Source organism: Podarcis liolepis, assembly GCF_965112155.1.
Source record: "Podarcis liolepis genome assembly, chromosome: 12".
In the NCBI taxonomy this organism is placed as follows: Eukaryota; Metazoa; Chordata; class Lepidosauria; order Squamata; family Lacertidae; genus Podarcis; species Podarcis liolepis.
This window is the reverse complement of record NC_139563.1, coordinates 29,632,678-29,749,136: the sequence shown is the minus strand read 5'-3', so window position 1 is coordinate 29,749,136 and position 116,459 is coordinate 29,632,678. Positions and strand designations below refer to the sequence as shown.

At 42.6% G+C, this 116,459-nt stretch overlaps 1 protein-coding gene across 12 annotated transcripts; it reads left to right on the top strand.

Annotated features, from left to right (window-relative positions):
* Positions 1–32,908: 32,908 nt before the first annotated feature.
* ICA1 (islet cell autoantigen 1) lies at positions 32,909–107,216 on the top strand. 12 transcript variants are annotated; one of them, XM_083468320.1, is made up of 15 exons: positions 32,909–33,210; positions 53,053–53,091; positions 53,425–53,593; positions 55,786–55,858; positions 57,633–57,756; positions 60,088–60,286; positions 82,626–82,751; positions 82,935–83,033; positions 89,433–89,530; positions 92,306–92,355; positions 93,871–93,933; positions 94,128–94,169; positions 100,025–100,297; positions 105,002–105,097; positions 106,279–107,216. In XM_083468320.1, the coding sequence occupies exons 2-15, from the start codon at positions 53,075–53,077 to the stop codon at positions 106,398–106,400; spliced, it is 1,551 nt and encodes a 516-aa protein (XP_083324446.1). In that variant the 5' UTR covers positions 32,909–33,210; positions 53,053–53,074; the 3' UTR covers positions 106,401–107,216. The 12 variants fall into 12 exon arrangements, with proteins under 12 accessions (XP_083324446.1, XP_083324443.1, XP_083324449.1 ...); XM_083468317.1 differs by having other exon boundaries at positions 32,935–33,210; positions 53,422–53,593; XM_083468323.1 differs by having other exon boundaries at positions 32,946–33,210; positions 53,422–53,593; positions 100,028–100,297.
* The last annotated feature ends 9,243 nt before the right edge of the window (positions 107,217–116,459 follow it).

Here is a 116,459-nt window from a genome sequence, read left to right as displayed (position 1 = left end):
TACGGATCCCTAAGGTTGCCGGTGTTGGTTGGCATCGGTCGCTGTGATGTTCGGGCTGAAGAAAGCTTCTGAAGCTCCCAAACGATTGACCAGGAGGGAGAGAACATGCCCATCGGGCATGTGTCTCTGCAAGAGTCCTACTCGAGTGTAGGCCGAGCTCCTGACAACAGTGCCTGTTAGCAGGACCTGACCACAAGAGTACTCTGCCTTCCTGTGGCTTCCAGACACTGGCATTCAGGCACATACCACCTCCAACAGTTTATCTGCTGTTGCTTGTAACAATCAAAAGACAAATTACCACTGGCAACAAGAACCTTACAAGAGGTTACCTCCTTTGTTCTTCCGCCCATTGGTTTCTGAACATTGGTAGCCTGAGATGTTTGCTGCAGGAGAGCGGCGCTAAATATGGATCCCTGGAATCTGCCAGGGTTTTGTTTTTTCAAAATCAATGCTTGGGCTGACTTTTAGCCTCTCCCATCTGGCTGTGTGTCACAAGAGCTTGATGTGATATGCTTGAACTGCAACATCAAAGAGAGCTGTCTAGGAAGGAATGAGATAGGGAATAAGATAGCCATGACCCTTCTCAACCAAAATGCAGATTTTCCCATCGCCTTCCTTATCCTAATAAAAAAAAGAGTATCAAATGCACACAACTGTTCTTTTTCTTTTTCCTTTAACCACTTCCTACGAGCACATGCACACCGTATCCGGATGCTCTTGTTGCAAAGGCAAGGCCAAAACATGGAAGAAAGTGGTCAGGAATGAATAAACCCCTGAAGTTCCGTTCTGGTTTTATGAATGAATAACGTGTGTAAAGATGAGTAGCTAATATGGTGGTGTTACCTCCTGCTGCCCACAATGCCCTGTGTGCCTCTGTGAAGGTGTGAAGAGGGCTTCTAAGCTATGTGCTTCTTCTCTTCCTCCTCCTCCTTTACACAGTAATGCTTCGAAATACCAGTAGCTCGAAATCCTAGGAGACGAGAGAGCTCTTGTGCTCTTGTTCCTCATGGGCATCTGGTTGGTCACTGTGAAGATGCTGGACTATGCGGCCTAGGACCCACGTACCTACGGGACCGCCTCTCCTGGTATGCCCCACAGAGGACCTTTAGGTCCACAAGTGACAACATTTTGGAGGTCCCAGGTCGCAAGGTGGTTAGATTGGTCTCAGCTAGGGCCAGGGCCTTTTCTGTACTGGCCCCGACTTGGTGGAACGCTCTGTCAAAAGAAACTAGAGCCTTGCGGGACTTAACATCTTTCCGCAGGGTCTGCAAGACAGAGCTGTTCTGCCTGGCCTTTAGTTTGGACTCAGTCCAAACTATGTTTCCCTCCCTTATGGTCTTGATTTATCGGCTACTTTTAAAATGAGGCTGCATTTTAAATTGCATTTTAACCTGTATTTTAAATTGGTCCCCCCCCCCATTATGTTTTTACTGTGATTTTATTGGTGTTAGCCGCTCTGAACCCAGCTCTGGCTGGGGAGGGCGGAGTATAAATAAAATTTATTATTATTATTAAATTTATTATTGTCCTGACCCAGCAGACTGTTCTTATGTTCTAACTGTTATTGCAAACTTGAGCTCACTAACTTGTGAGGGGAATGTACTTTAGAACACTTTGCCCAAGCCCCCGTCAAAACCTGCAGTGGCCCTGTCTAGGGTAAAATAATTATAATGCATTTGCCCAGTCCAACACCTTGGGGCAGGGCAAGGAACTTGAGGCCCTCCAGATGGTGTTGGAATCCATCTCCCATTAGTCCCAGCCAGCATAGCCAACAGGCAGGGGATGATGGGATATGTAGTCCAGCAACATTTAGAGTACCACAGGTGCCTCATCCCTTCCCTGGGAGATGGACAGGCTACAACTGCATTTTTTAAAAAATGTGTTTCTCTTATTCTGGCTGTTATCCAATGTACAAACCCATTCAGAACCAGACTGAAGCAAAGTAAATCACAGAGAAAGAGGGAGAGGGAAATCATCTTAAAATGGAAAGTGTCGGAGTCTGTTTTTCAGGCCCAGCTGTGCGAGCCTGACTCATTAATAATCTCATCACTCTTCCGATATTGTTCCTGAAATCACTTCTTGAACATTTCCATGAAAACAGTTTTTCTTCTTCTTCCTATTTCGGCACATGGGACACTTTTATTAAAGGAGGCACTTATTTAAGCTTAGCCTTCTGCTTCTATTTATAACCCATTGAAAACGAGTTGGAAGAAGCACGTGCTTTCTTTCCCTCACAGTCCATGGCTGGTCCCCAAGGAGCGGAAGGAGAGGAACGGCATGGAAAGATGTGGGGATCAGCTGATGGGCCGGGGCTGGGGGGCAGGGAATAGACCATGTCTCAGTCACAGAGCAAAGGTTTGGCAGGCATGAGCACAGCATCTCTGTTTAAAATAAGGGGGCTGGTGGACTCCAACTCCCATCAGTGCCAGCTGGAATGGAAAAATGGAAGGGAATGATGGGCGTTTGGGGTCTGACAGCAATTGAAGGGCCATGGGATGTCCACCTCTGATTTAAAGGGGTCTTAGGTACCAGGCAGGGAATAACCACTGTCTGAGCCTTTGGAAAAAACCCCATCAAGGTAGACTGTTCTGGACTAGATCCTAAAGTACATGTTGCATTATAAAGGACTATAGAAATAAAATCTGAGTAAATTATTTCTGTAACCACTGGATCGATTTGACTTTCAGAAAATATCTGAAGGCAGCCCTGTTCAGGGAAGTTTTTAATGGTTGATGTTTTACTGTGTTTTTAATATTTTGTTGGGAGCCACACAGAGTATCTGGGGAAACCCAGCCAGATGAGCAGCATATAAATAATAAAGTTGCTGTTCTTATCTTGGGGAGCGACTGGCTGGTCAGCAGCAGCAAGCGGTCAATAATAATATAATATAATGATAATAATTTATTATTTATACCCTACCCAGCCGGCTGGGTTTCCCCAGCCACTCCGGGCGGCTCCCAACAGATTAAAAACAGAAAACATCAAACATTAAAAACTTCCCTAAACAGGGCTGCCTTCAGATGTCTTCCAAAGTCAGATACTGTAGTTGTTTATTTCCTTGACATCTGATGGGAGGGCGTTCCACAGGGTGGGCGCCACCACCGAAAAGGCACTGCAGCTCTGCATGGGATGGAGGGTGAAAACAGTGGGTAATGGACAGAGGCACCGGCTCCTAGGGGCTTAAGCATCAGTGCCCCCAAAATGTGAGGGGGATGAGGGAGCTGGGCCCCCTCAATGTTCAGAAGGCATTTGGCTCCGCCCCCTGGCTCCTCACATGTTGCACACACCATGTCAGGACATTGTGTCATCTTCATCATCCTGAGAAGCTGGCGCCTCTGGTGATGGGCTAGAGCAGAGGTCAGCAAACTTTTTCAGCAGGGGGCTGGTCTACTGTCCCTCAGACCTTGGGGGGGCAGACTATATTTTTGGGGGGGGGGAATGATGCAAGAGCACCACGAGCCCCGGTGGCTGCCTACCTGTGTCTTGTAAGTGGCAGGGGCTGGCAGTGGCAGCGGAGGGATGATGAGCAGCGCTCGAAAGGGTTCTGGAGAGGGGCTGCTTTAAATGGCGGCCACTCGAGTGCTGCTGCTGGCACAAACAAAGCCCAGCCCCCTTCCTCCTCTAGGCAGGGCGGGGAGAAGTCAGGAGGAGGGAGGGAGGAAGCACCACCGCCGCCATGTGAGAGGGAGGGAGGGAGAGGGAAACAACCCACACATGCTGGTGATCCATGCAGCAATTCCTGGACCGTCCCTGGGCCTTAGTTTGCCGACCCATAGGCTAGAGGCATTGATCTGCCACCCTGGTAACCCACCACTTGAGGCAAGCAGCTCACTTTTGCTTATAAGTGAGCTGACCTTGTTCACACAGCAACATTTTATTGCAGCTTGTCCTTATCATTATTATTTATGTAACAATAGTAAATGAAATAAGGAACGCTTCCAACTTAATACATGAATCTCTGACCCAGAAATGAATGTTTTGATAGCCTGTCGTTGTGATATTGCACTCCGATGACAGATAAAGAGAGACAGTGATTTAATTTATTGCATCAGTAAAGATATTAATTTAATTTATCTCTGTTGATTATTATTGCCATCAAGAAAAGTGCATGTTCTAAAAAGGGAGTTAAACAGATAACTGAATTATGATTTCGTTTCAGGGGAAATAAAGGGTTGGAAACGACAAATGGAACTTCTTTAGGACAATTTGGAGGGCTCAGAAAATGAGTAATTCTTTTCATAAAAGACGCTGATTTCTGTCTCTTTTTCTAACCCTTTTAATAAGTATTTCAGAAACTCCGGCTTAGCAATAGAGAGAAATGGCATATGCAGTTTTGGCTCATCAGGCTTCAAGCAGCCTCACTTGATACTAAGAACTTTATATTAAGTTGGTGTTTCTGCTGAAGATCAGGAGAATGTTTCAAAGATAACATGAAGAAACAGTGACTGCAAAGCAGACTGTGAAGGGTTGTTTCCTCTAAGAAATAATATGCTCTAATTAATTTCAGAAGTTACATTAAAGTTACTCTGGGGATGGCTTGAACTTAGAAAAATTATGATGCTAATTAAATTCCCCGCACATACATTTGGATTATAAAGGTAGGGCTTTAAAAATGTCACTTTTAATTTCTCCATTCTTCTTTTTACAGATCTGCAATGAGACATTGTAGTCCTGGTGGGCTATTGTGGCTGTTCGGGTGACTCACCCTTTGAGAGTCATCTCCCCTAATACACAGGCAGCCCAAGGGCTGTTTTGAGTTTTACACTGCGGGAGGCATGGTGAATGCACACAAATTACTTGTGCTTTCCTGCATACCCACTAATAATGTTAACACCAAATTGCTGACTCACGCATCTCAACATGATTCTCTCAAAGTGACCTGAAGTGATCTCTGGAGCACCTGGATCTGACTGTGGGTGAGATCCATGTGCCAGCATATAACATTTGAACTGGCTCTGATGCCCAAGCAAGAGAAGCACAAGTCGGACATGGGACAAAATGCTACAGCAGGGGTAGCCAACAAGGTGCCCTGATGTTAGGGATTGGACTCAAGAGGGTGAGATGGAGGAGAAGGAATGGTGGAGATCACACAAACCCCTTTTCCTGACGCTGCAGGAGAAGAGGGAGACAGCCTTGAATTACAGAAGGTTTGAGGGGTTTGAGGAAAGTCACAGCTCAGAGAGAGACAAACAGAAAAGTTGGGAAGTGTTATAAGAAGTGGGGGGAACTGCAGCAGGGCAGCCAGATGACACGTTGTCACTGGAAAGTATTTCTGATTCCCCTTCTCCCAGAATGTGGTATTCGTTAAGAGTACAGGAACAAAGGACTCGAAGACATTTGGCCATGAGTGGCCACCATAAGGGAAAATGCTGTTTGCTAGGAAGGTGTCAGGAATGAGCCAGCTCCTAGTGGAACTTTACAGCCAGCTGCAGAATACGGGCAGGAACAGAGAGGTTTAGATTTGACGCAGGCTGAGCTGCCAGCATCGACTCCCTTGCACCTTGGATGGCCAGTTGCCAAGGGAACAACTGAGAGCGGGCTGGAACACAGCCAAAGCTCTCAGGAAGCTCAAACAGGCACGAACAAGCACAGAGACAGTCTTTCAGAACAGGAAGAGGTTGGAGCTGATCCAATAAGTTCGAAGAGTCGGCAAATGGGAGGTCTGCTAGACAGGAAGCAAAACAAGAGATGTAAGGAGCGAAGGTTCAATATCTTCTGTAGGAACTGGAAGGAGTCTTCAGAAGGGTCATCTTGAGTGATAATGTCAGCGGCTTTGTCAGAGCCACCTGGAGCTCTCTGTTTGTTTCTGCAATAAATCCTCCTTTTTAATTACCTACGCTTACTGTGTTATCGAGCCGGGAATCCTGGACTCCTGACAGAAGGAGGGAGGAGGAGCCCAGTTTGGAGCAATGCCATTGTTGAGGCTTGTTGCGTTCTTTTGTCTCTCACTATTAGGATTTAATAAAACTCATTTAAAAAAAGACTCTACCTTGTTTTCTCTTTTTTTAAAAAAAATAATATTTATTAATAGTTTCAGAGTTACAGGGGAAAAAACAACAACACTGCAATACATAGAAGAGAAGAAAAAAAGCAAAACATCTTCAAAAACAGCGGCTTATGCTCCTGTAGGGCCTCGGGTCTCTCCATTTGTATTATTTGAGGTGCAACCGCAACCTCCTCCATTATCTTCTGCACTTGCCCAATCAATACAGGTTCCTGATTTGGTACCTGAATGGTTTCTGTATCAATATTCCCTGTTTGTCCACAGTTATTGACCACAACAGTCATCAAATCCATTTTCTCATTCATCAAATCCACCTTCTCATGCATCTGTTCCAACAAAGCACTTGTCTTGCATAAAGCAAGCACCAAAACTTCCTCCCAGCTCATATTTAGTCAAGGTCAAAAGGACTGGTCCCACGATCTTAATCTCACAGCTGTAGTGTCCTCAAGTAGACTGCAGCGACAATTTAGCAAGCTCCCTCTAGAGGAGACAATTTCTATTTGTATCCATCTTTTTAAAGCAAGTCCAACAAAGGAAAATTACTTTCATTTTTCAGATATTTTGTTTCTTTAGAATGCAAAAGGCAACATTGGAATCAGTATATTTCTCTTCTTTAGCTATCTGTCAAAGTATTCCATTCACAGTCAATAAACCTCTCCAACAATTTCTGTCTCTGACACCCCGTTCCCAGGTTAGAGACAGTGGAAACTTATCTTTCTTCACTCCCTCTCCTGCAGGCGTTAAACAAAGTCCCCCCCCCCCTTTTCTCCTGCTTCCAAGGGGGTTTCAGTAGTTATAAATGAAGGAAATTTAGACTTTTTTAACGACTTACCAGGCTTTAGCTTACAAGGTTATTGCTTCAGTCTATGTACAAAAAGCGGAAGGCGGACTTCCTGTTTTGAACCTTCCCGCTTCGGTGCCAAATTAAGATATTTCTTGATCCAATTTTCCATTTCTACTCACGGGTACTTGTTTTAAATCCAACTGTCCACAGGAAAAAGTCAGCGCTCTCTGGCAATGGCTATGCGGCTTCACTCCGTGAAAGTAGCAATCAGTTCGCAGCACCGCGCCGCTCACCCCACTTCACTCCGGAACCCCGAAATGGGGTTCCCCGTGAGTAGGTGGGAGCTCCTGGTGCCCTGCCGAACCCCACGTTCCCAGGCTTCCTCCGCCTGGGATTTCTAGTGGGTCCCCACCTTCACCGCGGCGGGAAGACCCAGTTTCCACGGAGCCAGTTCCTCCGATCAGAGGAACTCCGCCATTCGCCGATGGCGCTAACTCGGAAGTCCAAGACTCTACCTTGTTTTCTCTGCTCTTGCTGCAGCCAGGGGAGGAATAGTTTTCCCAAAGCTTTAGCAGAGCCTCGACACCTGCAGATGTCATGGGACTCCAACTCTAAAACTCTACTTTCATTGTACTTCTGCAAACTTTGAGGCTCCAAGCACACTAATACTTTTATCTTGCATGTTGGTGGTGCCATTTTGGCTCCATCAGAAATCAGAGAAGCATAGTATGGGGATGAACCCCAAAGTCATGAAGTCTACCCTCCAGGGATCTACAAGGCAAAGCAAGACATTCATCCCTCTGCGATCAGCACTCACAACCTGCTGGGATTTTTGACTACGTGCCATTCTGTGCAACCATTCTGTGCACAGAGTCAATTAAGCGTTGGCCGAAAGCCAAGATGACTGAGTAGAGAGGAGTTATTCTGCCTAGAGATATGAAGCCTTGGAGGTCTCACAGAGGCATGATGACTTATGACCTTACTCACTGGAGTGTTTGTTGGTCAGTGTGGTGTTCTGAGTTCTGAGAGTCGTTTGGAGTTTGTTAAGAGAGAGCTAGTTAAGATCCATTTCTGTTCTTGTATATAGTAACTTGTAGAAACTGCTGTAAATAATAAACACCTCTAAGTAACCAAGTTACTAGTAGCAGCATCTTGTTCCTGCTTCGTCCATCCTGCCTGCAACTGATTGCTTTCTGGAACTCTGCGTATGCTCTGCTAAGGTCTGGCTAAGGTCCTGCAACAGGTCAAAGTTGCTGAAATATACTCAGAGTCGCAAAGTGATTTCATGCTCTTTATTCAGCTCATAGTGGTGAGGAGGAATGAATGAAAGTCCCCTCACAGTATCTGCTTTATATACATTATTTACACAATGGGCTGCACATGATTGGCTAATTCCGGAATTCTACTGTAAGCCAATCAGGTTGTGGATTCACTTCTATCTGGAGCAGGATTGGGTGGTTCCTGCCAACCAATCATACTGCTGCATTGTTCTAGGACCAATCAGACTGCTGCATTCTGAATCCTATTGTTCTAGGACCAATCAGACTGCTGCATTTTTGGTTCCTATTGTTCTAGGACCAAACAGACTGCTGCAGTTTGGATCCTATTCAACTCAGTACATAACACCCCTCCCCTCTAAGTTCCAGTCCTGCCCGGGAGGTCGCATTCATAGTCCTTGAGGTACGCCGGCGGCCTACGTGTGCGTTGTGGCCTGTGGTGTTCCCTGGTCCGGGGTTCAGGTTCTGGCTCGTGTTCCAAGGATGCTGGCTGTGCTGGGCCTGTTTGGTCTGGCGCAACCGGCTCGCTCAGTCGTGGTTCTGGTTCTGGTGTCCTTTCAGCCTCGTGGGTCCTCTCTGTATTTACTGATTCTGCCTCTCCTGCTGGCCCCTCCTGCTCCATGGGCCTCACTGCCCCGCTGTTCCCTTGGGACTCCTCTGACCTGTCCTCCTCCTGGGTTTCTCCCGGGAATCGTCGCCGTATCTGGTCGCAGTGGCGGCGCCAGCATTGCCCCCCATCCGTTAGCACCTCGTACGACACTGGGCCAGTGACCCTGGTGACTGTGGCGGGTACCCATGCTGGGCCTGCCCCAAAATTCTTTGCGTACACTGGGTCCTGGGCCTCGAAGGTCCGGGGGTTCCTGCCTTCCCCCACCACTTCCTCATCCTGAGCTCTATCAGGGTGAAGGCGGTCCAATCTGATTGCAAGGCGCCGGCCCATTAGTAGTTCAGCGGGGCTCCGGCCAGTCATTGAGCTGGGGGTGCTGTGCTGTGCTAGAAGGAATGTGGCAAGGCGGTACTCCCAGTCCCCTTGCGTCATGCGGCGAAGGGTGTCCTTGGTGGTCCGCACCATGCGTTCTGCTTGGCCATTGGTGCCAGGGTGGAACGGCGCCGAACGGATGTGGCGGATGGCGTTCTGCGCTGTGAAGGTTTGGAATTCTCCTGACGTAAATACAGTCCCGTTGTCTGAGACGAGAGTGTCAGGGAGCCCGTGGGTTGCAAACAGCCTGCGTAGTACCCGGATGGCTGCGGACGTGGAAGTGGACGGTACCAGTGCTACTTCCAGCCATTTGGTGTAGGAGTCCACCACTATGAAGAATGTTTTCCCCTGAAAGGGGCCAGCGAAATCCACATGCAGGCGTGACCATGGTGCTCGGGCGGACTCCCAGGACTGGACTGGGGCCCTTGGGGGATCTGGGCAGGATTCTTGGCAGGCCTGGCAGTGTTTGACCCAGGCCTCTATCTCTCCATCGATCCCTGGCCACCACACATAACTCCTGGCAAGGGCCTTCATTCTTACTACCCCTGGATGTGTCTCATGTAGGGCTGTGAGGACCCTTTTGCGGAGGGGCTGGGGCACAACGACTCTGCTTCCCCATAACAGGCACCCCTTGTGGGCCGACAGTTCATGTTTGCGGGTTGTGTAGCCGGCAAATTCTGGCCCGGGGCTGCTGCTGGGCCATCCCCTCCACACCCAGTCCAGGACCCGGGAGATGACCCTATCTTTCTTGGAATGGTGTGCAACTTCTTGTGCCTGAATGGGGCGGTCGGGAAGCAGCTCCAGGCTCATAACCTCTTGTGCAGGTGCTGGGTCAGGGCCTGTTTCCGGTAGTGGTAGCCTGCTGAGGGCGTCCGCATGGCCCATCGCCTTCCCAGGTCGGTGAATCAGTGCATACTGGTAGCTGGCAAGGAAAATTGACCACCTGAGGACGCGAGGAGACAGCACTTGGGGGGTCTGCTTTTCGGGGGCAAACAAGCCAAGCAACGGCTTGTGGTCAGTCACCACGGTGAAGGGCCGCCCGTACAAGAAATCATGGAATTTTTTTACTCCCTTCACGATTGCCAGACCCTCCTTGTCGATTTGCGAGTAGTTCCGCTCGGTTGCATTGAGTGTCTGGGAAAAGTACGCCACCGGTACCTCTCTTCCATCCGGGAGTTGGTGCCCCAGGACAGCGCCAATGCCATAGGGTGAGGCGTCGCATGCTAGCACCACCGGCAGCCTCTCATCGAAGTGTGCCAAGACCGAGTTTGAGACAAGCAAGTCCTTGACTGCCTGGAATGCAGCCTCCTGGCGCTGGCCCCACACCCAAGGGGCCCGCTTGTCCAGGAGTCTGTGTAGGGGCTCTGCTACCGCCGCCTTGTGGGGAAGGAAGGAATGGTAAAAGTTCAATAGTCCCAAGAAGGCCTGAAGTTCAGTCTTGCTCTTGGGCGCTGGGGCATCACAAATGGCCCGTACCTTGTCCCCAGTCGGGTGGACCCCTTCTGCGTCCACCATAAATCCCAGAAAGTCCACCTGAGGCACTCCTAGTAGACATTTTTCCCGCTTCACCTTGAGACCCGCCGTCTGGAAACGGTGCAGAACGGTGCGGAGGCGGTCCTCAAACTCCTCTGGTGTGGGCCCAGCAATCAACACATCATCGAAGAAGGGGGTGACACCAGGAATCCCTTTAAGGAGCGAGTCCATTAGATTCTGGAATATGCCTGGTGCCACACTGACACCAAATTGCAGCCGCTTTACCCTGAACGCTCCTCTGTGCATCACAATCGTCTGTGCCTCTGCTGTGGCCTCATCTACTGGCAGCTGTTGATATGCTTGGGCCAAGTCCAGCTTGCCAAAAATTTTCGACCCAGCCAGGGTGGCAAGGACATGGCTGACCACTGGCGCTGGGTATGCATGGGCCGTGAGGGCCTTGTTTATGGTACATTTGTAGTCTGCGCAAATGTGGACCGAACCATTAGGCTTGACGGGTGTGACGATTGGGGTTTCCCAGGGGGCATTAGGCACCGGCTCCAGCACTCCTTGCTCCACAAGCCGGTCCAATTCCTCGTCTATACGGGGTTTCAGGGCGAACGGGACCTGGCGGGCCTTGAGCCTGACCGGTCGTACTGCAGGGTCAAGCTGTAGAGCAATGGGGGGGCCCGTATACTGTCCCAATTTCCCATCGAAAACCCCTGGAAATTCCTTGCATATGGCGTCCACGTCCACTTGTAAGGTAGTGTGGTTCACCCCGGTGATGGCTAGCCCCAGTGGTCCAAACCATGCCAATCCCAGTAAGCTAATGTAGGGGCCCTTGACCACAAGCAAGTCCAGTTGCCGCGTCCGCCCTCGGTATTGCACCCTGAAGGTCCCCACCCCCATTGTGGGGACCTTACGTTTCTGGAAGTCCCGGAGGGTGAATGGAGCCGGCCTGAGTTTGGGACCCCCAGTAGGACACAGTTTCCTTAAGGATAGAGTTGAACCCGTGTCAAGCTCCATGCGGCATGGGGGCCCCTCTATCTGTACCTCTACATAATTTTTCTCTACGTTGGGGTGGGGCAACTGGTATACCTGGAAGTCCGTGAGCTCTGTCGAGTTGCCTTGGTGCATTGGGCCCCGGGACCTGGGGCTCTTGGATTGGTCATCTGATGCCTGGCGTCGGGTGGGCCGAGCTCGACACACCCGGGCGATGTGTCCCAATTTTCTGCACTGCCTGCACTCTGCGTTGCGGAAACGGCAGGTCCTCCTCTCGTGACTTTCCCCGCAGCTTGCGCAGTTCCCTCCTTCTCGTCGAGGCAGCTGTGGTATGTGGGCTGCTTGAGTGCGCTGCTGTACTCGGTGCACCTCCTCCCTGTCAGATCCTGAGTCGTCAGTGAGGTCTTCGTGGTGGACCCTCGGTTGGGATGGCAGGCCCGGCCGTGCCTCTTGCGTCGACCTCTCGGCAGCTTCCGTTGCCAGGGCCTCCTCCAGAGCGACCTGGAACGTTAGGTCTTTCTTAGCATAGAGGCGTCGTTGCAGCTTCTCATCCTTCAGGCCACCGACGAGGCGGCCACGAAGCATGTTCTCCAGCTCTGAGAAGTTGCAGAACCGGGCGGCTTGGCGGAGAGAGGTCACAAACCCAGTTATGGTTTCCCCAGGGGCTTGCCGCTTTGCGTAGAAGGCATTTCGACGAGCCACCACTGAGGGCTGCGGTGAAAAGTGCCCCTTCAGCTGTTCAATTATTGTTTTGTATGGAACAGTAGCGACGTCTTCAGGTGCAAGGAGAGCCTGGGCGATTTCAAACGTCTCCTCTCCGCAGATGCTGAAGAATATCGCCCTCTTCTTGGCGTCTTCTTCATCGGTGACCCCTTTGGATTCTAGGAGGAAGGTGAAACGGGAGGCGTACGCTTCCCAGTCTCCAGATGCTGGGTTGAACGGTGAGAAGCTGCTGTCAGTTGCCATTCTGAGTTCCTTGTGTCCCGGAGCTGAAGCCTGGATACACGGTGTGAGGCAGCGGTGCGGCAGGTGGCGGTGCTGCGGTGCTGTGTGTGGCAGTCAGCTCAGCGGGATCCCACCTTCGTCGCCAGTGAAATATACTCAGAGTCGCAAAGTGATTTCATGCTCTTTATTCAGCTCATAGTGGTGAGGAGGAATGAATGAAAGTCCCCTCACAGTATCTGCTTTATATACATTATTTACACAATGGGCTGCACATGATTGGCTAATTCCGGAATTCTACTGTAAGCCAATCAGGTTGTGGATTCACTTCTATCTGGAGCAGGATTGGGTGGTTCCTGCCAACCAATCATACTGCTGCATTGTTCTAGGACCAATCAGACTGCTGCATTCTGAATCCTATTGTTCTAGGACCAATCAGACTGCTGCATTTTTGGATCCTATTGTTCTAGGACCAAACAGACTGCTGCAGTTTGGATCCTATTCAACTCAGTACATAACAGTTGTGAAACATCAATACAACCTGGACCACAGTATAATTTTATTCAGTCACAAGGAAACCAGTCACAAGGAAATCCTGTTACACACACACACACCACATTTAAATGTGTGTTTTCAAAATGGGATTTAGCTAAAAGATATATAGGGAGGCGGATGTTTGATGCCATTCTCTTTCAAGGCTGTCTTCCTGCTTAGTCCTCTGCCTCTAGTGAGCTCTGCTTTCAAAGGAAGCCAAACTGCCCCTGGAACTTCCACACCATTCGCAGAAGTAGGGAGCTAACACAACAACGTTAACACAGCACCTCATCATCAGGCTGAGTAACTTTGGGACCTTGGAAGTCTTTCCCTTCACTTCCACGGACTTCAGATCCAGCTCTTTATCATATTTGTTAATGTCAGTTGCCTTGGGGAGACACGTGCTGAATTCATCCTAGCCCTCTTTCTCACTCTTGTTATAATCTTTGTTGCGGAGATAATAGCAATCCTGATACTATGGCCTTTTCATTGTTCAGCAATTTGATGGCAATTCCCATTCTCGGCATTAATAACCTGTGGGGAAGAAGTGAAACAGAGAGGTTGTTCAAAATATAAAGAATACAGAAATGGCTTAAATAACTGAGTCATTAAGATTCTGATAGCCTCTTTTCCATGACAAAGATGGTAATGAGAAAAGGAAATAGCATACTATGCATGTATTCATTGGTAAAATGACTATAATGAGACCTGAGGACAGGAAATAATAGGAATGCAGGCCATTTTCATTATAGTCCAGAGACTGACATTTAGTGTTCATCTCTGCATTCTATCCATCTTGATATTTTCCTTGCATGACGATCAAATTCTCTCCCTCTCTCGATCTCTCTCACTCTTTCTTATTTCCTTGAAGAGCTTGTTTCAGTGAGTATGCTATGCTTCTCCCAATCTTCAAAGAGATAATTGTAGATCAAAACTGTGTGGCAAAAAAAAAAAGTTGATGCATTTTTTCTGTCACCTGCAGATATTAACATTAAAAAGTCTCAGTGGGTCAAAGTCACATAAAATATTTTCCAACGGATCAGTCACAGGCATTTTTTTTTTTTAAGCCTTCTTATGTCCATGACAGATCTCTCTTGATGCTCATTGCGGTGGGGAGGACATGTTCTTTTGGAAGGAGAAAAGAAGAAATGGATCCAGTTTTTGTGGGTGGGGGGCTTGGCAAAGCATTCTCTGGTGGGCCCCTTCCTTCATCAGTAAGTTCCCATGGGCTTATCTGGCAGCAGTAAACAACAGCAATACTCTGATCAGCATTCAGAATGTTACAAGCTGCTGTGTCGGGGTATTAAAACATACTTAAGGCAAAAGAAACCCACAGTGTGAATGTGAACTGTCCAATTTATTTTACCTAACCATTATGCTCTTTAAGCCTTAAGACTGTCAGCCTGGGTAGCTCAGCGGGTTAAGAGTGTGGTGCTAAGAATGCCAAGGTTGCAAGTTTGTTCCCTGTATGGGACAGCTGCATATCCCTGCAATGCAAGCGGTTGGACTAGATGATCCGCAGGATCCCTTCCAACTCTACAGTTCTATGACTCTATGACCCAAAGAGCTTAAAGGTTTAAACAAAAACAAAAAAAAGCCATGAAAGTTCTATCTAGTTCGCTTTCTAAAGGGATGCTTGTGAACTGGTTTGAGTTCCTTCGTGGACATGTTGAACCTGAACTTTAGAACCAGCTCTACCTTTGAAGGTGACCCGGAAACTACAATTAATCCAGAATGAGGCAGCTAGACTGGTGACTGGAAGTGGCCACCGAGACCACATAACACCAGTCCTGAAAGACCTACATTGGCTCCCAGTACGTTTCTGAGCACAATTCAAAGTGTTGGTTCTGACCTTTAAAGCCCTAAATGACCTTGGCTCAGTATACCTGAAGGAGCGTCTCCACCTTCATCGTTCAGCCCAGACACTGAGGTCCAACGCCGAGGGCCTTCTGGCAGTTCCCTCACTACGAGAAGTGAGGTTACAGGGAACCAGGCAGAGGGCCTTCTTGGTAGTGGCTCCCCACTCCATGGAACGCCCTCCCATCAGATGTCAAGGAAATAAACAACTATCTGACTTTTAGAAGACATCTGAAGGCAGCCATGTTTAGGGAAGTTTTTAATGTTTGATGTTTTATTCTGTTCTGCTGGGAGCCACCCAGAGTGGCTAGGGAAACCTAGCCAGATGGGCGGGATAAATATATATTATTATTATTATTATTATTATTATTATTATTATTATTATTACTGAACTTCCCAAGCTCTGCAAGGATGACTAATGTCAAGAAGTACGGGGTAGAGTAGCGAAGGTTGGTTAAAGGTCAGGCTGAGTCAGCAGCAGTGCCAGGTGTTCAGAAGCAGAAGAGGCACAATGTGACCATGACTTTGTGTCCTCTTCCATTGAGCAATCACTTCATACATAGGGACCAAGGCTCAGTGGTAGAGCATCTGCTTTGCATGCAGAAGTTCAGAGGTTCAATCTCTGGTATCTCCAATTCAGGTTGGGAAAGACTCAGTGCCTGAAATCTCACAGAGCCATTTGCCAGTCAGGGTAGACAAGACTGGGCTAGTTGGACAAAGGGTCTGACAGGATAAGGCAGCTTTCTGGGCTCATGGTGGTCTGCATCTTTCCCTGCCCACTCTTCCTCAGAACCCCATGACATCCATGGTCTTCTGCCCTGACAAACAAATAGAGATGTAGGTGTCTGTTTATCACCCACTTAAATCCAAAATGGTGCCTCTGGAACCCCTGGATTCCAAGGAATAAAAACACAGGAAAGCTACAAAGATCTGAATAGAACCAGTCCCAATGGAACTATTTGGGATGCATTGAAAACATCTGCCATTATCTGAAGATACGCATGATATCCTCAGATGAAGCTTTTGACGTCTAGAGAGAGCTTGTGTCCTTTTTTCACTGACAGCTGCTGAGAAGCAGCATTGCCACCCAGCTGCACAACTTCACGCTTTTCTCAGCTATGGATTGAACAAGCCTGGACTTTGTGTTTAAAGTGACACTTCTCTTTGCTCGCTGAATGTTGCAATTGCCTCTTGACAAAGGGAAATCAAACGCACTCCCTTCCCCCCCCCCGGCCCCTCCCCACTGCCAGACTCAGAGGGGGAAGAAAAGAGACTCATCCTGATGGAGTAGCAGACAGGATGCACTCATCTTCTTTCTTCTTTCATTTTATTTAATTACCTACTCGAGGTTAACTATCAGGCAGTGGGCAATCTGGTCGATGCAGAAACATAATAGCCTGACTACAAAAAGCCAGTGGAAGCCTTTTCCCAGAAAAAAAAGTGTTCTAAATTTCTAATCACATTAATCTTTTCATGCAGGAACTTGCATCGGAGAGAAAGGCTTATAAGACTTGCCTGTAAACAAGTCCACAATTTCTCTGTAATCTAAAGCAAGGGTAGCCATCTTGGTGCCTTCCAAATGGTGTTGAATTTTGATCAGCCCCAGCCAGTGTCGTATGGGGTTAGGGAGGACAGGAGTTGTTGCCTGAGGGCACACTGATAACCTCAGATTTCACCTCTGAAAGTTGAGGTAGAATGTAGTCATCATGGCAGGTAACCATTGATAGCAGTAACTGGCCTTCGGCTGTGACTTTCTCTCAGCCTACCCTACCTCAGATGACTGTTGTGATGATACATAGGGGAAATGGTTAATGGGGCCATAATGAAATGAATGACATAATCATACATCGTCCTCTTGACACAAACTGTCACTTGCCCCTTAACGAACTGCTCTCGGCCTAGGCAGGAATTTTGCTTAAAATTGGTTTCTGGGGTTCTTCGTTTTTGCAACATTTTTCATGTCTCATTTATATTTTGATACAGAGCCCAGTTCAGTTCAGTTCCATTACAGGCCTTTTACATCCCCGAGTTAATTTTGTCTTCATTTTCCAAAATGGGCATTCGCGTCATTTGAAAGTAACTTTTAATTAAATGTACCAGTAGCGCTGTCATTATTACACCTGAAAGATCCAAACGTAGATGAGAGCCAAACAGCCACAATAGAATCCACTGAATTCCGCTCATATTCCTTTTTGGAGGCTGATCACCTTTAAAAACTAATGAGAATGAACAGTGGGACAATATAGGACAGATCTAATTAAGATAATGAACTGGAGATTATGAGCATTGCTACTGTGTGTCTGAAGAATTTTAATAGAGCAGGTTAACAGAAGGTTAAGCAGCCATCAAATATATTATTTAGAGACAGACAGATAGACAAGCATAAAACTGGGTTTGGAGAGTGTTTGATTCACCAATGAGAAATAGATACTTTGGAACAGTAAAACCTCTGTGTTTAATTTACTCCGTGCTCTTGTTGCGAAAAATAATTCTGACAACACACACCAAACTCTGCAGATTGAGAAATGTAAGGAATCCATTCAGGAAAACACTGCAAGAAGCAGATAGACATGTATATGGTTGCAACTCTGGGATAACATTTCTTGTTCTGGCAGACGAGACCCCAGTCTCCCTCTCAGTACATGAAAGGTGTTTCATTTGAACACCCCTAAAAAGGGTATTCAGGATGGAGAAGAGCCATAAATCAGAAGGTCCCAGGTTCAATCTCTGGCATCTCCAGGTTGGACCAGAAGAGACTCCTTGCTGAGAACATTGTGTGGGCAATACTGAGCTTGATGGACCAATGGTCTCACTGAAGCCTTATCATAACACCCGTATCATTCCTCCACTCTTTCCAGGCATGCTCTGTGTTTTGAAGCTCCATGTCAGGGTGCCCTATTTTTCCTACGGAGATTTCCCCATGAAAACCTGTTCTTTAAAGCTTAATCAGAGCAAATAGCAATCTGTAGAAAACCTGAATTGATGTTTGTTCCAAATGGGTGATAAAGAGTGGGTTTTCACGGGGAAAGCTCCAGGATAAAATCAAACCAAAAACCATGCTCAGGCACAGATTTTTTTTAGCACTGACCTGTGCCTGGAAACTGCAGGGCAAAAGATAAGTAAGGATAAGCCCTCAGTAGGAGGCAGCTTCCTATGTTCCTAAGATTGTTCCAGAAATGCAATCCTGAATCAGTGCAAATAAAACATGGAAAACAGCTGGAATAAAAGGATGTGCAAATATGCCCAATTTTGATTTAGTTTCAGATGGACCAAAAGATGTTTCTTCAATCCTAGCCAGAAAAAAATGTAAGAGTAAGATTTATTCTTCTTGTTGTTGTTGTTTTATTAATCCATGAATCTCCCTTCATGCAAGTCCCAAGGCGATTTGCAATCATACAACAAAAACAAAAGAAAATAGGTTTAAAACAGTACAAATAAACACTCAAGGTAGGAGAGGCCCCTTTACAAACTGATGTGGTATATGTACAGAAGATGTAGTTCTCTCCACAATTTAAGATTGGAGAAAAGAGAAACTGAAATGGTTGGATTAGCCCAGATTGTGTGGAAAGGCCTTAGCAGCACTGCTCAAAAGCACGCTGCTGTATTTGTTGCATAGACTGTGGGTTCTTTGTATGAACACATGTGAAATGTGTTTAAGATGTGGGAAATGAAAGTAAAATTGACAGATTCACCCACCTCTATGGGGGTTGCAGTCCAACAATATCTGGAAGGTCACAGGTCCCCCAGCCCTGCTGTGGAAACTGGGAATGTGGCAGATAGGCTGGATCTCGGGAGGCGTTTCCAACACGAGAAGAGAAAAAATAGGCAGCTCGGGGATGCTTGAAGTGGCTTGAGAACTATTTATCATAAATGACTAATGAAGAATGCAGCGGTGAACTAGTTTCATCAAAGCTTGTAATTCTAATTGCTTCAGCGCGAGTCTCTGGAGCCCTTCTAACTGGAATGAGTTTTGATGAGCTCAGGGCAACAGCGGACATCTCCCCTTCCCATTCGAGCCTTCATCTCCATGGCAGAAAATAAGACAAAGTCAACTAGTGGTCTTTCAGTTCCTATAGCTAGTGAAAGGGATGGTTTCCTTTCGAGTATATATCAAGAGCTAGCTCTTTGTGTGAGGGGGCACGTTTCTAAGTCCCCACTCAGCCATTTGGAGGGTTAGATGCTATTAGTCATAAACAGGGGCAGGGAGACGCTTGGCTTTGTTTACATTTTATTGAGGAACTACTTAATTTGCTCTTCCTGAACCAGTGGGCAAGCCGAAAGATGACTGTCCTTCTAAATTCACCCACCTCTGAATTTTGTGAGGCCATTCGCTGACGAAACAATGTGTACAACATTGTACATGTTAGAGCGGAGTTTGCAGAAAACCCAAACCACAGTAAACATGCAGCTGAGAATGCGGGGAGAAGATGTTGGCTGGCAACCTGTTCATACTTCCTTCTCAGCCACTTCACTGCCAACTGTTCCATCCTTTTGACAGCCCTGGATTGCCCTGGATGCACCCAGAGTAATCCAGGGCTGACTCAATCCATTCTGGGGGAACCCCAGGTTGGCTTGAATCACCCTGGCTCATTTCAGGATCCAGAATTTATCAGTCCCAATGCACAACCCTATTAAAAATGCCTATATTAGTGGGAATACACAAGTGTATTACAATAGGGAAAATTACTTCCCGATATGTGTGCATTAGTCAAAGCTGCATACAAAAACATATGTGTTTACTAAGAGAAATGCTCATTAAAAGGGTGACGTATTTTTGTTAGGATTTTATAATAGTAATAGTAATCATCATCATCTGATGTGGAATTTTAGTGATCTGAAAAATGAGAATCTGAGAGAAACTGGAAATTGACAGATTCACACATCCCTAGCTGTAAATTGCTCCAGAAGAGTAGCCACGTAATTCTTTCAGTGGTTGGGAAAATTCATAAAGCATATGCTTTTCACCTATTTTGCAACATATTTAAGGCTTTAAACACATTTGCTCAGTTTCAGACTATTAGGTCCGTGATGCAATTCTCACTAAAGATACCAGAATGACCTCTGAATAGATGGGAATTCTCTTTAGTTTGGTATATCAGAATTAAATCCATCAGATATGCATTTAACTCAGCTTGTATTTGAAACCATGACTTCAACTCAGCACCTCTTGTCCAGGGCCCCATCAGACACTACTGGTCAGAAGTGTTGGGTCCAGAGATGGTGGCAGAGAGCCCTCTGGGAATGCTGGGACCTTGACAGTTGCCTGAGGAGGACAATCCCCAAATATGATGCTAAGCAAAGAGGTGGGGTGATAATGACTAAGCACTAATGCAACCTTTAGACAACAAAAACCATGATGCACTGTGAGCGCTGGCTGGATGTGCCTGTTTCCAGCAAGGGAAAACACACACACAGTCAAACTGAGTAGGATTAAACCTACTGGTGAGTGGAGGGTGAAATCCTGCTGGCTGCAGGGGTCTGCTTCCACACCATGTTTGCCACAAAGAATGCTCTGCAGAAGCAGGCGCAAGCAGGATTGGATCCTCCACTCATCAGGAATTAGGTAGGTATGTCTTTAAATATGAACTGAATCAAAATAAAAAATAAATCCACATCCCTAGACAGGAGGGAGTAATCTTGCTGTTGAGAGAGGAGTGTGCTCTCTTTTTAAAAAAAAAACAACAACGTGAAAATGTGCTGTGCTCTGTACAAGAACCGTAATCTGGTTAAGTCTTTTGTACAATCCTATTACAGAGGTTGTGTATTGCAAAACAATTGTGGTGAATGCAAACAGCCGCCAGGTGTCACTATTGCTGCATACAAACAGAATTTTGCTGGCTTTGAGGTTAAACCCTTGGACAATGAAACACAGTGAAAAGGAGCCGAATTTATGGTGTAACTTTAACCACAGTTACTAGTCAGACCTATCAAACTCAAAGTCTCTTACATTCGATGCTCTTGAGCTTCAGCTCCCATAATCCCTGGCCATGATGGCTGGAGCTGGTGGGAACTGGAGTCTGAGAACATCAGGAGGGCCACAAATGGTTCTCCATCTTTGGTCTTAATCTTTAAGACTGAAAGAGGCATTGGGACAACAGTGCTGTTGGGTACAATGTATAATCAGGAAAGCACCATCTTTCTGCGGGCAAAGTATCCATTCGCTTGTCCGAACTGGATCAATCAATCTGTTGAAAAACTTTGATAGGTTTTTCTGAGCATTCAAACCTGAAAAGCTGACCTAGGGAAGGGAGACAACTGGGTGAAAGCAGAAATGTGGCAACTGTGTGCTTCCAGATCCTCTGGGACTACAACTCCCCTCATCCTTGACCATTGCCCCTTGCTGCCTGGGACTGATGGGAGTTGGAATCTAAGAATGTCCTATGGGCCATAGGTTCCCTGCTCATGACATATTGCCTTCACACACTCACCAGACATTATCAGTGCTGCTGTAGGATGTTCAGTTAATACCTGCTTGTGAGAATATGGGCCCGAGATCTTACAGCTCAGCAACCCTGGTTGCAACCAAGTTCTCTGGAAAAACTGTGATAGCAATAACACAACTGGCATCTTCTTTCAGGAAGCAAAATTGAAAGACCACTTAACTGCTGCAGAACGGTCTCCCAGCAGCTCTTTCCCTTCAAGGTGCCTTCAGTGGAAGTTTCAGGCACTAAAAATAAAAGTCTTAGATCATCAACCCACTTCTGGTCACTGAGCTGGTTAATGCAGACCTTATGGGGGGAAATATATATATTTGCAGTACTTTCCGATGAGCTGTGTAATACAATCCACTGAGCATCCCTATATTGATCTAATGTAATTATTTTCAGCAGAGTGGAGTTTGGAAAATATAAGGTCCTCTAATGAATACCATGAAGGGAAGGGGAAATATAGCTTCAATGCATTAAGTCTTAATTGAAAACACCAAAGATGGAAAGATGAGGATTATTTAGAAGCAGGAGGGAGAGGCTGTAATGTAAGTCCTCTGTAATCACAAACAGGGTAGCAGTTATAATTACAGAGAGGCATTATATAACAAGATCTAATAATTTAACCGAGTCAGCCTATCCTCAAGTTAATTCTGCTGTGCTGGATAGGATAGCTCTTCTCGAACCCCCTTTTGCCTGCAGAGAGCAATGTTATGCTGGCAGACAAGATTATGCAAGAGGGGAAACTGAGGCAAGTTGAGGGCATGAGTGGCAGAAAGCTGCTGTGTGCTAAAACATACCATTGGCTCATTTCGCTCAATTTTGCCTATGCTGACAGGCAGCTGCTCTCCATGTTTTCCAGTAAGGATTCTTTTCCAGCCCTACCTGGGGATTTTGCCTCAAACCCTCTGCATACAAGGTATGTGCTGCTCAATTGAGCTATAGTGGTGCTGTGCTCTAAACCACTGAGCATCTTGGGCTTGCTGATCAGAAGGTCAGCGGTTTGAATCCCCACGACGGGGTGAGCTCCTGTTGCTCTGTCCCAGCTCCTGCCAACCTAGCAGTTTGAAAGCACGCCCGTGCAAGTAGATAAATAGGTACCACTGCGGCAGGAAGGTAAATTGTGTTTCCATGCGCTCTAGCATTCGTCACAGTCCTCTGTGCGCCGGTAGCAGTTTAGTCAAGCTGGCCCATGACCCGGAAAACTGTCTGTGGACAAACGCCGGCTCCCTTGGCCTGAAAGCGAGATGAGAGCCACAACCCCACGGTCACCTTTGACTGGACTTAACAGTCCAGGGGTCCTTTACCTTAGACAGACTTCCAGAGGAGGAGAGTGCAAATGACACAGAAATGAGCACTGAACTTGCCCTGTGTTCTGCTATATTTCCAGAAATGGCTTTTACATCATATAAAATGCAGGATAAAGGTAAAGGGTAAAGGGAACCCTGACCATTAGGTCCAGTCGTGACCGACTCTGGGGTTGCGGCGCTCATCTCGCTTTATTGGCCGAGGGAGCCAGCGTACAGCTTCCAGGTCATGTGACCAGCATGACTAAGCTGCTTCTGGCGAACCAGAGCAGCGCACAGAAATGCCGTTTACCTTCCCGTCGGAGCAGTACTTATTTATCTATTTGCACTTTGACATGCTTTCAAACTGCTAGGTTGGCAGGAGCAGGGACCGAGCAATGGAAGCTCACCCCATCACAGGAATTTAAACCGCCGACCTTCTGATCGGCAAGTCCTAGGCTCTGTGGTTTAACCCACAGCGCCACCCGCGTCCCAAATAGCAGTATACATCAAGTATAAATGCAGAAATCAACAGTTAGGGAAATCTCAGGAAAACAGAATAAACTGTCTTGTGAACACAGCCACAGTGTTGCAACCCAGGAAGCAAGAGTCACAGTTCAAAACACATTCCAGTCAGGCAAAAGCACTCAAGGAGGGTGTGGAGCAGGGCAGGTGAGTGGCATGGCCTTGAGAGAGGATAGGCGTGGCCTGGATGGAGTCTCGAAGGCCTGATAGAGAAATCCAGAGAGCTGCATTTGGTCCCTGGGCTTGCAGTTCCCACCTCTCCTTTAATGGTTTCCTATAAAGTTTAACATTGGCAGAAATACTCTGTATGATGTGGTGTTCTGCAGAGTATATCATATCAACGGCTCTTCTGAAACCCAGATAGACTAGGTCAACTGCCTATTGAGAGAGAACCAGAAAATCTAAGCTATAAGTCTTCAGAGGGGAAAATAATAACTATTTTACATGGTCCAGGAAACAGTCCTTATTACACATTAGAGTGCAGGTTATCTTCTGAGCCAGATGATCTCTGCCCTGAAAAAGAGAGAAATTGTCCTTAGTGTTGTATAAGCGATTGATCCGCACTTTGAAAAATAGCAGTTTTGTTGGACTCACATTGCAGCCACTTTTCCCAAATCAGAATTGCAGCCATTTTTTCTCAATTCAGCAAAGGTGCATGAGATAATGAGTGACACTTGTACCTAGAGATGGAGTTGGAAAGACTATTTTCCACAGCAATTGGTAGCTCTCAGCAGACAAAATACAGTTTTTCTTCTTTAAACAAGTGCTGTTTCACAACAGGACAACGGGTACAGCTGTCAGGAGAAGCGACCTGGCAACCCAAGTAAGTTACTACAGAGAGACAGAAGTAAAAGAGAATCTTCTGCAGATGACACAAAAAGACCTTAATATCCTATTTTATGGTGACAACTTACCAGAGTATTTTGAGTGGCTTAACCATGAGCCTTCTTCTGACCAATTCAAAAAATTAATGTGCATATTACCAAAAATGGATCAATATTGCAGCTATTGAAAGGAAAAGCAAATTACAATTTAATAAACAAACATTTCCCCTCATAGTCAGAGAGAACGGCCATTTTAATGTTTTATTTTTCACTTTCTCCTACTGTGTACCAGAAACAAAACAGTCTCAAAAACAGGGAGTGTGCATCTTTAACTTGCAGCCCTACCAGTTAAAACTTCACCTCACTAACAAAACTTTTCAGCACAATATCCAGTGCAAAATAGGAAAGAAAATTAGAACACCACAATTTTCAGGTAGATTGTGCTCTTAGCTGGCTGATCTACTGCCAAACCAAGGGCTGAACTTTAACCATTGAACTTTAACCACTTTCTCTCTGTGTGTCTTAGGACTAATTTTCAGAATCATTTTCATGGTGGTGGGGGTTAGGAAAAAGATCAGCACATCCCTGTATACCAAGGGTGTGGAACCGCCAACCCATGGTCCTGATGAGGCCTGCCAGGACTCTCCATTTGGCCAACCAGGTTGTTTTGGCCAAGCCATGCCCACCTGACATCAGGCCTGGTCCTTAGCTATGGCGGGAACAGCAAGAGATACACACCCTCTTTGTAGCCCATGCATTCCCTCAGACTTTCGTTAAAGAGACCTCGCTATGCTACTACCATAACCTCCAGAAGGTTGCTGAAAGCAGGGAGCGGGAGAGAGAGAATGGAGTCCTTCTAAGTTCCTGTCTGCTGTGCACATAGTGGTCTCAGAAGGAGATACAGTAGAAGGAAATATCTAGGAGGAAAGACAGAAGTGGCATGAGTGGTATAAGAGACAGATGGACTAGGAACAAGCAACATGATGAGTATGGGAGCCAGCTGATAATATTCAGTGTGTGTGTGTGTGTGTGTGTGTGTAAGAAGGTGTTTAAAAGAAGTGTGTAACTCTATAAAGGTTTAAAAGCATTATACAGTGGTACCTTGGGTTAAATACTTAATTCATTCCGGAGGTCTGTTCTTAACCTGAAACTGTTCTTAACCTGAAGCACCACTTTAGCTAATGGGGCCTCCTGCTGCCGCTGTGCTGCCAGAGCACGATTTCTGTTCTCATCCTGAAGAAAAGTTCTTAACACGAGGTACTATTTCTGGGTTAGCAGAGTCTGTAACCTGAAGCATATGTAACCTGAAGTGTATGTAACCCGAGGTACCACTGTACTAGAAAACATTTATATTGCATGGCTTCCTTGTCTGGAATTTCTGGCATAGGTTCCCCAAGATCCAAAGGGACCACCTTCTTACTATGGAACATGTGAAAGAGAGCAGAGCATCTTCCTGCATGAGTTAGTCTCGGGGTGAGGAACCTCAGGCCCAGGGCTTGGATTCGGTCCTATCTGGCCCTTGGGACCCTCCCCAGGCCATGTCCCCTCTTTAGCTGATAAAGGTACCCGATTCCTGGATTTGACACTGCATTCGCACCGGTCTGGGACCAAGGAACCTAGAATCATAGAATCATAGAGTTGGAAGAGACCACAAGGGCCATCGAGTCCAACCCCCTGCCAAGCAGGAAACACCATCAGAGCACTCCTGACATATGGTTGTCAAGCCTCTGCTTAAAGACCTCCAAAGAAGGAGACCCCACCACACTCCTTGGCAGCAAATTCCACTGTCGAACAGCTCTTACTGTCAGGACGTTCTTCCTAATGTTTAGGTGGAATCTTCTTTCTTGTAGTTTGGATCCATTGCTCCGTGTCCGCTTCTCTGGAGCAGCAGAAAACAACCTTTCTCCCTCCTCTATGTGACATCCTTTTATATATTTGAACATGGCTATCATATCACCCCTTAACCTCCTCTTCTCCATCTGCATCTACAGGGACAACCTATGTGGAATTTTTTTCTTTTTCTTTAGAATGTTTAAACCAAACTTCTAATGCATCTTTTGTCGGGGGGAAACTTCTGCTTCGTCCTTTTTTTAACACTAAGCACATCCAGTAGACTATCTGGAAGCTTACTGGTTTACTATACTCCAGTGATCAGTATCTTCTTCGATCTCCTGTCCTACTTCTTGTTTATCTTTGTAACATTATAAGGTACTGTAGGCAATTAGTTCAAATAAAAGGCAGTGAGAAGTTGGGAAGGGAAAGAGTTACTGAGTCTGAACTTTATTTCCCAGACATGCAAAACCAAAAAAAAAGGTAGTATGGCATTTTTAAAACCAAGCTGGGAAGGTGCTGAAGGATTCCAAGTACATTCATTATATACTTTCAAACACACCTTGTAATTTCCCCACAGAACTAGGTCATTTTACCTAGAAGCCTTGACGGTGAACGAAAATTGTTGGCAAATCTCTTCAAAAGAGGAAAAACCTCTTAGGACGGCTCTACTGAGAAATGGCAGGAGGTGCAGTTGATGTCAATTATAGAGATGATAGGTGAAATATATTTTACGGGAAAAGACCTTGGAGTCATTGAACACCATCCAGAAAATATTATATATGCCTGGGTGAGAATGGTTGACTTGTGCACCATTAAGCACTCACACCCCATTTATTTCAATGATCCTTAAGTGCACCTAACTTTAACTGGCTTGCGCTCATTCACTAGCCAAGTTACCAGCTCAGAAATTCTATAGTTTATTCTTAGTTTTACATCAGTACTGTACACCTGTTTACACCAGCAAAGGGCCCTAAAGTTAATAGGACTCAGCATCATCAATGTCCATTTGTGATTCAGTGAATTCCAAAAGAATATCCTTATTAGTTTGTTGCCACGTTTTCTTCACTCCAACTGCAGCCCTAATACCTACACAGATGTTTTTCTTGCCATCTTGTTTCCTAATCAGGGCTTCTTTTAAATTCTCTGCATTTCAGAACCTGAGCAAGCCAGTTGGATAGATAATTCTGGGATATTTACAAAAACCAGACAGCATTGAAGAAACTGAGTTGATATTCTGTCTGTTGATAGCAGAAAGGGGCCTGATAATTCAGTGTAGCAGTGGAGACCAACTCTAAATCAATTGTGGGAAAATAAAGTCTGTCATTAGCTGTTTGAAATTAATGTAACTTATTCATTTTAGGGACAGTAGAAAAAACACTTTAAAGAAATTTAAAATGCTTAATCAATTGGTTCAATACTGGGGAATTAGAAAAATTACATGGCTGTACTGAATGGTAATGTACTGAGATTATATATATACAGTGGTACCTTGGTTCTCAAACGCCTTGGTACTCAGACAATTCGGAACCCAAACACTGCAAACCCGGAAGTAAGTGTTCCAGTTTGCGAACTTTTTTCAGAAGCCAAACGTGCTCCGTTTTGAGTACCACACTTCCGATTTGACTGCCACACTTCCATTTTGAGTGTTACGCTAAGGTCTGCCTGTTTTTGCTATTTATTTTGCGTTTTTGTTTTTGCAGCTCTTTTTTGTTTTGTTTTTGTGACTGTGTAGAACCCAGTCCAGCTACTGATTGATCGATTGTGTGACTGAAGTACATTGTTTACTGCTTTCATTGTATGGATCAATGGTCTCGTTACATAGTAAAATTCACGTTAAATTGCTGTTTCAGGGGTTGTTTTTAAATGCCTGAAACAGGTAAATCCATTTTGCATTACTTTCTATGGGAAAGCGCACCTTGGTTTTGGAACGCTTTGGTTTTGGAACGGACTTCCAGAACGGATTAAGTTTGGGAATCAAGGTACCACTATGTATATGTATATGTATATGTATATGTATATGTATATGTATATGTATATGTGCATGTGCATGTACATGTATATGTATATGTAGAGGGACCCTGACCATTAGGTCCAGTCGCGGACGACTCTGGGGTTGCAGCGCTCATCTCGCTTTATTGGCCGAGGGAGCCGGCGTACAGCTTCCGGGTCATGTGGCCAACATGACTAAGCTGCTTTTGGCGAACCAGAGCAGCGCACGGAAAAGCCATTTACCTTCCTGCCACAGCGGTACCTATTTATCTACTTGCACTTTGACGTGCTTTCAAACTGCTAGGTTGGCAGGAGCAGGAACCGAGCAACGGGAGCTCACCCCGTCACGGGGATTCGAACCGCTGACCTTCTGATCGGAAAGTCCTAGGCTCTGTGGTTTAACCCACAGTGCCACCCGCGTCCCTTATGTGTATGTACATGTGTGTATATAAACTATGGTTCAGATTTTGTGGAAAGCTATAATTTCCCGCTATGTGGAAGGAGTTCACTTTTAAGCTAACTGCTCTTCCCTGTGACCTCCAAGCCCAGTAAATTGTGGTTTATATCCACTATCAGTTTTGGAAGAAGCCAAGATCTGAAAACATGCTTTTGATCCTGGCTTGTTATCATTAGACATAATTCAAACAAACCACATTTCCTTGAATTTAGACTTTTGTGGTGCAAAAAAAAGAAGGCAAAGTATGAGCTTGAGGTATGTGCAGGCTCATTCACATTGTTCCCTGAGGCAATATTACAATTGTTATTGATTGCTCGTGTGTGTGTGTGTGTGTGTGTGTGTAATAGCACTCAGGGTTATTATGAGGAAAGAATGAAATAATCTCATGGGTGCCACTCTAAGGACCTTGGAAGAACAGTAACATATAAATGTGATTGTTTATCACCCTGCAAATGATGAATGCCCTTACACAACAGTTTGAGTAATATAATCATAAATAGTGTGACAATCATAAAGTGCATTTAAACTGAGTATCCTTAATGTGAACAAAATCTCTCCTGCATTACGAATAGATTTATAAAGTTCATTTTGAATTATGACTAATCAAAGCAGTTGTGCCGCTTAATGATATCAAGGATGAAATTAAGTTTAAATTTTATTTATGTAATAAATGCATGAACAAATTAACACTTCAAGTGGATGCATAAATGGCAGATTTTGTTCTTTTAAAGTGAGAACTCACACAGATCCACCCCCATGCCTTGCGATGTCTTTTTCTCCCACTATGTTGTTCCATTTCAGTGAAAGAAAGGAATATTCCTATCTTGTGTAAGTTAGATTTCCACAGAACATCCGCTAGATTTTCACTCCAAATGTTTCATTCTTCCTATTCAAATTAAAAGCAGCCCACGGTTCCTTTGTTGTCTGCATGTACATTGCATACCAAAATATTGGCAAAGGAATAAGGCTATCAGTGACAGAAAATTAAATGGAAGGTGAACAGCGTGCAGTACAGTGCAGTATATAAAGATGTGGAAGAGAGTGGAAGTTGAAATAATGAGAATATTGCAAAAGTAAACTACTATGCTTAACCCCAGCAGGAACAAAAGGAAACTGTTCTTAAAACAATAGCATTCACATTCCATGAGCCTTCTGCAGTACAATTGCAAAACAGTTCAATTGCAACATATAACAACAGACATTTATAACTGAAAATTCTGGTCATGGGCAGAGATAGCAGAGAAGTGATGTTGGATTTTTTTTTTTTTAAGTAACATATTCATAATTATATTTTACCTCTTGAACTGTTAACGTCCATCTTCAAACTTTCACTTTTTTTAGAGGAAAGCTTAGGTTTGTGATTCTAATGCCAAAACCCTACACATACTTATTGGACCAGCTGCTGTTCAGTTACACATAATTGTTAATTGAAACTTAGGCATTCAAAACAAGAATCAAAAGATGTTACATGCTCAGTGCTACTGCTTGTGTAGTTGAGTTTTTGTGATCTTTAGAAGTAAAGTGGAGTGGGGAGTTAAACAGACAGTTGCTACAGGAGAAGGACTGAGAGCAACATGATGAGAGGGTTGTTTCTAGGACCAAGCAGAAACTGCAAAGTTCCCTTGTTATTTTTGTTATTGGATCCTGGATGTTGTTTATGTAATCATGATATATTTATAGTTCTGAAATGTTGATTTTTGTAAGTTATTATGTTTGCTATTGTGTTGTTTGGCTATGTTATTAGGAAACTCTTTTTGTACCATTTTGTTTTGAAATATACAGTGGTACCTCAGGTTACATCCGCTTCAGGTTACAGACTCTGCTAACCCAGAAATAGTACCTCGGGTTAAGAACTTTGCTTCAGGATGAGAACAAAAATAGCGTGGCAGTGCGGTGGCAGCAGGTGGCCCCATTAGCTAAAGTGGTACCTCAGGTTAAAAACAGTTTCAGGTTAAGAACGGACCTCCAGAACGAATTAAGTTCTTAACCCGAGGTACCACTGTATTGCTTTCTTTGTGCAAGTTGCCTTGAACATAATATTTGTGTGTGTGGCAATGTGGCATACAAATAAATGAAATGAAATGAGTCGGTGGTGGTTTGTGTTCATTGGAAGTGCCAGTTATAGTTTTGACCTCAGCTTCCCTGTTAAGTTTTACAAAGGGTAAGCTGAGTCTAAGGAGCAGGAAACTGACACACAGTGCCATTCTCTAGACTGGTTGTACATAGGGAGGCAGGCAGGTGGGGGGCTAGCTGAGGGCAGTATCAGGATGGTTGGAGAGTGCCCCATATACCTAATGAAGCAGCCCCCACTGTAAACCGTCTTATATTCTCCATAGCTTTGTTTCTTTTTTTCTTTTCTTTTCCAGATGGATCATGCTACCCAGAGACAAACCAATGGCAGGATATATTTATTTATTAAATTTATATCCCCCATATCCCTCCTTCCAAAATGCCGGTGTAAATTGTTTTTTGCTATTTCTGGGTGCTGCCCAGAAAACAACTATTCTGTAGTGCCTGCTAATTAGAATGAATGTAAATCAGAGGGGAGGTTAGGCCAGCCATCCCCAACCTGGCACCCAGAAATGTTGGACTACAACTCCCACCACACCATTGGTCATGCTGACTGGGGCTCAAGGGAATCGTAGTATGAAACATCCAGAGGGCGCCACGTCTGGGAAAGATTGATCTTTAGGCACATATCTAAATACACCGATGTTTCAAATCTGTTTCTTGCATAGGGAAGCTGTTGGAATCCCTACTCAGCCAATGGGACAATAGGAGCCAACTCCTAAGGGCCCTTTGGCCCCCCAATAAAATATTTGACCTCCTAAAATTGATGGGCAAAACCATTCAAATGGTGTGTGCGCACCACATCATGTGATCGATTATGCAAGGTAGACTTACCTCCCCCCCCCTATTTTTTATTCAAGTTGGAACCCCCTGGCCACAATAAAGCTCAGCACCTAGGACTTGCTGATCGCATGAAGGGCGGTTCAAATGCCCGCAGCGGGGTGCGCTCCCGTCGTTCGGTCCCAGCGCCTGCCAACCTAGCAGTTCGAAAGCACCCCCGGGTGCAAGTAGATAAATAGGGACCGCTTACCAGCAGGAAGGTAAACAGCGTTCCGTGTGCTGCGCTGGCTAGCCAGATGCAGCTTGTCACGCTGGCCACGTGACCCGGAAGTGTCTGCGGACAGCGCTGGCTCCCGGCCTATAGAGTGAGATGAGCGCACAACCCTAGAGTCTGGCAAGACTGGCCCGCACGGGCAGGGGTACCTTTACCTTTAGGCCAGTCATTATGTCTTAGCCTAACCTATTTCATAGGGAAGTTGTGAGGATGAATGGGGAGGAGGGGATAACCACGCACACACCACCTTGAGACCCTTGCAGGATTAAAGGTAGTACATAGATGTATAAATAAAGCAGGAAGAGGGTTACTACGCTTTTCCTCTGGGATCGTGTCCGGCAACAGACCCTCCCAGTGTCCCTAATATCCAGGGACAGTCCCAGATTTGCAGAAGGCATCCTGATTTCTGTTTTGACCCCAAAATGTCCCGCTTTTCCATCCCTGTTTCCATTGGAGGGTATGGACTTATCTAACTCTTAAGAAATCTGAAGAAGCCCTGTATAGGGAAGGTCTTTTTTTAAAAAAATATGTTTTATTATGTTTTTCTTATATAATTTTTATTAAAGTTTCTGTTTTACAATTTAAAATACTCATTTTGCATCCTTAAGATATCAATGACTTCCCTTCTTCTCTTTCCATGGTTCATTTTACGTATTATAAATCCCTGCAGATTTTACAAAAAAACTATACCATTCAGTATTCCATTATTGCATCCATCAAAACTTGTTTACACAGTTGAATTTATCTTAATGCTGCCAGTGTTTTCAGCTGTATACAATTATTTCCCATATATTCAATAAAACGTTTTACCAATCTCCTTTAAACTTTACGTTCTTCTTGTTCTCTTATTCTATATGCTAAGTCTGCAAGTTGTGCATATTCTCTCAACTTATGTTTTTAGATACAGTGGTACCTTGGTTCTCAAACGCCTTGGTACTCAAATAACTTGGAACCCAAACACTGCAAACCTGGAAGTAAGTGTTCTGGCTTGCAAACTTTTGGGGGGGAAACTGAACATGCTCCATTTTGAGTGTTACGCTTCCAATTTGAGTGCCACACTTCCATTTTGAGTGTTACACTGAGGTCTGTCTATTTTTGCCATTTATTTTGCGTTTTTGTTTTTGCGGCTTCTTTGTTTTGTTTTTGTGACTGTGTGGAACTCAGTTCAGCTACTGAATGATTGATTGTGTGATGACAATACGATGTTTATTGCTTTCATTTTATGGATCAGTGGTCTCATTAGATAGTAAAATTCATGTTAAATTGCTGTTTTAGGGGTTGTTTTTAAAAGCCTGGAACGGATTAATCCATTTTGCATTCCTTTCTATGGGAAAGCGCACCTTGGTTTCGGAATGCTTTGGTTTTGGAACAGACTTCCTGAAGGGATTAAGTTTTAGAATAAAGGTACAGCTGTATGTTGGAAGTCACCATCACGGAATAGGACGCCCTTATTGGAGGGTCTGCGGCAAATTCCCTCAGGTGAAGTGGGACGAGCTACACCTGTTTAATGTCAACAACAAAAAAGGCACAGGAGCCCTATTTTATTTGTTGGGAGAGGCGGGAGGGAGCAGCGGGAACACTTCCAAGCTGCAGTGCCGTCTCGGCGCTTTGGTGGCAAGAAAGGGAGAACAATCGCAGGAAGCCACAGCCGCGCCAGGCGCCTCCGGGCCCAGGAGAACAAACGAGCCCGTCAGGCCGCCCGGGTCTTTCGCCCGCCTGAGGCAAAGGAGGGGAACCGGGCAGTGGGGACTGGGGGGCAAGCTGAGGTAACAACGGCAGCGGCGGTGGCGGCCGAAGCTCCTCCCCTGCTCGGGGCCGTTCTCTTCCCCGGCGGAGGAACATTGTGACGCTGGCGGCGCTGGAACACCTGAAGCCACGGCGGCCGCGGGCGACGTGAGGTAAAAACAAAAGCAAACCATTCTCGGGCGGAGGAAAGGGGAGGGGAGTCCCTGGGCAGGCAGCCGCCGCCATGAGGCTCCCCCTGTGAGGAGGGGCGCGAGGCCGCGGAGCCCTTCGAGGGAGTTGGGGGGGGGGGGACGACGCACGCAGCCGCCCTCCGCCCCCTTCCCTCAGAGCCGCGGGCAAGGTAGGTGGGGAAGGAGCGCCGCTTCGGCCCAGCTGGAAAAGCAGGTTCTTCCTCTTCAGGCAGCGGCCGCCGCCGCAGGGCGGAGCCGCGCATGCCGGGCAGGGACCACCAACCACCTCGGCAGGCGGCGTGTCTCTCACGGAGGAGGAGGAGAGGCGAATAGCTCGGGGATGCCTGGAAGCAGGAGGTGGGTCGGGGTGCGAGGGTGGGGCGCGTCCCTGGCAGAGGGAGAAGGGAGCTGCCGTCTGAGGGGGGGGGGGGTCAGGATTCAACCCCCCCCCCCCATTGCTTCGCCTGGGTAACCACAATTCCCCCGGTTCCAAAATGGCATCTCTTCCCCCCCCCCCGCCTTACCATTCGCTTGCTCGGTATCCCCCGCCCTCCCTTCTCATCCTTTCAGCAGATATGACAACCAGCAGGTGCATTTGCTTCCTCCTCCCCTGTTTGGTGTTTTTCTTTTTTTTCCTTTCGTAATTTGCTGCATTATTTGCTTTCAGTCGTTAACTTGGGCGCCTGCTGTTCGCAGGCCAGGGAAGCTGCTACTGACACTTTTTGAGGTCAGCAGCACAGTGTTACCATTCAAGCTGATAAGTAATAATAATGGGTATTATTATTATTAAACCCAGTGCTTTTTTTCCTGGGGGTATGCATACCCCTAAACATTTTGTGAATCTAAGTTTGGCCTCATTGAGGGGCAATATTTCAATATGAGTAGGAAAATGAGAGGACCCCTAAACATTTTTTTAAGGAAAAAAAGCACTGATTTAAATCTACAGCACTGGTACCAGAGGGGCCAACTTGAATGAAATATTGGGGGGTGGCGGCACATAAGCCCGGTCCCACATAATCACAAGATGCGGCACCCACCCACTATTTGAATGGCAACGTCCATTAACTTGGGGTGGGCGCTAAGCCCCCTCAAATTTTTTGGGGGGGGCAAAGAGACCCCGGCCCCTGAGAGTTGGCTCCGAGGACTGGTACTTTGGGTGCCTGCTAGGCACTGCAGAAGCCCTGAATTGTACGGTCTTGATCTGTGTTTTAGAGATTGCATTATCCAGTGATAAAGACTGTGTTGGGGTGGTCATGTCTCAGCTTCGTAAACTGGAATATGAATGAGCCTTTTGCCCACACATGCGTGCAGCCCCTTTGCTTCTTTCCCGGCTGATTCAACAGACAAATCAGGACGGGGTGCCAACTTGAATAACATATTGGGGGGCATGTAAGCAGCACCCCACATAATTCATCACAATATGTGGTACATGCACACCATTTGAATGGCAATGCCTATCAACTTTGGGGGAGGGGAACCAGCCCCCTCAAATATATTATTTGGTGGTGCAAAGGGACATAGGAGTTGGCTCCTATGAATGGGGAAGTTTCCAGTCTTATCCAAACCAGGAAACTATGGTTATCAGCTGCGGAACAAGCCAGTATGTTAAACCATGGTTTGAAGTTGTTTTAATATCCTAGTTTGTAACCATAGATTCATGGTTTGGATGATACAGGAAATGATGGTTAATTGGAGACTTACTGGTTTGATTGTAAGGAGTGGTGGGACTGCATGCATAGGGGAAAGGCTCATTTGTAGCTTGACCCATTAAGTATTCAATATATGATCATCTGAAAGCAGAAATCATGAATTATAGCTTATAACTTGCACCATCTGAAATGTTTAGGATCATGATGGCAACTGTATTGCACTCCTGTCCTAGAAATAGTGGCAGGTTAACAGGAGGACAGGGAGAAGAGGTGGATGGAAAGCTCCCTGGGGGCTTATTTAGACCTCATCATCATTGTATTCTGTCTTTCCATAGTTAAACCGTGCTTACAATATCAATATGAAAACATCATTAAATATGCAATAAAATCAGACAATCCCTACCTAATTCATCATAAAGTATTGACAAGAAAAATACAAAAACAGTTGCAGTATCAGTAAAAATGCTTCTCCAAAATAAACTCTCAACCCAACAGAAACCCCCAAACACACCACCACCCCGGTAGTTTCTAGGCATCCTGAGCAGGAAGTCTCTTTGGGCTTAAGAGCAAGATAATCTCTGGCCCCTTCAGCAGCAGCTTTGTAGTTGGAGTCTGTCAGGACCCTACCTTCCCTAAGCCATACTCCTCTGTATGTATTTTACATGTTGCCAGTGTTCTCCATGCATTGCTTCACATTGTATATCCCACCTAGTCTCCAAGGGCACTGTGAGATGGGGACTTGTCCAAAGTCATCCTGTGACCTTCATAGCTGAACAGGGTTTTCACCTGAGTTTGACAAGTCCATGCAAAACTTTCAGGAAATGACTCTGACAACAAACTTTAGGGAAACCCTTTCAAACCAATCCAAGTGAGAATTTCTGACATCTCTGAAGTAGACTCACAGGAAGTGTGGCATTCATGCCAGACTGTATTTGAGCAACTTTTTATCAACAAAGAATCAAACTAAACAATGAGTATAGCAGTTTTGTTGATGTTTCTAATTACGTTTTGCAGATACTGTAGTTATTTATTGGTTTCATTGTATTTATGTTGTAAGCTGCCTTGATATTTGTTGCGAAAGTGCAGGTCACAAATATACAAATAAATGATAGTTTGCCTTCCAGCCAGACAACTCATTCACCAGCTGGAAAGGTTCTGTTGTCACAAGGTAGCAAACTACCCATCATTGCCACTTCATAGGCCTGGATATAGACTCCCTGGGATATGCAGTCATTTTTTTGCTTGGGTCTTTCTCCACTGGTGCTCAAGTTCTTTCCTAGCCCATTTCATAGATCCCAGCACTTTAATATACTAGGGTGTCAAGGAGGCATTTGTTTAAGTCCTCTGCAGTCACTATCTGGTTCTAGGCATGCCACCAGCATCACTTTTCTATCTGAAAAAATATTGTTCATCATAATGGTTCCACAAGTGGAAAATGGAAATAGTCGTCATGTACTGTAGAGAGTTGTTGGAAGAACAAACCAAAATAAAGTTGTAAATCATTCAGTACATAAATTGTGCTGTATACCGAAGAGAGCAGCTTAATGAATATTTTGTTCTACTAAGAATGCTAATTTTATTTGTCAAATGTACATATATTTATTTATTAAATTTGTATACCAATAGATCTCAGGGCAGTTCACAACATATGTTGTCTCTTTCCTCCATGCAGTTCAAAAACGGTGTATATTCCCTGGTCTAAACAACTTCAAAAGCAGATGATGTACCGTATTTTTTGATAACATGTGATTGATTTATTGCTCAGATAAATCAGATAAATTCTTGGCGTCCAGCCCGCTTCGGCTGCTCTCGTGGCCAGGCCCCAGACTTCAAAGGCCACATTCCGAGGTTCTGAGCAAAAACGCAGAGATCAGCAGCGGCAAGAGAAAGCTTCAAAAACTCCAGTGCTTGCTTCAGTGTGCTCAAATAAAGTCCACTCAGGATCTTAGCAGCTAAAAGCAGTTTTATTTACAGCAAACTATCCATTGTCGAACAGCATCGTGAAAACACGTCCACTCTCCTCAAAAGCGAAAGTAGAGAGTCAGAACAAAGACTTGAGAGACTCGGAACTGACGTGGAGTCTCCCCCCTCCCAACAGTAGGCAGGGCGTACACTCTGAGCTGTTTAACCCTGTAAGCTCAGGTTCCCTTCACACCCCCTCTCGTCCTGCGCTACTGTGGGGAAAGTATGTACAGAACTTACCCCCAACTCCAAACCACCACAAAACTCCCCATGACGCTGGAAGCTTAAAGGTTTGGTAAAGCCATCGGCCAAGTTATTGTGACTGGCACAATACTTCAACCGGATCAAACCTGACTGAACACTCTGACACACATTTTGGAAACGTATGTCCAGATGCTTGGTTCTGGCCTTAAATTGCGCAGATTCAGCCAATTTCAAACAAGGTTGATTGTCTTCCCAAACCGTGATGGGCAAGCTACAATCTCCATAGATCTCTTGCACCAAGCATCTATAGAACTCTAGTTCCCGGCACAAATCTGACAGTGCACTGAATTCAGCCTCAGTAGAAGACAGCGCAATGAGACTTTGCTTCCGGGACTTCCACCCAATTAGTGACTTCCCAAACTTTACCACCAACCCAGACACAGACTTGCGGTCCTGCAAATTCGCCCAGTCACTGTCCGCATAGCATGTGAGCTTCGCCTCACCTTCAGCTGGCAGCTTAAGACAGAAGTCTTTGGTATGCTGCAGGTAGCGCAGTACCCGCTTGATACCGTGCCAAGCACTCACACTGGGCTTTGACGCTTCCCTACTTAGCAGGTTGGTAGCAAAGGCAATGTCCGGTCTGCTCCATTGGGATAGATACAACAGACTACCTAGAGCTGACTGAAAGAGCTCAGCATTCTCGAACTCTGCACTTTCTGCTTGCTGGCTCTCTTTCACGAAGTTCGTCTCCATGGGTGTCCGAACTCCTGCACAATCGGACATTCTGAACTTCTCAAGCAACTGCTCAATCTTGCCTTTCTGACTGAGCAAGAAGCTACCATCCTCAGTTCTCGCTATCTGGACGCCTAGGTAGATCTTTACTGCACCCAGGCTCTTGAGCTGAAACTGTTTCCCAAGCTCTTTGGCAAACTTCTGCACCTGTTTGTCTGCCTTTCCAATATGGATGATGTCATCAACATAAAATAAAACCAGTTCCTGTGAGTCTCCTGATCCTCTAAGGAACAGGCAACTGTCAGCAAGACTCTTCCTGAAACCTAGCTTCTCCAAAGCTTCATTCAGGCACAAGTTCCAATTCCTGGCCGACTGCTTCAGGCCGTAAATTGACTTGTGAAGTTTCCACACAGTACCTTGCTCAATGCCCTCAAACCCTGGAGGAGGAAGCATGTACAGATCCTCCTGGAGGTCTGAGTTCAAGTAAGCAACGTCCACATCAAAGTGATGCACCAGCAATCCTCTTTGTGCAGCGATGGCCAAGAGCAAACGTAGAGATTCACTCCTACAGGTGGGAGCATAAACTTCCGTATAATGCAACCCCCTGCGCTGCGTGAATCCTCTCGCCACTAATCTGGCCTTATACTGCGGTTCTCCTGTCGCTGTGGGCTTAAGACGGTAAACCCAGCGGCTACCCACTGCCTTTTTGCCCACCGGCAACTTCGTGAGGGAGAACACACCTAAAGACTCCATTGAGTTCATCTCCTTCTGCATCGCCTCATGCCATTTTCTGGCTTCTTCCTGAGGCAGTTTCTGAACATCCTCAAAACTCTCGGGTTCACACTGTGCCATTCCAACCCACACGCTAGTGACGGCAAACCTATCAGGAGGTTTCCCCTTGGTCGTCCGAGCTGATCGACGCAGCACTACTTCAGGAACCCCCTCTGACCCACTAGGGCCAGCCAGAACGTCCTTGGCATCAGAGAATTCCCCCTCTGACTTACTGCGCCTTCTGGACTTCTCAGCCGAACCTGTGGGGGAAGATGGAGCACTGCGTTGCTCAATCTTCACAGCCTTGGGAGAAGTTCTCCCCTCTGCCTGCACTGGCTCTGGACTCTGAGCCACAGTAGCAGGTTCAACCTCTTCCTCTTCTTCATCAGCAGAGTCAAGCAGACTCTCTGACAGGATGTCAGGGTTCCCATGTATCCTTGCCCAGCCATTCTGCTCACAGAATTCAGCACTGTTGCTGAGCAGAATCCTGGACTGATTCCCTGACGGATACGCAAACCTCCAACCCTTGGTCCCTGGCTCATACCCACAAAAAATCATCTTTTGGGACTTGGGTTCACCTTTCTTGCGTTTGGCTTTTGGTATCAAAACCCACGCTTCACAACCGAATACACGAAAATAGTGTATTTTCGGTTTCTTTCCATGCAGCAAAAAGTACGGGGTGTCACCTACCACTGAATTGAACGACCTGTTCAGAATAAAGTTGGCCGTTCGCCAAGCCTCTCCCCAAAAACGCTGTGGGAGCCCGGCATCAAACAAAAGAGCTGCGGACATCTCCCCTAGAGTCCTGTTCCGTCTTTCCGCAATCCCATTCTGTTGGGGACTGTGCGGAGAAGTCAATCTGTGTTGAATCCCCTTTTTGCGGAAGAAACTTTGCAGTGCAGACCCGGTGAACTCCCCACCCCGATCGCTCTGAAAGTTTTGCACCCGTGTGGAAAACTGCAGTTCCACAGCCGCAATCCAGTCTTTGATTAGCGGTGCAGCTTCACTTTTGTGTCCGATCGTGAAGGTCCAGGAGTTGCGCGTATGGTCATCAATCAGAACCAGCGCATATTTGGCTCCTCCCATACTGGTCACAGCCATCGGCCCAGACAAATCTGCATGAATTAACTGAAAAGCCCTAGTGGTCACCCTCTCAGACCTAGGGTATGTGCACGTTTTCACCTTTGCGGACTTGCAAGCTCTGCAATCTAGAAACTTAGCACATGATTTCATTTTGCACCCTTGCGTATACTCTGGGATCTTTTTCACTGACCCCCAGGACACGTGTGCCATGCGTCTGTGCCAGAGGTGAGCACACGCATCATGAACTGGAACGTTGGCACACTGTGCTTGCGCCTCCTCCGCGTCACCTGGACCTGCAAAAGAAGCATTCAATACAAACAACCTGTCTTTACATTCAACACTGACTAGGTGCTGTCCATTCTTAGAAATAGAGCACTTATTGTCTTCAAAACACACTCTGTAGTTCTCAGCAAGAAGTGCGCTGACAGACAGCAACGCGCAAGACAGTCCTGGAACAACATAAGCCTGGATTGAATCCTGTAAGAAAGAACAAAACAGTGAGCCAGTCTGTGTGAGCGGGTGTCTAGTTCCATCTGCTAAACAGACAGTCTTCCCAGAAGTTACAGAGGTGCAGTTCTCTAGGACTCCTGCAGATGGCACTAGATGATGGGAAGCTCCACTGTCTATGACAAAAGTCAGCACAGCATCCTGTTGACAACTCTTGACTGTAGCCATAGACGCTGCCAAATGTTTATGTTCAGTGTCTCTGCCAGCTGCCTTCGGCTTGCCTTTCCCACGCTTTGAAGAAGAGCCCTTTATCTGGTTGCTACGGGAGACGGCCTTCGGCTGTTCCTGTGCCTCCACTGGACATTCTCTCACCAGATGGGAGGGGGAGCCACAGCGATAACAGCGACGACGCGTAGCAACAGCTCTCACAGCTCCCTCTTCAGCCATTCCTTTGTTCCTAGCACCCCCACCTTTGGGTGCACAGCCTGGGCCTGCACGCTCCCCAGCACTCTGGTTGCGGGCCTCAACATCACACGGCCCCTCGGAGACAAAGCAGCTACTCCCAGCTGTAACTTCAGGAACATGGCGAGCAGCAGCCCCCTCTGGGCTCTCAGCTTCCTCCCTGCTCTCGGCCTTCTCCCGGCCCTGGGCTCCTGCTGAGCTATCACACAGACTCCTCAGCACCTGCCAGGCGGCCTGAGCCGACTCAACGCCCTCCAGGTGGGGCAACAGCATAGCGTCCACGCTGGCTCTCAACATGCAGAGCTCTCTTTGCATTCTCTGCTCTCTATCTTCCAGCAAAGCAGCCTCCAGATCTGCTGCGCCATCTTCAGCAGCAACAGGCATGGGTGGGGCCGGCTCCCTCTGGGCTATACTCCAGAGCCCTGTGGCCAAAAACCACCCCCTTACTCTTCTTGACCAGATATCCCAGGACTGGGCTGTGAGCTTTTCAAATGGGACATCATAAAAGTCCTGGAGCTCAGCCATCTCCTCCCCCAGTGCTCCCATTGGGGCTTTGAAGTACTCACGCGTACCAGCCAGCTTCAACGGAGAGGCTCCCGGCGTCCCTTTGCAGCACACAGCATTGCAGCCAGCCTCCCTGCTTTCTCCCAGGCAGAGCCTCAAAGCAGGACTTTTGCCTCCGGCAGCAAAAACAGCAGCTTCTCAGCACACAGCACTTCAAAGCTTTCTCTAATTGCAGTAACTGACGTCCATAACCTGATAACATGTGATTGATTTATTGCTCAGATAAATCAGATAAATTCTTGGCGTCCAGCCCGCTTCGGCTGCTCTCGTGGCCAGGCCCCAGACTTCAAAGGCCACATTCCGAGGTTCTGAGCAAAAACGCAGAGATCAGCAGCGGCAAGAGAAAGCTTCAAAAACTCCAGTGCTTGCTTCAGTGTGCTCAAATAAAGTCCACTCAGGATCTTAGCAGCTAAAAGCAGTTTTATTTACAGCAAACTATCCATTGTCGAACAGCATCGTGAAAACACGTCCACTCTCCTCAAAAGCGAAAGTAGAGAGTCAGAACAAAGACTTGAGAGACTCGGAACTGACGTGGAGTCTCCCCCCTCCCAACAGTAGGCAGGGCGTACACTCTGAGCTGTTTAACCCTGTAAGCTCAGGTTCCCTTCACATTTTTAGCTCTATTGGACCATAGGAGGGGGAGAACAGGAAAAAAAAAATTTTTCCTTGCTCTCCCCCTCTAAGTCAAGGTGTGTTCTGTGCATTCAAGGTGCGTTCACTTGAAGCCTCCAGAGCCCAGCGGGAGTTCCCGCAGGGCTCCAGAGGCTTTGGATTCCTTTCGACCTGCTATTTGGGGCTGGCGGGGGGGAGTGCTGCTCCCCCCCGCCGCCAGCCCCAAAGACCAGGTCAGGGGACAGCGGGAAGGTGGCGCTCTGCCTCCCCGCTGTCCCTCCAGCTTGTGGGGCTGGCGGTGGGGAAAGCAGCGCTTCTCCCCACCGCCAGCCTCCAAACCAGGTTGGGGAACAGCGGGAAGGCGGCGCCCCGCCTCCCCGCTGTCCCCCGAGCTTGTGGGGCTGGCGGTGGGGTGAAGGTCGGGTTTGGAGGCTGCTATCCGCAAGCCTTGGGAGCCTGGCGGGAACTCCCGCCGGGCTCCCCAGGCTTGCGGATATCTGCCCGAAGCCTGGAGAGCGAGAGGGGTCGGTGCGCACCAACCCCTCTCGCTCTCCAGGCTTCAGCAAAAGCCTGCATTCGCTCCATAGGATGCACACACATTTCCCCTTCATTTTTGGAGGGGGGAAAGTACGTCCTATAGAGCGAAAAATACGGTAAATAACATAACTGAATGCTTTCCAGTGTTAACCAGATAAATTCTTTTAAACATAGAAACTAGCAAATCAATGGAAGATTTCCACATGCAGCTTCGTATTTATTCATTTGATTAATTTATGAATCACTTCCCAATGAAGCATGCAGAAGCAATATACAATATAATATAATATAAAAGAAGTCACAAATCTTAAAACAGTTAAAGCAATTGCATATATAAGAACAATGGGAAACATATAAGCATGTGACAGGAAACATTTGAGCATGTGATTGCTGACTTGCAGCATCCTTGGAAGAGTATAGCCACATGAAGTTTCTGAATATGAAGTTTGGCTCTTAAACACAAAGACTCTTACAGACAAAAGCAACCTGAACGAATGGGTATGATTATGTGAGTTTTTAATGTTCATTGGGCCCAGGATCCCAAGAATTGTTTCTCTTGAAGAAAATTTGAAGAACACTTAATATTATCCCAGTCAAGTAGTTTATCATGTGTGAAAAATGATGTAAAAATAGAAGTTGAAAGTACCTGTGTATCAGCATAAAAGCAAGAAAGCCGCACATAATTGCATTCTTCCGCCAAACTTGGTGCATGATCAGGCTGGAAGTTAACATTTTAGTTCCACTGAATCTAGATAATGCTTAATGCATTAAATTACACTGGATCGCTCAGTGGACCCATATATCCTTTAGAATACCATATTGCCAGACCAGACAGGACTCTGTCCCTCATTCTGGTAGGGGGTGGGGAGGCAGAAGTATTTCAGCCTTCATCAACCTGGTACCTTTCAGATGATTTGGACTACTACTCCCGTCATCCCCAGCCAACAAATGCTCATTAGGACTGATGTCACCAATTTTGTTTTTAGATGTGGGTTACCATTTTAAAACTAACAGATGGCTATGCTAAAGGCAATATATGCTGCTAATTGCTAGTGTGGAATGCTGAATAAATTTTGGACTCAGTCTGGTGAGACTTGGCTTTGTATTCCTATGTGGCCATGAAACTTGCTTAACCTTTCTTACAGAGTTGTGATAAAATGGTTTGACCTTGTGTATGCCACCCTGACTTATTTGGAAGAAGGATGGGGTGCAAATGTAGCTAATTAAATCTCAAACTCTTGCAAGTTAATCCTTTGGAGTGAAAATTCAACAAGTGCAAGTTATCATTGCTGCTCCACGAATCACTGCCCTTCATTGCACAACGAATTTTGTTGGAGAAAACATTACAACCCTATTTTTCCACATTTTCTCTTTTTTCACATGGTTAACTTGCAGTAAGTTCAACTAGGTTTTGTAAGAACTGAATCTGTCTATGTCCTTTAGATGTATCATACTTTAAAACTTTGCTTATATAATATCTAGAAGTTGGGTCCAGTATAGTTGAATAAGGTGTCCAATCCCAAGTAAGGGATTTATTTATTTTTAAGATGAAACAATTAACTTGCTCATTTTAAAAGAAAAAGAAGCTAACTTGCTGAACAACCAGTGTGTCCTTGGCTATTTACTGTGGCTTGGATTCTAAAATGAGTGAATGGAAGGGGGGGGAATGAAAGGTACTCACCCACCTCACTCCTTCAGACACCTTTGCCCATGGATAGCCTCTTTGTAGGATGAGGATTCCTAACAAACAGCACAGAGAAGGATGTGTGTGTGTCCAAAATTAGGAGCAGGCCTCTGCCTGATTGTGGGCTGTTCTTCCCTTTCCAGCAGCCTGTGTGCTATATCCTACATTATTTAGAAACCCCCACCTAATCCTCCAGAGTAACATTGGGGATTGGTGCATGGGAAATTTCTGTGAAATTTATTCCATTCACTTGTTTTAAGATTCACCCCCATATCTGTTACGTTGGGTTATAATTTCACTTTCATGTAATAGCTTCAGGATCTTTTTCTGACTTGGTCACTAAGGTAGTTTCATTGGCCTTTGAAAACTTTGGTGTAACTCAGAAGCAGGGATAGCCAGTGTTTTATACTTGGAAGCTGCTTGCTTCTGAACTTATGTGTTCAGGTGCCTTTTCATAGCAACAGAATAAGGTGCATTAAACTGCAATGGGGGTTGAGAGATGCCAGGTGGCTATTCATTGTAGCTGCAGGCTGAATTACCTGGCAACAAGACTGCCTGAGGCCTGAAAATGTACAGTTGTTTCCATGACAAGTCGTCTCATTATTTCTAGGACCAGGTTGTATTGAATGTCCCCGGTAGACGCTTCCCACCATTCTCTGTCACCATCACTTCCGTTGCATTGATCATCCTTGGCAACTCTTCCCTTCACAGTCCAGGAAACTACCCTTTGAGTTAAAGGTGCTTTCCTGCCTCCAGGGTAGTCAAGGCAAGAGCAATATCAGGGTTGGGAGTGGAGTGTGCCCTGCGCATGATCACTTAGGTTCCCAGCTGTGGGGGAAATGTAAACACATCATTCTTCCCTTTACAGACTCTCTGCTCCTGTTTGTGGTGATGGGGAAATGAAGGCAGGATCAGTGGGCACAGCTCTCCTATCCCTCTCCATGCGCTTACATATGTGTGAACAAAAAACCCAAATAGGGCTACAATGTCCTTTTTTAAAACTGACAGTTCATTTGGAAGGCTGAGAATGTCATTTATATATTCAGTTCATGCTGAGGGGAAGGTCTGGTTTTGTGTAGTGCAGAGTTTTTCCCAATAGATATTCCTACTAGGTCAATGACTGTTTGCTTCAGCTTTATATATTTAGCTTTTTATGTTTCCTTGTCATGGTAGCTTATAATATAGCATCAAAATATCCCACATCTTTGTATAGTAGTTTCCAAGAGTGTGTAAATTTTACCTGATACAACAGAATTCAATTAAGAGGAAAAAGCAAAATGAAAGGAAAGAAAAAATTTTAGAGAAAATGAAGGAAGGAGAAAAGAAATTGAGATCTAATCCAAAGTCTCAAGAAATTTTGAGAGAAATAAAGTACCACCAGACGCAATATATGGAATTGACAAACCAAGAGATAGAATGGAAAATTAAACAAATGAGACAAAGGACTTTCGAGTCAGCAGACAAATGTGGGAAGCTTCTTGCATGGCAATTGAAAAAGAGGCAAAAATTGAATACAGTTACTTGTTTGGAGGTAGAGGGAAAGAATATCCATAAGCCAAATGAGATAAGTAATTGTTTCCAAAGCTTTTTTAGGAAGCTATATACACAAGGGCCAGTGAATGAACAAGAAATAGATGAATTTCTTAAAAATCATGGACTACCTAAAATTTCAGAACAAAGCAAATTGACTTTGAATGAGAAAATAACAGAACAAGAAATAGAGGAGGCCATTCAAAAAGCGCAATTGGGAAAGTCTCCAGGACCAGATGGTCTGACGGCCAGATACTATAAAGCTTTGAAAGAATGTTTAGTGCAACCATTGAAAGAAGTTTGCAATGAAATACTGGAGGGGAAAAAGGCACCTGAAACGTGGAAAGAGGCTTTTATTTCGCTTATACCAAAAACTGAGACTGAAAAGAACCAGGTTAAGAACTACCGCCCGATATCATTACTAAATGTGGATTACAAAATATTTGCAGATATTTTAGCAAAAAGATTGAAGAAAGTACTGATAGGTGAGATTCATAAGGACCAAGCTGGCTTTCTCCCGGGAAGACATATGTCTGACAACGTGAGAAACATAATAGACATTGTGGAATTGCTGGAAATAAACATCAACAGAAAGGCAGTTTTAATTTTTGTGGACGCGGAGAAAGCCTTTGACAATATTTGCTGGAGTTTTATGAAAAAGAATCTCCATGGGATGGGGGTAGGCCAAGGTTTTGAAAATGGTATAGGGGCAATATACTCTGAGCAGAAGGCAAAGCTAATTGTGAACAATGTGGTAACGGAAGAGATAGCTATAGAGAAAGGAACACGACAGGGATGCCCTATCTCCCCTCTACTTTTTATACTGGTCCTGGAGGTCTTGTTAAATATGATTAGAAAGGACCAGTTGGTTAAAGGAATCCAGCTCGGAGTGAAAGAGTATAAACTGAGGGCATTTGCAGATGACCTAGTTTTGACCTTACAGCAGCCAAGCACCAGTACAAAAAGAGTTTTAGAACTGATTGAGATATTTGGTCAAGTTGCAGGATTTAAATTGAATAAACAAAAAACTAAAGTGCTGGAGAAAAACTTAACAAATGAGGAAAAAGAGACATTTCAGAAGGAAACAGGTTTGGAGATAGTAAAAAAAGTGAAGTACTTGGGGGTGAACTTGACAGCTAAAAATATGAACTTATTTAAAGACAATTACGATAAATGTTGGACAGAAGTTAAGAAAGATCTAGACATATGGTCAAGGCTGAAACTTTCCTTGTTAGGCAGAATTGCTGTTATCAAAATGAATGTATTGCCTAGAATGTTATTCCTGTTTCAGACACTGCAAATAATAGACAAGATGGACTGTTTCAAGAGGTGGCAGAAAGATATATCGAAATTTGTTTGGCAGGGCAAAAAGCCAAGAATAAAATTTAAGACATTAACAGATGCAAAAGATAGAGGAGGGTTTGCCCTGCCGGACTTAAGACTTTACTATGAATCAGCAGCATTTTGCTGGCTGAAAGACTGGCTGCTCCTCGAGAATACAGACATTTTGGATCTTGAAGGGTTTGATAATAGACATGGTTGGCATGCATATATATGGTATGACAAGGTAAAAGCGCATAAAGGCTTTAAGAACCATATGGTAAGGAAAGCTTTGTATAATGTCTGGATAAGGTATAAAGACTTGCTTGAAAGTAGAACCCCCAGGTGGCTGTCACCAATGGAGGCAAAAGAGGTGAAAAAATTGAATATGGATTCTAATTGGCCTAAATATTTTGAAATGATAGAACAAGATGGCGAAAAAGTAAAATTGCAGAGTTTCGAGAAATTGAAGTTTAAGGTGAGAGATTGGTTACATTATCGTCAGATAAATGAGCTATTCAAACAGGACAGAAAGAAAGGCTTCCAATTGGAGAAGTCGAAACTAGAAACAGAACTGTTAGAACCCAATACTAAAAATTTGTCAAGAATGTACAATTTGCTGTTGAAATGGAATACCCAAGATGAAATGATGAAATCTAGTATGATTAAATGGGCACAGGATATAGGGCATGACATTGAGTTTGCTGACTGGGAGCAGTTATGGACCACTGGTGTTAAATTTACGGCATGTAATGCCTTAAGAGAAAACATTATGAAAATGATCTACAGGTGGTACATGACTCCGGCTAAGTTAGCAAAGATTTATCATTTGCCCAATAACAAATGTTGGAAGTGTAACGAAACGGAGGGAACCTTCTACCACCTTTGGTGGACCTGCCCGAGGATTAAGGCTTTCTGGGAAATGATCTATAATGAAATTAAAAAAGTTCTGAAGAGAACCTTTAATAAAAAGCCAGAAGCCTTTCTCCTGGGTATGGTGGGCCAAATGGTGCCAAAGAAGGATAGGACATTCTTTATGTATGCCACAACAGCAGCAAGAATTCTTCTAGCAAAGTATTGGAAGACACAAGATCTACCCACGTTGGAAGAATGGCAGACGAAGGTGATTGACTATATGGGACTGGCAGAGATGACTGGCAGAATACGAGACCGAGGGAAAGAGGCGGTGGATGAAGACTGGAACAAGTTTAAAGTTTACCTTAAAAATTGTTGTAATTTGGAAAATTAGAGGATCAGGGTTATAAGAGATAAAGAACTACAGTTGTTTTAAATATATTTTGGAAGTTAAATTCACGAAATAGAAATAAGTGTAATACAAAAGGGTTGCTGGAAAATCTTGAAACAAGAATGCAGAAAAGGGGTGGTATGGGGAAGTCATTTTTGTGTTTATTTATGTTTTTGTTTTGTTTTATTCTTTATTTATGGAAAATGAATAAAAATTTATTTAAAAAAAAAATTTTTACCTTGGATACCATGTTAATCCCCCCCCCCGGTATTTTTCTTACATGAATATTTTAAGCAGCTGTTTAAATTGGCAGGTAAATCCTGGTTTTTGTTTTTACAGGTCAAGAGTAGCATTTCTACTTGTTCTTTGTGTTTATTTTAAAAACTGGTTTGCTGTGCCTCCAGTCATTATATATTAGTTCCGTTGTTAAGGCAGGTGGCTAGTATTTTGCAATGGTATAACCTTGAAAGCACTTTTCTAGATTAAATCCTTCAGAGTATGGTTTAAAGCATCGCAAACAGCTAAGGTCCTTGAAATGTTGTACTTTCCATCTCTGATAATACTAATGTCAGCAATCACACACACACACACACACACACCCCTTGCCAACGTTCAGACCAAATTTATAAATAACTGCACACCTGGATTGCCTATGGCAGTCGAATTGTTACTGGGAATCTAGGCAGGAAAGCTTCTAGGCCACAAATGGTTGACATGGGAATGTGTGAACAAGCAAGCTACTGAGAGGTAATTTTGTTTAATTGAAATCTATTTTCACCCTCTTTTTTTACCATATATGCTTGCCAGTCAATTGACTGCCTATCCTTTTCTGCAGTCAAAACCTTTCATGAAGCCAATAATGCTTTATGAAATTCTTGGTAGCAGCTTAACTTTGCCTATTTATTGATAGCATTGTTTACTGTAAAGGGCAGGAGCAAGAGCTTAAGGCTGGTTAAACCTGCAGTAAATATGGGAAAATGTAGCAGCATAACAAACCTTCTCTTTGTGGTCACCCCTTGTAACCGCAGGTTTCTCCTGACTAGACCACCTCAGTAGCAAAGGTCACTGTTGGACCAAGCAGTCCAAAAGGGGTGGGTAGGAGTGGGAGAATCCAAGGCAGAGGAATCATGAAATCACAAGGCCTGCTGCACTCAATGCAAAAGGTGGGTGGGTATCTTTAGTTTTTCTTTCTGTCCACTGTGGTTTCCTTCATATTTTCCTTCCCATTGGTCCCAACAGTTGCTGGAATTGGGTTATTTGCAAAGCTGACCTATATTTGACAAGAAGCAGGATGAGGCTGCTGTGTGGAACAGCCAACAGTCCATGCTTGGAGATCTTTGGCTGTAACTCACCCCCTACCCCCCCCCCACTCTTCACCTTAGCCTGTCTGTATCTATTCCTTTGTTCCTCTTGCTTCTTGGCCTGCCCATTTGTTACCTTTCCTCAGCCTTCAGTTTTCTTTATTATCCATTCTGCTAAAAGCACCTGGTCCAGCAATGCTTCTTTTATCCCTGTAAGACCCCTGACATCTAATTTTACTTTAACCTTTGTGCAAAATCAGGGACAGCTAGAAACTCTCTGCATGTTTTCTGAAGTTAAGTGCTGAAGGAGAGGGTGCACTGGGAGCCTGAAAGCAGAAAGAATGGGGAAGGGAATATTTTGTGGGGTGGGTAGAGCTTACAAGAGTGGCTGATTATACAGGGGAAAGAACCACTTGGGTAGTGACCTGGGTAGAAATAAGTTTAAGGCACATCAGTTAAATAAAAGCCGAACCTTCTATCAGCCACACCCTGTGTTGGCTAAGGGTGTTGAACACAAGGTAGTGAAACAGAAACGCAAAATGGTACTGAGGGATCTAAAAGGTTGCATATACAGTGGTGCCCCGCAAGACGAATGCCTCGCAAGACGAAAAACCCGCTAGACGAAAGGGTTTTCCGTTTTTCAATGCGCTTCGCAAGACGAATTTCCCTATGGGCTTGCTTCGCAAGACGAAAACGTCTTGCGAGTCTTGCGGTTTTTTCCGCTCCCCCCCTTTTTTCTAAGCCACTAAGCCGCTAATAACCTTTTAGCCGCTAAGCCTTTAATAGCCGCTAAACCGCTAATAGCACTAATCTGCTAATAGGGTTGCTTCGCAAGACGAAAAAACCGCTAGACGAAGAGACTCGCGGAACGGATTATTTTCGTCTTGCGAGGCACCACTGTAGTTAATCAAGAGTATGTTGGCTGTACAGAAGAATGTATTCTCCCCCATGTGCTCCAGTGTAGAAGGATTGGATGACTTCTGCATTTAATCTTCCAGGAGCAAGGTAAACATATTTTTCACAAGTCTAGTTAAATGAGTTTAGAATTGGGCTATAAGTAGTTCAGGTATAGGATTAAAGAACAATTGAAGCTAGGTCTGTGCACCTCAAGGATTTTTGGACATCCTACAGCCTTTGTGCTGTGTGATAAACCACTTTTGCAACTGAAAGGATCTTCAAGGAATTTTGCATATGGTATATGGGGGTGATTCTGGTATTTCAGAGGAAAAAGAGGGGAAAATGTCTCTAGTGCGTAGGTCAGGGGTTGTCAACCTGGTCCCTACTGACCACTAGTGGGCGTTTCAGGATTCTAGGTGGGTGGTAGGGGGTTCTATGGCACAAGCTGAATTCTCCTTCCATCAAGCACTGGTGGGCAGTAAGGAAATTTTACCATCAAGAAAGATGGCATAGGTCTTCAGCTGTTGGGTTGTGGCCCAGTACTGGCGGGTTCAAGAAACTGCTGCAGCTGCAATGGACAGCATTGGAAGCATGGTCTGTTCTTCCTGAAATTTAAAAGCTGAGTAAGAGGAGCAAAAAGCATTTTGCATTTTATAACTGAGAATTTTGTATTGCAGAAAGAGGTTTCTAAATTCATTGAGGATTTTTTGCTAGATATTAGTTGCTAACTAGGTTTTTACTACAGCTGGAGGAATATTCATTATAAAAGCTACAGATTCCCAAACAACTCTTTTGATGCAAAATTGCAGCCATCAACTTGAATACTTTGCAAGAGGGTATTTGTTTTTGCTTTTTAGTTGGTGATAGATTTAGGAACTTAAAAACACAAAAAACAAAATAACTGCCACTGACAAGCTACAGCTTAGTCAGGTCACAATGAAAGGCTTTTTGTTTTCATATTTGTTACCTGTCTGGTTGCATAAACAAGTAATTGTGTCTGCAAAACCCAAATCCTGCCTCTTCCATTAGGAGTATTCCTTTTAGGCTATTGGAATCTAAGGGTTCTTCAAATGATACCTTAACAGCATAGTGGATTGTTATAAAAACAAACCTGCATCAAAAGCAGTTAGAAAATGAAGTTACCGTACTTTGTTTAGCAACAATTTTTTGCACTTATCCTCCACTAATTTTACTCAAGAGTTGAAGAGATGAAATAGCTCTAAGGCAGAAACAGTTTTTCCCCCCTTGGCCTTTATTCAAGATAGCAGCTGCCGTCTTGTTTTGTGAGAAGCTGAGGGATATCCATAAAGAAGTCACAGTCCAGAATATGTGATTAAGACATCCATCTACCCTTATGATTAAGAAATGAACAGAAGGTAGCCCAAGGATGAAGGAAATAAAGCATGTTATAGTTATTGCCAATCTTACATATATTCATTCCTTTTTAGAGTATTTCCATAACTGCAGTGGGAATACATGTAAATGTAAATATCATGATTGGTACGAAACTAATATCATTGGTAATTGGCTGCCATACAAAACATACCATCAGCATAGCTGGGCTTAAATTGATGTTTAGCCTATTACACAATCCTGTGAATCATTGCTATATAGTTGAAAAAGCCTATTTTCATGTAAAATGCTGTTTCCAAAGGTAAATGTTTTCTGACAGTTTGAAAGCCCCAAAGTATAAATGGAAAAGGTAATTTTCCTTGTCTCTTACTGACATTTAAATATATATTAAAAAATAATACTTGCTAGCTTTATTCGTGGATGGAGATGTAATGCTGGCTTCTACAAACCACAGTTTGCACATGGACATCCAGTTTCAGGAATGTGCTCTCACTTCTCTGTTCTCTGGAACAATTTCCCCTCACCCTTCATTTCCTTGTGTCAACCATGTTTAGCATGATATGGACGAACACTACCCCTAGTGCTTTACTAGCCCAAAATATAACCATGGTTTGAGGTGGCTTATGAGGGAACCTGGTTTATGTTGATGATAGTTTGTGTTGGTGTAATTGTTATGTAGCATCATGGTTAACTGGAAAGGAGGGAATAAAATTTCTCCATAGAAAGGTGGGTGTGGCATGTGTTCATAAGATAGGTTCCATATTTGCACCTAATGATTTGCAAGAATCTAGTGTTGTACCTGTACTGGGTTTATCTCTTCATTCTGAAAGTTTATGTGAGTTGTTAGATGTGTTCCAGCCGCCCTCTTTTTCAACATTAAATGAAGTATATATACAGCAGTACCAGGGGCAGTACAGGCAACTCCCCATTCACATGCATTCAAGGCATGTGTGATGGCGCACATGTGCATCACCATGAACCAGGAAGTGGCACAAAAGGGGGCAAAAATGGCCCTAAAAGAGCTTATTTTTCTTGTTTGTTTATTATAGTGAAACTGCTGAATATCTATACCTTATATATCCTGTGATATATATCTCTATATAGTGCATAATTGGTATCTGTCAGCTAAATGTTGTCTGTGCCATGGTTTAGGGCTACCATAACTGAAATGATCTCATCCACTGATGCAAAAGAAAATGTGATGATTCTGCAATAACATTTACTAAGGAGAACTTTGTTATCCATACGTGAACTTAGCTGAATCCTTGGGATTCACTGAGGATACAAGAATTTATCTTCTCTGAGAAATGGATAATATTGCAACACAGAGGGGTTTGGGAAATACCCTCTATAATTTCAAACTGCTTTATGCATTATATTTTTCAAAGTAAACAGTATAAACACGACAAAGGTTTGGGATGCATAATCACATCAATCATTTTGCTGTGCTTTTCTCCCCTTATTTCATAGTGTTTGAAGAAAATAACAAAAGATGGACGACCACAAATAGTAAGTAGATTTCTCTGTGTTTGTATCTGTATCTGTATCTGTAGCAGTAACGAAGTTAAGGCACGGCCTTAAAACTGACAAAAAAAAATTCAAGCTATAATGCATTAGCTGCAGAATAGTTCATCCATACCCCTAAGTATGAAGAAGCCAGGAAAACTGGGGTGGTTGTAGTAGGAGCTAAGGTTGGGAAAATGCAAGTCAGTGTAGAACTGTACAAGGAATGTAAATACAGACAGAGATATTGCATCAAATGCTGCTTATATGATATCTTACATGATTTCAAATTGTCTCTTAAATCTCTTGTAAATAAACTAGCATCTTGCTTCCTAGCAGTTATTCAAGGGAATTTTATGATCGGTATGCCCAAGGCCAAGAGAAGTCTGTGGTCAATAAAATGCAGCAGAAATACTGGAAGACAAAACAAACTCTTATCAAAGTCACAGGAAAGAAGGAGGATGAACATGTGGTGGCCTCAGATGCAGATCTGGATGCAAAACTGGAGGTAGGCATGGCAGCCCAGATATTTCCTCACAAAGGGAGAAAATCCTATGTTAGGAGGTCACAAAAATTGGGCCAGGTTCCAAAAAGCCATTCATGCCCTGCGGCTTTTCAACCCTACCTTCCCTGTTGCAGCTCCCCTTGCCACTCTACCCCTCAAATGCACCCTAAAGTTAGAGGGACCCTTGGATATGGCATTTCATGAGGCATGAAAACAGTGGTGGCAGCTGTTAACATTTATCTCCTCCCAGCACCATTCTGTACTTTCCAACTGCTTTTTCTTTCCTGATAAGTTAGAGCAGACCTCCCCGCACCAAAAAAGAAAGAAAGAAAAGAAACCCAACACATTTACCAACCTCGATAAATGAAAAAAATATACAGAGCACTTGCAATTTCTCATTTTAAGACTCGCTTAAAGCATAGCACCATCATGAATACAGGAATAAAATGGAGTATGCTTCTGCTTCCCAGATGATAAACAGATTTTGTTGTAGAAAAGGACAATATTCTTTTAATAGTAAAATGAGCATCTGTAATCCCTTATGTGTCTGGCTGGCCTCCCACTGGCATTTTTTTTTAAAAAAAAAAACAAGTAGAAAGAAAGGATACTGTGGCAACTAGTGTGAACTTCAGATTGCCCATGCCAGCCTAGATGCTGGTGCTGGGCCTGATGTTTGCCTCTGCCTCCACCATTTCCTTTTCTTTGGGTGGTAATTTGAGAGCCCCCTGAGCTGCAAGTCCCTGGACTTAGGCCTGGATATCTTAGCTGCACCACTGCAGGAGAAACTACATTGGGAGAAATCAAGAAACAGCTACATGCACCTAATTGAAATCACTGTCCTCTGGCTCATGTACCTGATTTAGTTGTAAAGATAAAAAAGTGTCCCCAACCTCTTGGAAGAATGGGATACAAATGTAGCAAATAAATCAATGTTATGCCATAGAAGTCTGTTTTCAGCCATTTCCTTTCCTTCTTTTGGTGTGCAATTGCTGATGTTTTTTCCATTTTATTAGCAAGGTTGAGGGAATTGGATATGTTTAGCCTGGTAAAGAAGAGACTGAGAAGAGATAGATAGCCATATTCCAATATCTAAAGCAGGCTTCCTCAACCTCGGTCCTCCAGATGTTTTGAGACTACAATTCCCATAATCCCTGACCACTGGTCCTGCTAGTTAGGGATCATGAGAGTTGTAGGCCAAAAACATCTTGGGGGCTGAGGTTGAGTGAGCCTGATCTAAAGGGCTGTAAGATGGAGCAAGCTGTTTTCTGCTGCTCCAGAGGCTAGGGCCCAAACCAATGGGCTCAAGTTACAAGAAACAACTAAACATCAGAAAGAACTTTCTGACAGTAAGAGCTGTTTGAAAGTGGAACAGACTCCCACGAGAGGTGGTGGACTCTCCTTCCATGCAGGTTTTTAAGCAGAGGTTGGATAGCCATATGTCATGTATGATTGAGTCAATATTCATGTATTACAGGGGGTTGGACTAGATGACCCTTGGAGTCCCTTTCAACTCCACAGTTCTATGAGTCTGATTTTAAAGGATATTCGTTACCTAATTGTAGAATTAAAACAAGCATAGCAGTGTTATAGAATTAGCACAGATAACAGAGAACCTGTTAATCCCTCTCTGGTCTCTCTTTAAATAAGCAAATGTTGATGTCTGATTTGGACTCTCTCTTTTTTTTTTTGGTAACTATTTATTTCCTGAGAAATTATAAAACTAAAATAATATAAACCTCATTTCTGGAAATATTGGATAGTTTGAGTGTTTACTTATTGAAGTGGTTCCAGCTTGCAAATTACATTTTACATATTTACTTTCTGCCTGTGACCTTAATTATACCTCTTAAAATCTGTGCCGTCACATTCCTTGCACAGAATGGCCTTCCTGCTATACTGTAAACATGGTTGCATTTCATTGGCAGAGAATATATCACAGAGCATAAATGCCCGTGAGACAAACTGATTTGCTCAGACCATCTTACATGCTTTGTATTTATATAGGAATTGTATTAGAAAATTGCTGCACATGTGATGTTGTACATTGGAGGAAAACACTATGAATTCATAGGCAAGGAAAGCTGATAAGGTTTCAGAAGCAGCATACTGTTTTGAAGGGAAATATAGTTTTAAGGAAAGTGTTTTTTCTGTGTCTCCTGTCTCAACAATAGTTTGTATTTTATGTTTCATTTCAGCTCTTCCATTCAATTCAGAGGACGTGTATGGATTTACTTAAAGCAATTGAACTATATCAAAAAAGGATTTGTTGTAAGTATTTTAGCTGTAGTTAGCCTTGCCTTTTCAGCCTAACTTAATCAGTGGTAAAATGAAGATAATTGTGAGGTATTCTGCAGCATTAATCAGAGTTCAAGTTGATACCAAAATTATTTATCAGTCTAGGCTTTAAAGATAGCTTTGTACATTTGGCGGAAACAAATACTATGACATAGAAAAATATGATATTACATCGAACTTGATCAGATCCAGTCCAAGCAATTTTGCTGTCTGAGGCCAAAGATAAGATTCCTCTCCCCATTCCATATGCAAATCATGCTTGCAATTAAATCTTACTTCAACGTTGATGACAAGACAGCATCCTTCACCACACCTAAGGGGTGTGGGCTAGCTTATTAGGTGCAGAGCAGACCACATCACACACACAGCTCTGTCTGCTGACAAAGGGAAATGACCAGCAATGGTGTGTGCCTTAGGACAGATGACAAGGGTCCAGCACTGCTGCTCCTCACCCCAACTGCTGCCTAAGGCAGCTACCCCACTCTTTCTGATAGTAGGGACAGCCCCAAGATTGATAAACCGGTCCAATCTTTGTGTTACACAGAAAACATGAGAAATGTCTCCCTAGCATGTTCTTATATATATAAAAAAGGAAATGCAATATCAGAGGCTGTGGTAGAGAGTGTAAGGGAGCTGCTTAACTTTTTCTCCTCCTGTTGTTTGTCCTGTCAAAGCGTGCGCCCCCTCCAAGCTGCTTTTTATGGCAGAAAGGGGGGGCTGTATATTTTGTCCTGCAGAGAACAAAAGCAACTTGAATATAGCAATTTGGGGTATCCTCTGTCCCTCTGCTTGAAGCAGCACCCTCCTGTACCTGTTTTTCAATGTTAGCTGTTCAAGCAAAACAATGGTTCCAGAGTATGGTCTGAAGGCATAGGAGGCCACTCACCTGCTGAAAATAAGCCAGCCTGGTGGTGTTGGTGGTGGTGTTATCATCATCATCATCATCATCATCATCAACAGTGAGTGGATAAGTGACTACCTGGGAACCACTTAAACTTCTTGAGTAACTTCTTGAGTTACATGATGGAAGAAAGGTAGGATATAAATGTAAGGAAATAGAAAAAAGTAAAAATCATCCATTGAGAGATTGCATAACTTGATACCTTTTAATTTGGTCCTCACATTTGCTATTGTGTACGGACCTGTAGGACATGCTTTGCCCTGCCTTAGTTTGCTTCTTTAAAAAAAGATCAATATTTTAGAACATTTTCTTAATTTAAATGCAAACTCTGTGAAATCAAATCTTCTAAATGAAAAAATGCAAATATACAGAGGGAATAGAACTGAAGGGTGTATGATGCCCAAGTTGTTTCAATCAGCATCCATTTGACGAGCCCCTGTGAACTTCTGTCACTTGAGCATCAGGCTCAAGGAGTTGAAAGAGAGTGTAAAACAATCAAGGGAAATTCTAGGTATTGTAGTCAGGTCACAGCAGTCTACTTCATCTGATCCCACCAAGCTTATAGCTCTATTCAAGCAAAAAATAGCACGTTCTCCTGTTGCCTTTTCAGCGTAGAGGTCATTTTGCAGTTCTTGTTACATTACACTGAGCCCATGAAGGGATGTGCTGAAGTGAACCCGGTCGTCTGTTTCGTAAGTGCGTGGGATTCATGAAGGTTAATTAGAAATTGCAGGGTTATGTTGGAGGGTTATTCTGTGACCTGAATAATGGGGGCAATGCAACATTTCCCTTCTTTAAACTTAGTGGTGCATCACCACTTTCTCTCTCTCTCTTTTTTAATCTCAGTTCTGTCTCAAGAAGAAAATGAATTGGGGAAATTTCTCCGATCCCAAGGCTCTCAGGATAAAACCAGAGCGGGCAAGATGATGCAAGCTACAGGAAAGGCCCTCTGCTTTTCCTCTCAACAAAGGTATGTTTGACTGGAGAGACTTCATGTATGAAATAGCTTACCATCGTTACCCTGCCTTCTGAAGCAGGCCTGCACAAGAAGCCCACGTGAGGTTTCAAGCTTTTTCTATCTCCAGCCTCCCAGCAGCCCAAATAAAAAGCAGGAAAGGACTGCTGGTAGCTTGAAGTCAAGAAAGCTCTCTGGCTATATTTTTTGTCTGTGTTTTTTGGGGGGAGGGAGGGGTGTCTTTCTTCCTCAATGTCACTTATATATTACATTTCTATCCGGTCCTTGTTCCAGTGAGTTCAAGGCAGCATCTACAATAGGCAGGAAATTAAAAGATTAATTCCTTCTCTGATTTGAAGAGCTAATGAAACGTGCATCCCCTTCTGCAGAGAGGATCCCTCTCAGTTTCCAGCTCAGCCTTCTGACACATCTTTACCTCTGGTTTGTTAAAGCCAGGAGTCTTTGCCAAATGTGTTGTCTCTAAGAGGGCTCCCTTTCTCAGAAAAAAGACTCCAGGCACTTCAGATAAACTCAAACACCGACAGCTATATTTAAGTACAGCAGGCAGGGACCCATACTCACTTCTTTCCCCCACTCGCCTCTACAGGACAGTCCCTCTTCAAGTATTTCCTCTTGACCCAGGAGCTAACCACATACACACTTTCCGCTTTTCATTTTAGTTCCAGTATGATCATATACCTACACTCCTTGGCATCAATTTCAAATGTGTATGTCCATCCTCTGGTTTAGTATGATGCAACACTAACTAGAAAATGGTGTTTTCTTTTCATCAAAGAGTTCATCTGTATCCTTGTGATCAGGTTGGTATCTAGAGACAGGGTACACCAGGACATTATTGCACCTTCCAGTGCCAAAAGTATCACAGCTTCATTGTCAGGAGGATGGAACAGCTATCGTTCCTTGGTTTGTGGTATTCAGCCTTGCTGGACACAAGCCAGGGGGAAGCCATCCTTGTCCAAGAAACCTATCAGCTGGAAACAACTTAAGAGTTTGTCATATCTTCCTGATAGCATGCTTTGACAAGGCTTTGTTCTATACAATCTCACTAGCTACTGTTGTCCCCCCAGCTCCAGATTGCACACAAGATCATTGGCCAGGTAAGGATACCTTCAGAGGCAAGGAAATCCTGGACTGGTGTGGACCCACCAGAGCAATCTTGTGAGGCATGTGTTTCACAAGAGATGCAAGCCTGTTTGGATGGTGGATGGTGTCGCATTGCCAGAAGTTGATAGCCTAGGACAGAGTACAAAAAGTTCGCTCCAATACCAGTGCTATCTTGTATAATTTAGTATAAATGATATGTGAACCAGGAACATCAGAATGGAAGAGTCCTTTGTGTCTCCTAATGCTTAGAGATACTGTATACCATTATGAGTAGTTTGAGATATTCAGGAGTTTGATGGCCAGGTCACCCATGCATGCACCAAACTGGAATTCTTTGTTGATTAAACTAGCTTTGCTCCAGTTTAAATGGAGAGTGTGAGTAGGCTGTTGTATCTCCAGATAAGTAATAGCAGAATAAGGTAGTGTGTGCTGTATTCTGAGAATTGTCAAGGTGTGTGATTTGGAGGGAAGGCTTCTCTTGATCTCAGGATGGAATAGGAACCATATTCTAGAAACTGCAAGAGGGAACTTTCATCTTTCACCCAGACTGGCTCCATACTTTGAATGCTTAGCCTGTTATCCACATGGCCAATAACTTTTACCTTGCGTCTGCATATTAAATATTAGCTGTTTCACCACAGCACCAGCATACTGTGCAAATTAACTAGGGCTGCTCACTGATATAATAAATATTCTGTTTAGGCTGCAATACGACAATCACTTTCCTGGAAGTAAGGCCCATTGTACCCAGTGGGACTTACTTCTGAGTAGATGGGCATAGGATTGTCTTGTTAATTAATTGGTTACATTTCAACAGGTTATAAAGCTTCTCTGCCATTTTAAGGATTCTGAAGGAAAGCTTCAGTCTTTGAGATGTGGAAATTAATGAACTGTTAGTGAGAACAGGCTTTCTTAATTTTTTTTTAATACACCAGAAGCAATCAGGAAAAAATGGATTTGCTAAATCAGTTCTTGCATCGAGAAATTGTGTGCTGTGTACTTGTGAAAAAATTGTCCTAAATGTTACCATCCAAACTGAACCTTGCGGGGGAGGGGGTCCATTCTAATTTGCCTGTTGGCATTCCTTCCGTTGGCATTTCCTTTCTAGCAACCCTTTGTCTCTCTGGTTTGCTAATCAAAACAAAGCCTAAAAAGTCTCTTTTGGTTTGGTTTCAGGAGTCCCTACACTTTCCATTTTTGTTTTTGCTTTTTTGGTCACAGGTTGGCATTGCGCACTCCTTTGTGCAGGCTATACCAAGAAGTGGAGACATTTAGGTACAGAGCTATTTCCGATACGTGGTTGACGGTCAATCGAATGGAGCAGTGCCGAACTGAATACCGAGGAGCTTTATTGTGGATGAAAGATGTGTCTCAAGAGCTGGATCCTGATCTTTACAAACAGATGGAGAAGTTTAGGAAGGTATGAAAATTCCCACCATTTGCTAGAGAGCAATGCTTGAGAAATGGTAATGGAGCATGGGTTTTATCCCAGTAAGAGAAATATAGTTCAACATCTAGCACTGAGGGTGAAATTAATCATAAATTGATCTTTCCCATGTGGCAGGATACAGTTCATCTGATAGTGAATATATTTTCCATCTTTGAAAGATGCAACTAGAATCATAGAATCATAGAATCATAGAATCATAGAGTTGGAAGAGACCACAAGGGCCATCGAGTCCAACCCCCTGCTAAGCAGGAAACACCATCAGAGCACTCCTGACATATGGTTGTCAAGCCTCTGCTTAAAGACCTCCAAAGAAGGAGACTCCACCACACTCCTGGGCAGCAAATTCCACTGTCGAACAGCTCTTACTGTCAGGAAGTTCTTCCTAATGTTTAGGTGGAATCTTCTTTCTTGTAGTTTGGATCCATTGCTCCGTGTCCGCTTCTCTGGAGCAGCAGAAAACAACCTTTCTCCCTCCTCTATGTGACATCCTTTTATATATTTGAACATGGCTATCATATCACCCCTTAACCTTCTCTTCTCCAGGCTAAACATGCCCAGCTCCCTTAGCCGTTCCTCATAAGGCATAGTTTCCAGGCCTTTGACCATTTTGGTTGCCCTCCTCTGGACACGTTCCAGTTTGTCAGTGTCCTTCTTGAATTGTGGTGCCCAGAACTGGACACAGTACTCCAGGTGAGGTCTGACCAGAGCAGAATACAGTGGCACTATTACTTCCCTTGATCTAGATGCTATGCTCCTATTGATGCAGCCCAGAATTGCATTGGCTTTTTTAGCTACCGCGTCACACTGTTGGCTCATGTCAAGTTTGTGGTCAACCAAGACTCCTAGATCCTTTTCACATGTACTGCTCTCAAGCCAGGTGTCACCCATCTTGTATTTGTGCCTCTCATTTTTTTTGCCCAAGTGCAATACTTTACATTTCTCCCTGTTAAAATTCATCTTGTTTGCTTTTGCCCAGTTCTCTAATCTGTCAAGGTCATTTTGAAGTGTGATCCTGTCCTCTGGGGTGTTAGCCACCCCTCCCAGTTTGGTGTCATCTGCAAATTTGATCAGGATGCCCTTGAGCCCATCATCCAAGTCATTGATAAAGATGTTGAATAAGACCGGGCCCAAGACAGAACCCTGTGGCACCCCACTAGTCACTCTTCTCCAGGATGAAGAGGAACCATTGATGAGCACCCTTTGGGTTCGGTCAGTCAGCCAGTTACAAATCCACTGAGTGGTAGCATAGTCAAGACCGCAGTTTACCAGCTTCTTTACAAGAATATCATGGGGCACCTTGTCAAATGCCTTGCTGAAATCAAGGTAGGCTACATCCACTGCGTTCCCTTCATCTACCAGGCTTGTAATTCTGTCAAAAAACGAGATCAGGTTAGTCTGACATGACTTATTTTTCAGAAATCCATGCTGACTGTTGGTGATCACAGCATTCCTTTCTAGGTGCTCACAGACTGTTTTCTTAATGATCTGCTCCAGAATCTTCCCTGGTATTGATGTCAGACTGACTGGGCGATAATTATTTGGGTCCTCTCTTTTCCCCTTTTTGAAAATAGGGACAACATTTGCCCTCCTCCAGTCTGCCGGGACTTCGCCTGTTCTCCAGGAATTCTCAAAGATGACTGCCAGTGGTTCTGAGATCACATCTGCCAGTTCTTTTAATACTCTTGGATGCAGTTCATCTGGCCCTGGAGACTTGAATACATCTAAACTAGCCAAGTATTCTTGTACTATCTCCTTAGTTATTCTGGGCTGTGTTTCCTCTGCTGAATCATTTGCTCCAAATTCTTCAGGTCGGGCATTGTTTTCTTTATCGGAGAAGACTGAGGCAAAGAAGGCATTGAGGAGTTCAGCCCTTTCTGTGTCCCCTGTTTGCATTTCACCATCTTCTCCTCTGAGTGACCCCACTGTTTCTTTGTTCTTCCTTTTGCTACGAACATACCCATAAAAGCCTTTTTTGTTGCTTTTAACCTCTCTAGCAAGCCTGAGTTCATTCTGTGCTTTAGCTTTTCTGACTTTGTGTCTACACGTGCTGGCTATTTGTTTGAATTCCTCTTTGGTGGTTTCCCCCCTTTTCCATTTTTTGTACACATCCTTTTTTAATCTTAACTCAGTTAAAAGTTCTTTAGATAGCCACCCTGGCTTCTTTAAGCACCTTCCATGTTTCCGTCTCATTGGTATTGCCTGACGTTGTGCTTTTACTATCTCCCTCTTAACAAACTCCCAGCCATCATGAACTCCCTTTCCTTTTAGTATTACTGTCCATGGGATCTCACCCAGCACTTCCCTAAGTTTTATGAAGTCGGCTTTCTTAAAGTCAAGAAATTGAGTCCTAGTATGCTTGGCTGCTCCTTTCCGCTGTATAGTAAACTTCAGAAGAGCATGATCACTCGCGCCTAATGATCCTTCCACTTCTACCCCACTAACCAGGTCATCAACATTGGTTAGGACCAGATCTAAAATGGCTGTTCCTCTTGTTGCTTCTCCCACTTTCTGGACAATGAAGTTGTCTGCAAGGCCAGTGAGGAATCTGTTTGACCTTATGCTCTTGGCTGAGTTTGACATCCAACAAATATCCGGGTAATTGAAGTCCCCCATTACTACTATCTCCCTTCCTTTTGCATGCCTGGCCATCTGTTCCAGGAAGGCATCATCTATGTCCTCCGTTTGGCTTGGGGATCTATAGTAAACTCCCACAATGAGGTCTCTGTTATTCTTCTCTCCCTTAATTTTGACCCAAATGCTCTCACTTTGGCTTTGAGGTTCTAAATCTTGGATTTCTTCACAGGTATACACATCCCTGACATATAACGCCACTCCTCCTCCTTTCTTGTCTGGTCTGTTTCTCTGAAATATCAGAAATGTTTTCCTAAGAGTGTAACCCTATACATATTTACATGGGTGTGAGTCCCATTGAATTTAATGGGACTTACTTAAGAGTAGATAAAGAATGCTCTATAAGTAACTGTATTACAGTTGATTATATGTAAACATACATAATATATTACACAAAATGGACCAGATATTACCATAGTAGGCATCTCTTTAGGGTTTTGAGGAAAGACAGATATAAATGTTTTAGGTAAACGTCTGGGCAATACTATACCTGAGAGGAATTCAATTGCACTTACTATCAGGTAAACATAATAGATTGCAATCTATAGAAGATGCATGCAGCCTGTGCTTTTCCATGAAGACTATTGATTGCTAGCTTTCTTTGTTGATTCTGCCTCTATACCCAGGTGGAATCTACACACATGTTAAAAACGTTTTGAAAATGCTTTTGTTAAAAATCATTTTGAAAAATGCATTGAATTTGCCATAGCTCACAGTCACCATCTAGTGTCACAATTGCATATTGCACTTTACAACACATTCAGAGTGTTTTATTTGCAGCTGTGTAGCTGAGTCCAATCAGAAGGTTGGCGGTTTAAATCCCCGCAACAGGGTGAGCTCCCGTTGCTCAGTCCCTGCTCTTGCCAACCTAGCAGTTCAAAAGCACGAAGTGCAAGTAGATAAACAGGTACCGCTTCGGCGGGAAGGTAAACGGCATTTCCATGCACTGCTCTGGTTCGCCATGCTGGCCACATGACCCGGAAGCTGTACGCTGACTCCCTCAGCCAGTAAAGCAAGATGAGTGCCGCAACCCCAGAGTCGTCCATGACTGGACCTAATGGTCAGGGCTCCCTTTACCTTAGCTGAGTCCCCAGTGGGTCCAGTCCTCCTGAGCTACAAGTTGCTTCTCAGCTCACAATCCAGTGAAGGCATCTGTAGCGCTCTCTCTCTCTCTCTCTCTCTATATATATACACACACATACACACACACACACACACACACACACACAGAGCTGGGTAAGTGGTCTCTGGAGATGGGCAGAGGACATTTTGTGTAGCCAGATTCTGCTGAAAATGTCTGGTTGAAAGATGTTTGGTTGATTGGGGCAAATCTGAGCCGCAGATCTACGGTATGTGCTACATGCCCTGCCATCATTTCGGAGACTCTTGGTTTGTCAAGAATTCAGGCCTGAATTTGAAGGCCTGCAACCTTGTTGATATGGAGTTGTTCTAAGAGAGGGAGAAAAACGTTTCTCAATCAACTCTCTCCATGCCATGCATAATTTTATAAACTTGTATCATATTGCCTCTTACTCTCCTTTTCTTTAAACTCAAAAGTCTCAACCGCCGTGACCTTTCTTCATAGTGCTCTATCCCCTTGGTCATTTGGGTTGCCCTTTTCTGAACCTTTTCCCACTCTTACTGAACTTGCCTTTTAGAATTGTTTATAATACAAAACATCAAGCTAAACACCCTGTAACTTTGAAGAAGCTAACTTCCTCTTCTGGACACCAGGTTTTACATAGCACATCCTGTAACAGCAGTGGACATCTGCATTGCTTCACAGTTGAAAATTTGATAAGCAAATGTCTTATGTTTCCTTGATGAGAATTAACAGAGAACTACTTCCATGTTTTTCTGAAGGGGCAGTGGAGCTGCTTTTGTCTTTTAGTGTGCAACTCTGATTTGTGCCATTGGGTGGCAGTATTTTACTAGATCTTTCAAGTTATTTGAGGATTTGTATCATAACAAGGGGGACTGCACTCCTGTCTTTGTTCAGGAGGTTGTAGATGTGCTAGGAAAAGAAAAAGCTGTAAATTCTTTTCCTAATCATGATGAATGCAGTTGACAATGCAGGCGATGTGGCAATTTTTTATTATGATTGGGTGAATGGAAGTTGTGTGTTACTACATTATTAGAACATTTTTAATACTGGCATATTTGGGACAATTTCAGTTTTCAAGTGAAGTCATTTGTTGCCGTAGAGAACATGGTCAGAATAAAGTTACTTGGCATTTATTGTCTTTTCCCATGTGCAATACATACATAATTGCAAATATGAAAGTTTATACCCAGTAATGTCATTGAGCATACCTGACTTGGGGCTCGTCCACACTTTGCTTCTCCCACAGGTCCAAGAGGGTTTCTTTGCTTTCTAGACATGGGTCTGAGTAGTTTTCCATTTGCCCCACTGCTTTCCCCAGGAAAAAACCTACTATTTAACACTGAATTGGAGCAAACATCAATCCACAGAAAAAACAATTAACATTTATTCCAAATCAGAGGTAAAGAGCAGGGTTTTCCAGGAGAAACCAGCAGGACAAGTGGAAGTGTGGACGAGACCTCATTGCTGAATAATGTTTATTTTTAGAAGAGTGAAGGTAGAGTAGAACTGAGTGCCCAGGAGTAGATGGGATTTTTGTTCATTTTTGGTGTGTTGGGGGAAAGGCAGTGCTTTTTTCGGGGGGCGCGGCGCAGGAGTACACATACCCCAAAACATTTTGTGAATCTAAGTTTGGCCTCATTGTGGGGCAGTATGAGTAGGAAAATGAGAGTACCCCTAAACATTTTTTAAGAAAAAAAGCACTGGGGAAAGGTGAGTAAATTTCCTAAGTATGTTACAAATCTGTTAGTTAAGGTACCTACTGCAAAACACCTGAGTACGTTCCATACGAAGTTGGCAAGGGAGCAGTAGTCTTTTTCATAGTTCCTCGGGAGTGACTTATGTGATGGTTTTATCCTTGCTGTGCACACATTGGCATTCCAACTACTGAATGTTGGGCAAGCAATATCCCTGTGTTTAAGGGGTCCAGCTGCTTTGTTGGGTTCTCCACTACTCCAGTTAGATAGCCCCAAGTACCTTTTGGCATTGTTACTGAGATCAAGAATGCTCAGTTCTGTACTGTGCTACAGGGAAGTTGCCACACTGCATGCTTAGGTCCACTTTAGATGTTTATATATGCGTATAAACATATTGTGATTATATATCCTTGTGATTAAGGTGTTTTATCTGAAACAGGATATGGGACCTGGTATCCCATTAAGGACTTATCAGAAATGTGCACTTAATGTTTGGGCTTTATTAAAGCTTTTACAGAATTGCATTCAAGACTTGTTTTGAATGATAGCAGTTTCAAAATACAGGGTATTTTGCTTCACGTGGCCTTTTTTGTGTTGTTCCTCAATTATGCCAAGCCAAGAGAAATGCCAGCCATTCATTTCTCCTCTTTCTCTTCCTGCCCTCAATTGCAACATATAATTTCATACATTTTAGGCACCTCTTTGCCTTCTTTTGTGTGGGGTTTTTTGTTGTTCTTTCCATAAATTACATGGAACAATGGGAAAGATCTGCCTATCTGAACTTTACAGCTAACCTGTGTATGTTAGGAAGTACAAAGAGAATCTATGTAGGTACTCAGTAGCATTCCACCAACTTAAATCTAAGCATTACTGGATGGCGACTTTCAGTATGACAGTTTTCATGCTCTTTGCACTACAATGAAAACTTACTGGGAAAGGAGCTGCATTTCTTGAAGCATATTGTCTTCTCTTTCTGCATTCAAGCTGGGTGGGGGTAAATGCTTTACTCTATTGGCCTTTGTTTTTGCTATTTCTATTCTTTGGACCTTCATCAGTACAGACTGGTGAGTTACCTGTCGGTTGAAAAAAGCTGGCAGATGAAAAATTGTCAGTCCAACAGAGCTGCCATCAGTCATGTTTACAGAGCAAAAGCAGGGCTTTAGCTGATTTTTTCCTACCTGCAAATGTTCTCCTTTTTTGCTTATTTATGTCAGGCAGCCATTTTCTAGTAGGTTTATAAAGTGTTCTGGCTCTGTGTAGCAGTGGATGCCATTTTATGGATTTCAGGTGATAGTAAAAACCCAGAGCTGTGTGTCTTCCACCATTCTGCATTTGTACACATAAGTCAGTATCCTGAGAAACTCACACATGCAACCATGCAAATTCAATCAATTTGCAAAATGTACATTTTGCTCTGTGCAGAATTTGGAGGAGGTGTTTCGCACAGTGTGCATGGCAATAAGTTACAAAGAGCTGCTACGTGGTTGGGGCCCTGAACTCAACCTAGCACTATCAGGGTCCTCTGTTGAAAACATAGGAAATATAGGAAATATCAAGTTAGACCATTGGTCCATGTAGCTGAGTACAGTGGTACCTTGGTTCTCAAACTTAATCTGTTCCAGAAGTCCGTTCCAAGACCAAAGCATTCCAAAACCAAGGTGCGATTTCCCATGGAAAGTAATGCAAAACAGATTAATCTGTTCCAGACTTTTAGAAGCAACCCCTAAAACAGCAATTCAACATGAATTTTACTTACTAATGAGATTAATTTTACTATCTAATAAAATGAAAGCAATAATCAATGTACTGTACTATAAAATAAATAAGACAGTATTGTAGATGATAAAAATTAAAACTACTTTTTTTTCTTACCTGCACTGCTGATAGTCATTGTTTGGATTGGGGGGGGGGCTTTTATACATTTCTGCACACAATCAATCATTCAGTAGCTGAAGTGGCTTCCACACAGTCACAAAAACAAATTAACCGAAAAAGCCTCAAAAACAAAAACGCAAAATAAATAGCAAAAACAAAAGCACCAAACTTAATCCATTCTGGAAGTCTGTTTTGACTTCTGAAATGTTCGAAAACCAAGGTGCAGCTTCTGATTGGTGCAGGCGCCACGGAAACAATAGCCGACAACCGCATCGGATGTTCAGCTTCCGAAAAATGTTTGATAACCGGGACACTTACTTCCAGGTTTTTGGCATTTGGGAACCAAGATGTTTACGTACGAAGGCGTTTGAGAACCAAGGTACCACTGTACTGGCTACACTGACTGGCAGAGCCCCACCAGGGTTTCAGTTTCAGGCAGGGTTTCCCCCTAGCCTAACCTAGAGATGCCAAGGATTGAACCTGGGATCCTTTGCATGCAGAGCATGCATGTTATACTCAGCCACAGCCTTTTGAGGCCGTCTGCATTGGGGGGGAAATTACACAATGCCCAAATTCACTATTGGGAGAGAAAATACAACTGTAACGTTTCCCCCCTTTTGATAGAAGTGAGTGCAATTTGTAGCCTTTTCAGAGTGGATTAAGCACGACAAATTACAAGCAAACAGTTCCAGAGTTATTTGTGCTGGTCTCCTCTTAAGGTTTGAGGTGGTTTTTTTAAGGAGCCATCTATAACTTTTCTTTATTTCTTTGTAGAATTGGACCAAAGTTGAACCAATTGCTACCCCTTCAGAGGAGGTAAATCCTGCCAATTTGATAGCTGCAGTTGTTTTCCAGCAAGGGCAACCTTTTCAATTTTAGGGGTGGTCAAAATGATACCACTTAATGTTCCTTAGGGTTTCTTGGAGAAATAGTCTGAAAATGTCAGACTTGAGAAAGGTGCTCCTAGATAAGAAACTGTCAAATTTCAGGCAAATTGACCCAGAGGTTTTTGTGCTAGGCACCTTTTAAAGTTGATTTTGAGTGTGTGTATGTGCGGAACTAAAAGGGATGTGAGTCAGGGTAAAATAATTTCCTCCGCTTACAAACTTGACGTGTCAGTCACAACAGAGCTTTCCCTCTCTCCACCCTGGCATCTGCTCTTCCTATCACTCCTTTCTCACTCTCACTCACACACACACCCGTATTTTCCTTATATGAAAGACGATAAAGGTGTAGGTTTTTTTAAGCAGTCATTTGTCTGTAGTTTCATTTTTGGCCACCACAAGGGCCTTGGGGAGGGGTACTTTGTAGGATGCCTTGTACAGAACCTGCTTCACTTGGACAAGCCCAGAAGCACCCCACTGCAGCTAAGGGCTTGTCTGATGCCACTGAACACCCCTACTGCAAACTCATCCTTGGTCAGTGTCATTTGTCAAACTCCTTTTCATTCCAAAGAGTTGCTTTGGAACAGGAGACAATGAATTTCTTCTTTAACTGGATTGTGTCTGGCCAGCTTGTGATCTTTTCACTCACTGATTACTCAGAGGGAGAGAAGGAGGAATGGAAAGGAAAATTCACTTTAGAGGAATGCTCTAAGAATCTTTTTAACGCAAACATATATACTTCATGAATTTTAATTGCCATAGCAGGGCTACTGGTTAAAGCATTGTAGTTACTCTATGATCAATAACTGTCTACCTGCAGTCACTTAGTATGTATTAAATGGCTGGGAGGACTACATCATTGCTGTTCATAGGTTAAAAGCAGTGTAATAATGTGTGATAGAGATGCCCTTCAAATCCATAATGAAAACTGCTCTTTAAAAATAGAAGCAAGCTTCTGGGAACATATTACATCATCTTAAGATGTATTGCTTTTAGAATGTTGTAGTAACTGTAGACCGAATGCCCTTGAGTGATTTCCTTCCCCATCTGCTCCATTTTAGTCTTAAGAAATAGAAAACTGAAATGATGTTCTAGGAGAAGTGCTTTTAAATTAATGAATGGAATTAAAATAAAAGTGGTATTGTAGATACACAGCTCTTCCAGTTATTCCCACTTGCTCTGTGATGCAAGTGAAACTAGGGTAACAGGCTCTTTTTAAAACCCTTGGGCACATGCAGAATCCAGCAGAATTCAATGTATGTATTACAGTGAATAATACAGTTTCTGTATCAATGTTCCCCCCCAACAGAGACCTGAATGAGTCACTGGGAATGCTTGGATAATCATATTTTGGTTTAATAAATGGGGATATAAAGGAGCCCTTTGGTAGTGTGCACAAGCCCTTCACTCCTCTGAGGTGCAATCAATAAAATTGGACAGCTCATTATTAAACATAGTTTCCGATTTTGTCCAAACCAGGAACCTGCAATAAGCCAGGTTATTAAACTAACTTCAAACAGTGGCTTAATATCCCGAATTGTTCCAAAGCTTGCATTTTCCTGGATTATTTTTTTAATGACTGGTTATTGTGTACTGGTTGTTGTAGTGTTTTTTGAAGAAATGTGAAACCATTGTTAGTTGAAGACTTCCTGGCACATGCTTGTGTATGGGCTGCATACATTGGCAAAATTCTTGGCCATATCTCAGCTTCTTAAGATGAATTCAAACCAGCTCACTATTACATCTCAAAGGGAAAATATCTGCCTTGGGGTTGTTCACAACCTCTAAAGATTTTCTGTTGATATTAAACAGTCACTGTATTTCAGATCTTCACTATAACAATAAAGAAAACAATGTGTTAATGCACTATGTTAGAGGTTTATCATCATCAATACTATTACGGCTATACTTGCTGTTGTACTATAGCCAGTGTGGACAAGATAAATATTGGAGCTGGATCCAAGAGAGGTATGCTGTAGATTTACAGAATGCCCTTAGGTTGCTTTCTCAACCTTAAACATGAAATTATATTTTAGAAGTTTCTTTTTTCTTTTCTTTTTGCTATCTGACTGTTGACTTCATATTGAACTATTGATGTAATATCTGATTACATTATAGTGTGAATATTTATAAATGTGAGCTGCTTGCTAGATCTGAGAAGCAATAATTGCTCACTCTTCTTGACTTTGCTTCAGTGTCAGAGGCATAGCGTGAGGGGGGCTGGGGTGCCCCCCCGGTAAGGTTTCAGGGTGGGCGCCTTTCTACCCATCATGAACCATTGCATCCTTCTCAGACACCCTCCAGCAGGAGGGAGCCTGAGGAGGCATCAACAGCTCAGGTGTCCTGAAAGCCCTGTGCTGCTTGCAAAAGGAGTGCGGGGCTGGCACTTGCCTGTTACCTCCTTCTCAGCTGCCCTCCAGCTGGAGCTTGGCGGGCACCTGAGAAGGGCACAACAGCTCAGACGTCCTGCAAGCTCAATGCCATTTTTGCAAGTCTCACAAAGTGATGCTGGGCTTGCAGGGTGGCGTGAGGGGCAGCCAGGCAGACAGTGTAGCATGGCCCCCAAGCATCGGAGAGACGGTGCTGCCCCTCTGTCTGATGCTGGGATGATCCAGGGCTGCGAGGGCGCCCAGAAGGGTTGTGGCAACTCAGGTGCCCTGCAGGTCCCATGCTGCCTGCAAAAGCAGCGAGGGGCTGGTGCATGAAGCTGCTGCATCCCTCCAGCTGAGAAGGATGCAGTTGTTCCGGTGGCGTGTGCTACAATCCAAGCAGAGTTATTTGGAAGCAAGTCTCACATAATACAGTGGAAGCTATTTCTGCATAAAGATGCATAGGATAGACTGTAAACACTCAAAACTTTCTATAAAGCAATAGCTGGTAGTTGGAGGCTATAAGCAGTGTTCCTCCATAAGATGGGAAGACTGTCCTATCTGCTTGGTAGAGCAATAAATGTTCATAATTTGAGAAGTGAACACATTGTGCTGTTCAGGTACTTGGGGTGCATAAAACTGGAATGTAGCTCTGTGGGCCCTGCACATGATTCTGGTGATATGCATGATGCATCTCCTAAATCACGAGTGGGAAACCTCTGACCCTCTAGATGTTGTTGGAATCCAACTGCTAACAGCCCCAGCCATTGCCTTCATGGCTGGTGGTCAGGGATGATGGTAGTTCTTATCTTCCACGTGTTGCTGGGCCTAAAGTTTCCCATCCCTGTCCTACATATTGGCAGTTGTGGGAGCATGGTTCAGTTAGAAGCCCACAATAATAAGTGCAATACATCACTAATCATTTTATTTATATACAGTGGTACCTCGCAAGACGAATGCCTCGGAAGACAAAAAACTCGCAAGACGAAAGAGTTTTTCGTTTTTTGAGTTGCTTCGCAAGATGAATTTCCCTATGGGCTTGCTTCGCAAGACGAAAATGTCTTGCAAGTTTGTTTCCTTTTTCTTAAAACCGCTTGAAGAGGTGCAGTTGCGACTTGACCGTGCTTCGCAAGACGAAAAATTCGCAAAATGAAAAAACTCGCAGAACGAATTAATTTCGTCTTGCGAGGCACCACTGTGTGTGTGTGTGTGTGTGTGTGTATAAAATAATAATACATAAATAAGCTTACATAATTTTAAATAAGTGATTCTGCTCATAGTTTTTTATATATTTCCTTAATAAAGGGTGGGGAGGGGGAACATTACATAATAATATCATTCATGTACTCAAAGCCTAGAAAATATGTATCAAACGCAACATTTCATAAAATTCTTAATTTGCACTTATTAATGCACATGGTTGTACAGAGTCCTGTACCTTCAAATTCTCATACATAACAAAAATACTGCACTTTTCACAAAACATAAACTTGTTTACACTTTTCTTGCTGTAAGAAAATGTCTCAATTTGATCATATAGAAAATATTCCAAATTCTCCATAACAGTTCTAAGAAGGTTGCATTATGTTTCCTGTTCCTCATAATTGATAAGACATTCTAGATACCACAAGGGGGTGTATAATAATCTCCTGATCCTCTGTTGGAACTTACATAGCTAAACAATAAAATTAGGGGATCTGAAGGAAGACAATAATGAGAAATTTTTCTATATAGATAGGAATTAATTTCATTGTTTAAAAACTTAAGAGACATCTAGTAAATATGACTTACATTTGCTCTTACTGTGTTTTAGTGACATTGTTAGCCCCTGAATAGATTTGCCTCAATAATTCAATATTTTCCCCCATGGTTTTTGGTTTTTTATACAGAGGTTAAGTAGAGATATTATGATCAAGAAAAACAAAGTATATAACTTGAATTAATGATCTAGGTTACTAGAGGCATGATGCAATTGAGTTGTTGTTGTTTTATTAAAAAACCAGTTCATGGTGGTTGTTTTTTATCCTCCCTCTCTTGACAGAAGAGCATGGAATCTGAAGCGCTACCATAAACATATTTTTTTCTCTTTAACGATGATGTGTCTGAGCAAGATTTGTTTCTTTCAAGCAAAGCTGCAGCAGCACCTGGCAAACATAGATGCCTTTAGCAAAACGATAGCAGTGAGACTGTTCACAGATGGCCCACAAGGCATTTTTCCCCTCGTCTGTCCCAGAGGTTCTTGTTAAAAAAAAAATCAATGGAATCTCCTGTTTACATTTTTTTTCTCTTTGACTTTTTTCCCACAGCCATAAATCAAAAGGTTTTTATTTATTTTTTATAAAGAACAGCTCCTATGCTTTTTAATATCTTTGCACACTGTTTTGTACTTTTAAGCATGTGGCTTGTTGAGTGAACCTGTTGAATTCTCTACCTCTCCTTTTGGGGGGGGGTTGCTGCAGCAGAGATGCTGTTCCCACTTTTTAAATATTTTATCAGCCCTGGAGTAAGTGAGTGGTTCCATTTTAGAGTTCTGTTGCTGCAGGATGTCTCCTGTTTTCTTCTGTGAGAGGAAAGCTATCTATGCTTGATCTTAATGAATGAATAATTTGTTAAGTAGAAAAAGAAATCTTCATAATGCAGGCCAGGTTAATATAAAAGGCTGATTCCCTATATTACATGAAAACTAATGTTACTGAGTAAAGAACTGGACTTTTCTCAGCCTCCAGGCAGCACCCCTCACTCACCCCAGCTCCACACCCTTGCTGAGCATTTTCGCCTGAATGGAATGTGCCCTTGAACTGTAATAAAGCCCTTCACTTGTCTAGATGAAGGACAGAGGAGGGTGAGTGAGCGTATGCAGATGCTAGCCTATAGTACAAAAAATAAAATTTTACAAACATTGCTCCATCCAATTTTGCCTCTGGTTCTACCTACCACTGGCATGTGGTGCTGGAAGTTTACCAGGAAGGGAATGTGCCCCACCCCTTGTTTACAACGGAGATGATCCTAGTGGTCTGGTAGCCAATTTTGGGCTGGTAAATTTATTCTCATTCTCTCTCTGCCTCTCCGTCTCTTTTTCTCCCTCTCTCACATCTTTCCAAACTCTTAGTCACCTTTTTTGGAGTTTGCTAACCCATATACTTCAGAGTTTCCTTTGCATGCCCACTCCATTTCACTCCACTGATGCCAGGTCACAGAACATATATCCCAATGTTGGCATCCTTCCTCGAAACTCTTTTTTCATAGGTCTTCAGCTTGTTGCTCACGTCCTGTTGTTTTTCTTCTTCAATTCGAATATCCCCCAGCCTCTGCTTCTCAGGAAGCAAGGGACTTGAATCTGCACACACAGTTTCTTGTGTACATATGAATCAGACCAAGCACAAGAGAAAAAGGTACCATGCCCAATGTTTCCTTTGTGCTATGAGTCACCAGAGATAAAGCCTGGAATCTGTGTTCAGTATCAAGGAAGAGTCTTGGAATATGCCTCTCAGCATGTGGCAAGCAGGTCTCCTTATTTCTGAAGAACTACAGATTATTTGCACACACCCTCACAATTAAAGGTACAGGTTTACAGGGCATATGGAATGACTAGCACACATACCTGAGTGGTAGCCTCTCTTTTTAGCTATTGAGCATGGCTCCCACATGAGGCTGCCACCTTGCTGAATCTAAGTACATCTGGGTCTGGTCAGTGCTGGGATAGGTGACAGTGTGGAGTTCCCTGATGGAAGAAAGGTGGGCTGTAAATACAAGTAAACAATATGCAGTTGTACAACCCAATTATTTCCATAAAAATCCACTCCTTGTTTTCCTCCTATCCCCTTTCCTGTGGCAATAAAAAAAACCATACTCTTCCAGTGCAACAACTGTCTTCTTTCCTTCCCTCCCCACAAAAAAGCAGGGAAGTGGACTAAAGAAGTTAGTTACTGCATCCATGAAGGAAAGAAGTCAAGTTTCTAACACTAGAACTTAGCCCAGAAATTGTCTCGTTTTCCTACACACACATCAGTTCCCAGTCTCTTTTCATTTTTCATTTTTCCAGCCACACATGGAGTCCTTCCAAAGACAATAGTCAACTTCTGGAGAAGGATAGGACTGGCTTGGTGGGAACTTTCCTCCCTCAGGCAAATAAAGCAACCTGGCTCTTTGGGCAGGAAAGCAGCTGAGGTGAGAAGGGGCTTTCAAAATGGTGCCACCATTTCCCTTCTCCTTTGCTCCCCCCTCCATGGCTAGCTGTGCCATCAGAGGACTGCGGGTCTCTTGAAAATAATGGAGCCAATCTCGTACTTTTGTTTTTAATTTCTCGTGACTCTGTAATTTCAGTTTATCTCCATCTTGTTCCAAAATTTCCCAATACTTTGGCCATTTGACCTCCATATTGAGTTTTTTCACCGCTTTAGCCTCCAAAGGTGACAACCATCTAGGGGTTTTGTTTTCCAGCAAATCCTTATATCTAATCCAAACATTGTATAGTGCTTTTCTAACAATATGATTTTTAAAGGCCCTATGCACTTTAACTTTGTCATACCACAAATATGCATGCCTTCTTCCACCTCTCTCTCCTCTCCTTCCCCGGTGTGTGCCTTGTTTATGTCACCAGCCACAAGTATATTGCAATATAGACAATCAAAAGCACTCATAATTCTTTTTTTTACATATTGCAGTTGGGAGTGGCAGCCTTATAGTGCCATGGTCCATATTGAGCATATTGGGCATGGGAAAGAGAGAACCATTTTCCTTCAGTCTTTTTTGCTGCAGATTGGTTGAAGGTACATTGTAACAGATTGAATGGGACTACAAACCATCATAAAATATATACACTACCTAGGTTCTAGGTCTGTTCAGAGTTTGAAGCTTGCTGTACAAGGAAAATGCCAATGTGGAGAGAGGAGGCAAAGGAGAGCTCTTCCCTGACTGAAAATCTGATTGGAAATGATTTCACCAGGGCTCTTCAATCACAGTGCCTTGGGGGAGGGAAGTTAAAGTAATATATCACCTTGTCATTGTCTGTTCGGCATTCTTTTCTAGTTCTGTTAATGGTGCTTGTTTGGAAAATGTGGGATGGTCAGTTCCTTCTGTCTCTGCCACATTCATTCCTGCCAGTTCAGCTTTGCATTCGGTTTCTGATATTTATGGTGCCAATTGAGCAGAAATCAAGCCCAAAACTGTTTTTTCCATTCATCATAATTCTCTATCCCCTACAGCCATCTGTATCACCTGCACCCACCCATTCTATGATGTATGCCATTTTCAAACTGAAAACCATTTTCTACAAAACTGCATTCCTTTTAGACTGCTATCTAAATCAAGCATGGCCAAACTTGGCCCTCCAGCTGTTTTGGGATTACAACTCCCATTATCCCTAGCTAACAGGACCAGTGGTCAGGGATGATGGGAATTGTAGTCCCAAAACAGCTGGAGGGCCAATTTTGGCCATGCCTGATCTAAATCAATGTTAAAGGTGACTGACCCTGTATCTATCCTACTGGAATTCAGTAGATTTCTTACCTTGAAGCTGGTGTGTGCTTCCCACCCCCTACAAATCACCCGCTAAATGTTAGGGGAGATTAGAGGAATCCCCCAAGACTGTAAAGATTGTCCTCACAAAAAACCACTGCAGCTACTCTGTAACCTGGCAGTATGCATCCCCTTAAAAGGGGCTACCATGCCTACAAACGTCACCCAATTCTGTCAAAAAATTATAAAGTTATAGACTGTTCCTTTATTGCTCCTGTGAAATTTTGTCAACTAGCCACAGAACCTGGTGTTGTAGGGCAGTCTGTGATTTGTATTCTGTTATTGTCAAAACTAGATAATGTTGAGCAGTAGTTTGAGAAAACAAAAGGGGGTTGCATCATGAACTGTGTGTGCTTACACAAAGATAAGTCTTGTAGTGCTCCACAGTGCTTACATGTGTATTCAGGTAAGAAGACTAAAATGTAACCATCCCAACCATCCCTTCTAAGAGATGATAAACACAACTTAGATCCTAAAAACCCCAATTATTACCAAACTAAAATTCTCTTTTTCTTAGTAAAAGTGATGTGTTTCTGCATTGCTTCTTAATGGAACAATAATAGTTTCCATGAAAATCAACTGGTGATCATTTTGCAAAGGATGCCTGTCAGAAACGCTTTCCTGCCGGGTGCCATTTAGACTCTCCTGTCTGCCACCCTGCTCAGGTTTTACTTGCTTTCAGAACACTGAGACAAGAACAGTTAAAATCTGAAGGGAGAAATGGCATGCTAGCCCAGTCAGCTGTGTGTTTTTCCTTTAATTCAGTTCAGTCAATATTTGTGTTTGAGTCTTGAACGGAGAAAAAGAGATGAAAAGTAAGCTGCATTCTATGCTTGCAATTAATTTATGTAGCAAAAGTAAAGCAGATGGACCACATTAGGTATAATCCCAACCCTCTACCAAGTCTTGAAAGCGAGAGTGGCAATCATAGCAAATCTGTTCTGTAAAAAACATCCGCCCAGCAGCTGTGTTTCCTTCCTGTTTACTTTTCCATTCATCCCCTATTTCTTTACTCTTATTTCTCCATTTCAGTCCAGCTGTAAATCATTTTTATCACATAGTTCTGCAGATGACCCACTAACTGTACACATTATGGAAATGTAGAAGCTTTTTGCTTCCTTTTGGTTTCTGTCCTTTGCAAAATCTGAGCAGAATTATTTTCTAGAGGGTGGTGCAAGGCCTTGTTTGGGCTGGCTATGAATGAACAATCAATATGCCAAAATACTTTAAGTTTGTGTTGACACACAAGTTTAATGGTGGTTTCATCCATTAGAAACTGAAGTCAGAAGCCAGGTTAGAAATTGAAATAATAACTACACTATCATTGAGGGAATTTATACCCCGCCCTTTGTCTCCAAGCAGCCCAGGGCAGCAAACAGATACGACAGTTTAAAAGCAAAAGCATTCTAGTATTCTGACCTCATGGGTACCTGTTGTTTTCTCCAGCTTTAGTGGCCTAAATAGAGCCTGTTTGGGGTCTTTCTAAAACCTCAGCATTTGAAATGATCAGTCTTAGAAAACAAAGTAATAATAATAATAATAATTTATTATTTATACCCCGCCCATCTGGCTGGGCTTCCCCAGCCACTCTGGGCGGCTTCCAAAAAAAATATTAAAATACTGTACTACATCAAACATTAAAAGCCTCCCTAAACAGGGCTGCCTTCAGATGTCTTCTAAAAGTCTGGTAGTTGTTGTTCTCTTTGACATCTGGTGGGAGGGCATTCCACAGGGAGGGTGCCACTACCGAGAAGGCCCTCTGCCTGGTTCCCTGTAACTTGGCTGCTCGCAGAGAGGGAACCGCCAGAAGGCCCTTGGTGCTGGACCTCAGTGTCCGGGTAGAACAATGGGGGTGGAGACGCTCCTTCAGATATACTGGACTGAGGCAAAGTGGCAAAGAGTTCTGTTTTCCTTCAAATATCAGAAACTACAAAAAGCAATTAACAGAGCAATCTTATCCTCTAGTTATGCCTGCTTGGTGGGCTAAGATTGTTCGTAAGAACATAGGAAGTGCCTGCTGGATCAGCTCAATGACCCATCTCGTCCAGCATCCTGTTCTCACAGTGCCATATCAGATGCCTGTGGGGAAACCTGCAAGCAGGATTCGAGCACAGTTGCACTTCCTCCTGTGTTTCCAGCATTCAGTAGTATTCAGAAACATCACTGCCTCCAACTGTGGAGGCAAAGGATAGCCATCATGGTTAGTAGCCTTCAATAGCCCTCTCCATGAATTTGTCTAATCTTCTTTTAAAGCCATCTAGGTTGGTGGTCATCACTGCCTACTGTAGGAGCAAGTTCCATAATTCAGTTGTGTGTGCACTGCTAAATCACCTCATCCAATAGAACACAATGCAGTGCCAATAGAAAAACATACATAACTTGGTTAACTAAGGCTGCAATCCTGTGCGGTCATATTGAGGCGTAACCCCTTTTGAATTCAGTAGGACTTTCTTCTGCATAAACATGCATAGGAATGCGCTAAAAATACATTCAGTATAACAATACAATGGTACAATTTGGCAGGACCAAAATACCATTTACATTGTAAATCTAAAATATCTCCTACACAGCTCATAGCATTATTGCCCCTGAACCCTTTAGGTGTTCTGCAAAAGTAGACACTCTCCTGGTAACTTGAATACTTGAGTTAACTTGAAGATGTTCATTCAGATGTCATGGGAAACAAGTTTAAGCAAATCACGATTGGAGCCAGCATGTCAAGGGAATGGGGGAGAGTAAAGGGAAATGTTTGAGCATGACACTTGTTTTTGGCTCAGTAAACCAGTTTATGTATCCAGAATTGTTTTGCCAGAACCATCCCATTTGGCCACATTTTACTCCATTTTGTAAATCTCAAAGTTCAATTTCTGTTTCACCAGCAAATATCCAGTAAAACATCTTGCCCTCCCTGGCTCAGTTCTCTATATCAGTTTTGGGGACAGGGAAGAGCTAAATGTACACTGACATTCTTACAGGGGGGAAAACAAAATAAGTTTAATAAACTTAATATTACTGCTGGACATCATAGTGCATCCCCTTCAGTTAGGAAATTCCCAGTGTTTGTGGTTAGAAAACCGTATCTCATCTCCTTTACAGCAAAAAAGCTGCATGTGTTCCCCTATAGATCCTGATCCAGCATAAGGGGTATTGTCATCTGAGAATGGAGGGTGTAGAGGGAGGCATCAGGTCCTATGAATTAACAGATACTTCTGTTACCTCTCAGTACTCGGATACTGCACTGAGTACGTAGATAATGTCCCAACATTAATAAGGCAAAGACTTTTCTGTGACCTGTATCTGAGGTAATGTCTGAGGAAAAATTCCTGGAAAACATTCATGGGAACATTCACAGAAGTAATAAGGGGGTAATATGGAGAAAGACATTTGTGGAAAATATTTCATTGCAATTTATCGCTTTCTGGGATTTCTCTCTAAGAGTAGATCCAATCCCTATTTACTCAGAGAACTGTAATGCATTGTCTCCCTCATGTGAGTGAATCCTGTACTCCAGTTCCATTATTTCTTGTGGGTGGTGGATTCTAGTGCATGCCCAGATGCAAGTTGTTATGCAATATCTTTCCCATTCATTTAAATTGATAGATAAGTCATGGGGCTCTGGGTTCAGTTATACAACTTGAAAACATCTGCAGTTGCCTTGGAAATGATTGGTAGGAAAGGATTAGCCTGTGTGGAATGAGCTCATTTTAAAGACCATATATAATTTGGAGCTTTCAAACCCTGGCCTAATAGATATAGTATTCTCATTTTCCTAGAAGACCATGACTACCTCACAAGCTCTCACACTCTTTTCCTCATATTTCCTTCTCTTGTGAATTACCCCTCCCTTCCCAAAGCTAACTGTGGTTTGCCAATGTGACTTCCAGTATTAATGATAAATTTGGCTAGCTCCAAACAAGAGTTTGTCAAGCTATTTCTGACCATGATTGTAAGAAGGGCTGCTTTTTCAAGGGCTGCCATCAAGCCAGCCCTTGAGTCCATCTATAGCTCCTTCTTCACCATTCCTGTAGAGAGAAGCAGTTTTTTTCTCCACCTGCTTAGCACCTACTTTGCCTCTGTCTTCACTGAAAAGGAAAGCAGTTCTCAACATAATGATAATAGAATAAAAGATGTACAGATACAGCCCAAGATAGGAAAAGAGGTGGTAAGGAAACAACTAGCTACCTTAAATGAATTTAAATCTCCAGGGCCTTATGTGTTGCATTCAGTGGTAGTAAAAGGAGCTTATGGATGTAATCTCAGAGCCTCTGTCTATAATCTTTGAGAATTCTTGGAGAACAGGTGAGCTCCCTGCAGATGGGAGGCAGGGAACTGTCCCCATCTTCAAAAAGGGGTTGTGTGGCCATCTGTCATGGATGCTTTAGTTGCATAGCAGGGGGTTGCAACTAAATGACCCTTAGAGTCCCTTCCAACTCTACAATTCTATGATTCTACTGTTCTGAATTCTGTACTCAGTGCCCTGCACTGCTGTGTTGGAACCTCTTGTACCTTCCAAGTATAAAATAGAATCCATCCGTGTTAATAAAACTTGATACTGGAACATTTCCTGTCTTGGCAGAGGAAAACATGTAGCATTTGGTAACACCACAGTGCTCTAAGTATTATAATAACCGGTATTGACACAGAAAGCATATGGCCTTATGTTACATATTGGGTCAAGTACATTTAATGTTAGTCATCCTTTCCTGTTTATAAGTTATCCATCCCTTAAAAAAGAAAATAATTGTGGTGTTGCATAAGAAAAAAACTATTTCTCTTAAGAAACAACAGTTGTAATAAACAAAGACCGCATGTATGAGTTTTTTGGTGGATATTACAGTATGTTGTGATACAGGATTCTAGATTATGGGATGTTGGTTTAATCATACTCTTCCCAAAGACAAATACTTGGAAGCTAATGCCCGTTCTGCTACAGTTAATGCCCATTTTGAAGTGCTCAGGACTGCTACTGACTAAGCTGTTTGAGTAATGAATCCTGGGGTGCATTGACATATGGGTAAAGCATATTAGATTTTTTTATTATTATTAAACCAGTCGCTAGGTTAGACAGTATATTTTGAAAATGAAATGGTAGGATCACAACTGCAATCCTTTGCAGCCTTACAGAATGGGAGTGGGAATAGAAAGATCAGTTTACATAGATACCATTTCTATTGTCTTTTCAACCCTGCTGTATTTTTAAGTCCGATGCTCTAATACCACTTGCAACAAAGTGAAGTCGAGCCAATCCACAGTATTTGCATTTTGAACAAACGCTTACATGCAAAAAGACCTCAGATTTGAATAGTTTAAGTTAATTTTGTCCTGCTTATTACATTTTATTTTAATGTTTGTTTCATTTTGCTTTGGGTCACTCCTTGTGAAAAAAAAGAGAGACTAATAAATGCAATTAGTAATAATCAGGTGAAAAAGCGTATGTTGTGTGTTTAAGTGAATGAGTTCACCTGCAATAAATAAAAAAGGTGAAGTATGATTCTGTTCCCATCCCCCAGCCACTGTTGCCTGAGTGAGATAATTCAGAAGTACATGCATTGTTTGTGTCATGTATCTTTTGCCAGTTTAAGCACAGAAACCTTTGTGTCTAAGTTAATGTGTGAACATGGTAGGATTAGAATGTAGACAGTCAATATATTATAGAACAGGGCAGGAACATTGTCAGAAGACGTCCCAGGTGGCTTGAGCTCTGGAAGTATCTGGATTAGGTTCCAGGGTAAATGTTTGAAAATTCTTCTATTGACAAAAAATGTAGTCTAAGAAAGAGTGGGTCACCTGATAAATATGACCTTAATATATTGATGGAAGAATAGGCATGTTTGAGAGCTGGACCTACCATTAGTCACTGGTATTCATTGTCTGTCTTTGCCAAGAGTGAGAGAGGTAGCAGCTACGTCTGCAGCAAACTTTGGGTTTTGTTGTTTTGCCCTGACGTAGATTTTGTTGAGACTGCACTGTAAGTGTGTGTGTGTGTGTGTGTGTGTGTGTGTGTGTGTAATCTGCCTTTTTCAAGCATGAAAATTTATTTGCTTCTGTGGATATTGCTTACTTCCAAGAACTTATTAATTGAAGTATGGTCTATAAATCCATTAAATAAAACAAATAATGACTCTGCTGAATAATTATTTGGAAATATGACAGACATGCTGATGAGTGGGTGTTTTCTGGGATGTCCTGGTATCTGAAGAAGCTCTTACTCTCTGAAACTCTCTATATTTATAGGTCCAAGCACAAGTCCGCCATGCAAAACTGAACTTTGACAAGCTGAAAACTGACGTTTGTCAAAAAGTGGATCTTCTCGGAGCAAGCCGATGTAATCTTCTGTCTCATGTGCTCACAACATACCAGGTATCGGAAAAGAAAGTATCCACTAAACCAGAACTTCTGCTTAATAATGATACCCACCTGCCTTTATGTAGCAGTCCAATCAAGTTTTCCTCCCCATAAGGCTAAGGTTGGGTATATGAGCAGGAAATGTTAAGTGTCAGTCAACATGCAAGTGTTAACTTTCATTGGTTCTTTCCATTACAGACAACCCTACTTCACTTTTGGGAAAAAACATCTCATACCATGGCAGCTATTCATGAAAGTTTCAAAGGGTATCAGCCTTATGAATTCTTGATGCTAAAGGTAAGCATATATAGTGGTTTGTTCATTTCTAGCCTACTTGGCAAAGTAATTTGGATAAATGAAAGAGGGGTGTCAAGCTTCCTTTTTGTAGAACTTTTTTACACTTAGGAGTGTTCATCAATTTCTATATATCGTAAGTGCAGCTAGTCCACACACACTATGCTAGCAGGCACTTCTAACATGTATTAAGAAGAATGTTAAAATGTATGTTGTAATCCCATACATTTGGGTCAACCCATGTATGTAACCCATAATGTTGGGTTGGTATGCATGTAATTCTAAACCATGGTTTGGTGCTCTGCAGACAGTCTTCAGTCGCCTAGAGCAAAGCATCTGCCTCACCCCCTCTCCCCACCCCTGCGTGGCCTGGCGAGGAATTCTGTCAAGTTCAGAAGAATCACTGCTCAGTGCTATATGCAAACCAGGAATTTTGGTTTAAAACAAACAGCGGTTAGTTAAATAAACCAGCTGCACAATTCATATCACATCTAGTTTGGCCTTGAACTTTGTTACAAAGCAGATATTTGAATTTGAAGCTAAGCAGGTATGTAAGTTTGGTCAGTAAGTCCAACACAATAGCCACTACAGCATACTCCTACTAGTGAAGCTTGCTTATAAGTGTGCTCTCCTGTTATCAGAAATGAGCATACGGGAAAATTATCTTTTGGAATGCCTTGCCTTCCTAATGCAGAATAAGCATGTTCTTAGTTTCGTTAAATAATTATTTGCACAGACCACACTGCAGCTGTCCAAATTAAGGAAGTGTGTCAGTTTTCTAGCATCTGAGTACAGCTTGGCTTTTTAAGTTCAACAGGTTTACTTTTCAGTTTTCTATTGTAGTTAATAATATAATTAATAAATCAACAATTTTATGAAGTGATCATTTATTCATGCTAAAGTGTTATCTCCAGAAAGAGAGACTCTGCCCTTGGGAACGTGTCTGGAAATAATACATTGCTTTAGCAGTGGGAGTTCTTCTCTCTTCGCTAAACTCTGGTAATGAACAATCTGATAAAAAATGTTTTCTTAGCTTCAGGGTATATTGTGGAAGTAATGTAATTGCAGCTGTGTTTCCTGATAGTTGTATTTGTGTTTAAGAGAATATTTTTAATGCACTAACAAGTCCAAGAATTTTGTTGCTTGTGGGTAACCAGGGGAGTTTGTTCAAGTTTTCAGGATTCATTCTTTTTATTGTTAGGAGAGTGTTGATTCCTCTTGACTCCTTTTTTTGTTAAAGATTAACATTTTAAGTTTTGAAATATGCTGAATAGAGAACATGGACGCACCATTCATATGGTATTATTAAACTTGGATATTTTGTAAACCACTTAGCTTTGTAAACTGCTTAGAGGTTCTATTTACAGTCAAGCAGTATATAAATTTTGTTAGATAAATAAATTTATTTTAACTGCTTTAATATTGAAAGCAGAGAAAGAAAAGAGGACATAGGAACAAATAAGAATGGTAATATGTGAGGAAGGAAATGGTGGAAGGATAAATTGCAGTAACCTTGTATTAGGGGACCTTCAGTGTTTTCTCAATTTCCCTTTTCTCAATGGTCAGTAGTGAAGCATCACTATTTTATGATTTAGAAAATATTATTGAAGAAATGTTGAAAATGAGCTCAGGAAAATATAACTAGGTTCCTTGTCATCTCCACAACCCTGAGAAGGAGGCTAAAATTCTTAAATGTTGCAGTAGAGTCTGAAGACCTAGTAATCATAACTACTGCTGTGAGCCTCACCATTTCTTATGAAAAGGCAAATAGGATTTGATGGGGTTGTATCTGGTATCTGTTACATTACAAATTGTATTATATGGTTGCTATGTATCTTGCAAAAGGAAGGGGGGAGTCCAGTACTAATTTTAAATGAGTTTGATTAGACACAGAGGCAGCTACAAAGCCTGTGAGATAAATTAATGTCTTTACAGTTTCATCAGCAACTTCTATCTGCTGCTTTCATGTATTCTGTATTTTAACATTATCATTGCCAGAAGATACGTCGTTGCTATTACTCAACCTTATTTATTTTAAAAATAAACCTTATTTACAAGCCTAGTTCTTCTTGTCAGTAGTAGTTAAAAAGAAAAACAATTTGTATAACTTTGTACCAGAATGCTACTGAAACTGCCATAACATATTCATTTAACATGTATTTTGTTTTAATTTTCTGCTTGGCATAAATTTCAAATTTTGGCTTTAGTACTTATAGTGTGTTCATTTTCCTAATCCAGAACGCAGTTATTGTGAGTGTGCTGCTTTGCAATTTCTTTCCATGTTCCCTTTTGTCTGTATGCTTAGGATTATCATGTAGGCTTATGGTTAACTTATTCAAAGTTTGAATTCAGCGGCACCTTTTTCTGACCAATTATGTAGTTGTTAATATTGCATAAGCTTTCATTGGTTACAATCCACTTCAGTTGCGAAGATGGAATGACCAGAAGTAGGTCAAGACAGTTAATGGAGTGTTTACCTGCAGTACGCCTCTTTTTTCAAAGGGATGCTAACCATAATTTAGTGGTAGAGGACCTGCTTTGCCTGCAAAAGGTCGCAGGTTCAATCATGTCCATGAGGGCTTGGTGAGACTCCTATCAGTGTAGACAAGAACTGAGCTAGGTGGGCCAGTCTGAGTCAGTAGTAAGGCTGCTTCCTGTGTTCCTACTTGGGCTCCTGTTTTGCTACCTCAACTAGCATTTTACCAACCAGAATCTATTCCCTTGAAAATGGCCCTTCTGAATATTGTTCTAAAGTGTCTAAGAAAACAGAAACATTAAAACTTGTGAATCTATTTCTGGGTTTTATGTCCATTCATATGTTTTCTTAAGGATGGTTCCATTTGGGTGATGTTAGATTGATGTAAGAGCACAAGGTTATAGGGTGATATTATTTAGTCCTGAACTATGCTGCTGCTATTACTGATCTAAGTGGTGTAACTGGTACCTGGGTCAATCAATCAAATACCTTTATTGGCATCACAGTATAAAACATCTCAAGTAAGTGGAATAATTAAAATGACAAGGGTAAAGCTATCAAGGGTTATAAGGTCACACTATGGTTGTATGCATTTGGATATTCTGCTACACTCAGTGCCTTGGATGGAGTCCACAGTGACGCCACTACCCCCAGATATAAGAAAAGCATAGAAATTCCTTAATGAAATATTTTCTTTCAAAATCAGTCGGTGATCTTGATAAAGTGACTGTTTAAGATGTGGAAATATACAAAATTAGTAGCTCGCAGAAATGTTTCCTAGCCTGCTTTTACACACTCATTGTTACTCATTGTCACATTAAAAAAAACCTATACCAACTCTCATAAATCATCTGGAGGCAATTTCTTAGTCTCTAAAGGTGACCGGGCCTAGACTATGTATAAATAATTATTGTGTAAAAAATATTCATCTTATATAAATTGCTTTTTTTGCAAGCTTAAATCTAGGTTCAACTAGGCAATAATGTTCCTTAATAAGGGTTTTGCTGTTGCCTCTTCTGTTAATTCACCTGCTTGAGGAATATATGCATCTCCTGGGCTTCTAATTCATGTAAATATTTATAGAAAAGCTTATTGTGACGGGAGGAAGAAATGAAATTGCCTGTTTGTTAACTAAAAACACTTAAAAATACCAGAGGTAACTTAAGTACAAACAGCTGTTTTTGGATCAGCATTACATTGGCAGGACTTTGCAACGCCTCCACTAGTGAATCAGTTTGTTTAGCTTTGGGACCAACACAGGAGCTAATGGAGATAAGACGGAATATTCTCCACTTGGCACCCTGTTTGGAATTAAGAACCTTGTGGTAGATCATCTGAGAATGTGTGAAGAAAATCTGATTGTGCCCCACCTGGTTTATTGTGCCCTAGTATTTCAAAAGATGGATAGATAATTTACGGTAATTTAAAAAAATCTTGTTTTTGCTGTTTGTAACTTGTATTTGCATAAAACATTCTTCCTACATGGTAGGATGACAACATGTTAGTCAAACATCTTTAAAGTACTATTATCAGAATCAGACTCATCAAATCATAGAATCACAGAGTTGGAAGGGATCTCAAGGGTCCTCTACTCCAATCCCTTGCAATGCAGGAATCCTGCCCACAGTTGTCTCTGGGTGGGTTCGAACCACCAACCTTCCTGTTAACAACCCGATGCATCACTTTCCCTATCTCAGAATGCAGACCATGCAACAGCAAATAGCATGAAATAGAAAACTTTTTTTAAACAAAAATAATCTTAAGTGGGCAGAACACTGTAAATGTAGCTGTAAACTTATAAGTGGAATGTTCAATCTTTTGGCAGCCTGAAAATTGCATGGTAATAATGAGGTTAAGAGTCTGATTCTTGGAACAGCATTTTATTATATCTTCTATTATAAATCCCACAACTTGCAAAACTACGCAACGTGCTTCTTTCTTTTCAAATAGAGTAACTTGTGTTAGTCTGTTGCAGCAGTCTTGTGACTCCTTAAAGCAGTGCTTTCCAAACTTTTAATGTTGGTGACACACATTTTAGACATGTGTCATTCTGCAACACAGTTTTTCAGTTTTACTAGCAAACCAGAGATTAAACTAACCCCTTATAAGAGATACAGACACTTATCACGCAACACATGTACACACTGCAGCTGACACACTAACGTATTGCAACACACAGTTTGGAAAGCTCTGCCTTAAAGACTATGGGAGGAATCCTGCTAGAGCCATTGCACTCATGGAAGAGCTTTTGATCCTGTGAATGCCTCTACTAATGGACAAAAAGGGGAGGCGATTTTTGCCAATTTACCCCTGTAGAATCCAATGTCACAAAAAAGGAATCCAGATAGTGGGGTACCCTTCAGAACATCTAGATGCTTCAGGAGGAAGGATGAACTGGCAAATAAAAAACACCCCACCCTCCCCTCTTCTTCCATTAATGGATACCTCTGCTGGATCAAAAGTGCTTCTTATGAGCACAAGGCCACCAGAGGAATTTCCTCCCTAACAAACTAATTGTGGCATGCACTTTAATAAAATTCACTCAGTGGTGGTACTAGAACTGAACAATGCATCATAGCTCCATGGCCCTGATGTCCCCAGGGTGGGGAGATGACTGCAGCCCATCAGCAACAGTTGCCCAAAACATATTTTCTTCACCTCCTTTCATTCCTTCACACCCACACCCACACACCATTTTTTAAAATAGTGGGCATGATGTGGAACAACCCTTCAGAACCACCTTGGTTTCTCAATGTGCTGAGCCTCTGGGCTCATGAGGGACTGTGAGAATTTAAGGTGATGTGCACAACTGTCTGGAGCTTTGTTCTGCCTTTGGAAAAGGAAAGGCATAGGAGTCACTATTGCCACTGTCACATGACCTGAAAGGAGGAGAAAAGGAGAAAACCAAATGGAAGGTTGCATGAGCAGGCGGAAAAGAACAAGCCACTGTTGCTTTCTTCAGCTTTATTTCACAAAGGTTGGTGGGTATGCTGGAACTCAACAACCTCCATAAAATGTTTTGAAGAAAGCAACAGCAATCCTCTCTCTCCTTCCTTCCTCCATGCTGCGTGGTAAACCAGGTCTTTTTATCTCGTCCTTAACTAAAAGAAGGGAAAATTGGCCAGTTTGTCCAGGAAGGGGACAAATGGTTCCTTTTTTCTTTCTATTTACAAAGTAAAGAAAGGGGGATCTTGTTCCTTGAGCTCCTTCTTCCACTCACTTATCTGGCGGCAGAAAGGAAGGAGAGCTTGGGGGAGGAGGGATGTGTGTGAGAGGGAGAGAACATGCTCAGTCTGGGAGGTGGGCTCCCATAGCACGTTTTGTCCAGGTTGTCGAGCCCATTTCTTTTCTTTCTTTTCTTCCCCCCTTTATTTATTAATTTTCCCAGAGACCCCCCAAAATACATGATACCCAAGTGAAAGCCATTGATGTTCCTACATAGTAGTCTTCTCATGTGTAGCATAGTTGAATCACAGATGGGGACAAGACAAGAAAAAGCTTGTTGTGGTATTTTAAGAGACGTTCTACTGATTATTCGTAAGAACCTTGTATATCAAAGCTGCCCTTTGCCACTGATGTCTAATATTAACAGTATTTTTTTAATGCATATGCAGCAGGATGGGTCATCTCTGCCCATTTGCCACAGTGTATATTTAGCTTTTCTTTTGAAAATCATCTCTATTACATTTGAATCAAATTTATCGAACTACCTGCCTGTTTTCCATTCTGTTTCCATTAAAGTTATTTTTCACTGAATTTTAATTGGTGGCCTCTTAATGTTTCAAGAACTCTCATTTTTCCTGTTTAGATAGAAGTAATTTCCATCACTATGAAACTGTTTTAATGCAACTTTGGATAAGTTTTCAGCATTCCTTCTTGTTGTCTTTCTATATTCTTTTTCATATGTTGATTGGTGGGTGACCCAGAGCTTACAAGAGCCTGTAAATAAACTAACGGAGAGTGAAGAAAAAGAGGAGGAATTGCGGCTAGAGAACGCCAGATTAGAAGATGATCAGCAGAATCAGTAAGCCATATGATAAGAATCTGTTGGAACAAAATAATACTGTAGATGACAATGGGCTTTCAGATTATTTTTAGCTCTACAGTTAGGAAAATGCATATTTTCCCCAATCCCAAAGTGTATGAGTATCCCAAACAGAAGAGACAGACAGTGGGAAAGAGGTGGAAGCTTCTCTGAGTTTGCCAGGAAATCTCCTTCTCATTTTAAAACACACAAAAAACTGGTTGAAGTGAATGGAAGAACCTTTCTACACCCATTCCTTTTTATGATCTTTTTGTTCCCCTAGCTGAATCTCTCTCTTATTTTCTTCTTTTCCCTTGTAATATTTTTCCCTGCAGACAACACATTTGAAAAATATTTTGCAGCCATGCAAAATATACATTGTCTTTTGCCTTCCATGCATATGTTCCATGAGTTTCCCTACAGATGCCCTTTTGCATAGGAAAAGTGTTACATTGCATAGATATTAATTACATTACATTAGTCCACCTATCTGCTGTGCCTGGGCTTTGTTCCTGAATGCTGCCCCTTTCCCTTTTTTGCTCCTCCTCACTGACATACTGTGGGTCAGCAAAGCAATAAGCATCTTAGGTATATCATACAGAAGATATAAGCACATTTCTCTCTATACTTTGCCTCCTCATCACTGCTCCTATTGCATACATGAATTGGAACATATCCATTTCTCACTTTGAGCACTGATTAGCTCTTGTAATCTATACAGGGTTTGGCAAGTGATCCAGTACAGCGGCAAGTACGCTGTAAGAGTATACCCTGAGAACTAAGCCTGGTGGGATTCTAGTTACTGGTGTCAAGAGGCACTATACAGATAGGCTGTATCTTAATCTTTGGTAGTTTGGCTGATGGGGACATGTGAAAAGGAGAAAGAGATGTGATCCTCCTTCTATGGAAACATCCAGAATCAGCGAGGAGGGTATGAGCCTTGCTGTAATCACACGGCCAGCTGTTTAGAATATTCAAGGTTAAGGGAAGGCTAGTTGTTGATTCATTGAAGAGCAGCTTTCAGTGTTTGTCATTAGACCTCATTTCGTTGCCTTTTTAATTTCTCCAAAATGTTTTTTGTCCGTGGGGGAAATGGTTTTAAGTAGCAGTGTGACATAGATTAGATAATTTTGCTATGTGTCTTTCTAATTTTGGATATTTAAATGAGGGGTGGGAACCTGTGGCCTTCCAGATGTTTTTGGACCACAGCTTCCACTGTTCCTGACCTTTGGTCACACCAACCTGGGCTGATGGAAGTTGGGAGTCTGGAAACATCTGGAGGGCATCAGATTCTACATTACCGGTTTGGGAGCTTGAGAACACCCACTGCTGAGTCACTTTTCTAGATAGCCATTTTCACTCCAGCTATTGTGTTTCAAGGGAAGCAGGTTAAGACTCTTCTTCACAGATCGTGCAAATGTCTTGCTTAACAGTATACGAGGAATTCTGAAAGACTGCTGTGAAGAAAATTCCCACATGGAACCTCTTCCTAGATATAGAGACTTCACGTCAACAAAGCACTTCTAACAAGCATGAGGAACACCAAAAAAAGCACATAAATGTGTTGACGGATGTTAACTTCCTTTTCAGCCTGACTGCATAAGTGGCTCAGAAATTCATGTTGTGTTCTTCTTTTTTCTTCCCTCTTCTGTCCTGCTTTGCACCAGAGCTTTATTTCTAAAAGCTTCTGCTACTTGACTTGGCCTGTGTTCTTGCACACCTAAAGATGCAACTGATATGTCCTCAGCGCTGGGCTCATGGTTCAGATAAAATCACAGAGCGACAGCAGGCAGAGTAATAGCAATGATCCCTGCCAAGCCAGTACATGTCAGTTGCCCTGTAATCAGTCCTCTTGCTTATTCAGTGGTTCTGCTGGCCCCTCCACACCGTATCAGGGAGAGTAGTTCCTCTTGCCCTCCAGACGGAACATTGAGTATCTTCTGCTCTCTTTAAATCTTTAGAAGAAAACAAAATAAACCAAGTTCTAAATCTCAAAAGCAAGGATAGCCAACATGGTGCCCCCTGGATGTTGTTAGCAGCATCCATTGTTCCTAACCATTGGCTGTGCCTGCTGAGCCTGATTTGGAGTCCAACATCTGGAAGGTACCACATTGACTTCCCTGGCTCGTGAGAGTCTCCAGTGAGACTGCTTTAAAATGCTGTTTTGCATTAGTTAGAAAATGAGGAAGAAGTGAACACAGCTGTAGTGAAATCACCAGGGCAACAAAGAGAGCTAGGGGAGATGGGAAGATTGTAATTTAGACAGGGTCCCCAACTCATTTTGATTCAGTCACTACACTGACCATTAAATTTAGAAGGATTATCCTCCTGTCACTGTACCTTTACTGCCTGAAATGCTAACATACAGTGGTACCTTGGGTTAAGTACTTAATTCATTCCGGAGGTCCGTACTTAACCTGAAACTGTTCTTAACCTGAAGCACCACTTTAGCTAATGGGGCCTCCCGCTGCTGCGCCGCCGCCGCAGCACGATTTCTGTTCTCATCCTGAAGCAAAGTTCTTAACTTGAAGCACTATTTCTGGGTTAGCGGAGTCTGTAACCTGAAGTGTATGTAACCTGAAGCATATGTAACCCAAGGTACCACTGTATTTTTGTTTTCTGAAAACACCTTGGAATTTGAGTGTATCTCGACTTGGTCTGTAAAAACTGAAAGGGGGCAGAGACAGTTGTAACTTTTTGTCATTACTTTCCCCAATAACATGCTACACCACAGCATAAACTAAGTTCTCAATTTTTTTTACCTTCCAATTTAAGGTTAATTTCATTAGATGAGGACAGCCACACCAAGGAATCAACCAGCTCAGGTATTTTCTTTTATTATGCATTTCAAATGTCCAGCCTGCTTAAAAGTCTCTCATTCATCCTAATAGATGCTATGTGCCAGTTTGTTCCTGCAAGCTACTTTAGTGTATATAACATTGTCTCAGTCAGAGTTTTCTTATCCTAGCTCTAAAAATCTGAAGCACATGAAATCAATTAAGAGCAGAGATCTAAGAATACAGTAGAGATTTTATTTAACAACTCTAAAGACACCTTGGAAAATAAATATCATGGAGTGCAGGCCTCCATATCCTTCTACTTGCTGCCATAACTTTGAGTGACCTCTAGCCTGTTCTCTATAACACAGCACTCACTGTGCTAGTGCTATTGCCTGTATTGTGGTACCGTCATACCTCACCTCTTTCCAGGAAAAAATATAGATTGGGGCCACTGCTAAATTAGTTGCATTGCTCTGCTGTGCTTCTCCAAACACACCAGACTTTTTTACCTTCCCTGCATCCCCTGCATGCTTTTCGTGTGTGGAGCTGGGCTTGGTTGAGGTTTTAACTTGTTCCAGGTGAGGGCCTAAGAGCAAGGTTACCAAACATTGTCAAAAGTATTTTAATTCAACTGGATTTATGGATAATTAACTGGAGCAAAAACATAATCTATTTCTAATTGTAGGCAGCCTGACGGGAGGGGGGGGGACCTGCATTTTTGAAATAATTTCACTGTAAACCAATTACCTAACCTGGAACAGATGCACCTCACTATCAGAATCACACTGCAGCTGCAGATTGAGGGGAGACTTTGACATCATCAAATATACTTTGAAGAGCAAAATGGGATTTTATCTGTAGGTAACAAAAGTAGGAACCCAACCCTTTCTCTGTTATTGGCAGTATGTTCTTAATTGTGCAACATTCTGTCTTGTGCTGGTGATTAGCTTAGCTAGGAGGATGGCCAAATAAGGAAGATTAGAATGCTGATATTTATCACTTCCTTAAATGATTAAACTTGGTAAATGGTCGACCATATTTGGAACTGATTCAGTGGCCTTTCCTAAAGTGGCACCCATTAGGTACACTAGACCTAGATCATGGTGTTTTTGTGAAACAAGTTTTGCTTTGGAAAAACATTGTGTAATATTCAGTGGTAGTCATGCTCAGAGTTGACCCATTGAAATGAATGGACTCAAGCTACTTAAGCCCACTGATTTCAATGGGTTCATTCTAAGCATAACTACTGTTTAATACAACCTACTGAATTAAAGGAGACCCTTTAAGAACCACAAATAGTTTTTGTGAGTGCCTAGTAGTAGGCTACAAAGTACTGAAGTGTGTGTGTGTGTGTGTGTGTGTGTGTGTGTGTGTGTGTGTGGTTCTGGAGATTTTTAAGACACCACTGGTAAATAATTTATCTGGGATAGTTTCAGGTTAAATGTGAAATCCTAACTGTGCAAGTTAACAGTGCAAAGAGTGTCATACTAGAAAACCTTTGAAGCACATTCCATGTTTAAAGCACTTTAGGTTCTGACCTAGAAAATATTTTGGTTACAGCAGAAGAAACTAAGGACATCCTGAGTACTTTTGGGGAGAGCTTCAACCACAGAGAGAATTCAGGTATGTCTGCTAGACATGCAGTGCAGCCCTATACATGCCTACTCAGAAGTAAGTTACATTGACTTCAATGGGACTTACTGACAGACAAGTTGCATATGATTGCTGCCTAAAGAAAACGGTATAACTGCAAGTCTGAAATGTACATATAAGAGCCTACAGCTCAATAACTTTCCCTTATGTTTTGCCATTTTTAGGAGCCATAGATGACTTATTAGACTTGAAACCTGAGGAAAATGGTATGTAATCTTTTTGTCAACTGTTTTATCAATTCTGCAAAGGGGCACCAAACATAGCATTTTCTTCTTTTTCTTTGGTGATCACTCTTACCCAAGTAAGATTGTCTTCCATGAACACTGTCTTAACAGTGAGTCCGTAAGTGACTAAGGAGGCCAATTCTGGATCCACACGTCCTTCCACAGTGGGAACATAGATTTCCGAGTGAGAGTGATCACTGTGCGAGTTTGCCATTTCTCCCTTTCGGCCTGAGTTCAAGCGTCTTCAAAGTCCATGACACCTTTGGTGGAGGCTGGTCTCCAACTGGATAATTAAATCTTTTAAACAATTGGATTATTTAATCTTTACTAATATAAAAGCTAGCTATGTCTTGATGTGATCATCCACTTTGGGCGCTTATGGGTTGTAGAAGAACATTCACCTCAATTTGTGAACTTTTTAGTATGATATTGATGTAGGAAAGTATCTCCTTCTGAACTGATAGTGATAGAAATAGTGTTTGTCAGTTTCCTTGACTTGAAATGCTGTTGTAAGCAACAACTATTCTTCCACTGAATTTTTCAGCCAGGCAAAATTTGCCAGCTATGCTTCAGTGGTCCATAGCAACTGTGCTTTTGGGGGGGACAGGTGTGTGCGCCATAGTACATTCATCCTGGCAATAATTCTATGGGTGGTATTCAGCTAGGTTTTACTCAGAGTAAAAAGTAACATGGCTAAATCCATTAATTTCAACAGGTTTGCTCTGAGTAAAACATACCTCTTCTTGTACCTATCCCTCCCCCCTTCTTTCTTTCTTTCTTTCTTTCTTTCTTTCTTTCTTTTCTTTTTTTGCCTCTGAAGCTAGATTCCCACATTTGGTTGCGACATGCTGAAGTTATCACATCATTTCTGATTCTGATTGTTTCAGCACAACTCCCACACATGGGGGTGGCTAGTATTTACTGTGTAAGGGAACCTATTAGCTCACAAGTTTTTCCCAGCAGTAGCTGCCTTTACAGAGATACTTATTCATTAAAAAAACCCACTGTGTGTAATGTATGAAGCAGAACCATCTTGTATCGACACTTGCAACCACATTAGAAGTGACTGTGAATTAAGCTTGGCTTGGCTAACCACTAAAGTGCTAAACATACAGCAATCTCATAGTATGCCACATGAAGGAGTAAATCTGTATCAATGGAAGGTAAAAAGCAGACTGTGTTCTGTAGAATTTTCTTTCTTCAATACTGTGATGGCAAAGGACAATTTATGAAAATAAGGGATAGATTTACTGTTGGAAAAAGGAAGCGGCAAGGAAATGCTGAACACAAGGCAAAGAACAAAAGGGAAGAGAAGGGAGAAGTAACAGCAGTGCAAATAGTTTATTGATAAAAGCCATGTTGGCCCTTTAATAAGAACTCTGTTCTTAGTGAGTACACAGCTACAGTTTTTAGAACACAGAGAAATTGTTTATGTCTATTATACATGACTTCTTTGTGAAATACCAGCAGTATATGATGACTGCATCAAATAGCCTTGTTCTTTGCTGTATTTCTGTTAGATTTTTTAAATAATAATAATAATAATAATAATAATAATAATAATAATAATAAATTACTATCATTATTATCTATCATCATTATTATTTGCTATTGTGGTATATGTAATTTCTAGCATAGCAGAGGAATGGTGAAATGTTACTATTAAAACCATGTCTTCAATATATGTTGTAACTTCATGATTCCCTGCTAGATCTGGAAATTCCAGGAAGCAAAACAGGCTCTCTCAAACACATTAAAATACTTTGTAATATATCAGGGCAGAGAAGTCAAAATAAAGAGGAGTCTTACAACATAAGATGTGCCTTACACCAAGGATAGAAGAGTTGCAGTGTTTTATGTCACATTTATCAAGAATGTTTTGCCACTTCTAGACCAATAAGAGTCTTTTGGCACAATTGCTTTTCATTTGAGCCACATGGATCAGCTGTGGCTTCTGAAGTGAAATATCAGTGATGTCACCCACTTGTAACATGAGCTTTACCATGACTGAAGACTGCTTATATTTCTTGTATTGTGACTTTCTGGCTGCAGTGAACTGCTAACCACAAATCCTGTTTTCTTTGAGAGAGAGGAGGGTGGTGCTAAATTTTTTAATACCTAATTCATTCCAAATTTGGTATGCTAGGATGCAACTTTTGACTGCCATTTTTGATGCAGCTGGAAACTCACACTGGATTATACCAGTATAATTGACTACTTATAATATTGGCCTTTCTTGACAAGTAAGTGTGTAACTGCAAAGAGGATTGAAGATGTAAACAGAAAGTTCAGCCCTCAAAATTGTCACCTATCATGCAGGTTAAAGCTGCTGTTTTCTTTCCTCCAAGTTGGTTTTATTCATGGTGTGTAGGTGTTTTTTATATTCTCCCAAGTGGTGTTGACTCATAGGCATTTTTTAAAGTCAACTCTGTCCCCTAACTTCTCCTCTTTTCACGCCCCCAATAACTTCACTCTATGTGTTTGAAAGAAGACTCAGTCACTTTTGAGTAAGACCTACTTAATGTATAGACGAAAGATTCTTTCATCTATACATTTCTAATATGCCCAACTCATTACAAGAAAGTATTTATCTTTGCTGTGTTATGTGTGGATAATTTAAGTGCAGGGAAGGTTACTTGGCCAGCTGAGGCTTTTATTAGAGAAAGCTGCCTATTGTACATACTACCACTTACTTTGGGTAAGCTACTGAGCTCCACAGTGATGAAGCAATGACAGGAAGATTTCAAATGACAGGAAAATTTCAAAAAATGCCTAGCATCATACTCATTGCGGCAGTTTTGGAGCAAAGCTTCAAGCACTTTCATGCCTGTTTGGAGACAGTAGCCTTTTCTACCCTGGTTCCCTCCAGATGTTTTCAACTACAGCTTCACCATTGACTAAGCTGGGTGGGGTTGATGGGAATTGCTGTCCAAAAGATCTGATGGGTACCAGGTTGCCTCCAACAGCAATGTTTTGGGAGTTTTGATCATCTGCTGTCCCATCACACCTCCCAAATAAACTCTTCTTTTCAAAAGTCAATTTCTGGAGAAGACGAAAAGCAGCAATGCCAGATAAAGGACCTACTGGGGCCTCAGGTAGTTGCACTGAAATGAAAAGCATGTACAGTTCCAAAGCTCACGTTCTGAAAGAGATCATGTTTGAGGAAAAATGGAGAAGTATGTTGCTGGTTATACTAAATTCAGTTTCTAATGAGGTCAGTGTTCAGTCTTCAAATTCGCTGTAGAAAAATGTTCCAATAGTAGATGGAATTCATTCTCTGAAATAATTCAGCTGTGACAGCCCGCTGGAGTATGCCTCCTTATGAGTAGGTCGAAATGAAGTTGGCCAGACTGGCATTGCCAACTGTTATGAACCCGAAGTTGTGGCAAGGATGGCATCAGACAAATTCTAGCATCAAACACATTTTTATTCTCCCAGGCACTTGGACAGCTTGGGCTTTTGGCAGCAACTGATGCTCACTTTGTACGGAGTGAATGGATAATTTGTGTTGCTTTTGATGATCCTTGCCCCCCCCCCCGCCCTTTTGGATGACCTTTTTTTTTAAGCATATCATATTTGTATTGACTTATTAAATTTATTGTGCATTGTGTATTTTTATTATTGCAAATTGTTTTGGAACACCCCTGGATGTGTGAATAAATATTGATTGATTTAAAAGCATTTCTGAACTGCTTAATATGTAAACAATCTGTACAGAAATATAAAAATTTAAAATGTAATAAAAACAGTAAGAAGGGATTATAATACCTAGGAAAAATATATTATGAAAACAGATAAAAGCAGGAATACAGTAATAACAGGGTGTATTCTTTTGGTCAGGGAAAGCTTGGGCAAAAAGAAAACATCTTTGCAAGATGTCTGAAGCAAAGGATGGATAATGCTTCACATATGGCAGAGGAAAATGCAGGGGCAATGGCAGAAAGGGGCCCTTTGCTTTGCTACCACCCTGTTATATTCTGTAGGGTGCAGTGCCCATGAATAAACTTTCCCTAGATGTTCTACAGATCTTGCAGGTCTTTACGGGGACAGGAGGTCTTATGGGTAACCTTGTTGTGCATTGTCTGCTATATTTCTTGCCCACCCTTCATCATAATGTCCCAGGGTGCATTAACATCTGAATATAGCTGATACAATACAATAAAACAAGTTAAAACTAAACCATCAATCCAGAACAGAGTGGATAGCCATGTCTTGGTGAGGTGGTCAGGGTTATTTCTGCCGCACAGTTCTTCCCACAAACATGCTCTCTAGAGAAGGGGAACATTGTGGCTGGACTGATTCTCAGGGTAGAATCACATGTCCATTTCCCATGGAGTTGCTATTTTAAAACTTCCCATATGGTGAGACTCGCTTTTGAGAGCTGGTCCGTATTTCAAAGAGGCTAGGGGAACATGGTAATGGAGAGCTCTGAAGATTCCACCATTCTTTCCATTGTCTCTTTGAGAGGGAGGTGGAAAGTAAAACGATTGGCTAGCAGTAGGCTTTGGTGACTCATTTGCTGGCTCATTGAGTTTTCCTAAGACCATAAGAAGAGCTAGTCTAGCATGCTTTCTCCTACCGTGGCCAATGGGATGCCTATGGAATCCCATAACTAGGAAATGAATACAAGAGCTCCCTTCCCCTTCAACAGTGACTGGTATTCAGAGGTCTGCTACCTGTACCTGTCATGACAAGTAGCCCCTGATAGCTTTATTCTTTATAATTTTCTCTAATTCCCTTTTAATGCTGTCCAAGCTATTGGCCATCACCACAAATTGCGGTAGCAAATTCCATAGCTGACTTTGCCATTTCTGAAGGAGGATTATTATTACCTAGAATTTTCTACATGCTGAAATTTAACTCCTTTTGCCCAACAGTGGTTGATTGGACACTGTTTGTTATCCCTGAGCATCCATTCTTGCCCCTCCAGTGCATGGGCACATAATCAATGTACAGTACAATGAATCACTGTATCTCTTTGCCTTCCACACTGGTAAAGCAGCCAAGACATATTCCCTTCCTGTTTACTTGTCATCTGGAAGAGGGGGCATTCTATGCTTCTCCATTATGTATTTCCTTCATTTTTCATCTTGTAGACATCTGAGCCAGCATAAGGTCAACCCCATTCAGCAAAATTCCTGGTTGGAATGCTTTGCTCAGTAGGAATAGTGTAACTGTAAAGTAAGCTCTTCCTTTTCTAGGTAATCCATCATGAACCTTCTGTTTCTTGTCCATATTAAATCCCATTTCTATTACAACAAGGATAAGGACTTGTGCAGGAAAGCGGTTTTTCATCATTTTGGATCATTGGTCAAAGTAGTTCTTTTGTTGAAATATCTGGTTTATATCTGGAAAAGTGGGGGTGTACCCCACTGGAGGTGTCTGCATTTTAAATAACTGTCAAAACATGAGTTATTGCATGAACTATGGCATCTAGTGAGGTTAAACTGAGAGGTGAGAAATCATAAATGTCCAGACTGAATTCCAGAATGTGAGGAATGAGAGGTGCAACTGGAAGATCATCTAGTTTAGGTGCTCCCCATAAAATTATTTTATCTATGCCTCAGCTCTAGGGCCTATACCAGGTCTCTTAGCTAATCCCTTATTGTCTACTCTGACTGGCAGCAGCAGCCTAGAGTTTCAAGCAAAGGTCTATCCTGTTCCTTTTAACTAGGACTTCTAGAGATTGAACCTGGAACCTTCTGCATGTACTGCGGAGCTATAGTTCCTTCACTACTGGTAGATCTGAATGGGCATTCCTTAAGTATCTTCCTCTGTTCTTACTTGTTGTTGTTTTTTCTTATTTCTTTCTGCTTTGGTACTCCTGCTTCTCCCAGCAGCATCAATGGACCCGCTTGCAAATTCTTTGGAGACTGAGGCTACTGATAAGGATGATATGGTATTACTGAACGAGATTCTCAATGCATCTTCTTTGGACGACGGCGAATTCAGCAGAGAGTGGAAAGCTGTATTTGGAGAGGACCCACTTGCTGACATGCCCACAAGCTCTTCCGCAGGAGAAATGGAGAACAATCAGTCATCAGCGTCAGGCTTCCTTCCTTCTCAGCTTTTAGACCAAAACATGAATGACTTGCAGTCCTCCCTTCAAGGTAGGTTTATTTTAGGCTGATTAGCAAACAGATGGGCTCAGTCCACCAACCTGATGCCAAGCACTGTGCCATGCATGAATGCATGTGAACAAAGACACATACTTACTTGGGAGGGTATAGCCATAACCACTAAACCAGAGCTTTCCAAACTTTATGTTGGTGACACACTTTTTAAACATGCATCATTTTGCGAAGCAGTAATCCCCTCCCCCAACCCCGGGAGGAGCGTGGGGAGCAATTGCATGACACACCTGCATACTGCAGCCAACACACTAACATGTCGCAACACACAGTTTGAAAAGCTCTGCACTAAACCATAGGATAGTGTTATGTGCATGAACCTTGGGCTTAAGTGCTCTCTCCCTCCCCCATTACAACCATGAGGAGATAATTTTTTATTATTATTTAATTTTGTATACTACCTTATACTTGATCAAATAACTGGTCCATCAATCTCAGTATTGTCTCTAGTACTGACTGACAGTAGTTTCAGACAGTGGTTTCTCCCAGCCCTACCGACAGATGCCAGGGATTGAACCAGGGCCAGTTTGCATGCAAAGCATGGAATTTTAACCTAACCAGTTGGTTGTGTTGTCCAAATTGGAAAAAAACTATGGTTAGGATAAACAGTGGTTTGTCAGAACAAGCCAGGATCAAGCCATGGCTTCTGATCCTGGCTTCTTTGGATAAGCATAGGGAAACTTAACTGTAGTTCCCAGTTCAGACAAAACAACAAATTGCAGTTAGTTTAAAATGGAAATGAATGTTTACAATCTCCATGCAGACAGGGAAGTAGGCTTATTCACATAAAGCTGAACTAGGTCTCAGCCAACATTACATCTGAATCAGGTCTCTTCTCTCAGTCACGCTAACACTCTCCCATGAGGTTTGTAGGTGTGCCTTCCAGGAAATAGCTCCTTCCCTTGGGTTACTCACACTAAGCTCATTTATGCATTTTCCTCTCCCTATTTTTACCCTGCCTTAAGCATCAGTTGGCTACTCTGGTGCTGTAAAATAGATGCATCTGCACAACAGGCTCAGAATGAAAGTGCTTTGTTAGTTTGCAGCTCTTGTTGCTTCAGTGCTCCGTGCACAGCAAACCAGCCTCCTTGCTGCCAATATTCTATGTTAATCTCTCCGCTGTTTCTTGGGCAGATGGTGGTTGTGGGAGGGAGGCGTAGAGGGTGAAAGGAAAAAATTGTCTCATTATTTTTAGAGTGAAGGGATGACGTGTGTGAAGGGTTCTTAACTCCTCCAGGGTGTTAACGTGGGCTGGTTTGCTTGTCATTTGTTGATGGGAAAATTATTCCTCTGACATTCCTCAGGTAGAAGAAAATAGTAGAGCCTGGAGTAGCAATAAAAAAAGCTGTTGTTAAAGGGACCTTGTCAAGACTGGCATGCCTAAAATAGGAGCGTGTCATCAGTGAGGCTTCAATGGCTTCAATCCAAGCACTTTGGCTTAATAGGCCTGTGGACAGGGGCATATCTGGCCTCTTTGTCTAGCGTAGTGCAGATGCTTAATGGAATCGAAGTACTCAGATTTTTAAGGTGATATGGCATAGGAAAGTCACTAAGAGGCAGACCAGACACAGTGGGGCAGATCTGCAAACAGGATCTCCTATGATTGTTGGTAGCTGCTTTTTTAATTACAAACTATCACCAAGGGTAGGGAGGGCAATTAAATTTAAAAGCAGCCAGTCAGAGAGAGAGATGTGTGATACCGCATATTGTTGTGGCAAATAGCTGCTTTTGGATGAGTGTGATTTAAATCGGGAAATGGCACAGATGGGGAATGGTTAGACCTTTCTCCCCCAGCACTGTGGCCCCAGTGTAGATCAGCTACTTTTAAATGAAAACTATTGTTCACAAATCTTCCACATCGCATATGGTTTGGTGCTAAAAGACTGAATAGTGAGCCAGGAGGTCTCTAGTTTGAATCTTGCTTTTGCCCTGAATAGAAGGCTGCTGTATCCCATCCCACCCCACCACACCCAGTTTGGACTACGGGCCTGTTCTCTTCCCAACTCTTTCGAACATGCAGTCTTGTACATTTGTTGTTATGCAGTTCAGGCTGCAACATAGTCACAGATCACTTAAAGGAATGGCTGGTGGGGAAATGTATTATTTACGACGTTGGCAGAAGGCTTTCTTTTTTGCCAAATGCAATTATGTCATTCCTTCTCTAAGAAACCCATAGTGCAGGCTGGGACCCCAGGCTGAAAGAGCATGACCTCCCCAAGGCCAATGAGAGAGATCAGGGCAGAGCAAGGGCTGGGGTTTGTGTCTCCTTGGTTCAGTGCCAGCACACTTCCCTTCAGAAAGAACACAACTGTTTGCAATGCTATTGGTTATCTATGACATCCAGCACAATATGGAGAGAGGTTGTTTTCCTTCTAAGTTAACCAGTAAAAGCTATGCCCTGTTAAATAATTGAAGGTGTATTATAAATGCAAGTAACCTCTCATTTTGCATGGCTGAGGAGCCAACCGTGGCAACTATTTTTCAGAATTTCCATTCCTAGTAATGTAAGTGGTTTTCTTCCAAAGTACACAGGCTTTGCTTGTTAATTGAAAATGTCTCTTTGCTAGGATTATTTTTCAGAGATCTGTTTAGCGTATGACTGGCAGAAAACAAGTCTTCTTCAACTGCAAATTACTGCCTTATTCCACAATGTCTGTTAAGTAAACTTACTGTTGTGTGATCAAAGCAGTTGTGTACAGGTTGCTAGCTTTGTGTCTCAGTGTCCCATCTAGCTATTAATTATCTTTGATAACATCATATGTTAATAGAGCAGATGTTTTTGCTTGTATAAGGTTCCAGGTAAAATCCCAAGCATTTACAAATAATAAAATACGTTGGAGTAAACAATTCTATTCAAAAGAATCCTGGCAGACTCGAAAAACCTTCTGCTAAGTCAGGTTCCTAACTGTGTTCACGTCGTTAGTTATTGCTGATCAATTAAATTGATTATCTGTTTTTTTTTAAAAAAATGGAGGTGTCCTAAGAGCTGTTAGACTTCTTCCATCTCATTTACTTTAGTGGGATTTAATCATCTTAAAGCTGGTTTCAGATGTAATAAAAAACTATGATTATGCTAACACCACAGTTGAAGATCCCAGTGTTCAGTGTTACATCTGAACCAGATCAGTTTGTGGGGAAGCTCAAGTTCAGACATTGAAACAAACCATGGTTTACCCAAGTACTCTGTGGTTTTGTGTTGCCTCTGAATTCAGCCTGTGCACAACATTTCAGCAATTTTTCAACTAAGCATGCCTGTTAATCCCCATTGACCAGCAAGGAGGCAGGCATCATACAGGCATGCTTCACTTCAGACATGGGTTAAGAATATATGGAACACTTTACATCCACCGGAAATTGTCTTAATTATATTTTCCTGTTCCCTTAGTCTTTTATCCAGTAAATACAGTCTTTGTCTTTTAGTCTGTTTTGTCTGCCTTTAAAACTGTATTGTTACTGCACCCATTTATTCCCAGTCTTCAACTGGTCCTCCAGGCACTATTGTACTGCAAGAAACTGTTATTGTTGAAGGGCTCCCTTTGCAGGTGAAAGAAGGCAAAAAGAACAAATGATCTGAGTGTGTTTCAGTTAGTCCACTGATTATGTCACTGCCTCCTCTGGCTACTTTTCTAACTGCAAAGACTGCTTTAACAAAAAGCCAATCCCTTTCTCCACTCCTACCTGTATTTCATTTTGATAATAATAATTATAGGAATCATTTTTAATTTATGTGTACAGGAGCTTTTTCCTGTGGCTGAACAATCTAGCTGTTGCTTCCATTTTTAAATTTAATTGAGGCCAAGAGAATGACTGCTTGCTTCACCTTTTCCACATTTGTACAGTTGCTGGCAGAAGAGTAGGAGGTTTGGTTTCCTTAATGTCTCACTGATAATCTTGCGTCTAGTCATATCATGAGCTGCTCTTTGAGCAGCCAGCTAGTAAGCACCAATATTTTTTTCCCCAAAGGCCAATTTCCCCTGTAAACTTTGCTTGTATTAGCAACGGAGAACACTACGTTGTAACATTATTCAAAAGTTTTTCCTAACCACCCTTTTGGACCAAACGTACAGACCCATAGGGCACGTGTCAGGCACCTGAACTGCTAGTAGTAATACTAGCAGATCTATTACAGAAGGGCTCCATGGAGCCTGTTTGTTGTGGGAGCCTTTTCCAGACGGTAGGCTGGATTGACTCCTGTTCACTATTTGAAACGGCAGTCTGAAGGTCCCCACTCCCAGTCAGCAGATAGATCTGTTCATGAGCTCTGCTAACAACTTCAAAAATATCAATTGTCAAAACAAGTTGTACTGTTAGTTTCAGTAGATGAATGGATTTGATGGAGCAAGCAAGACAGTTAAAGTGAATGCAAAAAACAACAAAAAAGCAGACTGAAATACAACCCTGTTGCAGTAACCTGTAAGGAAATGAGAGTTGTTTAATTTCTATCCCAAAGTACACAAGAAGAATTTACAACGGGGTTAAAGTAACATAATACAAAGTACAAAATGTAAAGACCTACATAAAGCAATGAAGCCAGAGCTGTAAAGCAACAGATCAGGACAGGATTTTTAGAATTTGTTTTTAACAGAAGAGTTCAAGCTTCAATTATTACTGTCGTGAGCAGTGTGAGCTCGTTAAGTAATTATAGTTGATTGACAGAAATGCAACTGTGTTATTGAATTTTAGGTTGGGCAGCCAGCAGCATCAGCCCTACGCCTGTCCCACAGACCGCCCAGAAATCCAACAGCCTGAACACGACCGTCAACAAGACACCTATGAAAGGTGACAAACACGTTACGCTTTGATTGTGTGTGCACCAACACAGCAATACAAAGCTTAGAGTTTTCCAGGTGTTTGGGTTTGTGTGTGTGTGTGTGTGTGTGTGTGTGTGTGTGTAGTCTCACAACTATTTACATAGAATGGCTTCCTTTCAGGAATTATCCTCTAATTGTGCCATAATTGGAATGTTATTTAAGTAATCGGCACTTGAATATCAATGCTTGCTTGTTGGCTGACGTTAAAATGTTGCCAAGACTTGAGTGGAGATGTCTTGTTTCAGTAACGAAAACTCCACTGGGTCATCACTTGGTCACACTCTGTGTTGACAAAATCCCTTTCTAGAGACGCTCTATGAACTCAAGTACTCCTGGCTGCAGGCAGAATGGACCCGTAGGGCCCGCCCAGTGTTGGGTCTTTGGTGATCTCCCTTTCCATTTTTGTACAACCTCCAAAGGCTCATCCAAGTCAAGATGAATTCATTTAAATGCTATGAAGTGGTTGGGAATGGAGAAACCATGAGCCAATCCACCATTTGAGGGAGTTTGTGGGCCACCCTCCTCTTCTTCCGATGTCCCTGTGCTTAGGAGCCAGGGAAGTGGCCAATTGCTAAAAAGGCCTTCTCTGTGATGGCACCTAAATTATCAAACTTCCTCTTCAAATGTGTTTTCTGAGCAACATCGTTATCTTTCAAGAAAAACCCATCCCAATCTCTTGTTTGTGTTCTTAATGACATTTTAATGGCAGTTGAGATCCTCTTAATTTCTTTTTACTGCAGTTATCTGATATCTTCGTTTTTACTTGCCAGTTATGCTGCTTTAGTTTCCATTATATTTTACTGCAATATATTGAGTTTTTTCTTATTGTAGTCAACTTTAAGGGCAGTGTGTGTGTGTTGCAAATTATATAAATAAATAATATAGAGCTGTAAACTGCTTTGAGATTTTTCTAAAAAATATAGAAATGAAATAATAATAACTGCAGAATATTTAAATTTTCTGTCAAAAGCAATACATGAATATGGGTTCTATCAGGCATATACTACATATTTTCTTCAGTAGTGCATTCTAAGTCCATACCATGTTTGTTTATGTCAGCATTAGTATATATATATATATTTTAAAAAACTGTCAAGCAAAAATCTTAACTTCTTGGGGATTGTTTGTCTTTGTTTTTCCTTTTTGCAGAAGCTGCAAGTTCCTCTAAAGATCTAACGGCTTGGTTTAGCCTCTTTGCTGATCTGGACCCCTTGTCCAACCCAGATGCAGTTGGGAAAACAGATAAAGAACACGAATTGCTCAATGCATGAGTTGTCTGCCTGTGGTAACTCTCACTTCACCATTCAAAAATGCATTTCTTGGGGCTTTAGAAGCGTTTAAAACCAGATCAGTTTACTGTTGTACGACTTACTTCTCACTTCTGTGCCATTCTAATAAAATCAAGGGATTGACCTAACCCCTTTCTATAGGTAACAGTTATTTGCTCTTGTTTTGTACAAAGAGTTTGCAACTTCTTTTTTTGTATGTGAATGTACCAAACGAAGTTTTGATTTAGAGAAGACTACTGAATAGATTAGTGTACTTGCTGTAACTTGGCAGGCAGAGTGCCACAGCTAACTCAAGAGTGAAATATAAATAATAAACCTATTTTTTATATCTTTTTCTTTGTGTAAATCAAAACAAAATCATGTAACTGGAGACTGCATGACCCAGTGGTATATTCGATACTACCATTTAGAAAGTAGTATATAACATACTGCTGTGATGTTAATTTATAATTTCTTTTGTTAGTATCCATAGTGAAAAATCTATACTCTGGGGCTAATTATTAGAGAATTATATTTGAGTATCTATGAATCTACTGTGCTCATTCTCTAATTTTAAATTATTAGGCAAATGGCATTGTATAAGTCCAAGCCGACTGCCCAAACTACATCCTCCAGGCATGTTCAGTTGTACCAGCAGTTTCGGCAATTGGAGACCAGGTGGTATTGACTTTGCCAACATGTGTATTTACAGTAATCATGGTTTCCATACAAAGCACTTTTCATCAAAGCTGGTTTCATACACACATGTTCTGTCGCTACACTCTCCTTTAATAAAGATGGTTTTGACAAAAAGAAAAAGTGTAGCTGAACCTTTGTCATGGGGAATGGGAACAATTCAATGGATGCAATCATGATTTAATAATAAATTATTGTTATTGTTATTTATTTAATTTATATTCTACCCATCTGACTGGGTTGCCCAAGCCATTCTGGGTGGTTCCCTGCAAAATAATAAAAACACAATAAAACCTCAGATGTTAAAACCTTACCGGTATAGGGCTGCCTTCAGATGCCTTTTAAAAAGTCATTTGGTTGCTTGTTTGAAATCTGATGAGAGGGCCTTCCACAGCACAGGTGTGACTACTGAAAAGGCCCTCTGCCTGGTTCCCTGTAACTTCTTACAGTGAGGGAACTGCCAGAAGGCCCTCGCAGCTGGACCTCAGTGTCTGGGCTGATCAGAAGATATCGTTCACTGCCTTCAAAAAATAAAATCAGGTGAGAATTCTGAGGTAATAGAGCAGACCAACAGATCACAGGTGGGAATAATCTTTTTGAATGCTCCCCCTGCTTTTTAAAAATAATAATAATCCTGTTAGACTTCTCCCAACTTTTCTATATCAACTATTTTAGTTTCCGTCCAGTTAGTTTTCATATATGGAAGCCTCAGAAACATGATTACTTGCTGAAATGTTACAGTCCGTTCTGCCACCTCTCCTTCCACCTCATTCTGCTTCATGTGCAGATCCAGTCTACTTAAGAAAAGCACATTTATTTTGCCAGACATTTACTTTGACACTGTTTCCATGCAAGCTTAAATTCATGATGCAGGATTTCTGAATTTGAAACTGATAGAGACCTTCCTTCAGGTACCTGGATATTCAGAGTGCCCTAAAACAGCATAAAAGGCTTATTGAGAAGAACACACACACACACCCCTGGCTTATGATAGGCTTTCCTGGATTAGGCTAATGCAACAAAGGTAGAAGAAGTTCTGCACATACCTGTGAAGTTTTGAACCTTGGCCTCCTGAAGTAGATCACATGTTCGAGGCTCATAGGAACACACATTCTTTTGGGTGTACTTGTTTAAAGTGTAATTTGTGGAATGGTCCTTTGTTGTCATCACTTTAACTAAATCTGATGTCTAAAGTGCTTCTGACAATCGCCTCTTAATACTCTTCATGTTGTTTGTCCTTATTGGGATGGAGGAGGGGGGAGAGAAAAATCCCAGTGCAAGCTAGCATCTCACATCGCTTGAATTTATATTTCATATTGTTGAAGCCCCGTAAGACGGTGACTCAGAGTCTCATATAATTATATGTTTAAAGGCAAAGCTAAATTTTGCTGGAGGCAGCTGGTGGTCTTATCAACAATGGATTGTGCATTCCAAAATATATTGAGGATTCTTCTGCATTTCCATATACTGTTTACAGTGCACTAAAAATCTCTGGAGCTGTTATTTTGGTCCCAATCTATGTTAGATCTACAGCCAAACAAACGAACTGAAGCTGTAACTTTGCCAGCTTATAGAGGTAGAATGTTTTTTTTGGGGGGGAGGTGCTAATAATGTGAATAGATTGCAGTGGCTTTCAAGCAAGCTAATACGCTACTGTGTCAGACTTAATTAGAGCTGTTTTTAGGTCACAGATCATAGACATCTGAGCTGCAAATGGCTCCCACTCAATCAGGGTATTGTGCAGAGAGTACTGCACAAGTGTAACAAAGGTCTGCGTTGCCACCAATTCACATCACACTTCAGATACAATAGCTGAACTGACACATGATTTGAGACAGAAAAGCCGGAACTGCATTTGCAGCAATTCAACCTCCGTTCAGATATATGTGTTATGACTGACAACCAATAAAAACCTGTTTTGTTTAATGCAAAGAGTGCATTGTCCTTTAGTGTTGCATAATGAGCAATGTATATATTTTTGTATTTTGCTTTAAACAATGGAAGTTATAGTAATGAGAGTCTAAAAATGGAACTTGGCAACCAGACTCCTATCTTTGAGTTCCCAGGCACATATACAGTGGTGCTCCGCAAGACGAATGCTTCGCAAGACGAAAAACTCGCTAGACGAAAGGGTTTTTCGGTTTTGCGTTGCTTCGCTAGACGGATTTCCCTATGGGCTTGCTTCACAAGACGAAAACGTCTTGCGCTTTTTTCTTAAAGCCGCTTGAAGAGGCGCAGTTGCGACGGACCGTGCTTCGCAAGACGAAAAACATCGCAAGACGAAAAGACTCGCGGAACGAATTATTTTCGTCTTGCGAGGCACCACTGTAATTCATAGTATCTTGTAATTAAAAAACTATATATTACATGGAACTAAAAGTCATGGTATGTAGAATACTTTTATAGGATTTTGCTATGCTGGCCATATGCACAGTCTCTATTATATAACAGAGCAAAGCTGTTAATCATTCTGTTAACAATTAGAAGTCCGTTATCGGACCAGCTTAAGGATTCCTTTTGATTTGCAGATACTGCCCCATAGTTGCATATTTTGTTATTTTAAGTAGCATATTTTTAAATGCTGCAGAAAGTTTATGATGGGGTGGGAGGTGAAGCAGCGATGATTGATTTGCTGTCCTCAGAACGTTTATTTTTTAAAAACCCTAATGATTTCAGCTAGCATGAATTTCTGCTAAGTTAAGAGAGGCTGCCTTTAGGGACCTCGGATGGAGTCGTTGAGAGAACAGATTAATTTTTATGGACTCTTATCTAAATCTGCCTAAATAATCCGTTAAGCATAACAGGAGCAGAAACATTATGGGCCAGTCAGTCGTTTTCCAAAGAGTGTGTAAAGCAAGTAAGAAGTGACACGACAGAATTTTTTAGAAGTTATGCATGGCATGAAGTGGAAAAGTTTATGTTGGAAGTTTCAGGGCAGATAAAAGAAAGTGCTGCTTCTTGCAGTGCATAGTTTAACTATGGAACTCAGTCCCAAAGCAGGCAGTGATGGCCACCAGTTTAGATGGCTTTAAAAGAGGATTGGACAAATTTGTGGAGGATAAGGCTATCTGTCAATGGTTACTAGCCATCATAGTTATGCTTATCTCCACAGTCCAAGGCAATATGCTTCTGAATATCAGTTGCTAGAAACCCCAGATGAGGAGAGTGCTGTTGCGCCCGAGTGCTGCTTGTGTGTTTCCCACAAGTATCTGGGTGGCTGGATTAGATGGGCAGGAGTCTTCTTATGTTTTTATGTTAAAACATAAGTGCAGGCCCCAAAGTAAGCTCCTAACAAGAATTATTCTACCTTGCCTTCCAACTTGGGGCCAGTTTCAGCCCCCCTCAGCATCTCCAGTTAAACCGACTCAGGTAACAGGTATGTCTCTTCCTAAGACCCTAGAAAGTGCTTGCCCAACAGTCTTGGACTAGAACAGACCGAGAGTCTGAAGTGAATAAATGTTGTTCTGTTCCAAATGCAGCTTACAACAAAGCAGTAAAATAATAAACTAACAAACTGATTTTTAAAATGCAATCAAACATCAATAGCAGCAAATGGGTTTTACAAAAATTCTGGCAAGCATTTGCGTGTGTCGGCAAGTATCTCTCTCTGCAGGGAGAAAAAGGGCTGGGGATTTGTGTGTTGCTGCAGGTCTTAATAAGACAGACTTTCAGTTGATCTTGGGAAATACATGTATGAACCAACCCTTGGAGAGGTTCAGTCGGTCTTTTGTTTGCGCATGCACGCGTACGTACATCCTGGAAGTCTACACCGGCATAAATCCTCTTCTGTCAGAAATTGTGTGCTTGCCATCCAGTGAACTCACAGCCAATGTGAAATTTTCACTAAGGGCTCCCTGGCTTCCTGTTTATTTTCTTCACCACTAAGCTCTTTTGCAGCTGCCACTGTTTTGGAAATGGCTGCAGGCAGCGTGTAACCCATTTCACACAGACGCAATTCTATACACAAGGGGGCTCGTGTATTCCTGCTTTTAAAAGGGGACTAGTCTGAAAGCCAACTTGAGAGCAAAAAATATTATGCTTAAGTATGCAGGAATTGATGAGATAGATGGGACTGGAACTAGCAGTCCTTCCACAGGATCTTAATGACAGATCATGGCTACCAGTTCTGGGAATCAAAGATGTTTTGAGGACAGTGCAACATTATCAAAACGGTATTTTATTCTCTGCAGTGGAATCCGGTTGGCAAGAATGTGTTTTAAGTCCTGGCCAACCTGAGATCAGGGAGCCTGTGCATTGATGGTTGTTTCAGCTTCTACAGTGCCACAAAGAAATCTGGTATTCCACCAGTGTCAGGTGCCCTGCCTCAACAGCTGTTCTTCACAGTTCAAGATTTGTCCTGTTTCTTGATGTATGCTTTTAAAGATACATTGCTCCAGCAAAATAAAGCACATTGGAGCTGTTTTGGTGCCCAACTGGCGGCTTTGTTCTACAATCAGCTAATACCCATGTACACTTACAATTGTTAAGTAGGTGGTTTAGATGATGTTAGCCAGTGCCTGCATCTCCATCCCTTCTAGTGATGAAGACTGGGACTAGAGAAGCTCACTCCAGCCGATACCGCCATTTTGGTAGGCACCAGTTCATTACTGCCTGAGCTGTCTGGTGACACAAAAGAGCCAACATTCCTGGTTCACAATCTCCAGCTAGAAAGGGAGTATATCAGCCTTTGAAACAGTCTTATCTGAAACCTTAACCAATTCACTATTCTTTCATATGAAACAAGCATGTCTAACAATAGATCAAGTGTGATGATCTCCAACTGCAAAGCTTTTTAGATTCTCATATTTGGTGATCATCCCCTTCCCTTATGCAGACAAGAATATCCCAAACTAAGCAGCATCTAGCTCAATTCTGAGCAGAGGAACTGAGCTGAAAATAGGGAGCAATTGGCCATATTTGTTATGGAACCACGTCTTGAGACCAATCAGTGCTGCCTGAATATTCTGCACTCCCTGTTCCACAGTGCATTAGTGAGTCAAGATGTCGTCTAGGTAATGCTACAGAAACATTCATTGCAACCTCGCAAGTGCCACCATGGTTACTAAACCTCAGTGTACACCCTAGTCCTGATGCAAGTTCTATCAAGAACACTTCGTACTAATGATTACGAGAGCTGTACCCACATCTCAAGTCAACTGGGCACATGGAGATACGTAGAAATGCTTCTGAAAAAGAAAGTTGGATGCCAGGAAACCCTGCAGAGAGCCAGTCTCCTGGCCTGCCCAAGAAGGTTACTGTGAAGAACTGAAAACGGCCTCTGAAGGATAACAGGCTATGTATCATTACTCTGCAAAATAAAATTCTGGAGGAGAGCTTAGGCAGTTGCTTTCTCTTTGCAGTCTCTTCTGGAGGTGTAAACACACAGCCAAGGAAAATGCAACACAGAAGCATAATTGGAGTTTAATGTAGGTGGGGTGAGTATTCTTCCCCTTTCTCTTCAAACAAAAGCATTTCCTCTGGCATGGAAATATATTTCCTGAATTACTTTTTCTATTGATATTCTATTGATATTCTTCCTTCGTGAGTTGTTGATGCTTAAAAAATAAAAAGAATCAAATTTAGAATTCCAGTATTATGTTGGCCACTGGAAATGTGTTCAAAAGCATTATTATAGAGGTCATGTTTCCTCCTGTATACTAGAATTCAGGGTCATTCAGTGAAGCTGAATGTTGGAAGATTCAGGAAAGACAAGAGAACATACTTCTTCACAAAGGACCTAGTTAACTGGTTTGCTCCCACACGATGTACTGATGACCGCCAAGATGAATAGCTTTTTTTAAAAAAAAGGATTAGACTCATTCATGGCAGCTAAGGCTAAGTTGTAATTCCACTGTGAGTCAATTTCTGGGAACTACAGGTGAGGAGAGGGCACTTGCACTCAGGCTGGTTGGCACCATGAGAACAAGGTGGGTGATACCCAACTAAGACATACTCCAAATCAGATACAGTGGTGCCCCGCAAGACGAATGCCTCGCAAGACAAAAAACTCGCTAGACGAAAGGTTTTTTCATTCGCGATTTGCCTCGCAAGACGAATTCCCCTATGGGCTTGCTTCGCAAGACAAAAACGTCTTGCGACTTTGTTAAACCGTGCTTCGCAAGAAGAAAAATTCGCTAGACGGCAAAAATTGCGGAACGAATTAATTTCGTCTTGCGGGGCACCACTGTACATGGAATCCATGTATACATTTAAGATAATCTTGGTTAACTCAAGTCCATATATTTCAATGGGACTGATCAGAGTATGACTTAGGTCACATCCACACCATTTAAAGCACCATTATACCACTTTAAACAGTCATAACTTCCTCCCAGAGAATAATGGGAACTGAAGGGTGCCAATCGGCTGGAGCTGATGGAAAAGACACAGCTGGTTTACACAAAGACAAAAACAGATTGTAGCTTACCTTGTCTGAGGTTTGTTTGGCTCCATCCCTTGCCATCTTCTGTGGTTTGGTGAAGATTGTTTCTGGTGCCCTGCTAGGCAGATGTTTTCTGTGACAAAACTTTTACCACAGCTCATTTCTTTGACATTGTGACAAAGTCCGTTCTTTACTTAGAGTGTTACTTTAATTGCTGTAAGCTGCCATGAGGTATGCATAGGTGTTAAATTCTCAAATAAAGAGATTGCTCTCTTGGATGAGCCAAGCTTAACTGCTTAACTGAACTGCTCAGTTTCCAGGCCAATTTTTTTTGGAGGGGGGGGATTTTGATGGGACACTGGGACAGATGATGGGATAAGTGGCGATAGTGTGCTGCAAGCTTTTTGTTCTGCCCTCTCACCATTGTCCCCCTGCAACGATTTCCCCTCTTCTATCACTTTCAAGAGCCAGTTCAGGGTGAAGTTTCAAATCACTAGATTTATTATTTATGCTCTGTTCAGAGCGGCTCAACATGGGCATACACTAAACAAAGGGGCATATTTTTAAAAGCACACAACTTAAAACAACCATTTAAAAAATGAGAGCAGTCACCCAAAAGGCAATGAAAGGCAACAGTAAAAATGAGGGGTTTGTTTTTTTTAAAAAAATAAATTATGGTGAAAGGGGTTCTAAAGGCAAGGTGTTTCTTCCAGTGCAGTATTCCAAAGGCATGAGACCACCACTAAGAAATCTTATGCTCTCACGATCACTATTTAACAGGTGAAGAGGATGGTAGAGAGCATCTCCAAAGTTTACCTTAAAACTTGGACTGGCCACTATGGAACAATTCTTAATGATGTCCGATTCCAGTGCTTCTTAACCCTTTTTCTCTATGTTTCTCTATGGACCACTTGAAAATTGCCAAGAGTCTTGCCAAAACACCAAATTGGTTTTTCTGTTGGTTGTGCTAGATGCTGTATGATTTTATTTTTACAGACACAGCACAGGCCACCTGAATAAAGCTTTGGAAACACCACCCTAGACTATTTAAAGCAGGGGAGGGGGAACCTCAGGTCTGGGGTTGAATGTGGGCCCCCAGCAGCCCTGTTTATCTGGTCCTCTAGACTCTCCCCAAGCCAAACCCCTCAGTATCCCTGCTCCACACCTGGAACGTTTCTTCCGGGATGGAATGTGTTCTTGAACTCCGATAATGCCTTTTGCTTGTCTGGATGGGGAACACAGACGAACACACACACACACACACACACACACACACACACACACAGAGTAGCCTAATGCACAAAGGTAAAATTTCATAGAACCATAGTTGGAAGTGATCAGAGGAACAACTAGTCCAACCCCCTGCAATGCAAGTATCTCAACTAGACCAACACATGACAGATGGCCACCCAATCTGCTTAGAAACCTCCAATGAAGGAGTCCACCACCTTCCGAGGGAGCCTGTTCCACTGGCAAACAGCTCTTACCTCCACCCACTTTCACCACTGGCTCCACCCACCACTGGCATGCAACCCTCATGGACTCATGGGCTGAAAAAAGTTCCCCATCCCCGATTTAGTTTCAAAAGGCGAAACCAGCACCTTAAACTACACAGAGACAGGCAGCCAACTAAGTTGAGAAAGACAGTTATACATGCTGATCAGAGCACACAAGTCAAGCCTAGCTGCTGTAATTTGGATTCCTTAGGAAGGAATTCTCTCCCATGGGTGCACCGAGTGCTCTTGGGCTGCCTTCCAACTACCGCAAGGGAGGTCTCACATTGAAAGCTCACAATTGTCCTTTCCTCCACGTTCAATCCTACCCTATCTTAAGACCCCCTTTGGGGAAGGGATAGTAGGTTTCCGCCCTCTTCACTTTCCAGATGTGAAGGTGATGGTCCTTCCCTAATAATTTATTTTTTTCTCAGCTTCTCTAGGATCCTTAAGTTGGGGTGGGGAATTGTTTATGGCCAAAGCTCTGCCTGGCTAGGCAAGTCCAACTCCGCTACCAGAAGAGGACCTTTCCTATTAAAACAAGCGTGAAAGCTGAGAAGATTGGCTACATCTATAGCGTGATAATGCACCCTTCACCTGCCTTATTTGCTACTGTTCTCTCAGACATCATTGCTCTCAGGTGCATGCGGGGAAGATGGGAAGTCACACACCATTGTGTTAACTAGGTCGCAGGCCTTTCCCCACCCCTTCTTATTTATTGCAGTCACATTCACAAGTCCAACCCCACAGCTGCTGAGATGGAACAGGTAATGCAAAGCAAGCAAACTATAATGAGATACAAGTTGCACCCAGAATTGCACCAAAGAGCAAAATACAATGCAGACGCAGCCATGGATTAATCAAAATGATTATATTGCCATTGCAGCATGTTACTGGAATATTTATAAATATAATAGGCAAGTTAGAGAACTATCCACTTCAAACGCAAACTAAAATGCACTCATAGTAGGAACACAAGTACAAGAAAATGTTACTGATTTGTTTTCTCAAATTTATGGTGTTTGGGTCACTAAGTGAAGTGTTGTGTTCAAATGAGCCAATACTAAAAGCTTACTGGAAAACATGTCACAATGTTAAGCAGAGTTTTAAAGGGTGCTGAAGCGCATGATGACACTTTCCCACGAATATAAAAGCTGTTGCACTGGGGGAAATGTGCTTTGCTGAAAAATGATAACCAAACTAGGTTATGTTCTTTGGCTTCTCCTAAACAGTAGAGGTTTTTGGAATCTTTAATACGTTAGAAGGCATTTGGAATAGTCCATTTTGATATGCTATTCCAGTCCTGAGACTGACGAGAACAAGTTGCGAAAAAACAGTGAGCCAGTTCCGTGCTATTTGTTAAAGTCATGAGAAATGAAATCTACATCATCATAACAAGATGAATGGCCTATGAAGAAGGGAATGTTTTCTAAATTATTTAGTCAGGTTGGCACTAACCTTATTCCACTATGTACAGTGGAATGCAGTTTT

What these genes read in the sequence shown, in the direction of transcription:
- ICA1 (XM_083468317.1), top strand. An exon ending in ATCTGGATGCAAAACTGGAG is followed by an intron (nt 53,594 to 55,785) that starts GTAGGCATGGCA and finishes GTTTCATTTCAG; the next exon opens with CTCTTCCATTCAATTCAGAG. An exon ending in AGATGGAGAAGTTTAGGAAG is followed by an intron (nt 60,287 to 82,625) that starts GTATGAAAATTC and finishes CTATATTTATAG; the next exon opens with GTCCAAGCACAAGTCCGCCA.